Source organism: Oncorhynchus clarkii, chromosome 2 (genome assembly GCF_045791955.1).
Source record: "Oncorhynchus clarkii lewisi isolate Uvic-CL-2024 chromosome 2, UVic_Ocla_1.0, whole genome shotgun sequence".
In the NCBI taxonomy this organism is placed as follows: domain Eukaryota; kingdom Metazoa; phylum Chordata; class Actinopteri; order Salmoniformes; family Salmonidae; genus Oncorhynchus; species Oncorhynchus clarkii.
Genome location: NC_092148.1, coordinates 30,330,000 through 30,445,093, shown reverse-complemented (window position 1 = coordinate 30,445,093; position 115,094 = coordinate 30,330,000). Strand labels below are relative to the sequence as shown.

The following is a 115,094-nucleotide window of genomic DNA, read 5'->3' as shown; positions in this document are numbered from 1 at the left end:
TCTCTATTATAATGTTGATCTCATTCAGTGGCACAATAAGAGTAGAACAACAGAGCAGAGATGTGAAACTGGCAGCTCACGGCCTGGGGATCAATTTCCCAAAATGTATTATGGGAAGTCAAGTCGAGTCTCAATTTACTGTTGAGAGTTAGAATAGTAGAATACACAAGGTGCAATTCCGAAATGTGGTTGTGCATCAGAATTCTTTCTCTTGTTATGTCAATCACTGACAGTCACTCAATTAGTCTGTCAGCTAAAATGTTTTATATTTGTAAGTTAGTCTAGACAGCTATCTAAACTTGTAATAATCATGGTGGGTTTACCGATCGGGGGTCCCCATAGATTTTCTTAGTCACTTTCACTCAGATATATTAAAGACTGCAAACATTTCTCTCCACCCTATGGCAAATTGTGTAGAATTTCAGGAAATCAGCTGTAAAATGGCACATTTTTCTATCCGCCCCATGGCAAAATGAGTAGATTTGCATGAAATTGGTTATAAAATTGCTAAATATTCTCCGCCCTATGGCTACATTTGTAGAATTGCAGCAAACTTACTTAAAAACTGTAACATTTTCTCTACGGCCCAGGCTAAATGTGTAGAATTGCAGGAAATGAATGCTAAAACAGTGTTTTTTTCTGCTGTCAAGAGGGAGACCCCCAACAAAATTTTACTTATGACCCCCAGAAGGCTAGGGCCGGCTCAGACTGCATGTGTGGGTATAGATGTGGGTATGCAACCCCTCATGATAAGTTCAGATTTTTTTTGTGGCCCCCACCCCATCAAAGTTGCCCATCCCTGACATAGAGTATAATCATGCTGGGCAATGGAGGGCTGTGTTGGTAGTACATTCAGTGCTGGACCGTTAACATAGGCTGTATAAAATGGCTGTGAATGGCCATATGGAGACAATACTGTATGTATTCCATTGAAGCATGGGAAAACTGCTTGAAATGTGAGGCAGGTTGGGGAATTTCAGTTCATCCAGGTGATGGCTGTTTGGAGCAACAGTATGGAAAGCCAGCTTCCGCACTGCATGCCGCTGGGAGCGACAGGAGGCCATCTTGGGAGGTGGAACGGGAATGGCCCAGCTGGTGCAAGCAGTTGCGGCAGTCTCTGAGCACTAGGCCAAACGATGGAGCCTGGGCAGCGGCTGTAAAAGCAGGGACAGAAATAAAAACGAAGGATGTGTCATAGCTAGGGGGATGGGTCTACTCTGGTCTAATCTACCAGGCCTTCATCCTGTGCAACAAAAACAGCCGTTTCTCATTACAAGAGGGGAGGGCAGGGGAACGGTAGAGTTTGGACTGTAAATTACACTTTCATCCCTCTTCCTGACCATAAATTCTCAACCCCGGGTCCATGGGACTGAGCTCTCCATCACATTCAAGCTCCCACTTTCTTTTTTCTCTCTCTCTCCCTCTGTCTTTTCCAGGGAGAGAAATTGATGGTAACTCTCAAGAGTATATAGGTGCCCTCGCTTTTCCAGGATCATTAACACTTGATCTCATTACTTTTGCTTGGCTTTAAGGACACAGTCTCTATGTGTGTGAAACCTCATTGCCACGTCTGTGCTTGCTCACTTTCCCTTGTTTGTACTGTACCTGTCACCCTTATTAGGCCCTGCTAGCCAAGCCAACCCCCTGCAAATTATAGAGACTGGAATCCTTCCTGTTGTCATTTTCAAAATTCACTGAAAAATAGGCCCCGGGCCCTGGTTAGTTCCCATAGACTAAAGCAAGAGACCGGGGGCCCTTCTGAACCACTGCTGCCCCCCTCCCCCTATTTCGTCATCCCATTCACCAATGGGGGTGAATGGGGGGTGGGGCCACATGAGGCCACTGCATTGCTAGAGTCACAGGCTCAGTAACAGTAGCAACTCCAACAGCAGTGCACTACATTAGGGTTTACACTGTTATTACCAATTACCCATTGCTGTCCTCCATTCAAAGCCTCTCCCCAAATCCAGTGGAATTCGCGGCTTCCATCCAGCTCTCCTAAGATGAACCCACTGAGACTTCCCCCCAGAGACTACACTGATCCATGGTTTCCATCTCTGGAGCACAGCAGTCTCTGTCTCTCTCATGGCTACAGATCTGAGAGGTAGACCAGTAGGGGCCAGAGGGAACGTTCAAAGGGAGGCCTTGATTAGTCCAAAATATATAGTGGGAAATGTGTCAAGCCAGAAAGAGACTGACAGGCCACCACCCACTTGATTTAGAGATGGCCATCCATTGATGGGGAATCCACGCTATTGGAGCTGAGGAACAGTATCACAGAGAGAGCATAATGTCTGTGATCATTAAAAGCCATCAATGCCAATGCCTTAGCCCTACTCAATGTGAGTACTCTCATTGATTGAAGAAACAGACTGACAACATTACATAGTACACATGTGTATCTGATGACAATTACAATTGAGACTACAAGGCCAGTTGGCCTGTATTGTTGATGAGTCAATTATCCTAAGGGATGAACACTGAAAACCCCAAAGTCTTGAAAACATCCTCATTGCTTTATGTACTATACTGCCCCCCTTTGGGGTAAACCCATATTGCATCAATGTTGATACAGTAGACCTAAACTACAGGTAACTGCCAAAATAAAGTATCTTAATAGGGTGTTGGGCCGCCTGAACAGCTTCAATGCGCTTTGGCATAGATTCTACAAGTGTCTGGAACTATATTGGAGGGATGCGACACCATTGGTGTTTTGTTGATGGCGGTGGAAAACACTGCTTCAGAATCTCCCATACATGTTCAATTTGGTTGAGATCTGGTAACTGAGACACACACACACACACACACACACACACACACACACTTTAAACCCTCTATGCCCTTTTGAGACCCCTCTTTCAAAGTCATTGAGATCTCTTTTGGGGGCAAAGTCTTAAAACGTGAAGTTGATTGATCCTTGTCGAGGAAGTAGCTGATTTTATGTGTATGACAGTAAAATATTCTTACTATAAAATATGTTGGCACCTTCAATTCTTACTAATTACCCAATTTATTGAAAGCTAGCCAATGTTACAGACTAGCCAGCTACTGTTCATGTAAATCTCAGTTTCTGTTTCATTAGTTAACGTTACCTCTGTCAGTGAATTAAATTGTTCAATCGTGTTTCGGCTCATGATTATATGTCTCATTTCAAGCAACTAGCTGCAGGCTTAAAGAAACATTCAATCCCGTACTTTTCATGGAAACCCAATAAAGGCATGCAGATAGAAAGATGTATGTGTAATGTATGCTAGAATGAAGGTTTAAAAACAACAGCTGCAGATGCATGTTAGCCAATACATAGCCCACACATGTGGCATACCATGTAATAAAATATTTTCTAAAAACAGTTGTATAATGTGCTCTGCAATAAGATAACTAATCTGGTTTAGAAATCAAACTCTGGTTATCAAATAACAACAGCCCAATTTTTTTATTTTATTTAACTAGGCAAGTCAGTTAAAAACAAATTAACTTATTATTTTCAATGACGGCTCAGGGATTCGATCTTGCAACCTTTTTAGTCCAACACGTTAACCACTAGGCTACCTGCCGCACCAATAACATGGTGGACATGCATTTTGATGGATGCATTGGAATATAAGGTATGGCGAATGATAGAGCCTGTAGGATTATAGAAAAAGCAGTTACTAAATGTTCAGTGAATGTGAGTATATTTAGGTGGTTTAAATGATAAACTTTCCTACTAACCTTCTAAAAGTTAAGTGCCAAAATCTTGCCAATGCATTCATTATTCTACTAACTATGACGGAGTGTGAGACATTTCCATCATGTACGTTTCCTGCATATACTGTACATGCGAATAAAAAACACCATCACTGTCACGACTTCCGCGGAAGTCGGTGCCTCTCCTTGTTCGGGCGGCGCTCGGCGGTCGGCGTTGCCGGTCTACTAGCCATCGCCGATCCACTTTTCTTTTTCCTTTGGTTTTGTCTTTGTTTTCACACACCTGTTTTCCATTTCACAATTATTTGTTCCTGTATTTAAACCCTCTGTTTCCCCCATGGTGTTGTGTTGGATTATTTCGTGTTCAGTTAGGTTTATTTTGTATTGCTGGTTTATTCGGCGGGTGTTGTGTTTCACCCGTGCGTTTTCTTTACCGTCTTGTTGTTGTCAAGTGTAATTGTTACCTTGTACCTTGTTGAGTAAAGTACGTTGCTCACTCATTCTGCTCTCCTGCGCCTGACTTCATGCACCAGCTACACTCGCCTTCTGACAGTCACAAATAGTTTCACCATTTATTGAGTACAGAGACAAATAGCAAAGGTGGTTCAGGCAATATTTGGAGTATCTACATTACATTTGTCATTTAGCAGACGCTCTTATCCAGAGCGATTTACAGAAGGAACTAGGGTTGAAGAACTAGTGTTAAAATGATAAACATAGATTAACACAATGTGCCATTGAAACACAGGAGTCAAGGTTGCTGATATTTGGCCTCTATACACCTATGTAGATATTCCATAAAAAATATTCAGTTTCCAGCTACAATAGTTATTTACAACATTAACTATGTATACACTGTATTTATGATCAATTTTATGTTATTTTAATAGACAAAATTTGCATTTCTTTCAAAAACGAGGACATTTATAAATGACCCCAAACTGTTGAAGGGTAGTGTATCTCACAGGAGAAAGCATCCGAGCAAGCAAAACAGCGCCCCTCTGTCTCTCTATGTGTCATGCCTGCTCCCGCTCCCCCTCTCCGGTGCTTGAGGTCACCAGTTCACTCATCATTACACACACCTACCACTATTGTTATGCACACCTGGACTCCATCATGTCATTTACATCCCGTTGTTTGTCACTTCCTCAGTTTCATTCCCGAGTCAGCATTGATGTTGTTTTGTTTCTCCTGTCCAGACGCTGTTCTTGTTTTGTTCCATATCTATTTATTATTAAATCCACACCCTGTACTCGTTTCTCGTCTCCCAGTGTCTGTCATTACAGAACCGTTACACTATGTGTAGATCATCTATCTGATGCTGTCTGGTCCAAACAAGTATGTCACGCCCTGACCTTAGATATCTCTGTTTTTCTATATATATGTGTAGGGGTTTTTGTATGTCTAGGGGGTTTTGTATGTCTAGGGGTTTTTGAATGTCTAGGGGTTTTTGAATGTCTAGGGGTTTTTGTATGTCTAGGGGTTTTTGTATGTCTATGTTGGCCTGATATGGTTCCCAATCAGAGACAGCTGTTTATCTTTGTCTCTGATTGGGAATCACATTTAGGTAGCCATTTTCCTAATTTGTGTTTTGGGATCTTGACTATGTTTAGTTGCCTGTCTGCACTAAGTTGTATAGCTTCACGTTTCGTTTAATGGTTTTGTTAAGTGTTTCATTCATTAAAAGTGTGTACGCATACCACGCTGCGCCTTGGTCCGATCCTTACGACGACGTTACAGAGTTAGACATTTTTGCCACTGGTAGCATTGAAGGCAAGGAAAAGCCTACGAGCATCTGGCCTCCCTTGACAAAAAAAGTTTTCAAAATATGCCAGTCAGCAATGAGCTAAACTAAGTGAGCTCAACTGTGAATGGTCCTGGTGCAATATGTATGTAGCTAGATGTAAAAGGCTAATGTTAAGTAGCTAACGTTGCCCATGAATAACCTAGGACAACAAAAAATAAAAGTGTGTACTGTATGACAGACCGATAGACAGTTTCGTCAACATGAAAGAGAGGAGAATGACATTGGCGTTTCTCAACAAGTAGGGTGAGTCAACATGTTTTTCTACTTGCACGAACACACACACGCACACACAGAAATCAGAACCATGGACAGCCACATAATATTTAGCTTACATTGATTGGACTAAATTGTTTTCGGTATCTTTTAGTTGTCAATGTATTAGACTCAGCAGAGGTGATTTGATGATGCCTACCCATGTAGAATGCCGCCGGAGAGGATGGCTGATGTTTTAACCAGCTGTGTTATTTTTTTTGCATTGTTTGTAACTTATTGTTTTACTTATTTTGTACATAATGTTGCTGCTACTGTCTCTTATGACCGAAAATAACTTTTGGACATCAGAACAGCGATTACTCACCACGAACTGGTAGAAGCTTTTTCTTTTAACGTGTCTGACGAGTCTGACGTGAAGGATATACTGCTTTTCCAGGAAATTCCCGTCATTTGCGTGAAGAGAAGACAGAGAAAAAGGGGGCGGAGGTTGCTGCTGTTTTCTGAGAATTTGTAGGCGAGCGAGTAAACCCCCACTGCCATCCGTTCTATTTGCAAACATGCAATCATTGGAAAACAAAATCGATGACCTATGAGCAAGATTAAACTACCAACGTGACATAAAAAAACTGTAATATCTTGTGTTTCACCGAGTCGTGGCTGAACGACGACATGAACAACATACAGCTGGTGGGTTTTACACTGTATTGGCAGGATAGAACAACAGCCTCTGGTAAGACAAGGGGTGGCGGTCTATTTATATTTGTAAACAACAGCAGGTGCACGATATCTAAGGAAGTGTCAAGGTTTTGCTCGCCTGAGGTAGAGTATCTCATGATAAGTTGTAGACCACACTATCTACCTAGAGAGTTTATCTGTATTTTTCGTAGTTGTCTACATACCACCACAGACCAATGCTGTCACTAAGACCACACTCAATGAGACCTGTATACCACACTCAATGACCTGTATACCTCCATAAGAAAACAGGAAACCGCTCATCCAGAGGCGGCACTCCTAGTGGCCAGGGACTTTAACGCAGAAATGCTGCTATGCCCTCCCACAAACCATCAAACAGGCAAAGTGTCAATACAGGACTAAGATTGAATCGTACTACGCCGGCTCCGACGCTCATCGGATGTGGCAGGGATTGCAAACTATTACAGACTATAAAGGGAAGCACAGCCGAGAGCTGCCCAGTGACATGAGCCTACCAGATGAGCTGAAATATGCATGAGAGCATCAGCTGTTCCAGGCGACTGTGTGATCACGCTCTCTGCAGCCGATGTGAGCAGGTCAACATTCACAAGGCCGCAAGGCCAGATGGATTACCAGGACGTGTACTCCAAGCATGCGCTGACCAACTGGCAAGTGTCTTCACTGACATTTTCAAGCTCTCCCTGTCTGAGTCTGTAATACCAACATGGTTCAAGCAGACCATCATAGTCACTGTGCCCAAGAACACTAAGGTAACCTGCCTAAATGACTACTACCCGTAGCACTCACTCTGTAGCCATGAAAGGCTGGTCATGGCTCACATCAACACCATTATCCCAGAAACCCTAGACGCACTCCAATTTGCATACCGCCCTAACAGATCCACAGATGATGAAATCTCTATTGCATTCCACACTGCCCTTTCCCACCTGGACAAATGGAACACCTATGTGAGAATGCCCCAAGCCATAAGACTCCTGAACAGGTAACCAAATGGCTACCCGGACTATTTGCATTGTGTGCCTCCCCCAAACCCTATTTTTACACTGCTGCTACTCTCTGTTTATCATATATGCATAGTCACTTTAACTATACATTCATGTACAGTACATACTACCTCAATTGGGCCAACCAACCAGTGCTCCCGCACATTGACTAACCGGGCTATCTGCATTGTGTCCCGCCACCCACCACCCACCAACCCCTCTTTTATGCTACTGCTACTCTCTGTTCATCACATATACATAGTCACTTTAACCATATCTACATGTACATACTACCTCAATCAGCCAGACTAACCAGTGTCTGTCTATAGCCTCACTATTATAGCCTCGCTACTGTATATAGCCTGTCTTTTTACTGTTTTATTTTTTACTTACCTATTGTTCACCTAACACATTTTTTGCACTATTGGTTAGAGCCTGTAAGTAAGCATTTCACTGTAACGTCTACACCTGTTGTATTCGGTGCATGTGACAAATAAACTTTGATTTGATTTGATTCATTGACTACAGCTCAGCGTTCAACACCATAGTGCCGTCAAAGCTCATCACTAAGCTAAGGACCCTGGGACTAAACATCTACCTCTGCAACTGGATTCTGGATTTCCTGACGGGCCGCCCCTAGGTGGTAAGGGAAGGTAACACCACATCTGCCATGCTGATCCTCAACACGGGGGCCCCTCAGGGGTGCGTGCTCAGTCCCCTCTTGTACTCCCTATTCCCTCATGACTGCATGGCCAGGCACGACACCAACACCATCATTAAGTTTGCCGAAGACACAACAGTGGTAGGCCTGATCACCGACAACGACGAGACAGACTAAAGGGAAGAGGTCAGAGATCTGGCTGTGTGGTGCCAGGACAACAACCTCTCCCTCAACGTGATCAAGGCAAAGGAGATGATTGTGGACTACAGGAAAAGGAGGACCGAGCACGCCCCCATTGACATCGACGGGGCTGTAGTGGAGCAGGTTGAGAGCTTCAATTTCTTGGTGTCCACATCACCAACAAACTAACATGGTCCAAACACACCAACACAGTCGTGATGAGGGCACGACCAAACCTTTTCCCCCCAAGGAGACTCAAAATATTTGGCATGGGTCCTCAGATCCTCAAAAGGTTCTCCAGCTGAACCATTGAACCTGAACCTGACTGGTTGCATCACTGCCTGGTATGGCAACTACTCGGCCTCCGACCGCAAGGCACTACAGAGGGTAGTGCGTACGGCCCAGTATATCACTGGGGCCAAGCTTCCTGCCATCCAGGGCCTCTATACCAGGCGGTGACAGAGGAAGGCCCTAAAAATTGTCAAAGACTCCAGCCACCCTAGTCATAGACTGTTCTCTCTGCTACCGCATGGCAAGCAGTACCGGTGCGCCAAGTCTAGGTCCGAGATGCTTCTTAACAGCTTCTACCCCCAAGACATAAGACTCCTGAACATCTAATCAAATGGCTACCTAGACTATTTGCATTGCCCCACCCCCTCTTTTACACTGCTGCCACACTCTGTTATTATCTATGCATAGTCCCTTTAATAACTCTACCTACATGTACATATTAACTTAATTACCTCGACTAACCGGTGCTCCCGCACATTGACTGTACCAGTGCCCTCTGTATATAGCCTCGCTATTGTTATTTTACTGCTGCTCTTTAATTATTTGTTAATTTTATTTCTTCTTTTTTTTTCTTTTTTTACTGCATTGTTGGTTAGGGCTGTAAGTAAGCATTTCACTGTATGTATTCGGCACATGTGACAATTGATTTGATGTTCAAATGTTGAAGTTAAAATGATGCTGTAATAGTGGAGGAAGCTCCTGTTTTCTTTGCGACTTGTGGTAACTCTCTGTGGTACTAAATGAAGGGTTGTTAAATGGTCATGTAACTGTGTTACTGTACATGCAAAATGCTTTGTAGACTTCACTGGACAGAGATTGCTATCCGTTTTTTTGTGATATATTTATATGTATATATTCTTATTCCATTCCTTTACTTAGATGTGTGTGTATTAGGTCGTTGTCGTGGAATTGTTAGACAACATGTTAGATATTGCTGCACCGTCGGAACTAGAAGCACAAGCATTCACTGCACTCGCAATAACATCTGCTAACCATTTGTATGTGACCAATAAAGTTTGATTTGATTTGAAGTGTAGAGGCGACTCCGGGATGCTAGCCTTCTAGGCAGAGTTGCAAAGAAAAAGCCATATCTCAGACTGGCCAATAAAAATAAAAGATTAAGATGGGCAAAAGAACACAGAAACTGGACAGTGGAACTCTGCCTAGAAGACCAGCATCCCGAAGTCACCTCTTCACTGTTGAGGTTGAGACTTGTGTTTTGCGGGTACTATTTAATGAAGCTGACAGTTGAGGACTTGTGAGGCGTCTGTTTCTCAAACTAGACACTCTAATGTACTTGTCCTCTTGCTCAGTTATGCACCGGGGCCTCCCACCCTTCTTTCTATTCTGGTTCGAGCCAGTTTACGGTGTTCTGTGAAGGGAGTAATACACCGTGTTGTACGAGATCTTCAATTTCTTCGCAATTTCTCGTATGGAATAGCCTTCATTTCTCAAAACAAGAATAGACTGACGAGTTTCAGAAGAAAGTTGCTAATATTGGGCCTCTCTTCACCTATGTAGATATTCCATCAAAAATCTTTCGTTTCCAGCTACAATAGTCATTTACAACATTAACAATGCCTACACTGTATTTCTGATCAATTTGATGTTATTTTAATGGACAAAAATTACAATTTCTTTCAAAAACAAGGACATTTCTTGTGACCCCAAACTTTTGAACAGTAGTGTACACAATATGTAAAAACTAGCTGCTCCCCCTACAGAGGTTGATTATAAAACTAATACAAATAAGGCAGCTACTAAGCATGATGGACCCACACCTGTGTAGAAGCACCAGCTTTCAATATACTTTGTATCCCTTTGAATGTTTTCTTCATTTTGGCAGTTACCTGTATATTGAAGAAGTAATGTTTGCCTCTCAATTAGGCATAGCAAACCCTATGATAGTAACAATATTATATATAAATAATCTGTCTACAGGTTAATTATAGGCAAGTAAGTTATATTCAGAAAAACTGACCAGAAAACACCGCCAATTGTATCACTTTGATGGCCTGGCATAAATTAATGAAATTACACAGGCCTATAGCACCCCCTGTGGGTTGTCAACTGAATAATCCATTACTTGCATAAAGAAGACTACATCACTGTGGCTTTGTTTATGTTTTGTGCTTTCCCGTGGCATTAGCCCTATACTTTCTCTATACATTTTAATGCATGGGCCTTGGCATAATTGCAATATTTATACAAAACAAAACAAAATTCGCCTATTATCTGCGCTACAGCCTTCCAGAGAGGAAGAGGCGAAGAGAGAGGTTTCACTCTCACAAATCTTTCCAAAATAAGCCCAATGCGTTTCTATGGGCTTATTTTGGACCTATGCTTGTCGCCTGCTCTTGGGACAACGACCCCCATTGTTATGGAGACATAAGCATGTCATCATTACATACAGATCTCTGAGCCTACCCATGCAGACTACTACAACTCCCAGTGCTGCTGGTCTATATATAGGTTGCCATAGTATTCATGCTGTTGTGCTCCATGTGACTCTGCATCATCACCCTGCAATCTGGGGAAGAGAATGATAGATGCCTCTAGCGGAGTCATGTCAAACGGGGTCATCAGGAGAGATCAGCCAATCGTGAATAATTCAATTGACTACTTCAAAATGGAGATTTAAAAAAAAAATAGATGAAAATTGCATTTGTAATTTACGTGTATTAATTATTGCCTAGATTCAGTCAGATCAAGTGATAACTGGTGATAGCCGACACCCGCCTAGCTGATGTTTTGAGGGTGTCTGCGTTTGAGCTATCAAATCGGTGATCAGCTGCTCTTGATCATTGTCACAAAGCCACACCCGTCCCACTCTGTTAATAGTACAGAACGAGAAAGTGTATGCTATATTGAAATAATGACTCTTAAATTGAAAGTCATTAAACAAAATTCAAAAGATTTCTATCATCCAAATTGAGGTGTTCCACATTCCAGTGTTCGAACTTGTAAACAAGACTGCATGTGATTTCTCTGAAAGCCAGGCACATTTTTTCATGTACTTATCAATTTTGAGATTTTTTTGTATTTTGGTTCGTTAATTAGTCATTTCAAAAAGTTCAAATATAAATTTAAAAAAATGGATGACATTTTTTATTTTATCATAATATCGTCATCAAAACATCATGAATTGTAGCCACTTAAAATTGACATACAGAATTTAAAAGTCAATTTCATAGAGAATGTTACAAACTGGACTATTATGTATTAACTTATTTTGAAGAGCTGGTGATTAGGTCTAAATAGGTATTTGGCGTTTTGTAGTCAAAATTCTGTGTACTTGTCTTTTTGACTCATTATGAATTTATGCCCCCCTCCGTCCTTGACTTTTCATAAATATGTGTATTTAACACACATATGTCTTAAGAATGTTTCATATCGCAAACAGAATTTGTGTTATACTGCAGAGATCTACAGCTGAGGTGGGAGACTCTGTCCATAGGACAATAATCAGTCGTATATTGCACAAATCTGGCCTTTATGGAAGAGTGGCAAGAAGAAAGACATTTCTTAAAGATATCCATAAAAAGTGTTGTTTAAAGTTTGCCACAAGCCACCTGGGAGAGACACCAAACATGTGGAAGAAGGTGCTCTGGTCAGATGAAACCAAAATTGAACTTTTTGGCAACAATGCAAAACGTTATGTTTGGCGTAAAAGCAACACAGCTGAACACACCATCCCCACTGTCAAACATGGTGGTGGCAGCATCATGGTTTGGGCCTGCTTTTCTTCAGCAGGGACAGGGAAGATGGTTAAAATTGATGGGACGATGGATGGAGCCAAATACAGGACCATTCTGGAAGAAAACCTGATGGAGTCTGCAAAAGACCTGAGACTGGGACGGAGATTTGTCTTCCAACAAGACAATGATCCAAAACATAAAGCAAAATCTACAATGGAATGGTTCAAAAATAAACATATCCAGGTGTTAGAATGGCCAAGTCAAAGTCCAGACCTGAATCCAATCGAGAATCTGTGGAAAGAACTGAAAACTGCTGTTCACAAATGCTCTCCATCCAACCTCACTGAGCTCGAGCTGTTTTGCAAGGAGGAATGGGAAAAAACGTCAGTCTCTCGATGTGCAAAACTGATAGAGACATACCCCAAGCGACTTACAGCTGTAATCGCATCAAAAGGTGGCGCTACAAAGTATTAACTTAAGGGGGCTGAATAATTTTGCACGCCCAATTTTTCAGTTTTTGATTTGTTAAAAATGTTTGAAATATCCAATAAATGTCGTTCCACTTCATGATTGTGTCCCACTTGTTGTTGATTCTTCACAAAAAAATACAGTTTTATATCTTTATGTTTGAAGCCTGAAATGTGGCAAAAGGTCGCAAAGTTCAAGGGGGCCGAATACTTTCGCAAGGCACTGTATGTTAGCTTGGTAGATCCCACCCCCACAACTAAATATGAAGAACCCCTAAATACAATAGTTGCCGGCCAAATTGTCAGAGAGAAGAAAACAAATCCATTGCAACAAGCAGGATTAAAGAAACCTAACAAACCACCTACAGAAATGGAAAAAGTGTAACGGCTGCTGTTGGTGGTGGAAGAAGAGGAAGACCAATGCGCAGCGTGGTAAGTGTCCATATTGATTTAATAGAACAATCGAACACTGAAACAAAACAAAACAAAGCGACAACGAACAAAACGAAACAGTGCTGTAAGGTGAATACACAAAACACAGAACAGAAAATAATCACTCACAACTCAAGGGTGAAAACAGGCTACCTAAGTATGGTTCTCAATCAGGGACAACAATTGACAGCTGCCTCTGATTGAGAACCATACCAGGCCAAACACAAAAATCCCAAATCATAGAAAAAAGAACATAGACTGCCCACCCCAACTCACGCCCTGAGCATACAAAAACTAAGACAAAACAAAGGAACTAAGGTCAGAACGTGAACCCCCCCCCCAAAGGTGCGGACTCCGGCCACCAAACCTGAACCTATAGGGGAGGGTCTGGGTGGGTGTCTGTCTGCGGTGGCGGCAAGGCGCGGGACATGGACCCCACTCCACCATAGTTTTTGTCCGCCTCTTAACCCGCCTCCGTGGCCTCTTTAGAGCGGCAATCCTCGCCGCCGACCTTGGACTGGGGACCCTAGCAACGGGTCCCGAACGGACGGGAGATTCTGGCAGCACCGGACAGGCGGGAGACTCCGGCTTCTCCGGAGTAACGGACGGCTCTGGCAGCTCCTGACTGACCGGCGGCTCTGGCAGCTCCTGACTGACCGGCGGCTCTGGCAGCTCCTGACTGACCGGCGGCTCTGGCAGCTCCTGACTGACCGGCGGCTCTGGCAGCTTCTGACAGACCGGCAGCTCTGGCAGCTCCTGACAGACCGGCGGCTCTGGCAGCTCCTGACAGACCGGCGGCTCTGGCAGCTCCTGACAAACATGCGGCTCTGGCAGCTCCTGACAGACGGGCGGCGCTGGCAGCTCCGGACAGACGGGCTGCTCTGGTAGCTCAGGACAGACGGGCGGTTACGGCAGCTCAGGACAGACGGGCGACTCCGGCAGCTCAGGACAGACGGGAGCACCTGTAGGGAGGAGACAGAGAGACAGCCTGGTGCGGGGGGCTGCCACCTGAGGCCTGGTGTGTGGAGGAGGCACCGGATAGACCGGACCGTGGAGGTGCACTGGAGGTCTCGAGCACCGAGCCTGCACAACCCTACCTGGCCAGATGCTCCCCGTAGCCAGGCCAGTGCGGCGAGGTGGCATAGACCATGCGCAGGGCTGGTGTCATGCACACTGGCCCGAGGAGACGCACTGGAGAGCAGATGCGCTGAGCCGGCTTCATGGCACCTGGCTCGATGCCCACTCTAGCCCTGCAGGCTTTTCCTGCAGTAATAGGGCAAGGAAATTGTGACCCCCCCCCCCCCATATCCAAAGCCAGAAAGTTAGGCCTCGACCACAGTGCAGGAAATCCAAGATAAAAAGCCATCCAGACCCATTCCATTTGTGGATGAAGAGGGTAGCGTAAAAGAGAGAATATTCACAGTGTAAGGGCTGTGGCTGGATATGTGACAGCAAGACCTCTACCGTTGGCCCGCATTGCAATTAAATGCATCTGCAAAGGGCACACAGTCATATTTTGTCAAGCATATCCATCATGTAATGGAACATTGTGGAAGTCTATAGTGTTGTGTCTATGCATTTATACATGGGTGGGTCTAATCCTGAATGCTGATTGGTTAAAACCGCATTCCAGCCGGTGTCTATTCTATAAGCTAAACCTATGACGTTAAAATACCTCTGTTCCATCTGACTGTGCAATCCACTGTCTCATCAGCCCAGCCAGGCACTTTATAAACGTGATCTCCACTATAAAAAGCATCTAGAAATTATCTCCCATTTCTTTCAACAGAGGAGATTTATATAAACCTTGCTGTCTCTCCCTCTGACATTTGCAACATTGTTTCAATATTTAAATTCGATCTACGGGTGTCCCATAGTAATGAACGTGTCAGGAGTGGGGATGAGACAGACAGGCAGGCAGCATTTCTTATCCAGTCAAAATCCTGAATCAGCATCGTTTTTATGGATATATATATATATATATATATATATATATATATATATATATATATATATATATATATATATATAGTTCTTTATATATATATATATATATATCAATTGAAAACAGTGAGTGGAAACAGATGCTTTACATTTATACATCCGGTGAAATGTCTGTCTCATTGTTCTGTGATGTTACTGTACGGCTCTGTCAGGGAAGTCCTACTGTCACGAGTGTAACGTTACAGTTGACCACTAGAGTGTCCCACACCACAGATAATCATTACAGTCACTATGAATTGTTACTCAATAGTTGCTACAATAAATGCTGGTAAACTTGAATTACATAGTATAAAGACATATTTGTGCAGAATTTATATGACATACATTGTTCAGTATATAATTTCTACAAACAGATGACACGGTCAGTAATGCAGAAATCACTTACCCTGGGTAGGCAGAATATAATGAAAAATGTTGTCAACCTTTTTGTTATTCTGAGATTCATATTGATGACTATGTAACTGTATTGTCCACCTGATTTTCATTAACTAAGGAGCTTTTTCCATGTCCATATGCTGTGCTTTTTGGTAGTCTCTTCACCATTTATACCCTCACACAAGACGGTAAACAGAACGGCAGGGGGAGATGAAGTATCAGTAGGATGGATCTTATTCTTTCCATCTGTGTAAGATCTGGTGTTGGCCCCCTGTTTAGCAACACGACAACACTGAGACTTGATCATCCTTCAGGGTGTCCTCTCTCCAGGTCACAATGTGATGGATTATTCTCTGTGTGTGACGACACTATCGCCCGCCACACACACCCCTGTCATCATGAAGTGCTTCGAGAGGCTGGTAATGGCCCACATCAAGGCCAGCATGCCAGGCACACTGGACCAAATCCAATTTGCCTACCGCTCCAACAGATCCATGGAAGATGCCATTTCTATAGCTTTTCACACATCCCTAACACATCTGGACAAGAGGAACACCTATTTGAGAATGCTATTCATTGACTACAGTTTAGCATTCAACACTATTGTTCCCTCCAAGCTTGTCACCAAGCTCAGAGCCCGGGGTCTGGACACTACCCTCTGCAACTGGATCATGGACTTCCTGACGGGCAGACCAAAGGCTGTGAGGATTGGCAACAACACCTCCTCCACACTGACTCTTAACACAGTGGCCCCCCAGGGTTGCATCCTAAGCCCACTGCTGTACTCCCTGTTCACCCACGATAGCTTGGTTTTGCACCACACCAACTCCATCATCAAGTTTGCTGACGACACCACAGTCGTAGGCTGATAACCAACAACGATGAGCCAGCCTATAGGGAGAACGTGAGTGAACTGGCATTGTGGTGCCAGGATGACAACCTCTCCCTCAACGTCAGCAAAACAAGGTTGATCGTTGACTTCAGGAAGCAGAAAATGGAACACAGCCCGATCCACATCAACTGGACTGCAGTAGAGAGAGTCAGCAGTTTTAAGTTCCTCGCCATTACACAGATGCAGTGCCTGTCTAGCTCTCATTTACATACGTTAGATCCTGCTAACAAGGGGATTTCACAGAATCAACGGACTGGGTAACATTTAATTTAATCCTTCATGTGTGACCATGATGTGTCACCTGGTTAGCGGTCAGATGTAGCTACATTTTTATCTCCTTATACAGTATGTCTTAGAAACAAATGTACTGCTTCCATAAAAAGGGCTAAGTCAAGCTCATTCATTAATCCTATTTCTGACCCTTGTGGTGATCCGCTAAGTTTTGGAAGGATTTTAAACCACAAAAAAGAAGCAGCCACACCTCTCTGCCCAATGAGGTTCTATTTAACTCCAGTACTTATCACGTTTGAAGGTAAGACCCAGGTGCAGACAGTGTCGAAGTAACAAAAGGTGATTAATTTTAACACGGCAAAGGTACAGGATGGCAGGCAGGCCCAGGGTCAGGGCAGGCAGAAAGGACAAAACCAGGAAAACTATAAAATAGACAAGGCAGGAAGGAGCAAGGGAAAAAAATATTGGTAGGTTTGAGGAACAAAACAAACTTGCACAGACAGACAGAAAACACAGGTATAAAAACTACCCAGGGGATAATGAGGAAGATGGGTGACACCTGGAGGGGGGTGGAGACCAGCACAAGGACAGGTGAAACATCAGGGTGTGACAGTACTATAAAAGGCTAAACTGAAATAACTGATGTGTTTAACCAACATTTTATTGCAGCAGGCTATTTATTTGAAAGGGCAAATAGCAGCAATAAGGACAACTCTGAAAATACTTAATGACAGAAACTCATCTCTTATGCACCCCTGTTCAATCACAGACTTGCCTGCTACTGTAAATGGTGACCCATTGTTATTTCTTCAGCAAGTCACTACTAGGGAAGTTCTAGACACTCTCTTTGTTGTTGATGTTAAAAAGTCCACTGTTAAGATTAAACATTGTATTCTGAACTCTCACCAGTCAGGCCTTTAGGCCAGAACACAGCACCATCTCAGCTGCTTCTCTAGTCATAAATGGCATAAAGTAGATAAAACACTAGCATTATGCTGCCCTTTATATTGATCTGTCGAAAGTATTTGATTTGCTTGATAGTACACTCTTGCTACGGAGGTCTGGACCATGCCTGTGTCTGGTTTTAAAAATTACCTGTATGACAGAACTCAATGTATATCTGCTGATGGAGCTCAGTCTAATTTTCTTAACATAACCAAAGGAGCGCCACAAGGCTCAATACTAGGCCCTTTACTGTTCACTTTTTACATGAATAATGTTGGTTTCCCTGAAAACCTCTAGATTTCTCCAGGTCTCGTAAAATTGATCCTTAAGACCTGCGTGCATATCTGTGCCTTGAGAGGAACCTAAATTGAGCTTGTGCCCAATTAAAAGTATATAGGTGTTGGATTGACGATAAGCTGTCCTATAAAACACACATTGATAAGCTGACAAAAAGTTGCGAGTAAAGATTGGTTTGCTGTATAGAAATACATCCCGTCTCACTTTTGAAAAGAGGAGGAAGATTGTTCAAGCAACACTCCTCCCAGTAATTGACTACAGCAACTCAATCTACTTCCACTTGACAGCTTCTGTGTTAAAACCTCTAGATTCAGTCTACTACACACCTTTGTGCAGGTCTCCTCTGAGTTAGGGAAAAGTGCTTTCAGTTACTATGCTTCTCAGTCCAACATGTCACTCCAAAAATGGATTCTTTGGCCACAAAAGGTGAATTTAGGTCTCTGATTGATTGTATATATTTGTTTTTAATGCCCTTTTTTGAATGTAACGTGATTTATTTCGTATGTTGTAACTGTAATTTTGTAGTGATCATGCAAGAATAGTTGCTTACATTGCTTGAGCTGTTGTTCTCAATGGGTTCCCCTGGCTAAATAGAGGTTATTAAAAATGTCTTAATTTGTGCCACACAGGCACTTGAAGAAACACTGCTACTCTTGGACCTAATGTTCTTTCATACCCTGAAAATTAGATATAGGTTTATCGTGCCTTCAGAGAGTATTCACACCCCTTGACTTATTCAAAATGTTGTTGTGTTACAGCCTGAATTCAAAATGGATGAAATATATTTTCTTATCTCACCCATCTACACACAATACCACATAAGTGAAGTTGAAAATGTATTGAAAATGAAATACAGAAATATTTCATTTAAATAAGTATTCACACCCCTGAGTCAATACATGTTAGGATTACCTTTTGGTAGTGATTACAGCAGTGAGTCTTTGTGGGTACGTCTCCAAGAGCTTTCCACACCTGGAATGTGCAACATTTGCCCATTATTCTTCAAGCTATGCCAAATTGTTTGTTGATTAATGCAAGACAACAATTTTCTCTCGGGAACATTCAATGTTTTCTTGGTAAGCAACGTCAGTGTAAATCTGTCCTTGTGTTTTAAGTTATTGTACTGCTGAAAACTGTGTTCTCCCAGTGTCTGGTGGAGGGCAGACTGAACCAAGATTTCCTCTATGATTTTGCCTGTGCTTTTCATTCTTTTCAAGAAAACTCCCTAGTCCTTGCCGATGACAAACATACCCATAACATGATGTAGCCACTACCATGATTGAAAATATGAAGTGGTAGTCAGTGATGTGTTAAATGTGCCCCAAACATTTTCTTTGAACACAAGCAACTTGTTCAATGTCTCGCTGGCCTTAATTTGATGTACGCCTTTTCTGAGGAAACTCTGAATACTGGAGAGATCAAAGACATTATGGGTAAACTAGTGTCATTGCAAAAGGGGATTTGGCAGTAAAACAAGACAAGGAGCAAAGTTAGGTTTGTATGTTACAAACTGTGTGGCTAAAAACACTAATAAAAAAATCTAGAAAATAAGGGTTCCTCAAGAGTTCTTTGGAAAAGGTGATCTTCCTTTGTGGAACCATAATGACTCAAAGAACCCTTTGAGTCACTCACCCTTTGAGTTCACAAAAGGGTTCTTTGCTCTTTTGGTGATTAATTGAAATGTAGGAGAGGTGACTCATTTGAATATGTGGGGGCATGGTTGCCTCATAGCTCTTTTTGTGTAATCGTGAGTGAGAGTGTCGTTCCAGTTGATCAAATGTGTTGTGTTATGCCGTTAAAAGGATATATGATCATGGCCAGCAGTGATGGTGTCTTGTAAAAGACTTGTGTATGGCCTTGTCATTTTAGAACCGTTGACTAAATCAGCCAGTGGTTCTCAGTTCTCTTGTCAGGGACCCCCAGCTGGTCAGAGGTAGTTCTCACTTGACTCAACTTGTTCATTAACACAATATTAACACCCTTATGAAATTTTAACAATATTATATGGCTGACCAGAACAAGAAACCATGTGTTGTTCTTCAAAATGATCTACAAATAACCTTTTCAGATTGAGAAAGGTTCCTTTATAGAACCATTCTCCATAAAGGTTCTACTAAGAACCATAAAAAAGGGGTTGTAACCATAGCGGAACAATTTTTTGGGGCTATATAGAACTTTTTTTTTACCTTATGAAAGGGGTCTTTATAGCACCATACAAGTTCCATTCAGAACCTTATGAGCATGGTTCTTTATTGAACCTTCAAAAAAGGGTTCTAATATAGCACTAAAAAAGGGTTCCGCTATGGTTACAAGCCAAAGAACCCCTATCTGGTACTAATTAGAAACATTTATTTTTAGTGTGTAGAGCATTTACTTTGAAAATCAGGCATACATAGCCTAGTCCCAGATCTGTTTGTGCGGTCAGTCACCATAGACGTTGACAAGACAGTATAAACAGCTCTGGGAACAGGCTAATGCATACTTAGAAGTCTGCATAATGTATGAAATACAATGGGATGGGACGGAAACAAAGCAACATGTGTGAACAGTTACTGAAACAGTATTCAAACGTTCTGATGCCATTATCTTAAAGATCCTATACCTGGTCTGTGAGTAATTTAAACACATTTGAGTATTTGTAATTGTTCCGCCTTCTTCTCATATGCTCCACATTTGCATTCTTCAAGGATGATTTTACTTACAGTGCCTTGCGAAAGTATTCGGCCCCCTTGAACTTTGCGACTTTTTGCCACATTTCAGGCTTCAAACATAAAGATATAAAACTGTATTTTTTTGTGAAGAATCAACAACAAGTGGGACACAATCATGAAGTGGAACGACATTTATTGGATATTTCAAACTTTTTTAACAAATCAAAAACTGAAAAATTGGGCGTGCAAAATTATTCAGCCCCCTTAAGTTAATACTTTGTAGCGCCACCTTTTGCTGCGATTACAGCTGTAAGTCACTTGGGGTATGTCTCTATCAGTTTTGCACATCGAGAGACTGACATTTTTTCCCATTCCTCCTTGCAAAACAGCTCGAGCTCAGTGAGGTTGGATGGAAAGCATTTGCGAACAGCAGTTTTCAGTTCTTTCCACAGATTATTGATTGGATTCAGGTCTGGACTTTGACTTGGCCATTCTAACACCTGGATATGTTTATTTTTGAACCATTCCATTGTAGATTTTGCTTTATGTTTTGGATCATTGTCTTGTTGGAAGACAAATCTCCGTCCCAGTCTCAGGTCTTTTGCAGACTCCATCAGGTTTTCTTCCAGAATGGTCCTGTATTTGGCTCCATCCATCTTCCCATCAATTTTAACCATCTTCCCTGTCCCTGCTGAAGAAAAGCAGGCCCAAACCATGATGCTGCCACCACCATGTTTGACAGTGGGGATGTTGTGTTCAGGGTGATGAGCTGTGTTGCTTTTACGCCAAACATAACGTCTTGCATTGTTGCCAAAAAGTTCAATTTTGGTTTCATCTGACCAGAGCACCTTCTTCCACATGTTTGGTGTGTCTCCCAGGTGGCTTGTGGCAAACTTTAAACAACACTTTTTATGGATATCTTTAAAAAATGGCTTTCTTCTTGCCACTCTTCCATAAAGGCCAGATTTGTGCAATATACGACTGATTGTTGTCCTATGGACAGTCTCCCACCTCAGCTGTAGATCTCTGCAGTTCATCCAGAGTGATCATGGGCCTCTTGGCTGCATCTCTGATCAGTCTTCTCCTTGTATGAGCTGAAAGTTTAGAGGGACGGCCAGGTCTTGGTAGATTTGCAGTGGTCTGATACTCCTTCCATTTCAATATTATCGCTTGCACAGTGCTCCTTGGGATGTTTAAAGCTTGGGAAATCTTTTTGTATCCAAATCCGGCTTTACACTTCTTCACAACAGTATCTCGGACCTGCCTGGTGTGTTCCTTGTTCTTCATGATGCTCTCTGCGCTTTTAACGGACCTCTGAGACTATCACAGTGCAGGTGCATTTATACGGAGACTTGATTACACACAGGTGGATTGTATTTATCATCATTAGTCATTTAGGTCAACATTGGATCATTCAGAGATCCTCACTGAACTTCTGGAGAGAGTTTGCTGCACTGAAAGTAAAGGGGCTGAATAATTTTGCACGCCCAATTTTTCAGTTTTTGATTTGTTAAAAAGGTTTGAAATATCCAATAAATGTCGTTCCACTTCATGATTGTGTCCCACTTGTTGTTGATTCTTCACAAAAAAATACAGTTTTATATCTTTATGTTTGAAGCCTGAAATGTGGCAAAAGGTCGCAAAGTTCAAGGGGGCCGAATACTTTCGCAAGGCACTGTAATTATTTATTTTATGTGGTGCTTTTTCCTTCGATTCTATAGTTCCCATATGCTTACAGAGAGAACTCTGTCTGTCTGTCTGTCCGTCCGTCCGTCCGTCCGTCCGTCTGTCCGTCTGTCTGTCTGTCTGTCTGTCTTGTTTAGAGTACAATGTTACCACTCAGAATGTAGCCATTTACTGACACAACAAAGTGCCTCTGTCTGGAGGTTTGGCTGTCTGGACCCAAGGCTATATCCATCCATCCATCCCTGCCTCTGGAAAAGTAATGCCTGGTCTTCCCCACAGAGAGAACTCATTATGGGACAGTACAGAAGCTTCCCACTCCAGAGCCGAGGATCTGCAAGAAAGCCTAAATCCTTGACCTCAGATTGGAGGGAATGGAGAAGACGAGAGCTAAGGAAGCTTGCGTTCTCTGTACAATTATACATTGACTTACTGTAGCTCCATTTGAATGTTTCTGGTAGCACTGTTTGAATGTTTCTGGTAGCTCCGTTTGAATGTTTCTGGTTGCTCCATTTAAATGTTTCTGGTAGCTCCAATGTAATGTCTTCCGTGCTACAGTACTAGTACTTGTACAGCTTATCAAATCAGGACTGCATGTGGAGGTTTGGACATAATGAACCATGGAACTGCTATATTAGTACAGGAAGCATCATCTTACATATCAGACTGTTAAGGATGTTGCTCCATCAATGTATCAATGCTGATACAGTACATGGACATGTTTGGTGTAGTTACGGACTTTACACTGTGCAACAAGGCCTATATCTTGTTCCAGTGTACAGTAGCTTTGACTTGTCCTCCTATTGCTGTGATAACAATTATGATTTCATAGACGATACATAGTCTGGCAGTACATAGACATGTTTGGTGTAGTTACTGACTCACTATAAAACTTGTCCTCATATCTTTGGTAACAAACATGCTGTTACTGGTCAGTGGTCGGTAAGGCATGGCTATACAGTTAATGTACAGTTACTGGGAAGAAAGACCTATCGTCTGACACGTTGCGGTCGAGTCACGTCTGCTAAAGACACCCAGGCTAACCCAAAGCCCCGAGACAGGCTAGGGGAGAGCCTCTTTGGAATGATGAGTAAACCCTCGGAATGCGTTCCCTGTTTTTTTTACACCGTAACCATCCCACTCCCATACAGAGCACGTCTGGTGCCACGTTTCACTGAGACCACACTCAAAAGTTAGCCTGATCCTAGATCTGTTTGTGCTGCCTTGCCTACATCTATGGTCATTGGCATGACATTGACCATACGAGTGGGCAAGACAGCACAAACAGATCTAGGATCAGGCTCCTCAAATGTAATCCTTTTATGCAGTTTTTACTTTTTAAAATCTAAACTCTGGTGACATCACCCCACTGTGTCTCCCAGTCTCATTTTGTCTCCCAGTATATCAGGAATCGAGGTAAGACCCAGATGCAGAAACTGGAATTAACAATGGGTTAATAATCCAACAGGGGCAGGCAATAGACAGGTCAAGGCAAGCAGGGGTCAATAAACCAGAGGTGGGGCAACAGTACTGGACGGCAGGCAGGCTCAGGGTCAGGGTAGGCAGAGGTCCATAATCCAGAGGTGGGGCAAAGGTACCGGTCGGCAGGCAGGGTCAGGGGCAGGCAGAGTGGTCAGGCAGGCGGGCTCAGAGTCAGGACAGGCAAGGGTCAAAACCAGGAGGGCGAGAAAAAGAGAGACTGGGAAAAGCAGGAGCTGAGAACCAAAGCGCTGGTTTATTTGACAAACAAGAGGAACTGGCAACAGACATACAGAGAACACAAGTATAAATACACAGGGGATAATGGGGAAGATGGGCGACACCTGGAGGGGGGTGGAGACAATCACAAGGACAGGTGAAACAGATCAGGGTGTGACACAGTAAGCATACAGTACAATTAAATCGCCATTGTGTAGAGTGAGACAATCATATCATTTTGCCTTTCCACCAGATTGTACTAGCCAATTTCTAAAATGCTTATTATTGTCTGACCTTCACTCACTGAGGACAACACCAGTTCCTGTGCCTCTGTTTTGCACAGATTGTTGCTTTGTCACTGTCACTCAACCTTGCATTTAATATTTTTTGTTGCCGTTCATTTTCAGACATTTCAACCTTGCATTTGTGATGTAGTACAGTGGTAATGTTGTTCTAACACAGATTTAAAAAATCAAGCCCCCGCCCCACCTTACCCCAAATCTCTCTCTCTCTCTCTCTCTCTCAATTCAATTGAAGGAAACATATGTTAACATTGCCAAATCAAGTGAAATAGATCATTAACAAAAGTTTAAAAACAATACAAATTAAAATGTTCCAAAAGAATTAAGACATTACAAATGTCATTATGTGCAAATAGCTCAAATAGAAAAGGGAAAATAAATTAACATAAATGTGTTTTGTTCTTCACTGGTTGCCATTTTCTTGTGACAACAGGTCAAAAATCTTGCTGCTGTGATGGCACACCGTGGTATTTCACCCAAAAGATATGGGAGTTTATCAACATTGGGTGTGTTTTCAAATTCTTTGTGTCTGTGTAATATGAGGGAAATATATGGGGGAAATATCCTCAAATAAGGTCATACATTTGGCTGGAGGTTAAGAAGTGCAGCTCAGTTTACACCTCAGTTTGTGGGCAGTGTGCACATAGCCTGTCTTCTCTTGAGAGCCAGGTCTGCCTATGGCAGTCTTTCTCAATAGCAAGGGTATGCTCACTGAGTCTGTCAAAGCTTTCCTTGAGATTGGGTCACTCACAGTGGTGAGGTATTCTACCACTGTGTACTCTCTGTTTACGTCCAAATAGCTTTCTAGTTTGCTCAGTTTTTTGTTAATTCTTTCCAATGTGTCAAGTAGTTTTTCTTTTGGTTTTCTCATGATTAGGTCTAATTGTGTTGCTGTCCTGGGGCTCTGTAGGGTCTGTTTGTGTTTGTGAACAGAGGCCCAGGACCAGCTTGCTTAGGGGACTCTTCTCAGGTTAATCTCTCTGTATGTGATGATGGCTTTGTTATGGAAGGTTTGGGAATCGCTTCCTTTTAGCTGGTTGTAGAATTGAATGGCTCTTTTCTGGATTTTGATAATTAGTGGGTATCGGTCTAATTCTGCTCTGCATGCATTATTTGGTGTTTTACGTTGTACACAGAGGATATTTTTGCAGAATTCTGCATGCATAGTCTCAATTTGGGGTTTGTCCCATTTTGTGAATTCTTGTTTGGTGAGCCATAAAGGGCAATGGGTTCTAAACTGATTCAAATATTTTTAGCCAGATCCTAATTATCGAATTTTGTGTTCCTTTTGATGGCATAGAAGGCCCTTCTTGCCTTGTCTGTCAGCTTGTTCACAGCTTTGTGGGAGTTACCTGTGGCGCTGATGTTTAGGCCGAGGTATGTATAGTTTTGTGTGCGCTCTAGGGCAACGGGGTCTAGATGGAATTTGTATTCGTGGTCCTGGCAACGGGACCTTTTTTGGAACACCATTATTTTTGTCTTACTGAGATCAGGGCCCAGATCAGACAGAATCTGTGCAGGAGATCTAGGTGCTGCTGTAGGCCCTCCTTGGTTGGGGACAGAAGCACCAGATCATCAGCATACAGTAGACTTTTGACTTCAGATTCTAGTAGGGTGAGGCCGGGTGCTGCAGACTGTTCTAGTGCCCTTGCTAATTTGTTGATATATATGTTGAAGAGAGTTGTCTCACCCCACGGCCCTGTGGAAAGAAATGTGTGTTTTTTTTTTAACAAATGTTAACCACACACTTGTTGTTTGTGTACATGGATTTTATAATGTTGTATGTTTTTCCCCCAACACCACTTTCCATCAATTTATATAGCAGACTCTCATGCCAAATTGAGTCTAAAGCTTTGCCTTTGTTTTGTTTTGTTTGTTTGTCAAGTTAGGGTGTGCAGGGTGAATACATGGTCTGTCTTACAGTAATTTGGTAAAGAGCCAATTTGACATTTGCTCAGTACATTGTTTTCACTGAGGAAATGTACGAGTCTGCTGTTAATGATAATGCAGAGGATTTCCCCAAGGCTGCTGTTGACCCATATCCCACAGTAGTTATTGGGGTCAAATTTGTCTCCATTTTTGTGGATTGGGGTGATCAGTCTTTGGTTCCAAATATTGGGGAAGATGTCAGAGCCAATATTGATGTTAAAGAGTTTAAGTATAGCCAATTGGAATTTGTGGTCTGTATATTTTATCATTTCATTGAGGATACAGTACCATCAACACCACAGGCCTTTTTGGGTTGGAGGGTTTGTATTTAGTTTGGTAGTTCATTCAATGTAATTGGAGAATCCTGTGGGTTCTGGTAGTCTTTAATAGTTGATTCTAAGATTTGTATTTGATCATGTATATGTTTTTGCTGTTTGTTCTTTGTTATAGGGGCGGCAGGTAGCCTAGTGGTTAGAGCGTTGGCCCAGTAACCGAAATATGGCTAGATCGAATCTCAGAACTGACAAGGTAAAAATCTGACGTTCTTCCCCTGAACAAGGCAGTTAACCCACTGTTCCTAGGCCGTCATTGTAAATAAGAATTTGTTATTAACTGACTTGCCTGGTTAAATACAATTTTTAAAAGATTGGAGAAGTGGTTTACCCATACATCTCCATTTTTAATAGATAACTTTTCGTGTTGTTTGTTTAGTGTTTTCCAATTTTCCCAGAAGTGGTTATGGGATTCTTCAATTACATTGAGATGACTTCTGACGTGCTTTTTCAGATGGAATCAAAAATGATGACGAACAAACCCTGGTCTATCATTTGTTTTGGAAGAGGTAGTAAGAAGACAGCTTTGAGGTTTCTTCAAGTCATCTTTTTGCAATCCAACAAAGTTTCTCTCATGCATGCTCAGCTCTTCTCTTTAATATTCCACATCTCAGTTGAACCAATGCAGGTTATAATGCTATTATTGTAAAGTTAATATTGCATTGGTATTAACATGAGAAACATGATAAAAAGTGGATAACACTGATGTTGTCTTGTTTACTGGTATCTAATCAAGTAGTTGATGACATCATGGCATTGCAATGTCTATAGACATATATTACAAACTTGTGTGGGCATTTGCTGACTCAAATGCTTGGGTGAAATTGCCCATCCCATTTGTTCTCATAGCTCTGTCTGTTTATGGGTCAGGAATGGCAGGTGGCCTCAGTGCTGCCGGAGGACACAAGTGTGTCAGATCAGATGGTGACGGTGTCATCTCACCACATTCCGTGGCCCTTCCCCTTGGCCCAGCATCAGGAGCCGCCATGACATGGCATAATTTATGGCCTCCATTTTTATGGTTTGTTTCAGGGCACATTACAGACACATTTAGTAACACCATCTCAGTGACTAATCTTTAGGTGTGCTTGTCTAGACATTGCACAGACTTCACACAGGGCAAAGCAAGGAGTTACTACTGAGAGAAAGGCAGCTGTTTGAGTGGCAGGACAGATTGAGGTTTTCAGATTACGTCATCGAGTATCACAGGAGAAATTGACACGGGTATGGTGTCCATACTAGGATAGCCATATGAATACTGTAGGCGTCACAAGACTTCACTATTGACCAACTGGTCCATGAGCAATGAGAAGACTAGTTTATGATTGTCCTCCATTTTGGATTTTAGCAACTTGTTCAATGAACTTAGTAGGCTATACTTTTTAATGGCCATGATCCTATACTCTTCCCAACATGGCTTCTTGTTCACACGGTCAAGGTGTAGGCCTTAAAGGTTCATTCGTTGTCATAGCTAAGAATATAGTGGCAGCACACTTAACCACTGTCTTTTGATCATTAGTACTGCCTCAAACAGCCAATGACCTCACAGTCTTCTGTCTGGTAAATAGAACAAAGCTTTGGCTTAGCTGTTTTGTAGCTAACAAGGCTAATGGCTACAGGCTAATGGCATTACAGCAATCAGGCTTATGTCTGCTTGGGGAAAGAAATATTGGTGGAAGTTATCTTTAAGAGGTAAAAAAAAAAGCACTGTATGTGTGAATTCTTGGAACAGACAAAAGAAGCGAAATGTCTCGACAAAACTGGTTTATCCGTCTTTGATCATGTCTGACTTGCGACTGACTACCAGTAGACTAATTCTCCAACTCCAGTGCTAAGTGCGAATGGTGTGATGTTCATCTCTGAAAATGTCTCTCTTCAAATGTGCCGAAATCATATGCAAAGAATGGCTGCTGTGTAGATGGTGATCTGTGCAATTCCTGTGTGACTTTAATTATGTTCCCTCCCCTCCTCTTGAGTATAACACGCTTTGGTTCCTACTTTCTACTTTTTTTATCGGTCTTCCATGAAACCACCTGTTTCAACAATGCAGCAGCTTTATCAGAAAAAAAACTGTTTTATTCAATTGTTCAACTGCTCTCAGAATCCCAAATGTGTCCACTTAGTGGATGAAAGGCCTGATTCATCATGAGAGTGAGATAACGTGTCTAGGAGTCAGAACTATTATATTTCGACAGGTTTCTTAGAAGGGTAATGTTTTCGGCATATCAAATCAACCTAACTGAATAACAACAATTGTGTTACCCAAGTGTTCCACTTACCACAAATCCAAATTGTGGAGGGGATCTCACTTCATCATTCAATGGTTGAAACAGTGGTTGAAACATTACAAGTCTAGTATGAAGTTTCACTATGTATTTGTATTTACATATGCATACTTATAAACGATTAATAAACAATGATTATTACACTGTTCAACCAGCCATTTGGTTTTGCTGCCTCTGTTAACTGGTCCGGTAACCGGCAGTCTTGATCCTCTAGGTCTAGGATAATGAGAATGGGAACGGCCATGTGGGAACAACATGGAGCCTGTTACCACCCTATACAGCTGGCTTTATGGACCCAACTTCCTGTAAGGCCTGAGGATCACTGGAACTAGTGTCAAATCAGGCCTCCCTCCTACTTTTATGGACTTTATAATAACCAGTTATGCCCTTTATTGTCGGGAAAATGATTTTGTGCCACGTGCTGGAAGTGCGATGAGCATAATTATTAGCGGGATGAAACTCACATGTGCACCAGACATGCCTTAGCTGGAGATGTGGAGCAATAGACTGCCTTTGTGTAAACCCCCTAGAGGTGATTGACGCACTGCATTGTATGTTTTTGCATCGTACTCGTCTCAATCCGCTGCATCCGCCTATGTCGTACCTCCACATCTGTGGTGAAAAGTGACAGAGCTAGAGTGGTGTTGGTCAGACCAGGAGACATCCCGAAAATCAGTCTTCTCACGTAAACGTCTGTCACGTTTGACCTACAAACTAATGTGGAAAGGGGAGATTCTCACAAACACAATGGTGTGCTCCGTTTTGCTCTATGATCATTTGAAGGTAGCCAGTACCGGTAAAAAAATAATGATTGGAAGTATAAGAAGGTATTTTGTGCCTACCCTAAAAAGGGGTTAATGTGTTAAAAAAAAAAAACATGTAAAAAAAAGAATGTTCCTGAGCTTTCTTATATCACCTAGATATGACAAACACTTCAACACCTTGTTTCTTATGATTTCTATTTTGACTGTCTTTTTTGCCATTTATGAATGTGTTATTCAATGCGTTTCTCTGAGTTTTAAGAATAAAAAAATAAAACATCTAGTTTGTTAAAATAAAATATTTTGGGAGAAATATTCTGGACTTTGAGACAGAGGCATCATATTATTTTCTTAACTGTCATTCCTTTCCCCCACAACAGTGGAAATTAAAGATTAGAAATTTCAAAAAAGTCAGGCAGTCTTGAATGACAAAGCTTGTCAGTATGTTTGATTGAGTGAGAAACTAAAGTAATGTCATGACTACTTTGTCATTCTTACTGGCCTCCCAGCCTAAATATGTATTAGCTACTATTTCCTTTTCACTCATGGTTGTCATGATTGCGTAGCGGTTTGGTCAAACTGTGTATGTTAAGTCAGATACTGTAGCTACCGTCTTTTTTCAGAAACTAGGGACTTCTGAATAGTGTGGATGCGTGTGAAAACTGACTTGTGAAGCCATTTTCAAATGGACATCAAACTAAACCAAATGTGTCACTAGAGCCTGATGGAGCCAAGTGAAAGCCCATACTGTAGTGTATCATGCATATGCAACATGAACTCATCAACTCACTGCATTTTCACAACAAAGCATCCACAAATGCTGCTAAACATACCCTCGTAAAACTGACCATCATACCGATCCTCGACTTCGGCGATGTTATTTATAAAACAGCCTCCAACACTCTACTCAACAAATTGGATGCAGTCTATACTAGATATTTGTCCAGCTTTCTGGCCTGAGATGTTTCCTGGACAAGGATGATTTGGCTTGGAACTGAGAAACAGATGGCAAACAAATTCAATGGAAGGGAGGGAGAGAGAGAGAGCGGGAGACTTTTGTGCCCTTCCGAATTCCTGTTTGTGGTAGAAACCTTGAGAGAGTATGTGATGTTCTCTCATTTGCCAGTTGTGGCTAGATACCAGACATTCACTGTGATTCAATTCCACAATTATATTTCCAAGAAAATCTTCCTAATTGAACATAATCTAATGTTGTTAATAGGTGCGGTGACGAAAGACGGCGATTGTTCGCCAGAGGATTGCATTTTCAAATCGCAGGTGAGGAGCTTAGCCTTTACAGTATACAGATGCCAAACCTGAATTGTTTTATTGTGTCCTACTGTGAACCATCTAAAAACATCTGTAGACAATATTCGAAAGGCCAAGGTTGTTCGTAAGCATCTGGGTGGTTGCTAAATAGCAATAGTCTATTTTACAGTCTGTTTTGGATTTATTTGGATTTTATTTGCACTGAAATTTTAATTGTGCACAATCATCTCAAGTTAGGATCTGGGCGCTTGAGGCCAGTAAGAGATACGTTTGATTGTTCGTCTTATAGCACTTGTGACATGGAATTTGGAGATTGTATATTTTAGCTTGAGAGACACTGCACGAGACTCAACAGACAGTGTGTAGTCTTGGGCCACTAAGGGCTCTATTCAATCTGTTCCGCTGAAGTATTACAGATATCGCAATAGAAATGTGAAGGTCATTTCCAAATGAGCCGACATATCAAATCAAAGTATATTGGTCACATACACATATTTAGCAGATGTTATTCTAGCTCCAGCAGTGCAGTAGTATCTAACAATTCACAACAATACACACAAATCTAAAGTAAAAGAATGAATTTAAGAAATATATAAATATTAGGATGAGCAATGTTGGAGTTGCATTGACTGAAATACAGTAGAATAGAGTATATACAGTTGAATGGATGATTGATCGGATGTTTACATACACCTTAGCCAAACACATTTAAACTCAGTTTTCCACAATTCCTGACATTTAATCCTAATAAAAGTTCCCTGTCTTACGTCAGTTAGGATCACCACTTTATTTTAAGAATGTGAAATGTCAGAATTATAGTAGAGAGAATGATTAATTTCAGCTTTTATTTCTTTCATCGCATTCCCAGTGGATCAGAAGTTTACATACACTCAATTAGTATTTGGTATCATTGCCTTTAAATTGTTTAACTTGGGTCAAACGTTTTGGGTAGCCTTCCACAAGCTTCCCACCATAAGTTTGGTGAATTTCGGCCCATTCCTCCTGACAGAGCTGGTGTAACTGAGTCAGGTTTGTAGGCCTCCTTTCCTTTTTATGGCGGTTTTGGAGCAGTGGCTTCTTCCTTGCTGAGCGGCCATTCAGGTTATGTCGATATAGGACTCGTTTTACTGTGGATATAGATACTTTGTACCTGTTTCCTCCAGCATCTTCACAAGGTCCTTTGCTGTTTTTCTGTGATTGATTTGCACATTTTGCAACAAAGTATGTTAATCTCTAGGAGACAACGCGTCTCCTTCCTGAGCGATATGGCGGTTGTGTGGTCCCATGGTGTTTATACTTGTGTACCATTGTTTGTACAGATGAACGTGGTACCTTCAGGCATTTGGAAATTGCTCCCAAGGATGAACCAGACTCGTGGAGGTCTATAATTATTTTTCTGAGGTCTTGGCTGATTTCTTTTGATTTTCCCATGATGTCAAGTGAAGAGGCACTGAGTTTGAAGGTAGGCCTTGAAATACATCCACAGGTACTCTTCTAATTGACTCAAATGATGTCAATTAGCCTATCAGAAGCTTCTAAAGCCATGACATCATTTTCTGGAATTTTCCATGCTGTTTAAAGGCACAGTCAACTTAGTGTATGTAAAATTCTGACCCACTGGAATTGTGATACAGTGAATTATAAGTGAAATAATCTGTATGTAAACAATTGTTGGAAAAATTACTTGTGTCATGCACAAAGTAGATGTCCTAGCCGACTTGCCAAAACTATAGTTTGTTAACAGGAAATTTGTGGAGTGGTTGAAAAACGAGTTTCAATGACTCCAACCTAAGTGTATGTAAACTTCTGACTTCAACTGTACATATGAAATTAATAAAACAGTATGTAAACATTATTAGTGTTAACTAGTGTTCCATTATTAAAGTGACCAGTGATTCCATGTATATGTACATAGGGCAGCAGGGTTGAGTAAACGGGTGGTAGCCGGCTAGTGATGGCTATTTAACAGTCTGTTGGCCTTAAGTTGGAAGCAGTTTTTCAGTCTCTCGGTCCCAGCTTTGATGCACCTGTGTTGACCTCACCTTCTGGATGATAGCGGGGTGAGCAGGTAGTGACTTGGTTGGTTGTTGTCCTTGATGATAGGATGCTCTCAATTGTGCATCTGTAGAAGTTTGTGAGGGTCTTAGGGACCAAGCTGAATTTCTTCAGCCTCCTGAGGTTGAAGAGGCGCTGTTGCGCCTTCTTCACCAGACTGTCTGTGTGGGTGGACCATTTCAGATTGTCAGTGATGTGTATGCCGAGGAACTCCTCCACTGTGGTCCTGTTGATGTGGATAGGGGCGTCTTCTTCTGCTGTCTCCTAATGTCCACGATCAGCTCCTTCGTTTTGTTGATGTTATTTTCCTGACACCACTCCGCCAGGACCCTCACCTCCTCCCTGCAGGCTGTCTCGTCATTTTTTTTTTTATTTTACCCCTTTTTCTCCCCAATTTCGTGGTATCCAATTGTAGTAGCTACTATCTTGTCTCATTGCTACAACTCCCGTACGGGCTCGGGAGAGACGAAGGTTGAATGTCATGCGTCCTCCGATACACAACCCAACCAGCCGTACTGCTTCTTAACACAGCGCGCATCCAACCCGGAAGACAGCCGCACCAATGTGTCGGAGGCTACACCGTGCACCTGGCAACCTTGACTAGCACGCACTGCGCCCGGCCCGCCACAGGAGTCGCTGGTGCGCGATGGCTGTCTCGTCATTGTTGGTTATCAGGCCTACTGTTGTGTTGTCTGCAAACTTAATAATTGAGTTGGAGGCGTGCATGGCCACTCAGTCATGGGTGAACAGGGAGTACAGGACGGGGCTGAGCATGCACCCTTGTGGGGCCCCAGTGTTGAGGATCAGTGTCGTGGAGGTGTTGTTTCCTACCTTCACCACCTGGGGGCGGCCCGTCAGGAAGTCCAGGATCCAGTTGCACAGGGCGGGGCTCAGACCCAGGGCCACGAGCTCAATGATGAACTTGGAGGGTTCTATGGTGTTGAAGGCTGAGCTATAGTCAATGAACAGCATTCTTACATAAGTCTTCCTCTTGTCTGAATGGGATAGGGCAGTGTGCAGTGCAATTGCATTGTCTGTGGATTTATTGAGGCGGTATGCAAATTGAAGTGGGTCTAAGGTATAATCCCTCCCTCTCAACGCCATTTGTCTACTTGAGGACCACTTTTCAGTCACTGCTGTTGGCTGACCAATCACTATAGAACAAGGTGTAAAATATACTATTACATCAATACTCTGAATCTTTCTTTATTCCCTGCTAGATTGTGTAATTTTAAAAAAAATATTAGGGGCCACTAATTAAAAATAATCAGTCATTACAAATATAGTCTAACTTCTTAGAGCCACAGAGTCTTGTAGCCTATACCATGTTTAAGGTCCGTTTCCATATAAACAACTTCAGCTCACGTCTGTTTGTGAGATGGCTCAGTCATATGGGCTTGCTCTGACCACTCCGATCAGCCCTCACCTCACTACCCGAGTCATCTTCCCATAAATCTGAGGTACCATGTGTGTGCAACTGGCACCGAGTGAATTTTACCATGGAGCAGCTCCAGATGTGCTCATCCTCCCTCCCTCCAGTCCTCTTCCCCTCCCATGAGCAAAGTTTTCCATTTCCTTTTTTGGTGAAAAACTCTGAAAGGCAGGAGGGAGAAAGACATTGAACCAATGCCCGCAGGAGAGAGTAGCTGGCGGTCTGTTTGTTATTGGCCTGTTTGCTTTATCAAGGCGATGAAACGGCCTACTCAGCATTAAACACACATACATGCATACACACACACACTGTCATAGCAAAGATGTGTAGTTCCTACACCCTTGTGTTATATGCTGAATCAGGCCTAGAGGTTTCCAGTAGTTGGGTTACACTGAAGCTCGGCCAACAAAGAAGTAGGTATCTGGACATATACTATACTGCCAGTAAAATACCATTTGAATTACATACATTGACTGGCAAAAGCTAGTTGCACAAACATGTGCCGAACTGGATGACTTACTGTATACAGTATAAGATCACTAGCACAACATCAACCCACACATTAGGGTAAATCTCAACCCCAATTTCAACCTTTACCCAACCCCTTCACATAAGTACAAAAAATGCATTCAGGTGAGAAGTTGTGGGTGGGGGCAATTTCTCGTAAATATTCATTTTGGGGGTGGGTAAATTTAAGAGTAGATTAAGTTCAAATCCCCCATTGGGCACGCAAAAAATATTTGAAATGTGGACTCACAAAGCGCAATCATCACCTTGAAAATGAAGACTAGGGGTTCATTTCAATCCAACCTGCATTGCAGTATTTACGCAGTACCTTTTTTTCCAATGGTCAAATTAACTCACAGATTGGTCTTGGCTACTGTATTAAAACCTCCAACTACTACCAGGGTGACCTATCTTACAAGTTTGCTTTCACTTTTCAGAATTAGAATCGTGTTGGCACGGGATTAATATTGCAATATACGGTATAATTGGCACACTCCACTTTCCAAGACCATTGTGTCACCTGCTTTTATATTTATCCTTGAGGTGGTACCACCAGCTCATATAGAAGGGAGTGTATTTCATAACGAATACCTCCCTTGAGATGACTTAGAGGCGCAATTTCAATGGTAGAGTTGAACCACTAAGGGCAAAAAGAGCTAGATTTACAACTAAAAAGACCAAAATATCACTTTTGCAATGAACTGTCAAAATTAAGGTGTTTCACTAAATCTAAGTCTAAAATATCTGGTTTTCGATTAAACATTTTTAAATTAAAATGTATGTTTGAATTAAGATTCCTTTAATAACATTTTATAAACAGGTCATACAAATGGACAATTTAACAGAATACACTTAACTGATTTGAATCAACTCTTCCATCACGCCGATGGTGTGTTTCTCCATCTGTTTTTAGAATCATAAAAAGCACATTTGCCAACTCTGACTTGCCAGCATCAAAGCTCAAAATAATGAAATAAAGAGATATTTCAATTTTTTTTTGTGTATACCTGACAATCTCAACAGCAACAATCAATATAATTTTTAGGCAAACAAATACTATTTGAAATCTTTCAAATACCTTTAGCATTTGCCTTAGACTGCCTGAAGTGCCAATGGGTGGGGTTTGCAGTTTTGCGACTATACTATTGGTCCCATTGCACCAGGCAAGCTCAATAAAGCCCAGCTAAAGTATTTGAAATGATTTCAAATAGTATTTGAACCCATGTCTGGTAATTACAAAGACATGCATACCACTTAGTTGATGAAATGCAGCTCAGCTTCTTTGGGACTAGCCCATTTATTATCAAACGACAGCGATAGTAACAGAAAGATTAAATACAAAGGCGAAAAAATGAAATATGCTTGACGAAAAACATCATAGATAAGTGTCAATATGGAAAAAAGTAAACAATAGTTATTTAAAAAGGCAGAGAGTGGTTTAGGTGTTGCTCCATATATAAATGCTCGAGTTGCGTTTGTATGTTCACAAATTCTGGGAGCACGGGGAATATTTTAGCCATAGTGCAAATACATGACAACGCTTTCCTTATGTCTTAACTGACTTCATTGGTTTTCTCCAGTACACCAAGCTTTCTTTCTTTTCACGTTCTCTCAATTTCTATTTTTTTCTTCATCTCTTGGACCTATTCTTCGGTATACTATAAAGTGTTTGACAACTGCATAAACAAACCACTGCAACATATTATTCTCTTCAAATAAATCATGATACGGCTACAGGTTAAGTAACAACTAAAGCATGACAGCAAATACTGCTCTGAAACCTAATTGACACAGGAGAACAGTCGTATGTCACAAAACTGCAATTATCAGCATTGAAATCACTCAAACATATTTGACTTGCATAACATATTTACAATGTAGTAAATATCAGTGTTCTGTGGCTGCTTTGCAAAGTGTTGCATTCGTAGATTAGTGGGGATGCGTTCATACAAAACAAATCTAGCAAAAAGTATGCATAGCTGTAAGCATTTCTCTTTTCTTTGGTTTGATATTACATACTATATAAAGTATGGCATTTTTTTTTAAAGGCACATCACACTTTTCCACATAGTCACAACTTATTGTGGAAAATGAAAGCCTTGGAGTGGATCTCCCCTCTCCAGTCGAGATAGCAACTACATCAAAAATAGTATGATTTCGGGCCAATGTTCGATGGACAATTTGCACGTTGGTCAATGTTATCCTCACATTAAAATGCCTCTAATACAGCATATTGGAGTAGTGATACTGGAATTAAATTCTTCAGTGAATTCAGAACCATGGTTTTCCCCCATACCAGTTAAATTCTTTGATGGCAGATATTACATTTCTTTGGTAGATCATTCTTTTGGTTGGTAGATCATTGGCAATCCATCAAATGACACCACTAATCAGTTAATCGTTCATAACGGTTCAGTTCTGTTCAAAGATAAGACTTTTTCCTCTGTTAAACCAAACATAATCTGACCTAAAAGTCACTCATACATACAGGTGAAGGAAAAGTAGGTCTATTTGGCAAAGAAGACAATGAAAACGTGCCTCTGCCAAGTTAGATCAACCTTAGTCTGGCTGATTTTTGTCTGTCTGTGCCTCAGTAGCCTGATGTTTAGCTCTGGTATTTGACAGCAAGCAACAGAAAGCTCTGGGGGAGGATGAGGGATCAAGCTGTGGTCTAGTGAGCAAGTTGTGTGTGTTGGCATGACCTGAGAGGCAGTCTGTGGGTCTGTGTTAACAACCTTGGCAGTGATGGGGGGGCCCTGGGGTTGACCTAGGTGGGTGTGTGTGTGAGGAGAGGGGCGATACGGTGTCTGTGTGTGGTCTATAGATTGCTATTGGTGTTGCAGTCGCGACACAGGATCTGGTCTCCATTGGGGAAGAAGCCCGCCCCCACCAGAGAGACCGAGCACTCTGTGCAGGTGAAGCAGGGCTGGTGCCACTGGCGCTCCTCAAACGAGATGTACTTCCCTCCGCCAAAACCTGGACAAGACAGGAAGCTGTTATTTAACAAAACAGCAAGTAGCCACTGAGGTCTCCTCCCATAAATAAACATGTGTAATCAGATTATCCGCAAAGCAGTCGCCACGAGTAAAGATAACCACTGATTGAATGCCATGTTAACCATCCCTTTGAAGATTTGGTGTGCGACTGCTATGTAGACAGTCTGGAACATGGCCAGCAGTTACTTAGTAAACCTGGATCCCCAGAAGAAAAAATACATGTCTATAGCAGCCTTTCTCAACTGTCCCCTGCTCCTGGGTCATAATAGCTGTCTGTGACCTTTGACCCTACCTGTGATAGGCTTGCTGCATGCCTCACACTTCTTGGAGTATAGGCTGCCGAAGCACTTGAGGCAGTAGGGGTTGTCTTCGCGCGAGGTGAAGTGCTGCCCTGCCAGCTGCACCTTGCAGCCCGAACACACAAAACACTCCTTGTGCCACGGCTCATCCCGATACGTCACGCCCCCTTTAGCCAGGGCCTGGAGGGAGGAGAGGGTCAAAGGTCATCATAGTTAGTCAAAGACCACAAGTCAAAATGATAGAATGGAATACACTCAATAGATGTGATAAAAACGTTTCATAATAATACAGAATGGATACCCTCTTAAGGCTTTTGCCACACAACTCCTTAACCCCTTTGGTTCCCAGAATCAGGAAATAAGGAATAAGCAGGGAATAAAGAGGGGATTTGGGGTAAGTTTTCACACGGACCTTTTTGCAGCGGGTGCAGCGCGGGGCGAACTTGTCCTCATAGCAGGACACACAGTAGTGTTCATCCTTGTCTGGGATGAAGGACTTGGAGCCGATGGGCTGCTCACAGCTGTGGCAGATGAAACATCCCTCGTGCCATGTGGAGCCACCATACTCCAACTTCCTTGTGCCTGGGAGTGCAGAGATAGAGAGAGGAGAGAAAAGAGATGAGAAAAATGGAGAAAGGAGGAGATATTTATTTGGTAGAAGACAATATCGAAGTAAAAAGTTTCTTCTTTTTAAAAAAAAAAACGAAATAGGTCCAAAGTCAGAAGATGAATGGCAGTTGACAGCGATAATAGCAACAGAATGTCCCACTGTTGAGGAAATATTTTGTTGAAGGGAAAATTGAGTGAGAACAAAAAGAAAAAGCCCTGTCAAGAGTGCACAACATTTCACCGCTTGGCTGAATATCCCTGGCAACCGACATTGCTGTGGCTCAATCCAGACCTGGGTTCAAATACTTTTTGAAACCATGTCAAATACTTAAAGCTGTGCTTGACTGAACTTGCCTGTTGCAATGGAACCAATAGAAAAGTCCAACATTTGCAAACCCCGCCCACCTGGTACACCAGGCAGGCTAAAGCAAATGCTCAAAGTATTTGAAATCTTTCTTTTGAACCCAGGTCTTGTTCTATCAGATCCATCTAAGTGACAGAGTGCTTCTGAGGATTCCAGGATTCCATTCGAATGGCTTAGGGGATATTCTTGAGGAGATTGAAGTTTGGTATGGAGTTCTAAGAAAAATGGCACCTGAGCTTTACCAAGTTAAGCTTGACAGTGCAAAACTACACCCTAGGCAAGAGGCCACTAGCGATAGCACAACATCAGAATAATAGGTAACACTTTATTTGGATAGTCCCAACTCCCAAGTACAGTATATGGTTTGGAGATGTTCAACAACAGTTCAACAAACAATCCACTAACCCTAACCCTTATTCTAACCCTAGATGCTAAAAGATACGTTGTTGATAGTATGACTATCTGTAGATCATCTACAGTACCAGTCAAATGTTTGGACACACCTACTCATTCAAGGGTTTTTCTTTAGTTTTACTATTTTCTACATTGTAGTTCCCACATATGCAGAGCACTTGTTGGCTGCTTTTCCTTCACTCCCAGTCCAACTCATCCCAATTGGGCTGAGGTTGGGTGATTGTGGAGGCCAGGTCATCTGATGCAGCACTCCATCACTCTCCTTCTTGGTCAAATTGCCCTTACACAACTTTGAGGTGTGTTGGGTCATTGTCCTGTTGAAAAACAAATTATAGCCCCACTAAGCGCAAACCAGACGGGATGGCGTAACGCAGCAGACTGCTGTGGTAGCCATGCTGGTTCAGTGTGCCTTGAATTCTAGCAAAGCACCATCACACCTCCTCCCCCATGCGAGAACAGTCTATGACTAGGGTGTCTTACCAGAGGCTGCTGCCGATACAGGGTATAACCCGCCAGCTGTATGTTATTCAAATCAAACTTTATTTGTCACATGCGCCAAATACAAGTGTTGACTTTACCGTGAAATGCTTTACCTACAAGCCCTTTCCCAACAGTGCAGTTCAAGAAGAGGTCAACGTTCAGCCCCGACTCGGTGAAACCTACGATATTACAGTTTAATGTCCCGTTGGTAGGATATACGTGCTTTTAGTTCGTCCACTTTATTATCCAGCGATTGTACGTTAGCCAATTGTAACGATGGCAAAGGCAGATTAGCCACACGTTGCCGGATCCTCACAAGGCACCCCGATCTCCGTCTGCCCTACCTCTGCCTCTTTCTCATGCGAATGACGGGGATGAGGGCCTGTTGGGGTGTCTGGAGTAAATCCCTCTCGTCCAACTCATTAAATTGTCCAAATAAAGTGTGACAGAATAATATGACACTATACCCAATCTGGTTGGCACTAAAACATGTCATTATTTTCCAGGCTCAGATGATATCTGTATCTTTACAGTTCGCTATCTGACTCTTATTGACACCATCCAACACCATCAACGCATACTGAATACAGTGAAGGGAATTTGTCTAAACTAAAAGAAGTACCACAAAAAAAAGAAAAAAAACGAGAGAAAAAAGAAGGTACACCTCCACACTCTTCCTGGAATCATTTGCTGTTTTGGCTGATACAGTGGTGCCGAAATAGTTTACGGGCTTATCTCGTTAGCATCAGACACTTGGCCCCTCTCCAAGGCACGGGGATTTGGCTCAGAGACAGCAAGTAAGGCAAACTGGCAATTACCCTGTCACATTCTGCCCCGGCCGCGCTGACTCGCTAACTCTTTCTTCTCTATCGCTCTTTTGTCTCTCTGACATTCTCGCTTCCTCTGCATCTCTTTCTCTGGCTAGGTGCAAATGTTTTGTTGTCAAAGATATTTCTCGAGATCTCAAGCTTTACGACAAAGCCTCTTTGTGCTTTTCATGTTCACTATCCTATATCTTCAGACCATCTTAAACACTCAGCTGCACAAATTATGAACAGTGCCAGGGTGACGCAAGGACAAACCATTTCCAAGGACGTGGGGGAGATCATGATTACAGTCTTGTGTCACATAGTGTACAGTATGTGTAGCATATGTTAAATATATATGCTAGAAGTGAGTTATGTCAGTGGAGGCTGGTGTCACTAAATCGGAGGACGGGCTCGTTGTAATGGCTGGAAAAGATTGGAAAAGTTCCAGTCATTTAATTTCACCCATTCATTACCTACCTACCCCCCCCACAGTACCTGGCATGACGGTCTTGTCGCAGGCCACACACTTGGATGAGAACTCGTTGCAGTAGCAGTCGTTGCACAGCAGCGCCTCGTCCTGGCTGGTGAAGGGCTCGTCCGCCAGCGAGCGGTCACAGCGGAAACAACGGAAACAGTGCTCGTGGTAGTGCCGGTCCTCGTAGAACAACTCCTGGAGATACAACAAGGGCAACAGTCGAGATCAGAATCAGAGCTACCATCCACTACCGTTGTGCCATTGAGCAAGCCACTTAACTCCTAAACTGCTCCAGGGGCGCTGCACTGTTGCTAACCGAGTGCTTTTTTGTCGTGTTTGGAGCAGGTCAAAATACCAGTTACATTTGCAAGATTAGTACTTTATGCTCATTCTATTCTTCCATCCAAGACAATTTACAGACACAAATTCCTAGGACTTCCTGGAAAGGAGTACAATGTAGGCTACACAATATAACGGAACATGTAATGTAGAAGTGATTGGCTACACATGTACATTGGATAAAATTGTTTCAAATGACCAGTGAACTACTGTGACCACCATTGTAAATGATCTAAAAATAGTGCGTTTTGGATCTGTAATGAAAACAACTCTGGTGACTTCCAGGTCATCCCGACACTGCAGGTACCAGGAAAACTCAAGCTAACACTGGGGTTTCTGGTTATGAACAGAAGGAATAGGCTAGCTGGGGCGGCAGGTCAAATCCCCGAGCTGAGAGGCAGAGAGAGAGAGGCAGCTGAGAGGGAGAGAGAGAGAGGCAGCTGAGAGGGAGAGAGGCAGCTGAGAGAGAGGCAGCTGAGAGAGCGAACACACCCACCCTCATCGCTTATCTCATCCACTCCCTCGTGTTACTATCGCAAATAATCAGCATCATGTGTTTGTTTTCCATTAAGGAAATATTAAAACTGCATTCATTGTGGAGAACAAGAAGACATTTTCCTCACAACATTTCATGGTCTGACATGGCATGGCTGGCTAGTTGAGCTTGGTTGGAAACCATCTGTAATGGCATGTTTGCCTACACCTTGCACTTACACATTCACACCATGAAAGACAACTGCCTCATTTAGCATACAGAATGCATAATTAACGAGGACTACTAACTACCACTCATTACCATGTAACAACAGTTTGCGTTGTTGAAATGACTCAACAAGTATTTCATGCCCTAATGAACATAACCCACTAGTGGATCCAAAATCAAAAGTCTTACCCTGGCGTCATGGCCGATTAGCTCCTTGCACTCGTCGCAGGTGTTGGCGAACAGGCTGTCGTAACAGGGGATGCAGTAGGGGTTGTCCCCCTCTCCCCCATCTGCCTGGATGTACTTGCGTCCGTATAGGGACTCCTTGCAGTTGTCGCAGTCGAACCGGTCGCTCATTGTGACTTGTTCCATCCCTGCAACAGAAAAAGAGTGTTGGCATGAACATGAGCCTTTAAAATGAACCCTTTGTGCTAGGGAAGGCGAGCGGCAAGGAGGCAGGGAGTGGGTGACACACAGGGTGGAAGGGGAGATGAGATGAACTCTGGTTAGGAGAGACATCAGTGAACTTAAAATGTTAACACCTGTAGTGTTTTGGTCTGTTAAATTTGTCATTTGCAAGCATTTTTCGGTCTGTCATTCTGTTCACTTTCTACTGTTCACCTTTAACTGAACTGAAGTTGAACTAAAACTTAACACTCAATGGAGAGAGAGAGACAGGGAGAGTGAAAGAGGAGAAAGAGAGGGAACAGGAGATGAGACTTGGCATTCATGAGGGGTAGTTCAAAACAGCTATTAACTTTTATTGCTGAGTGATGAAAGCGAGATGCACACGCAGACGAGAGAGAGAGAGAGATGCACAGAGCTATCACTCTGGGCTTTGCTTGCACTCCTCCGTAACACTATCAACCCCTCTGAATCTACTGTCTCCGAGATGAAAGGAATGAAACGGTAAATGCAAATATGAGGTAAATATTTATGTTGGGAAGAGATGGAGATCTGTGTGGACCACCAACCGAGACAGCGGTGAAGACTACCCTCATGTCAAACTCATGACAGTCGACTTGTGAAAACACAAATCGAGGATAGGCCTACACACACACAAAAGTATGTGGACACACTTTCAAATTAGTGTATAGGGTTTTCACACCCGTTGATGGCAGGTGTATAAAAATCAAGCACACAGACATGCAATCTCCAGAAACAAACATAGGCAATGGAATGGCCTTACTGGGCCTTCTGAGTGGCGCAGCGGTCTAAAGCCATACAGACCCGGGTTCGATCCCAGACTGTCACAACCGTCCATGACCAGGAGCCCCATAGGGCGGTGCACAATTGGCCCAGCGTCACCCGGGTTAGGGGAGGGTTAGGCCAGGGGTCCTTTACTTGGCTCATTGCATTCTAGCGACTCGTGGCAGGCCGGGCTGACTTGGGTCGTAGTTGAACGGTTTTTCCGCCAACACAATGGAGCGGCTGGCTTTCGGGTTAAGTGGGCGTGTGTTAAGAAGCATGGTTTGACGAGTCATGTTTCGGACGATGCATGACTCGACCTTCGCCTCTCCCGAGACCATTGGGGAGTTGTAGCGATGAGAGAGAAAAAGGCTGTAAAATTTAAAAAATAAAATGTAAAAAATAAAAATGGCCCATACTGAAGAGCTCAGTGACTTTCAACTTGGCACCAATGTAGGATGCCACCTTTTCAACAAGTTAGTTCGTAAAATGTTTGCCCTGCTAGAGCTGCCCTGGTTAAATGTAAGTGCTGTTATTGTGAAGTGGAAACATCTAGGAGCAACAAAGGCTCATGCACAAAGTGGTAGGCCACACACGCTCACAGATCGGAACCGGCGAGTGCTGAATTGCATTGTGCTTAAAAATCATCTGCATTCAGTTGCAACACTCACTACCGAGTTAAACTACCTCTGGAAGCAACATCGGTACACAAACTGTTCGTCGGGAGCTTCATGAAATGGGTTTCCATGGCCAAGCAGCTGCACACAAGCCTAAGATTACAATGAGCAATGCCAAGTGTTGGCTGGAGTGGTGTAAAGCTCACCGCGATTTGACTTTGGTGCAGTGGAAACACATTCTCTGGAGTAATAAATCACGCTTCACCATCTGTCAGTTCGACGGACTAATCTGGGTTTGGTGGATGCCAGGAGAACGCTACCTACCCCATGCATACTGCCAACTGTAAAGTTTGGTGGAGGAGGAATAATGGTCTGGGGCTATTTTTCATGGTTCGGACTAGGCCCCTTAGTTCCAGTGAAGGGAAATATTAACGCAACAGCATACAATGACATTCTAGACAATTCTGTGCTTCCAACTTCAAGACGGCACTGGAGAAGATGGCTGATGTTTTACGTGCTCCTAACAGATTGTGTGTTTATGTTAGTTTTTTTTGCGTAGTTTGTAACTTATTTTGTACACAATGTTGCTGCTACCATCTCTTATGACCGAAAATAACTTCTGGACAACCAAATAAAATTTTAAAAAAAAAACTCTAGACCACCTTTACTCCAGACACAGAGACAAGAACAAAGCTCTCCCTCACCCTCCATTTGCAAATCAGACCATAATTCTATCCTCCGGATTCCTGTTTACAAGCTAAAATTAAAGCAGGAAGCATCAGTGCCTTGGTCAATAAAAAAGTGGTCAGATGAAGCAGATGCTAAGCTACAGGACTGTTTTGCTAGCACAGACTGGTATGTTCTGGGATTCTTCTTATGGCATTGAGGAGTACACCACATCAGTCATTGGCTTCATCAATAAGTGCACCGATGATGTCATCCCCACAGTGAATGTACGTACATATCCGAACCAGAAGCCATGGATTATAGGCAACATCCGCACTGAGCTAAAGGCTAGACCTGCCGCTTACAAGGAGCGGGACTCCAACCCGGAAGCTTATACTTCATCCCGCTATGCCCTCCGACAAACATCAAACAGACAAAGTGTCAATACAGGACTAAGATCAAATCGTACTACACCAGCTCTGACGCTCATCGGAAGTGGCAGGGCTTGCAAACCATTATCTTTGTCATCAACATTGTTGCATGTGCTGCATTAACCATTCAGACTGAACGAAGGTGTCTCGTGGGCAAGCAACAACAAATGCGCTCCTTGAGTGACAGGGGATGGGACTAGGTCTGTATAGAAAGCGAGAGAGCGAGATGACTCAAGTAGAGGAGTAAACTATACAAATGGACGTATCACATTTAAAAACCCAAACATTCAAATACTGTTATAGAAGGTAAAGTAAAAACCAAAACTGGTCCGTGCATCAATACCGGTATATAGTAAAATACGGTATACCGCCCAGCCCTAGGTCAGAGACCTGGCCGTGTGGTGCCAGGATAACAACCTTTCCCTCAACGTGATCAAGACAAAGGAGATGATTGTGGACTACAGGAAAAGGAGGACCGAGCACGCCACATTCTCATCAACGGGGCTGTAGTGGAGCAGGTTGAGAGCTTCAAGTTCCTTGGTGTCCACATCACCAACAAACTAACATGGCCCAAGCACACCAAGACAGTCATGAAGAGGGCACAAAGCCTATTCCCCCTCAGGAGACTGAAAAGACTTGGCATGGGTCCTCATATCCTCAAAAGGTTCTACAGCTGCACCATCGAGAGCATCCTGACTGGTTGCATCACTGCCTGGTATGGCAACTGCTCGGACTCCGACCACAAGGCACTACAGATGGTAGTGCGTACGGCCCAGTACATCACTGGGGCCAAGCTTCCTGCCATCCAGGACCTTTATACCAGGCGGTGTCAGAGGAACACCCTAAAGATTGTCAAAGACGTCAGCCACCCGTGCACCCTAAAGATTGTCAAAAACGTCAGCCACCCGTGTCATAGACTGTTCTCTCTGCTACCACATGACAAGCTGAACCGGAGTGCCAAGTTTAGGTCCAAGAGGCTTATAAACAGCTTCTACCCCCAAGCAATAAGACTCCTGAACATTTAATCAAATGGCTACCCAGAATATTTGCATTGCTCCCCCCACTCTCTTTTACCGCTTCTACTGTCCATTATTATAAATGCATAATCGCTTTAATAACTACCTATATACATGGAGATATTACCTCAACTAACCGGTGCCCCCGCATATCGACTCTGTACCGGAACCCACTGTATATAGTCTCGCTATTGTTATTTTACTGCTGCTCTTTAACTACTTGTTAATTTTATTTCTTATTCATATTTTTTAAAACTGCATTGTTGGTTAGGGGCTTGTAAGTAAGCATTTCACTGTGCAGTAAGGTAACCTGTTGTATTCGGCGCATGTGACTAATACAATTTGACTTGATCCTAATTGGAGCAAAGGGGCGGAACAACTCCATATTAATCCCCATGATTTTGGAATGAGATGTTCGACCAGCAGGTGTCCACACACTTTTGGTCATGTAGTGTATATTCACTAACATATACTGTAGTGTATATTCACTAACATATACTGTAATGTTATATTTATACATAGTTTTTAAAGGAACATCAGTTTGATGACATACTATATCTTAGCTGAAGTACACTATAATATTGTTTGCGCATTATGGTAATGGTATCTGGTTGACAAAACATTACAGTGTCGCTGAAGGAAAGCCCTGTGATAAGTGTTCAACCACCCAGAAATAATGAAATCAAGACTTGAGAGGTCTAGTGCTGCCTGTGTTAATATTCACACACACACACACACACACACACACACACACAGTGCAATCACCACAACACATAATACTGGATCAAAGACCACATCAGACCTAAACTATCATGTTTCAGCTCTCGGTGAGAGGGGCAATTCCACTGTTCAAGTAAATGTGTTTTTATTACATTTTTGGAAATGATTAGAAGTAGTCCTTGTGCATAGCGTTGTAAGGTTCGTTTAACTTTGCAATCATTGGTTTTTGTTTGACATAGATTTTATTTGATTAAAAAAAATGGGAGTCTGTCATTCATGTGGAATTGCTTCAAATGAGTCGGGTGATGGAGTAAAGACAAAAATGTCCTCACCTGCTCCTAATGTTCATAAATAACCCACTGATGTGTTCTCTCTGAAATTACACCACTTTACCCATTTTGGCGAGGCACTTTCAACCCCCTCTCTTCCCCCTTCAATAAGCAGAACCATAAATTAGGCAGCGTTACTGTTAGGGAGCCCTGCGGTCTCTGGTTCACGTCACTAGCCTACCACAGCTCATGAGGCAACTGATACATATCCCCCGAGGACCTGAGAGACTCAACCATTATACACTTCATAGTCATGAAACTGGGGGGGGCATCATTGACAACCACCTTGGTTAAACCAAACATGGATGATTGGATGGAATTTGAGCTTGCAACCCCACGGTTCAATACCTAGAACTTTCTTTAGTGAGCCAAAGTAAATGTTAGCTAGCTTCATGCCAATGACTTGTCTATACATATGACACAAGGCTAAGGTGTAGGCTGCACCATCAAACCAAAGCATATCCTGCTGCACCAGGCATGTGCTAGCCTTGCTTTCCAAACAGGTGAACGAGACCAGGCATGTGCATACTCATGCGGTACTGAAAGCAAAGGTTAGCCTGTGTTCTGACATCATCCTTCATCTAAAATAAAAAATGGAGGATCTGTTTATTGCCCTTTCCCAGTTCATTTGTATCAGTAGCTTGCAAACAAGTCATTCAAAGTATGGCCAGAAAGCACTTACGTTTGATGTAAGCACTAGTTCTGTGAAGGCTGGACCAATATTGCATTGGAGATGTCTAAACAACCAAGGGTACAAGCTTTCGGAGCCTGGCATGGATCATCCAAGGCATTCTGGAGCCCACTTCTTTCCCCCTTGCGCGACAGGTACAGAATGGTAACAACTGCCCGAGTTACACCAGGGTCGCACAGTCCCTCCATTAGTGCTCAGACTGTCCGCAATAGGCTGAGAGAGGCTGGACTGAGGGCTTGTAGGCCTGTTGTAAAGCAGGTCCTCACCAGACATCACTGGCAACAACGTCACCTATGGGCACAAACCCACCATCGCTAGACCAGATACCGATTATTGAAGGACCAAAAAAGCCGATACCGATTAAAATCGGCAGATTTTCATTATTTGTAATAATGACAAATACTAAATGAACACTTATTTTATCTTAGTATAATACATCAATAAAATCAATTTAGCCTCAAGTAAATAATGAAACATGTTCAATTTGGTTTAAATAAAGCAAAAACAAAGTGTTGGAGAAGAAAGTAAAAGTGCAATATGTGCTTTGTAAGAAAGCTAACGTTTCAGTTCCTTGCTCAGAACATGAGAACATATGAAAGCTGGTGGTTCCTTTTAACATGAGTCTTCAATATTCCAAGGTAAGACGTTTTAGGTTGTAGTTATTATAGGAATTATAGGACTATTTCCCTCTATACCATTTGTATTTCATTAACCTTTGACTATTGGATATTCTTATAAACACTTTAGTATTGCCAGTGTAACAGTATACAGTGGGGCAAAAAAGTATTTAGTCAGCCACCAATTGTGCAAGTTCTCCCACTTAAAAAGATGATAATGATTTTCATTATAGGTACACTTCAACTATGACAGACAAAATTAGAAAAAAAAATCCAGAAAATCACAGTAGGATTTTTAATGAATTGATTTGCAAATTATGGTGGAAAATAAGTATTTGGTCACCTACAAATAAGCAAGATTTCTGGTTCACAGACCTGTAACTTCTTCTTTAAGAGGCTTCTCTGTCCTCCACTCGTTACCTGTATTAATGGCATCTGTTTGAAATTGTTACCAGTATAAAAAACACCTGTCCACAACCTCAAACAGTCACACTCCAAACTCCACTATGGCCAAGACCAAAGAGATGTCAAAGGACACCAGAAACTAAATTGTAGACCTGCACCAGGCTGGGAAGACTGAATCTGCAATAGGTAAGCAGCTTGGTTTGAAGAAATCAATTGAAGAAATGATCACAAGAACGGTGAGCAAAAATCCCAGAACCACACGGGGGGACCTAGTGAATGACCTGCAGAGAGCTGGGACCAAAGTAACAAAGCCTACCATCAGTAACACACTACGCCGCCAGGGACTCAAATCCTGCAGTGCCATACGTGTCCCCCTGCTTAAGCCAGTACATGTCCAAGCCCGTCTGAAGTTTGCTAGAGAGCATTTGGATGATCCAGAAGAAGATTGGGAGAATGTCATATGGTCAGATGAAACCAAAATATAACTTTTTGGTAAAAACTCAACTCGTCGTGTTTGGAGGACAAAGAATGCTGAGTTGCAACCAAAGAACACCATACCTACTGTGAAGCATGGGGGTGGAAACATCATGCTTTGGGGCTGTTTTAATGCAAAGGGACCAGGACGACTGATCCGTGTAAATGAAAGAATGAATGGGGCCATGTATCGTGAGATTTTGAGTGAAAACCTCCTTCCATCAGCAAGGGCATTGAAGATGAAACGTGGCTGGGTCTTTCAGCATGACAATGATCCCAAACACACCGCCCAGGCAACGAGGAAGTGGCTTCGTAAGAAGCATTTCAAGGTCCTGGAGTGGCCTAGCCAGTCTCCAGATCTCAACCCCATAGAAAATCTTTGGAGGGAGTTGAAAGTCCGTGTTGTCCAGAAACAGCCCCAAAACATCACTGCTCTAGAGGAGATCTGCATGGAGGAATGGGCCAAAAACCAGCAACAGTGTATGAAAACCTTGTGAAGACTTACAGAAAACATTTGACCTCTGTTATATACCCTTTGTTGGCAATGACAAAGTAGTGAGATTGAGTATTTGGTCAATAACAAAAAATTTCCACCATAATTTGCAAATAAATTCATTAAAAATCCTACAATTTTCTTGATTTTCTTGATTTTTTTTTCCATTTTGTCTGTCATAGTTGAAGTGTAGCTATGATGAAAATTACAGGCCTTTTATCTTTTTAAGTGGGAGAACTTGCACAATTGGTGGCTGACTAAATACTTTTTTGCCCCACTGTAGCTTCTGTCCCTCTCCTTGCTCCTCCCTGGGCTCGAACCAGCAACATAACGACAAAAGCCACCATCGAAGCAGCGTTACCCATGCAGAGCAAGGGGAACAACTACTAGAAGGCACAGAGCGAGTGATGTTTGAAACGCTATTAGCGCGCGCTAACTAGCTAGCCATTTCACTTCGGTTACACCAGCCTCATCTCGGGAGTTGATAGGCTTGAAGTCATAAACAGCGCAATGCTTGACGAACAACGTGGCAAAACGCACAAAAGTGATGTTTGAATGAATGTTTACTCGACTGCTTCTGCCTACCACCGCTCAGTCAGATACTTAGATACTTGTATGCTCAGTCAGATTATATGCAACACAGGACACGCTAGATAATATCTAGTAATATCATCAACCATGTGTAGTCAACTAGTGATTATGATTGATTGTTTTTTAGAAGATAAGTTTAATGCTAGCTAGCAACTTACCTTGGCTTACTGCATTCGCGTAACAGGCAGTCTCCTTGTGGAGTGCAACGAGAGAGAGGCAGGTCGCTATTGCGTTGGACTACTGTAAGATTGCATCCCCCGAGCTGACAAGGTGAAAATCTGTCGTTCTGCCCCTGAACAAGGCAGTTAACCCACCGTTCCTAGGCCGTTATTGAAAATAAGAATGTGTTCTTAACTGACACGCCCAGTTAAATAAAAAGGTATAAATATATATATATTAATTAGATTTAATTAGGGCCGATTTCAAGTTATTTATATATATAACAATGCCACCAGTCATACTGCTCGTTCTGCGTGTGATGTCCTGCAAGACAGGAATGTCAATGTTTTGCCATGTCCAGCGAAGAGCACAGATCAATCCCATTGAGCATGTCTGGGACCTGTTGGATCGGGGGGTGAGGGCTAGGGTCTTTCCCCCCAGAAATGTCCGGTAACTTGCAGGTGCCTTGGTGGAAGAGTGGGGTAACATCTCACAGCAAGAACTGGCAAATCTAGTGCAGTCCATGAGGAGGAGATGCACTGCAGTACTTAATGCAGCTGGTGGCCACACCAGATACTTACTGTTACTTTTGATTTTGACCCCCCCCCCCCCTTTGTTCAGGGACACATTATTCAATTTGTTAGTTACATGTCTGTGGAACTTGTTAGGTTTATGTCTCAGTTATGTTCATACAAATATTTACATGTTAAGTTTGCTGAAAATAAAGTTGACAGTGAGAGGACGTTTCTTTTTTTGCCGAGTTTACAAGTATTTATGGCACCTGGGGAGACGACGGCTTGAGCTACAATAACCCGCCTGCCAGCAATCAGTTAAGATTAGGAAGCAGCCAGTGGCTCCAAAGGACTCCAAACAAAGGATGGGAATTTTACACTCGTCGACATTCCAAAGCCCGATACATAAATACATATTAGGGTAGGACAGAACGGGTTGTTTTGTCTTCACATCTTGTAGTATTGAAATGCAAGAGTAACAATCCGTGAGGGGCGAGCGGACAGCCCTGATGGGTAAATGAACTCCGGATGCCACAGGACCTGGGCTCTCACAGCGAGAGAGCATGACGTCAGTGTACGACCCTGGGGCTCCACAAGTGATTGAGTCCAGAAACCAAAACGACCACCCTTCAAACCACCACCACCCCCTAAAAAGACAGTGAGGGGGCTGCTGTTTGCTCAGAGAGAGTGAGAGCGAGACCGAGAGAATGGAAGGTTGTAGGGGGTGGAAGTGGTACTCAGTGAACTACGATCGAGACTATTTCTCACACTGCTTTGCTCCCAGTGTATCCCGGATTCCCGGAAGGAGTCCATATTATCCGTGCTTGGGGCGCAGTGACTAAGAAAAACCACTTTCTGCTCGTAACATTCCCAAACACTAGAGTAGTGAGTGACACATTCCCCTGAGAGAGACTTATAGGAAAGCACTACCTCTCCCGCCAAGGATGACCAACAACCCAACAATTCTGTTTATGATATCTTACAGTAAGGTTACTTGTAATACATTCTGGTATATTACATGCATTATTCCCAAAAGGGAATGTAACTGTCTGGAAGACATTTAGCTCAATGGAAACATATCCAGATGCTGCAAATGCTATATACTGTAGGTAAAAACGGAGTGGCTCCTCACCAGTGCCTTTTCCTGACTTTCTTTACTCTTTCAAGGCCGTTGGTTGGAGTTGAAGTCTCTCATTCTCAGCCAGAACATCCGGTGAGATAGCTAGAGAACGTCAAGGTCAGTCTTTTCTAGCCATCACAACCCCCCCCCCCCGATTAACATGTTGGTGGAGACCCTACAGAGACAGAGGTTTATGCATAGAGATAGAGCCCTAGCAATGTAAACGTGATTCTCTCTATGCATAGAGATAAAACAATAGAGGGGCTGATTGCTTTCTCTATGGGTCTATGCAAGTTGTTTACTCATTGCTGCCAAGTCAGTCAGCACTATACGCCGTTTGATCAGGCTCAAACTCAGGATGTGCGCCAGAGATGGGTTAGCTAAGGCTCCCTCACACCAACCCCAGTGCTCGGTCCGGTTTAACTGACGGCCCGCTAATCCCCTGATTAAAAACTCTGCTCGCGCTTCGGTTCACTCTAAACGAGCCGGCCGTTGTACTCCTCGCTGGGAACAGTCCCTAGCACTCTTCCTCTGTCCCAACGCCCCGATGAGAGTATCCGCTTGTAAAACGTCTGTTTGGAGACGGTCAGAGTTGCCAGACAAAGCAGTAGACAGTGTGTTACATCAACAGATGAGACAGTCCCTGGCTGTCGAGAAAAAAAAAAAAAGAGACTGTAGCGAGTTCCACAAAGTATGCTACACAAGCAAATTATGACATAACCATCTAATATTCCACAATTACAGACACAGGAATAGCATTGATGAGAGACAAGTTGTGAAGGAAAATGTTATGTAGACAATGAGCAGAGAAAGTTATTTGAAAAGGACTTCAAAATGTGGATATGAAAGGGTGATATTTACGAGACAACCAAATAAACCAAGTACATTATATGCCTATCTATAGCCAGAGTGCACACGACTAACACGTTTCAATCTTATGGGAAACACATGCATGTCTTAGAAAAATGCATGTCTTAGAAAAAAAAAACGTGACGCTATAGCTACTGTACTTGTGTCATTTCTGGAAATGTCCTCTATAATCATGCGTTGAGGATTAGTCTGGTCGGAGTGGATCAGAATGTTGATGAGTAAGCGTTAGGCTGCTGGAGCTGAGCCGATGTAAACATGGCAAGGAGAGCCCTTGACGTACTAGACAGCGACATCGCCCTGTGTACTTCACCCAACAGGTGTTCTGTGTAGAGTTCAAGCTCTTGCTTGTCTGTGTGTACTCTATGATTAAGCACATACATATGCACACATACAAACACACACACACACACATCCTCAAAAAAGGTTCAGAGTGTCCTCACACACAGACATCAACCACAAGCAATGCTGCTGTGGAAAGGAGACTCAAACAAAGTCAACAAAACCTTATTATTACCGACTACAACTGTTTTAACTTCGACAAGAATGTGTGCTCCCGGTTTTAAAACACCTCTATTTCACTGACTGGGAATGAGACCACCGTTGTTCTTTTTAAAGGACATATATTAAGAAAAAAAGGACATGAATGGCCATCTTAAAGTGTGAGAAAAGAAAGGATCGACTACCAGAATATGGGGAGTGGTTGTGTGTTAGACATTAGCTGGCCTCCTTAGGAATATTTCTTCTAACCACTCGGCGCTCTGCAGTTAGGAAACAAAGATGGCTTCCTATTGCAGCCCAAAGGCATATATTTTACACACATTGAACTAACCATTGGTCTATATAAAAACATCAAAGCATATACACTATATTGCCAAGAGTATGTGGACACCTGCTTGTCAAACTTCTCATTGCAAAATCATGGGCATTAATATGGAGTTGGTCCCCCACCTTTTGCTGCTAGAACAGCCTCCACTCTTCTAGGAAGGCTTTCCACTAGATGTTGAAACATTGCTGCCGGGACTTGCTTGCATTCAGTCACAAGCGCATTAGTGAGGTCGGGCAATAAGGCCTGGCTCGCAGTCGGGGTTCCAATTCATTCCAAAGATATTCGTTGGGGTTGAGGTCAGGGCTCTGTGCAGGTCAGTCAAGTTCTTCCACAAAGATCGACAAACCATTTCTGTACGGACCTCGCTTTGTGCACGGGGGCATTGGAATCAGGCAAACATTTTTAGTGATTTCATAGAGCCCTACAAACCACATTGTGGCTCTCCAGGGACATAGAGCCAGTGTCCTCTGTTTTGACCAATCAAAGGTTTTATAAATGGCACGACAAGTGTACAATTTTGTTTAGTCTATAGCTTTTGTTGTGTCTATCCTGTGTTTGTGTCTGTTTAGATGGTTTTGTGTTTCTATAGATGTGTGGGAATAGGTTTCATTGAGTATTGGCGAGTATGCGCAAATCAGTAGAGCACAGGGAATCTGAGTCTCCAGCATCCAGCTGACCTATAATTCCTGTAGTTGCCAAATACCTCTGCTTCCTTTCATACTTGTGTTGTCACCTCAACAATGAATGTTGTGAATGGGAGAGGGAATACAGCCCACAATGCACCCTCAAAATAAATCCTAGAGTGCAATGAAAGAATATTCACAACTGACTATCACAACTGACTATTACATCAGGAGCTTGTGTGGCCCAATACTTACAGATACACTACATGACCAAAAGTATGTGTACACATGCTCGTCAAACAGCTCATTCCAAAATGATGGGCATTATTATGGAGTTGGTCCAACCTTTGCTTCTATAACAGCCTTCACTCTTCTGGGAAGGCTTTCCACTTGAGGTTGGAACATTGGAAGCAAGTCCCTGCAGAATTTAGCCACAAGAGCATTAGTGAGGTCGGCATTGATCTTGGGAGCGATTAGGCCTGGCTCGCAGTCGGCGTTCCAGTTCATCCCAAAGGTGTTCGATGGGGTTGAGGTCAGGGCTCGGTGCAGGCCAGTCAAGTTATTCCACGTAAAATCGACAAACCATTTCTGTATGGACCTCGCTTTGTGCACAGGGGCATTGCCATGCTGAAATAGGACTGTTTCCCAAACTGTTGCCACAAAGTTGGAAGCACAGAATTGTCTAGAGTGTTATTGTATGCTGTAGCGTTAAGATTTCCCTTCACTGGAACTAAGGGGTCTAGCCCGAACCATGAAAAACAGCCCCAGACCATTATTCCTTCTTCACCAAACTTTACATTTGGCACTATGCAGTCGGGCAGGTAGCGTTCTCCTGGTACCCACCAAACCAAGATTAGTCCATTGAACTGCCAGATGATGAAGCGTAATTCATCACTCCAGAGAACAGTTTTGTGCTGAAGTTGCTTTCAGAGGCAGTTTGGAACTCAGTAGTGAGTGTTGCAACAGAGGACAGATGATTTATACATGGTACATGCTTCAGGAGCTTGTGTGGCCTACCACTTCACAGCTGAGCAGTTGTTGCTCCTAGACATTTCCACTTCACAATAACTACACATACAGTTGACCGGGGCAGCTCTAGCAGGTCATAAAAATGTGACGGTGCCACGTTGAAAGTCACTGAGCTCTTCAGTACGGGCCATTCTACTGCCAGTGTCTGTCTATGGTGATTGCATGGCTGTGTTCTCGATTTTCTACACCTTTCAGCTACCGGTGTTGTTGAAATAGTCGAAGCCACTAATTTGAAGTGGTGTCCGCATAATTTTTGGTCATGTAGTGTATCAGTTAATATTAACCTGCTTAGTATTTTTCGAATTAAAAACATGACAATTGCTGCATTAGCTAAACTGGCTAGAAGGGGCAATATGAGAACGACAGAAAACGCACGGAGAGTGAGAAGAAATTAAGGAGAAATCAAATGGAATAGATAGAAAGAGCAAAGAAGAGGGTGACATTTAGAGGAAAATCCAATCTTGGCGTTGGATCTGAAACCTATGACACGTCATAAATCAGAGCAGAGGAAAAGTGAAACGTTGGGTTTGGATAAACACATACCACCACATTATGCTCCTCAGTTCTACTGTCTGGATGTCTTCCAGACAGAGTAAAGCTCCCTGGCTGGCTTTGAGACGGGTAGAAAATACAGCGCTGGACACTTCAGTATATCATTTAAGGCCCGGTTGAGCATATCAAGAAAAGTTAATTTGTGTTACAGTCCAATCGCAATGGCCATTTCAAAACTAAGCCAAACGGGGAACCTCTCCCTGCCTTATTTACTCAATGTATCACGCCGTGTCAGCTAGATAAGACTCCATTTGGTGACGAATGTTAAAATGTCGATTGCATGAATTACACAACAATATTTTCATGGTCCAGAACCTGTTTGTGTTAGACTGTCATTAGGATTACAATCCCTTTACATTTAAACAAACAAATTAAAGGCAAGGCAAGTGTCCTTTGGGATTTAAACAGTTGATAATTCAAGGACTACATTCTCCACAGAGACAGCTAGGAGGCCAAGATGACTGGACATTTGCCTGGCCACTTCCCTTAACATCAGGACATCAACGGGCTGTCAGGTTCAACTGACTTTTTAGGCTTTTGAGAACACAATGATCTAGCTACTGCAAGTCTTGTGCTGGATAAGTACAGTGCCTTCAGAAAGTATTCACATCCCATTACTTTTTCCACATTGAGACATTTTATTTTCAAATTGAATAAAAAAAATACAAAAAAATTGTCACTAGTCTACACACAATAACACATAATGTCAAAGTGGAATTTTATATATATATATATATATATATATATATATATATATATATACACACACACACACACACATACAAACACTTTTTTTAAATAAAAAAATATATAATTTATTAACTGAAATGTCTTGAGTCAATATGTATTCAACCCTTTTGTTATGGCAATCCTAAATAAGTTCAGGGGTAAAAATGTGCTTATAAAGTCACATAATAAGATGCATGGACTCACGGAGTGCAATAATAGTGTTTAACAATATTTGAATGACTAGCTCATCTCCGTATCCCACTCATACTGATAATTGTAAGGTCCCTCAGTCGAGCAGTGAATTTCAAAACACATTCAACCACAAAGACCAGGGAGGTTTTCCAATTCCTCGCAAAGAAAGTAGATGGTAAAAATTTTAAAAAAGCTAATATTGAATATCCCTGTGAGCATGAAGAAGTTATTAATTTCACTTTGGATGGTGTATGAATACGCCCAGTCACAACAAATATATGTGTGTCCTTCCCATCTCAGTTGCCGAAGAGGAAGGAAACCGCTCAGGAATTTCACCATGAGGCCAATGGTGACTTTAAAACAGTTACAGATTAACGGCTGTGATAGGAGAAAACTGAGGATGGATCAACATTGTAGTTACTCCACAATATTAACCTAACTGACATTGAAAAGAAGAAAGCATGTACATAAATGAAAAAAATATTCCAAAATATGCATCCTGTTTGCAACAAGGCACTAAAGTAATACTGCAAAAAAATGTGGCAAAGCAATATAATTTTTTGTCCTGAATACAAAGTGTTATCGGATTTGCCCCAAACATACACATTAGTGAGTACCACTCTCCATATTTTTTACTATAGTGGTGGCTGCATCATGTCATGGGTATGCTTGTAACCGTTAAGGACTAGGGAGTCTTTCAGGATAAAATAATAAACGGAATGGAGCTAAGCACAGGCAAAATCCTAGAGGAAAACCTGGTTCCGTGCTTTCCACCAGACACTGGGAACTTGAACAAGGCCAAATCTACACTGGAGTTGCTTACCAAGACAGTAAATGTTATTGAGTGGCCGAGTTAGATTTTTACTTGCATCTACTTGAAAATCTATGGCAAGACCTGAAAATGGCTATCTAGCCATGATCAACAACCAATTTGACAGAGCTTGAAGAATTTTGAAAAGAATGGAGAAATGTTGCAAAATCCAGACGTGGAAAGCTTTTAGAGACTTACCCAAAAGGTGCTTCTACAAAGTATTGATTCAGAAGTGTGAATACTTATGCAAATTAGATATTTTCAATAAATGTGCAAAAAAAAAAAAAAAAAAATTCACTGTCATTATGGCGTATTGCGTGAAAATGGGTGAGAAAGAAACCATGTAATACATTTTGGATTTAATCCGTGACACAACAAAAGGAGGAATAAGTCTAGGGGTACGAATACTTTCTGAAGCCACTGTAACTCAGCCTATGCATGTCGGTTGACATGAGAGACTAGAGGCACAATGAAGCAACAAAGTCAAACTAGGGGATACATTTCATGAGCAACATGTGTTTGTACTTTTGTAGTTGTGAGCTGCACTTGCTGGCATTCGCTGTATCCGATAAAGACGCTACAGTAACTGTGAGGAAGGGGTGAGCCAATGAAGTCAGAGGAAGCAGAGGAAATTGCTCACGATAATGAGATCACACCATGTTTGCAAAAACAGTGACTATAACAACCCAATGAAAACGAGATAACCACGCTTACAAACACAGTCACTATAACAACCTAATGAACAGACACTCAGACCACAAAGATGCTTTCTGCTTCTAACTGACAAATGACGATACACATGGGGATAATATGACACAGAACCTAGCTAGCTGCTTTCCAATAGTACCCAACATAAAAAAAACAAGGACAAAGGCACTCACTCGTCACGATTAAAATGCCAGAGGCATATCTTAAACTGATGTGTCTCGGTAGGTCAAACCTTTGTTAAACCAACACTTCCTGTTAAGCAATGCATCATTTCCTTAATTGCGGTTGGAACAGGCCAACTCCGCCCCAGCACTCCATAGCTTCCACGGGTCGGGATGCATAGCCATTGCGCAATCTGTGGCCGCCGCTGTTTACGCTTCCAGACACGGAGTGGAGCCACAGATCGGACGCCGTTGGTAAACAAACAGAGGATCCAGCTGAAGAGTTGCCACTTCTACGTCTTTTCTCCCCCACTTTCAGACGAGAACAACCTGGCCCACCCACCAACATCCTCATTCCTCACATTTCATGAGGCTACAATCAGTAGGCCCGAGGCCCACTAAAACACTACTGCTGTGGACATTGCTACTCTCTGTGATCCCTAAAATAACAGCGTCGAGATGCTTTGTCTCTACTGACCATTTTCATAATATCATGCAGACTCAAGCCATACTGTGCTGGCTCAGATATTTTCTTCTCATATCGTCCTTCCCACATGGTTCCAGCAACTATGCTGGAACCGTAAACAGGCAGGCCCAGTACAGCTCATCTTAGTTTTGCTCAGTAGTGACAAAGCGGTACACTGTTCCTATGTGGAGGGTTTGACTTCACCAAAAGAGGGCTGGGCCGAGGACCAGACACAGGAGGTCTAACCGGTCATTGTCCCTGAGCATTTAAACACAGCCTGGTGTGGTGGTGGGAGGACACCGAGGGCTCCGATGAGGGAGAGTGTCGTAAACATAAAGCTGGCCAAATGAGTACCTGTGGCAGGGCATTTGTCTCTCCTCTTAGCTTTTAATGAGCGAGCAGGTGTAGAGGAGAGATGTGATTTAGAGATTTGAAGAGAGGCAGAGGAAACCAAGGAAAAAGACAGGCCTATGCGGGACACAAACCTCCGCTAGAATGTTAGCAGGGTTTGCACAGCGAGTAGAAGGATATGCGCTAACTGGCCCCGAAGGGGGAGAAAAAAAAAGGGGCTCAACATGGAACAGGAGGAGTTTCATAGTGATTTAGAATATCTTATGGAGAATGTCAGTTAACCACAGAAAAGGAGGTAACACAGCGCTCATCAGTAATTTCTGTAGGCCTATTACGGACTTTTGTAAATGCCAAAATTGACATTGTGATAAAACCGTATTCTTACTTGCCAAGAGAGGACATGTTCATTGTGAGGAAAGAATGAATAGCTACTCTCAGAAGTAAAGCACAGCCCGAAATGCAATTGTCATATACCCCCCCCCCCTCCCCCAAATGGCTATCCAAGCTTACCATAACTCTTCCCCCAACGATAACAGAAAAAAAAATGTGCCTAAATCCTACAGTGCTTTCTCAACCAATCATGAAAAACAGCTTTAGATTCTGGAAAATGTATCTGGATACATTTTTATATCCCGGTGTGGATGGTCAAAAGACTACATTTTTGGCCCACATTCGACTTCCTTTGAAGAGAAAGAAAAAAACCCTGCCATACATTACAATTTCACATCTGGTTTGGATTCGGGGGAAGTATGCAGTCAACTCCAGCATGCCAAAGGAGGTTTTGGACAGTCACTGACTGGAGAATTCAGGAAGGGGTGTCTTTACTTTCTCTGCAGCACTGGTATTCGCCGGTAAATGTTAAGAGGGCAGAGGGAAAAACGGAGAGCGCGAGAAAGAGAAAGGTACAGTAAGTGACAGATGGGGAGCAAGTGGGAAACGATATCGGCCTAGATCTGAGTTGGGAAACACTAGTTGAGGGAGAGATAATGACAAGACTGTCAGCATTGCAAGGGGAACACAGGAAGTGAAAGAATGCAGAGACAAAAGAGCTGAGAGAAAAGGTTATATAGAGATCAATGTTCAACATAAGGATAAAAAGCTAGTCGTAGTAATTTAAGATAGCGTCTAAAGATATATAAACAAGATAGCGTTTAAGTCTAAGGAGAGAGAGCGAGAGTCAGTACAGTAAATCGTCTCAGTTAGGGCCCTAGTGGACATTGGTAGGGGTAGGGAGTGGATTATATGGAGTGGGGTGAGTACAGTTCAGAAGCCACTGTATGAGAAGGTGGAGTATATTATTCCTCCTTGTACAAACAAAACATGGCCCTGATTCCCAGGAGTCCCACTGACCAGCAGCACCGTGCAGATTTATTACCAAACATGGCCATCCCATAATTCTCGTCACTGTCCTGTCCTCCCCTGGCTGGGCTGCCGGTCATCTGCACTCCAATCCAGGGGATAGGTCAGGGCTTCCCTTTCATCTCTTTGAAAACAGAACCCTACTGAATACTACAGACACTGGCAGAGTGAGGGGAGGGTTTGGCTCAATAGCATCCGCTGAGGCTTCATTGGAGCAAGGTGGAAACACAGACGTGTAGATAACATGGGAAGTTGATTGTTTGATTATTTGTCAACGGCTGTGTTTTTTTTTTTTTGTGTGTGGCAAATATCATTCATGCTTGCAACAGAACTTAAAACATGCTGCCTTAGCTTGATCCTTGAAAAGTATTGCATTTCTACCACCTAAAGGAGAATGGTGCTACTCTGGCTCCCTTTCAGCAGCAGGTCAGCCTAGATGGTCTCCGGAGAGGATGGTGTTTGCACTAATCTTCAGAAGGGGAAACGGAGGGAGTCCTCCTATGCAATATCTTTACTGGCGTGGTGACAATTTCATCTCTGCCGGTGTTTTACATTTCGCCTCCCTCCCCCCCTCGTTTGTACCTAGAGCTAGACACAACAACCTCCCCAGTCGTCAGACACAAGGCTGTTATGTCTGGACCCAGAAAAAAAAACACAATCTTAAATATTTCTGAACTGTGAAGACTTGACACTTTGGTACGGAAATTGGTATGGAAATTGTGATTTTCTAATTTAGAGGTCAGTGATTCAGTCATAGAAATGGATTCAGTCACACATTTGATGATGTAGTACTGGGGTCTCTAACAGGTTGAACGCTGGTAGCTCGCAGCCCACCTATCACTAGCTCGCCAAACAATTCTGAAAGTGCATGTATTTTTCACGTGTTCCAGCGCAAACTGTCAAACAAATCTCACAAGTATCAGACACCTCAAGCTCTAACCAATCAAATCCACATTATCCCACTCCTGGTTAGCCAGAATTGGCTTAAAAAGCCAAACGTGACACAATATCTGCCAATTAAGTTCCATCAATATTGCCCTTGTAGGTCTGTGTGCTGCGCACGTTTGTCTCTTATTCACTTCGTGTATTCAGTTTGTGACAATGAGAACTGTCTTCTGGGTAGAAAAATACTTTCCCCAAAACCTTCAATTAAATGTTAACTGCAAAGTAAGCTTACCTGGCAGAATTATATAATGATTATTTATATAAAATCGGGTGGGCTTTTGATTTACAAACTCTGACGTAATATATGCAGTGGTGTAAAGTACTTAAGTAAAAATACAGTACTACTTAAGTCATGTTTTGGAGTAACTGTACTTTACTATTTACTTTTTTGACTACTTTTACTTCACCACATTCCTAAAGAAAATTATGTACTTTTTACTCAATACATTTTCCCTGACACCTAAAAGTACTTGTTACATTTTCAATGCTTAACAGGACAGGAAAATGGTCCAATTCACACACTTATCAAGAGAACATCCCTGGTCGTCCTCTCAACTGCCGTTGATCTGGCGGACTCACTAAACACAAAGTGTGCCCCTGGCTATCCATAGTTAAAAACATTTAAACCCAACACTTGTGACATCTGGTTTGCTTAATATAAAGTATTTGCAATTATTTATACTTTTGATACTGATACTCAAGTAGTATTTTACTGGGTGTGTCTCATTTAAAAAAAAGGTATCTTTACTTTTATTCAAGTATGACAATTGGGTACTTTTCCACCACTGGATATATGCAGCAGCAAAAACATCACTAGACCAGCACATTCCTCTTTTGCAAAATGCACAAGTTAAAGGGGTATTACACCAAAAAAATGCATTTCTTTTTTTCCCCCCCAGCCCTCAAATTTTCTGATGCAATTTAACTTATCTAGGGTAGGGGGCAGCATCCGGAATTTTGGATGAAAAGCATGCCCAAATTAAACAGCCTGCTACTCGGGCCCAGGAGATATGATATGCATATAACTGGTAGATTTGGATAGAACACACTAAAGTTTCCAAAACTGTTAAAAATAGTGTCGGAGTATAACAGAACTGATTTGGCAGTTTTCTATTCAATGCCATTACAGTATCCATTGACTTAGGACTCAATTTGCAGTTCCTGTGCCTTCCACTAGATGTCAGTCTTTAGAAATGGTTTCAGGCTTGTATTCTTATAAATGAGGGAGTAAGACCAGTCTGAATGAGTGGACCCTGACGTGTCACAGAGCTTTTTTCATGCGCAATCCCGAGAGAGTGTATTTCTTGTTTACCTTTTATATTGACAATGTTATTGTCTGGTTGAAATATTATAGATCATTTAGGCTAAAAACAACCTGGGGATTGAATATAAACATCGTTTGACATGTTTCTATGAACTTTACGGATACAATTAGGATTTTGTCTGGCTGTTTTGACTAAGTTTGAGCCTGTGGATTACTGAAGAAAACGCGAACAAAACTGAGGTTTTTGGATATAAAGAGACTTTATCGAACAAAAGGAACATTTATTGAGTAAATGACTGTCTTCTGAGTGCCACCATATGAAGATCATCAAAAGGTAAGGGATTAATTTTAGTTTTGTAACGCTTCTGCTTGGCTGGTTACTGTTTGTAATAATTTGTCTGGTTACTGTTTGTAATAATTTGTCAACTATGTTCTCAAATAATTGTAAGGTATGCTTTTGCCGTAAAGCATTTTTTAAATCTGACACAGTGGTTGGATTCACATGAAGTTAATCTTTAAACCTATGTAAAATATGTTTTGTTTTCTGAATTTTTATAATGACTATTTCTGTAATTGGCGCTCTGCAAACTCACTGGATGTTGGCCAAGTGGGACGCATACCCTAGAGAGGTTTTAAGCATTGACATGGACTTAGAATATCCAATGTCATTGTTCGCTATGGATACTTGCAATTTTGAGAGTGAAAAACTGAAGAAGAAAAAATCCCAAACCAGGAAAATCCCAAACCAGGAAAATCCCAAACCAGGAAAAATAAAACAAAGTGAAAATACTAAATGGTGCCTATTTAGCTAGGAAAGAATTCATGAGTAGTTTGCAACATATTTCATAATTTAAAAGTAGCTAGAAAATGTTGGAGACCCCTGCTTGTAGTAGGACTGGTCTCAAGGTTGAGATTGTACTGTATATCAAGTTACTGGTGTCCTAAGGCATTTCTCAGAGCCTGGTCCGTCATGCAGAGACAGTGGTGAAAGACACACTGCCTCTTATCGTCTGTAACGGGCAATGCAAATTCAATCCTTCCTGGTTTCTAGGGATCTGACCTGAATGACCCTTCACATTCTGTATTTGCTTACCAAATGGTCATCTGTGTAGTTCCCTTAAACCTTTGACACAAAGTTGGCTAGTCAAATGCTACACAGCCCATTTAACATAGAGTAAGCACAATGTTCATGAATACGTCAGCAAGTTGATTTGACATCATCCCTTTCATGCCATACATCCTCGCCGCCTTTTATAGGTCCATGGCTATTTCCAACCCACACGGACTAAAAACCAAGGCTAGACCACGCGCCACAGAGCCAAAATGGCTCCTGTAAACTGGCCATTCCCAGGTGGTCGCCTGACTCTGCCGACTCAGCACAGTTAGCGAGGGCATCAAGGAGCTGGTGTAGAGTTTCAGAGCCCGCACAGTCAGCAATTTGAGCACCCTTTGATGGCCACATGCAATTGCTGCTCACCACAACTGCAAGCAATTATTCCTCTCACACACATGGCCACTCATGATTGCTATGGTGGCACCTGATCCTTGGGTTAAGATGCCAGATTTTTGGTCAATGTGGCAATGCTCTCTTTCCCCATTGCTCGCTCTCTCTATTTCAAACCTATATAGGGACTATCTGGAGGCTTTGTGGCTTGCAGGTGTAGGCATCTGAGACATGTCCTATTAGAAGTGTTGCACAACGTTCCTAGTTACGTACACTTGTAATGAGTATCAAAGCTGACATCTACCCTAGCTATGTTCTCTGCAACTCACAAGAGTAAATTGCGGTCACCAAAAACCAGCCCTTTCGCTCTCGCTCACTCGCTCCACGACCTTGAAAATATGGGTTTATTTGAGGGGGGGAAAAAAAACATTACGTATGTCCAGAAAATGCTGAGGGAACCTGCCAAATGGGAAACGACTGGGATGTGCAGAGGTGCTCATATTCACAATTCCGACTGTTCCACTCATAAATGAACCCGATAACATCAAACAACTTGATATATTTAGGAAATGAGCTCTAAAAACAAAGTGGGCAGATCCTGGTCATAGTCATCAAAGCACACTGAGTGGATAATCAATCCAGACGGAGAGCGGACCAGACTGGGATAAGAAGCACTAGGGTTTAATAGGCATAATCCTGCCAAATTACTCTCCTCACTGGTATAAGAGACCAATAAAAGCTGTGCTCATTCAAACAGTGATTTCACTGAAGCTGACATAACAGGGAAAAGTGTCAACTTTTATATACACCGGCCATGAAAAAAACAACTAATAAATCTGCATTAGGCCAATAGGGAATAATGACACAAACTTACGCAACCACACAGTTACTAAACATCCTTCCAGAGTCCGGCATGAGGGAAGAGAGAGGAAAGACGGCTGGCTTGTGCCGAAACACGCCTCTCCTGACCCAATTGTACAATCCCCAGCGGACCCATCTAAAAAGAACCACCTCTTCTCTCCCCCCTCCTTCCTCTCATTTTCTTTGACCTTCACATAGGACCCGAGAGAAGAGAATGTCACGTGTCTGTTGGAGAAGCCAACAGTGCAGCCAGTGGGGGTCAGCGACCCGCGGGTCAATTTTTTCCCTCTTCGTACCGCAGGGAGAATGCCCTGGCTCACACACATAACAACCCCCCCCCCGGCTCTGATATTCAAAACGCAGGCTGAGCATGCGGCTGGAATGAGCTCACTTCAAAAGGTGTCCATAAATCAAGCTGCCATGCCAAGGACTCCATCCCGTTCCCCTCTGCTCCTCTCCCCCTCACCCCTCCATCCCTCTGCCCTTCTCCAACCTGAGAAGCTGGGCCACGTTCAGTTGTGCATGAAAGATGGTAGAGCATGGACCCAGAGATGAAACTCCATATTCTGGGTCTATATTGTGCAATATTTGCTGGACTTTGCAATGCAGGCACATTCTCAGTGCTCATTCACTCTGGTCCCGTCCTTCTTCTGACTGAGTCAGAACTAGCAGTAGCCAGGTCAAGGGCAGGTCATTGCATCCTTGTCATAGAAGATATTTGGGGAGCGGCAGGTTGTTATAAGTAGATGCTCAGAAGACACATTTTTATCGTAATGATTATGATCAAAAATTGCAGATATACCTTGGTGCGAATGGACAGGGAACTCGACTGTTGGTGTGTTCAAAAGTGCTTGAAGGAGAGCCCAATCTAAGAAATCCGATTTCGACTTTACCAGAGGAGAGCCACAGTCAGTCACGCTCTTATCTCGCTGTGTCACATGGGATCTCTTTATCATGCAGCCATGCAAAACACTATTCGTGTTCTCCGCCTAATTCACTGCAAAGTGATAAAATGCAAAGTCCACCCAGCGCTTTGGTTAAATAAAGAGACAATGTACGCAAGCACAGGTGTTTCGGTAAACACAGGTAGTGGAGTTGAATTATGTTGAGTCCCAATCAGACATCTCTTATCTCTCCCTCTCTCTATCAACCACAATCTCCCCACTCTCTCAACTCCCTCTTTTACTCTGGTCCTATACATGTCTCTTCTTTAAGAGACGGTAGGCTATAGGAAACAGTATAGGGGAAACCTCAAGACTAGGACATAAGAACAGCTTAACAGAGTAGGAAGTAGTGTTGACATGAGACCAGAATATTTACTTCGATACCAGGTTTAGTATCACGATACTCGATACCATGACAATACTTGATACCAAAACAAAAAAAACAAAGACGTATTACCCAAAGTCACAGAATTGCGCTTGATCCAGACAGATCTTTTTTTAGTTTAATGTCATTACATTTGAATGTATGCATTAATGAATCAATTATACAATCCATTCGATTTTTTTATTTTACCAATCCAACTACGTAACAATGGTATTGATTTATTTGTATGGTAAATCTACTGAAACTGGGTAAATCAGGATGTAACCTAGGCCTAGTCACAATACAGGTGAATGCATATTCAATAGAAGTGTGTGCATTCATTGTGTTATTGAGCTTTGTTTGATTGATTTCATGGGGCTACAGTTGAAACAGTTTCCTTTCCATTTGGGACTTATGTTATTATACTGGTCAACAACATTTGCATAGAAGAAGCAATATCTTTTTATAAATGTTAGCACTTATTCACACACACCACAGTCAGTTCAAGGCTCGAGCAAAGATGATCTTGACTGGGAGAGATGTGAGGCAAGGGAGACGAAGTGAATGTCATCAAAAACTTTATTCAAATCAGCTTTGGATTTCAACAATATGTTATTATTTTAATTTTTTTCAAGGTACTAGGGTAGTGTATTGATGTTAGCTTCAGCTGTGAGCTAGTAAGAAAAAGTTGGCCTACAAAGCTGGAAGCTACCGGAATCTTGCATTATAAAGTGTTCTAGTCTGTAATGGACATTGTTTTGCGAACAGTAAATTAACAGTTTAACATTTCTAAATGCCGTGTTGCATTATTTAAGTGTGTTAACCTCTGTGCAGCATAAGTGGTGATGCAGCCCAGACTCCCAGTGAGTGCAGTGGTTCCTCAGTACAGGCTAGAGCTAGCAATGAGTAAGTGGAGCAGGCATGGTGCGTTCGCACCATAAAGGGGACATCGGCTGCGCTGTAAGACAGACATGATTCTCTCTCAATCAGTAGACGACGTGAGACACATTTCACAGAAGTACCAAACCGTTTTTCGTGTTCTAGCATTGAAAAAGTACTGAAATTTCGGGTATGCCATGCAATACTAGTAGGAACAGGAAAATTACTTTAGCAGTGAGACAGAAAAAGACAGAAACCTGGCAGACAGACTGACACTCCCTAGTCAAAGGCGCCAGGTTTAGTCACTGCTCTGAGAACGTCTCCATCGATCAACTAAAAGTACATGTTTGTCACACAAGGTGTAAATTAACTAAATTTACTGCACAACCCCTGATTAGTGGGCTGCTAGCTTGCACAGCGTCACAGTCAACCACAGATGGTGACAAAAGGCATCCCACGGCACTCTACAGTAAACACCATTCAATCTGGCAACACTGTAAAGGTTAAAAAGCTGGCACACACACACACACACACAGGAATGTGTAGGAGCACACATATACACCATACATAAATGATCTCGGTGTCCAACAGAGAACAAGTATGACGTGGTCTGACCAATGATCCTGATCTATATGCAGACTTAAGACCGAAAGCCCTCTTTAACATCATAGTCCCACTGGGCACAGACGTCAGTTGAACGTCTAGCTTTGATTTACATTTGGTTGAGTTGTCAACTTTTGTGAATTCAACAAAATGTCATTGGATTTGGATTATTATTATTCTTTTTTTAAATGGTTGGGGGAAAAAGTGATGACTTTTTGCAAATCCAACTCTTTTCCATGTTGATTCAACGTCATCACTTAGATTTTTTGGGGGGTTGAAATGTGGAAACAACGTTGATTCAACCAGTTTTTGACCAATGGGGTGCCACTGTTTTCTTAATTCTTTTTTCAGCCGGCGAGGGGATGAGTGAGGGCAGCCGAGGGGGGTGAAATATTTTCGGGGCGAAGTCATGGTGTTGGTGTCATTGGCCCTATGCTGTACTACTTTCCAAGCAGTCTGGCAATCCCCCGTTCTACTCATTGATTTAATTTATTTTACACTTGCATTGGATGTGGTTCTGTTTGATGCTGGATGCCTAGGTCTCCTACTCCCCTTAAAATAAAACTGAATTGCTAACGTATGGCAAAAAGAAGAGAACAAACAACTAATAATGTTTGCCAGACTTTGCTCGAGAGGAATGGGTGGATGCGTTGAGAATGTACAGCTGGACAGTCTCAGTAGAGAATAGAGAGGTAATCTGGCAACCCCCATTAAGTAAGTCTGAATGGAGATGGCAACGTGCATGGATGGTTACCCAGCACCCCGGCTCTACACCTTTTGAGGAGAGCTGAACAGTGCAAAGCAGCGATTATATTCCAGCCCACACCAATGCAGAATTATAACAACATTAGTATTTTTCACAACCTAAGCATAGTATTGAAACAGATTCAAGAGTACTGCCTCTCTGGGTGTAAAAGCCCTAAATAGTAATGCAGCTGGGAAACTATAGATTTCACTCTGACCAAAGGTCCTCTAAACCTTTCAGGTCAGGGTCACGGTCAAAGTCAGTGGTCATGTGTAGGGATAGGGTTCCATCTGCAGTAAGGGTCAGCTTGGTGTTTGACGGTCAGGGGCATGGGAGTGATGTCATCATGGACAGACTCCAATAGATTTTGTTTCTATGGATGTCACAGTCCCCTTCAAGTGAAGACATCTCTCCCTCTTGAATGAAGACACAAAAAAAGTTGTCTTGATTGACAGTAGCAAGACACTTATAAAAGTCTTGATCAGAGAACCAGAAAGTCTGGACATTACGGAGTCTAACAGGCCTGGGAACCTCAAAGAAATGTGCACAACAGCAGACACAACATCAACAGAACCTCTATCTTAAGGTCTGGGTCCCATCTGTGCTGGTAAAAGTGTTAGATGTTCTGGTCTCTGCTCTGGAATGAGTTACACTGAAGAAAAAAATAAATAATTGTAGTTGCTTCAACTACACAGAACAAAAATATAAACATGTAAAGTGTTGGTCCCATGTTTTATGAGTTGAAATAAAAATGTCCCACAAATGCTCCATACGCACAAAAAGCTTATTTCTCTCAATTTATTTACATCCCTGTAAGGGAGCATTTTATCCTTTGTCAAGATAATCCATCCACCTGACAGGTGTGGCATATCAAGAAGCTGATTAAACAGCATGACCATTACACAGGTGCACCTTGCGCCGAGGACAATAAAAGGCCACTAAAATGCGCAGTTGTGTCACACAACATGGCACAGATATCTCAAGTTGAGGGAGTGTGCAATTGGCATGCTGACTGCAGGAATGTAATCCAGAGCTGTTGCCAGAGAATTGAATGTTCCCTTCTCTACCATAAGCCGCCTCCAATGTTGTTTTAGAGAATTTTGCAGTATGTCCAACCGGCTTCACAACCGCAGACCATGTGTAACCACGCCAGCCCAGGACCTTCACCTGCGGGGGTGGTGCAATATTTATGTCTGTAGTAAAAGCCCTTTGTGGGGAAAACTCAATTCTAATTGGCTGGGCCTTGCTCCCCAGTGGGTCAACCTGGCTCCCATGGCTTCATCCCTGTCCAGTCATGTGAAATCCATAGATTACAGCCTTAGAAATGTATTTCAATTGACTGAATCACAGGAAAATCTTTGAAATTGTTGCATGTTGCATTCATATTTTTGTTAAGTATAATTATTATTGGTTCCACAGCCTTTTTTTTGTTAACATGCCAAAATAATAGTTGAACAAACATGAGAAAAATTGAGCAAACACATTTTATGTTGACAGAATTGACAGACTTCTCAAATTGGTGCCAAGTTTGGGCCAACTAAAAACAGTTCAATTCAGGTAACACTTTAACAGAAAACTAAAAAAGGCTGTTAAAAATACTAATTATTATTAGTTGAAACTAGATTATTTTTTGAATAGTGTATATATTCAATTACCACAAACATCCTGGGCTTAATCCGCCCTTTGGTTCTGCATGCCCTATCGAACAAACAGATTACGCTCTTTGGAGAACATTAGTCCAATGGTCTCATAGATCCGACCGCATGACAAAAGACCTTCAAAGTAAAAGGTAAACAGTTTAATCAAGTGTGTCAAATCAAATTCAGTTCTCTTCCACTCTCTGTTGAATTAAAAAGGTAGTCGCCGCTAAATAACGTTGCCATGAGCAGCGGCGCTGCAGATAGAGATGCAAGACTGCAGAAATCCGCAGAAAAAAAAAGGGAGTGGAATTTCTCCGGCCTAGTTGCCCAACACAAACACTTACAAGCGAGAGTCAATAACATTAGTTTGCACTGCAACCAAACAGAAGGGACTTGCAGTAATCTCAGATGAAGCCATGCTGTGACAGGTACACCCGTCAGTGGCCTACGAGCATTAATGGTGTTCCTCTTGGGCCACTCCTCTCGCCATCTCCACTCTGCATCCCTTCATTCAAGATCCCTGGCAGTGGCTCTCCATTGCCCATCCTGTCGTAAATCACCTCAGTCTTCTTCTCCTCATCAACCAAGAGCTGGTGTTCTTTTATAGCCAAGCCAAGGACACGTTCTCCCATTTATGGCTCCTGCAAGTACAAGGCATTGTGATGGGAACAGCCCCCCCCCCCCCCCCCTTTTACTCTGCCTTTGACTCTTGCACATTAGTGCCAACCTGTACCCATGCTGCTGCCAAGTAAACACTCCCGTAGGTTTATGTTGGACTTAGGCAACTTGTCATATACACTTCGATTTAAGGTCCACGGAGTGACATGCGCTCACACCTTTATCGGAATGTGTGAATGTGGCAGGTCGGTCTGGCCTGTCTCAGCCTGCCTCCTTGGAGTAGAGAACTCCACTGTCTATTCAACCACGGAGATGGAGAGAGAGAGAGACGGCTACTGAAGATACCCGATAAGGAGTTACATTCTTGATGGCCCACCAGTTTCATCATGCGGAACAGGGATTTGCTTGTGTTACTTAAAGAGGGGAACACACTCACTCGCAGCTGTGCTCCAAATAAACAGCCATATGAATTTAACAGAGGAGAAAAATGCATATCTAATCTGTACAAGTAACAGCTTTTAACACTTTCATGCAAGACTGGGCGGCGTCCAGGGTGAGCCAATCCATAACTTGGGTTGAGGAGTTTACGCACGTACACACTTCACCACAGCTCCTCCAGAAAAGCTGTGAGTAACAACTTATGGTACAGGGTTCAATATCTGCACAAAAAATGGGTCCACATACATCCAAACACACACAAATCAAGGAAATGCGCACACACACACACAGACTCTCCTCCGATTACGCCACATCTGTGATGATGTCAGTCATTTGGTTTCATTTCTTGCAGATGTGGTGGGAGGCTCATTAAGTGTTGGGAAGCAATCAAGCCTAATACACCGGCCTCGGCACTTAGCTCAGCGTGTGCGTGCTGGGGCGAGGTGGGTAGCCGAACCATGTAAAGACAAAGCCACTGCGGTGGTGTCGATGGTGCTGATGGCATGTTGGAACAAACAAGGATTGCAGACAAATTGCTACGCCAGGACATCACTGTTGTGCGAAAGCCTTGTGAGAATGCTGTCGTGGAAAGATGTCAGGCCCTCTAATGCTCTCTGGTTGTATCGTTAGCATTAGCGCCGGGCCTTGTTCCAGGGCTGTTGAGCATCACTCTTTGGTGGGGATCATAGCAAGCCACAATGCCTCAAAGTGAAGGCCAATTAGGCCATATGCTTGGTGTGTGAGAGCAACCCCCCAAAAAAGGAAAAGACTAAATCCATGACACTCCAGATGAACAATGACTTGTATGACATACATTACGGGAGGTGTAAATCTAGGCGAGAATAGGATTACTGAAAGATGACAAGAGATACTACATGCTTATCATGAGAGGGTGATCCTTCAGGACAGTCTGTGTATGTGTTTTTTGGGCCCGCCCTTAAGTTCACAGAGTAGAAGCGTCTTGGTCTTGAAAGAGGCTATATAAAACCCATGTATTATTATCATCATCGGAAGAAATCAAACAGAAAAAGGTTTGGGTTTGTGTGGTTGATTGACAAATGGATTCCTCGATAAAACGTAATCCTTCTTCCTCATTGTTATTCCTTTTATTGTTGTCGGACAGTAGTTTTCTGGTAGGTCACGGTCCTCGAAGATAAATGCTTTGGGAGTTGCCAAAGTAATTACAGGGGACAGCTACAGAAGGGAAGTTTAGGTTACTGTAGGGTGAATATATCTGTATAAACATATACACTCCCAATTCAATGGAGGACATAGGGTTGCATAGTGAACAGCAGCAGAGGCCTCTTCACACCGTCTTTCCCAGGTTTGTTGCAAGGCGAAATTACACACCCTACCACGCTGTATAAATTATTGGCCTACATTTCTCCCCCCCCCCCCCCCCCAAGTGCCTCTGTTAACCATATAGGCCTAACCTATGATTTAATCATTAGCCACATCCCAACATATATATGAAATTCATAATACACATCACATTACTCGTCATCTCAAAACCGCTGCAATTTGTCTTCAAACTCGCAATGTGTGCCTTGTGCACTTTTTACACGGCTTGATGGGACTTGCGTGTTGGTTCTGGAGGCATGTTTGCTTGAAAAAAATAAATATTTATACATGGCCTCCATTTATGGGAAAATGGGGAATAAGAGTGATGTTTACAACTGACAAGGCACGGTGGTGTGGCTGCCAGGGTTCTAGGGCACATTCTCTAACAGTGTTGCAAGTCTAGGCGAGGGGGATAGAAATGCATGCCAAATGCTGAAATCAACCATCAGCCTGCCTAAACCAGACTGAACACTGTCCTCACTATTGTTTCACAACAGTTCAACTTAGACGGCAGGTTAACTCACTATAGATGTGCCATTAAAACAGTGAACCTTTTCTAACAGGATAACACTAATCACGAGGGAGGTGTTGATGCTAACGAGACAGAGTCATGACTAGGGCCATGTGTTTTGCGCAATCATGTGATGTGCCTGGATCTGAACTTTTTTTTATTTATCAAAACTGTCCTCTTTATGTCAGATGATCCAGAATCATCCTCAGCCAATTACTTTCATTTGTCCAATTCTTATTTTTGGATGAGGCTTAAAATACAGGATAAAAAATGTAAAATTTAAAATTGTACTGTCACATGATTGTTTTGTGCAGAGGGGCCTAAATATGATTACATGCCTTTCAACTACTCAATAGCTGTACTTCTCATAGTCTTGCAGTAGACAACATCCTCCTGCTGTAGGTCTGGGCGCAGCCAAGGAACCAGTCATGGCTGACTCACAAAGCCGGATACATGACTGGGGGGGGGGGGGGGGTGACTCGACAGGAATCACGCACCTAAAACATCTGCTTCATCACAAGAGCTATGGGGCTGTCGCTGACATCATGCGGTTTCGAACGCAGCTAGGAGAGTGGACAGGGCTTTCTCACAAAATGTTATTGGAATAGCCAAACTCTTACACAACATGCATTGGCAAGATCGGGTAGACAGTAAGGATTATTAGATGTCATAGGAGGGACCAAAGAAACATCTATGATAGAAAGAGTGAAAGGGGTGAGGGGAGAAGTGAACAACATGTGGCCTAAATAACCTTTATACATCCTTTACTCATACTGCCAAATATACCCTCGTAAAACTGACTATCATACCGATCCTCGACTTTGGCGATATCATTTTCAAAATAGCCTCCGACACTCTACTCAGCAAATTGGATGCAGTCTATCACAGTGCCATACATTTTGTCACCAAATCCCATATATCACCCACCACTGCGACCTGTATGCTCTCGTTGGCTGGTCCTCGCTACATACTCCAGGTCATCTATAAAGTCTTTGCTAGGTAAAGCTCCGCCTTAGCTCACTGGTCACCATAGCAACACCCACCAATAGCACACGCTCCAGCAGGTATATTTCACTGGTCATCCCCAAAGCCAACACCTCTTTGGCCGCCTTTCTTTCCAGTTCTCTGCTGCCAATGACTGGAACAAATAGCAAAAAAATCAATCAATCAATTCACTGAAGTTGGAGACTTATATCTCCCTCACTAACTTCAAGTATCGGCTGTCAGAGCAGCTTACCGATCACTGCAGCTGTATACAGCCCATCTGTAAATAGCCCATCCAACCAACTACCTACTTACCTCATCCCATATTTGTTCTTGTTTTCTGCTCTTTTGCACACCAGTATTTCTACTGCACATTCTCATCTTCACATCTATCACTCGAGTGTTAATTGCTAAATTGTAATTACTTCACCACTATGGCATATTTATTGCCTTACCTCCTTACTTCATTTGCACACACTGTATACACATTTTTCTATTGTGTTATTGATTGTACTTTTGTTTATTCCATGTGTAACTGTGTTATTTTTGTCGCACTATTTTTGTCGCATTGCATCATCTTGGGCAGGTCGCAGTTGTAAATGAGAACTTGTTCTCAACTGGCCTACCTGGTTAAATAAAGGTGAAATTAAAAAAACAATTAAATAAATAAAAACTACAATGCCTCCCGGAGGGGGTCAAACTCTCAGAATTGTATTTCGGCCATTTTCCAACAAAATAGCCACTGGAGGAAGCTGTGCCCCCTCACAATAACACTGCTGCACCTGGACACCCACCCCCACTCACGCAGAAAACATGAGGTCACTTCCCCCCCCCCCCCCCCACAGACAGGCCAGACACACTCAAGCTGCGTGCCACACACCCCCATTTCAATTGAAGGGTGCCTGGTTAGTGGCTAGTCTGACTACCAGAGGAAGGCAGGAAGAAGGGGGAAATGGCTGTTGGGGTTTGAGGATATAGGATACAGAGAGAAAAGCCTGCTTTGGAGGTAATGCTTGACAGGTTCACTTGTGTGCTCAATACCTTTATAAATGTTCTATTTTCTGAACTAGTGTTCAGATTGCCTGGGTAGCTTTTACGTCGGTCTTAAAGTAACTGGCCATCTTTACCACTATGTCACATACTGCAATACTGATTCCCCTTAAGAGTGTTTGAGAGTCAGCAAATAGACAGCAAGCAGACCGCAAAAAGAAGGTTCCAGTAGCTTCCTCGACAACAGAGTTGGAGAAAGAGGGAACGAAAGGGGTGCAGTGTCAAAACTACAATTCAACATTCCAGTCTAACAACCTGCAAGCAATTGACTGTGGATTGTCCGTCATCGTTGTACTACGGGCTAGAAACTGTCAGCCCCCAAACCCACCCACCAGCAATTCACCTCACCCGCAATAACATCTGCAAAGAATGTGTATGTGACTGATACATTTGATTACAAGTCATTATGGTCCCACTGAAGTTTAAACATGGCACCACTCCAAAACAGAGAACTGCTAACCTTCAGCAAAACACAGAGACCTCCAAATAAAGAGAAAGGGGGGATACCTAGTCAGTTGTCCAACTGAATGTGTTCAACTGAAATGGCTCTTCCGCATTTAACCCAAACCCCTCTGAATCAGAGAGGTACGGGGGGGCTGCCTTAATTGACATCCACGTCTTCGGCGCCCAGGGAACAGAATGTGATTGCTTAAAACACCATAGAGAGAAAAGAGGAAAGAGAGAGAGGCAAACAAATACATTATATACTCCATAAGCTGGGTAAAGGCAGGCATGCCAGACGCTACATAAAGGATGTTTACTTTTGGATTTTATTGCCCTCTTGTGAAAAAAAGTAACTGTAAAACCATCAGATTGGCCTGGTTGGCACAGCAGGACACTACAGATACACAGTTCTTCATAGGAGGAAGTTGAGTTGTGGTGTACAATTGAGAGGAAGAGCTATTTGTTTAAAAAAGTTGACGATAGTACATGGCTTTGAGCAGAACTACCACTGTCCATGTAGGGTCAGAAATGATTGACACCCTTGACGAAGATGTTTAATAATGACTGTAGAAAATAAATTATTCAAATAATATTGTATGCAACAACAAAAAATGGGAAACTGTTTACACAAAAAAAAAATAGCTCAGAAAGATTTTGTTTAGCAAGTTTTTTTTTTATCAAATGATTGACACCGACATTGATTAGTGATGTGAAGTTCGCAAACAGTTCATTATTTGAATGACTTAATACGCACTCCTTCAGCTCAGTGGCTCAGGAGCTGTGCTCCGTCTGTCATATATGCGGGCAGGGAAACATTTCATGCTGCTGGCAGCATAAAGAAGAAAACATGTGGGCCTCCCGAGTGGCACGGCAGACCCGGGTTCAATCCCAGGCTGTGAAACAACCAGCCGTGAACAGGAGTACCATAGAGCGGCACACAATTGGCCCAGCGTCGTCCGGGTTAGGGGAGGGGATTTACTTGGCTCATCGCGCTCTAGCGACTCCTTGTGGCGGGCCGGGCGCCTGTAGACTGACTTCTATGGTCAGTTTAATGGTGTCTCCTCTGACACATTGGTGAAGCTGGCTGAGTGGTTAAGCAGGCGCATGTTAAGGAGCGCGGTTTGGCGGGTCATGTTTTGGAGGACGCATGACTCGACCCTTGCCTCTCCCGAGCCCGTTGGGGAGTTGCAGTGATGAGACAAGATCGGAATTGGATATCACAAAATAGGGGAGAAAAGGTGGGTAAAATACACACAAAAAATTATATACATGTATAGAACTGATAACTGATCGCATGGTGTAAGAATTAATGCAATTCATTTATTATTGAATGTTATGGACAGATTTGAAGAACCAAATCATACAGTACACACAGCCTTTGCTCAACAAACTCGAACTCGAGAATGAATCGTTGGGTGGGTTGCTGCAATTCGCGAAAAATATAGTGCCAATCACACTCACGGTAGTCAAGCAATGCATTCTGCCAAGAGTTGTTCACAATCTAGTTTGGTTACGGCCACAACTTCAAATGCCTCGCAAACAAATTAAATTGTGCTTTAAAACAATGTCCAAGTCTCAGTGACAAATGACAGCTCCCCTTATGATGACTGACATGTGAACGAGAGGCTTGCAGAACCAGTTCATTGTTCACTGGTAAGGGGTCCTGCGTGTTCTGGGCATTACGGACTCTAATGAACAAAATGAGTTGAAAGATTTGTTCTTTTGACTGAAGGAGTCGAAAAGATTGAGTCAGTAAAAAGAGCCGAACTTCCCATCACTACTAAAGATTCCTATAAATAAAGTAGTCAAAAGTTTAGTATTTGGTTCCATATTCCTGGCACGCCATGACTGCATCAAGTTTGTGGCTCCAAACTTGTTGGATGCATTTGCAGTTTCTTTTTCAGATTATTTTGTGCCCAAGAGAAATGAAATGGTAAATAATGTAGTGTATCATTTGAGTTACATAGGTAGGGCCCTATAAAAAAAAATCTGTCAAATCTTATGCCTGATTCAGTTAGTCGTCCCCCCAAAAAGTATATACGTTTCTTTTCCAGGTTTCTGTTTTTCTCTGCTTTTTGCTCTCAAAATCACACCTTTGTAATAGAAAACAAAATTGGATGTTCTAAGTCCACAACAATGCTTAAACCATATCAGGAGACCACTTGGGATCTGGAAAAATCTAAGACAATTTAGTTTTTTGCGTGTAGTTACCCTTTAAATTGAACTGTGCACCATCCTGAGACCATGTGGTTAGCAATGTTTCTGTAATGATCATGTGATTGCAGATTTTACAAAACAAATGGCCACTGGATTGATACAAACAATCATGTTAACATTCTGCCAGGCTACTTTGTAGTTAACATTTAATTGAGAAGGTTTTTGGGAACCTTTCCATCTACCAGAAGAGGTTGTCTTAAATTAGCATCATCGCTAACGGCTACACAAAGTGGTAGACAAATGCGCAAATTCAGACAGGGGAATTCCTGGGCCGTTGCCTCTTCAGAAAGCTTACAGGAAAATATGATTCACTGATGCATTTTGTTCATGTCTTGTGATAATCTTTGGCATATTAATGCATTTAGTGGATTTCCTATGGTCAATAAATGTTTTCATATTGTTGAATTCCGTTTTAAATGTCTGGATTCTGTGATTCCGTCCGCGTTCTCCGCAACACTGATTTTATAGGACCCTAGAGAGGGTCAAAGATCATACCCCGTAGACATGCTAACCTCCCCTGTTATTGGTAATGTGAGAGGTTAGCATGTCTTGGGGGTATGACCTTGGACTTTCATAAGTGACAATGTGATGCTACAAAAAAATTAAGAGCATCGATGTCGAAAGTAATCTAATTCTCATTTAACCTAATTTTATAAATCAAATGTAATTTAGCATAGAGCAAAGACAAGGATTACTATTATTTCTATCCATGTTTATGAAACAAGCGTTGTATTTGATCTAATAAATGAAGGTTTTTGCATAAGATTTACAGTGGTAAGACACTTATTTCAATCCTTGTTTATGAAATCAATAGCTTATTTTCTTATTTTAAATAATGTATGAGATCTTTTATAAGACATACTTTTGGTATTGTAGTGCATGTGGACACATGCTTGTAGAACAGCTCTTTCCAAAATCATGGGCATTAATATGGAGCTGATGCCCCCTTTGCTGCCACTATAGCCTCCATTCTTCTGGGAAGGCTTTCCACTAGATGTTGGAACATTGCTGCAGGGACTTTCCTCCATTCAGCCACAAGAGCATTAGTGAGGTTAGGCACTGATGTTGGGCGATTAGGACTGGCTCGCAGTTGGTGTTCCAATTCATCCCAAAGGTTTGATGGGGTTTAGGTAAGGGCTCTGTGCAGGCCAGTCAAGTTCTTCAACACCGATCTCAAACCATTTCTGTATTGACCTCGCTTTGTGAACAGAGGCATGGTCATGCTGAACCAGGAAAGGGCCTTCCCCAAACTGTTGCCACACAGTTGGAAGCACAGAATTGTCTAGCATGTCATTGTATGCTGTAGCGTTAAGAATTCCCTTCATTGGAACTATGAACACCAAGCTCGAACCATGAAAAACAGCCCCAGACCATTATTCCTCCTTTACCAAACTTTACATTTGGCACTATACAATCGGGCAGGTAGTGTTCTTCTGGCAGATGGTGAAGCGTGAGTCATCACTCCAGAGGACACGTTTCCATAGCTACAAAGTCCAATGGCGGCAAGCTTTACACCACTCTAGCAGACGCTTGGCATTGCACATGGTGATCTTAGGCTTGTGTGTGGCTGCTTGGCGATGGAAACCCATTTCATGATGCTCCCAACTAACAGTTCTTGTGCTGACGTTGCGTCCAGAGGCAGTTTGGAACTTGGTAGTGAGTGCTGCAAACGCGCTTCAGCACTCAGCGGTCCCATTCTGTGAGCTTGTGTGGCCTACCACTTCGTAGCTGAGCCATTGTTGCTCCTAGACATTTTCACGTCACAATAACAGCACTTAATGTTGACCGGGGAGGCTCTAGCAGGGCAGAAATTTAACGAACTGACTCGTTGGAAAGGAGGCATCCTATGACAGCACCACATTGAAAGTCAATGAGCTCTTCAGTAAGGCCATTCTACTGCCAGTGTTTGTCCAAAAAGATTACATGGCTGTGTGCTCGATTTTATACTCCGGTCAGCAACGGGTATGGCTGAAATAGCCACTAATTTGAAGGGGTGTCCACATACACTATATACACAAAAGTAATTGGAATGGTGCCGATTTATAAATTAGCTTGAGCATCTGTTATATTTTACCAACACACCCAGAAGAGAGGATCCTTCAAAGAACACTGTAGTTTGTCAGAGGTTAAGGGTGCGTTCCTCAGCTAAGGCGAGGTGACGCAACAACAAATGTGGGAACTCTGCCGGTTCGCGCTAGATTCATAGCCCAAAAAAAGTATACCTAGGGGCCAACCTAAATGATGCCACCGACAGAAGAAGAGTCACTGCCTGTGTCGGCGAAAGGGCAGTGAATTGAGCAGTGCTGTAGTTGGTCTCCATCGCCTAGCTCACGCAGCAATGCTGCTAAATGAACAATGTTTGGAGGGAAAGAGGCCGGGCACTGAGAGTTAAACAAATGTTTGCCATCTACATGGGTGACGTGAATTGCAGGCTATTGCCACTGCCATGTCTGCGCTTTAGGTAGAATCCACATTAGCCTAGCCATTAGCCAAACAAAGAAAAACATATTTCAATGTTGATACATGTGCATCAAGGTATACTTATGTGGGTGAGTCAACTTATTTTTAAATTACATTATTTCATATTATTTAATACATGTTATTAACAAAGTGTGTGCCACTTGAAGTAGAAATTGAAAATAAAATGATTACATGAAACAAACTACAGGAAATGGGTTAACTGCGAAACAACTGCAGTAATGGATGCTTTGGTTGTCAACAGCCTTGTGGCTATTGTAGTCTTTTAAGTTTAGGACAACAGGGATCTCTAAAGTTGTCCCAGGTGAAGCAGGAGGCAGGCAGCATGCAAGGGAGAACCAACTGCGCTGGCACCTTAGCTAGTCGGTCTGGAACTCACAGTAAGCCTGGTAACACAGCTATTTTAAGGGTATGATTTATCTTCCCTTTCTCGCCCAATGTAACACGTGTGAAACGGCAACAGATGAGACAGAAACATGACTAGGGTTGCAAAATTCCCAGGTTTTCCTGCTTAGTCCATACTGATTCCAGAAGTGTTCTAACCAAGAACTGCTCAGCCTTGGGGACTGACCACCGAGTCAATGAGGAGATAGCTGCTCAGCTAGCTACCTCCATCAGTGCCAGGATGCCCCAGGCACGAAAGCCAAGGAAAAACAGAGGGAATAGTGGTGGTAAGTATCCCATGGCTCCGTCTCAAATGGCACCCTATTCCCTACATAGTGCACTACATTGGACCAGAGCCATATGGGGCCCTGTGTTGCAGTTTCTGTAGGGAATCAGAAGAGGTTGGTGGCACGTTAATTGGGGAGGGCGGGCTTGTGGTAATGGCTGGAACAGAATCAGTTGAATGGGATCAAACATGGTTTCCATGCGTTTGATGCCATTCCATTTGCTCCTTTCCACCCATTATTATGAGCTGTCCTCCCCTCAGCAGCCTCCACTGTGGGGAATAGGGCTCCATTTGGGATGCAGGCCCATCTGTGGGCACTGGACAGGCCAGCACTCCCTGTGACAAGAATAGTCCCCTTTTCCCTGCAATCGTTCCCTCTCTTCTCCATTCATGGCTCCGTCTGTCTTCAGTCCCAGTTATCACGGTGTGTAATTACTGAAGGTGCTAAGTGGCAAGAATGTTCATATTCCCTCAGTGCAACTGGAGCATGTTCAGGGACACTACAAAGTCTAGAGAACCTCCAATTATCTCAGCACTTCTATACCCTTGTATAGAAGACATGGTTAAATACTGAGTTAGTAGACAGAACAATATGCAGACATATTAAATCTCTCCAACCAACTGAGACTTGCAGAAATCCACGAATGAAGTGATATAGCCTACTAGGTCACCTTCCCTACTATACTTATAAGGACATAATTGGAGTGGTTTAGGTGGGAGCTATTGACCATTTGTTGCTTTAGAAATGTGGAAAGTAGAAACGTCATATGGAAATTGACATATCATTAGGCACAAGATCCCATTCTGAGGCTCTTATGCTTGACGTGAGACAACAAAAGCGTACATGCCGTTATGGAATTACTTTATAACTCCCGTTGTTCCATTGTCCAGTAGAAAGCTTTAGTTTATAAGTATAGTCTAGTCTCAATTTCCAGTTGTTCTCAGGTTACTTAGTCTCATTAGTATAATATGGACAAAACTGTTACAAAGTAGGCTATTTCTAAATTGTCGGATATTCCTTTCTTCCTGTCCTGACATGCATTATATACATTGTTGTATCTATCCTTCATTCATTCATTCATTCATTCATTCAGAATCCGGGAGCACTGCTCAACTTCTTTTCTGCCTCACATTGCAAATGAAAAGTTCAAAACTGAAAAGTTCAAATTAAACGGATTTCCTTCAATAAATGCATATTATGCCTACATTACTGAAATCTGGCTAAAATGCGCAATGAATGGGACGACTCAAAAATAGCACAATAGAATGATTAAAAAGAAAGAATGGTTTTCATCAGTATATCCATGTGCAAAGAATAAGAAACGTGTGTGTAGGCCTACTCTAGAGTTTACGTAGGTCTACCTAAGAACAGTGGAGATATGATGGCGAAAAGTTTGCAATTCACTATTCAAGGTAATCGAGCTTACCCGACGTTATATCTGCTGTTGAATGCACCTTTGCGACTTGACACTCGAAGCCCACCTCTCGCGCTGTGTCACCAGACATTCAAACGATGTGAATTTCTGCCGGTCGCTACTCCAGTGGCAGATTATTATACTGTACAATTTTTCCCGTTCCTTTTCCCTGCAGTCTACTCAGACCTCTAACTGTACAATGTTGAAGTGTAACACAGTTCACCGGCTCTACTGTCTATGAGGAAGTTGATGGTGAGTCACAAGACCCCGCCCCGATATTGGAGAAAAATCTCCTCCCTCTGACTTCGAACCTTCGGACTGTGCTGTGCTTTGGTCATGTAGGCCAGGGATGGGGAACTGGCAGCCCCCCTTTTGTAGGCCCGCGATGAATTCCCCTCCAAAAGTCGGGGTCTCAATTGACTGTTGAGAGTAAGAATAGTAGAATACACAAGGTGCAATTTCTAATAGTAGAATACACAAGGTGCAATTTCTAAATTGGGTTGTGCCTCAGTAGTTTTTCTATTGTTATGTCAGTCACTGACAGTCACTCAATTAGTCCTAACAAAGTATATTCACACCTTACACAGATGCAAGTCCTCCCAAAAATATCTTAATGGAAATTGTGATTTGATTGCAATCTAGGCTACAGCTGATATCATTTTTTTGCTAGACACATAACAGGTAGGTGGGGATAACAGACAACAAGTAGGCCTAGCTTGAATGGCTTGAATTGCCATTGCGTAGAGTTCATCCAATGTTGTCAACAAGTGCATAATAGGCCCTCTGGGATTGTTATTGCTTTCAATGCCTTTGGTCATTCTTTCATTACGTTTTTTCCCGTTGTAAATTTATTGATAGCTTTTACACGTGTTAAACTGAAACCTATATGTGTGTATGTGTGTGTGTGACCAGAATCAGTACTTTCTGGCGCACTTTGCCCCAACATGGGTAATGATCTCACTTCCTGTTTCATACGATTTGTCTTCTGTTCCCCTCTTTTTTTCATTTGTCTCATCTTGTCTATATGAGTCAACAAGAGGGAGCGTTCTCAATATAAATGTCAACAGCTGTATGTCCTTGGGGTAGAAATTGGGCCAGTATGCAAAACGTGTCTCTGAGTAGGATTGCTGATCTAGGATCAGTTTGTCTTTTTAGATCATAATGAATAACATTATAAGGACATGACGTTACCTGATCCTAGATCAGGTACTTATATAAACTTTTTTTATACACTTCCAGGAATAGAGGAGAGGTTAATCCAAGTGTTTCATCAGCAAGCTGTGCTGAGCCTGTAGAACATGATGTTGACACATGCATCACCCTGCACCATGGTATTGTTCTGGTCTGAACTGGTGTGTTTTGACCGTCACATTTTATTTAGACTACACGGAGACAAGTGCCAAGGCTAGCTCTAGCAGATCGCCATTTCACATGGTTCTGCACTCAGTCCAAACACATTTTACATAACTAGGCATGAGTGCCAACTGGGTGCCAACGGTGCCAGTTCACTGAGGACTTGGTCAAGAGAAAGATGGATGTGATAAAATAAATCTATGGTTTTCAAATTATAATTTAAAAAGGGAACAAGGAAATAGTTTTGAGCACTGCTTGGATTATTCTTAAAAGCAGCTTTAAAAAAAAGTGTTTTGAGTGCTGCCTCGAGATCATCAATGTACATAGATGGAAAACAAGATAGTGTCATTTGGAAAAGTAACTGGGTGGATATGGTCTTGACATTGAAGCAGGGTCCTTACCAAGAGTGTGCATGTTACCGTTAGATTCAGTATACTGTATTTGATGGGATAAAGAACACACGCATGTGATGTGAACCATATTAGAACCCCTATTTTATATTTTACAACCTGCATCATGGGTTGCAAAACATTATGGAAAAAACTATTGTGTCACATTTCTTAAAATGATGAGGGAGGGTTGATGAGCAAGGATTCTTCACATGTTTCCTAAGACATGTGAGACTCCTCAGTCTTCACGGTTCAAAGGCAAGACAATTGGAAGAGTGTGTCTCTGATACTGTCAGGACCTCTCAACACCTCACTCACCTAATTATACATTCTTATTTTACACACCTCGGTGGAAGCCTGTCAGTCCTGCACAACAAATTAGAGAATCGAAGCTGCTCTATTCACACAGGGAAAAAAGTGATCTTCTTCCCAGAGATGTTGAGAAATGTTGAGATCCATATTGTACCCCAACACAGAACAACTCTCTGTCTCAATTTTGGAAAAGAAGCACAGAGTTTAATTGAAGCCCTATGACTCTAGAGATATGAGTATGATACATTTCCTGATGGGGGGGGGGGGGGGATTACCCGTGCTGATGGGAAAAATATGGAGTGAGTTGGCATTCGGAGGCTGGCATTTATCTCAGGTACCACCTATTGTACAGCCATTGTGCCCTTGAGCAAGGTATTATCCCCCAAACTGCTCCAGGGGTGTTGCTTTGCGGCTGACCCTGTTCTGCACCCAGCCTGTCGTGTGTGTGGTGTCGGGTTGGGAACCGTCACAGCAAAAATAACATGAGTGCCAATTTTCCATCAGAGTACAGTAATGTCAGGACACATTTTGACCTTTGATTTAGATTTAGAGTTTTAGATTCAATTTAGAATCAGATTTGGATGTGGTTCGGAATACGACCTGGTATGACCTGTTATGAGTTCAGCCAGGTGACTGTCATGTACTATATGTGTCATTGGCACACAAAAAATAAATGTTCATTTCTGAAGTGTGTTGTCGCATCTGCCAAGAGAGTTAGCCATAATGGGTCACCATAGGCTAGAGTAGCTATCTATAGACCATGTCTAAGACCATGTATTTTTGACCACGTCTAAGAAGTGGTAGTTGCTTGTCCAAATGCAATATCCAATTGGTTGCTTGTCCAAAAATTAAATGTAGGCTGTGCATAAGTAGAAGACAATAAGAGAATCCTAGGCCTAAAGCTCACAGCTGCTTGAGCTGAAGCTTGAGATGAACTGTCTTTACCTCAGGATTGCAGACATATTTTGGAGACTTACAACACCCACCACCCACTCTACCTCACTCTGAGGCTCCATAATATAACAGGTAATCCAGTAATATACACCACAACCTCAAGCAGAGAAATTAAGCAGCAGATTTAACAGTTCATTGTAGATGATTTACGTTTTATAGGAATTTGTGGTTGGAGAGTGAGGGTGGGAATCAGGTCCAGGGGTGCACTCACTGTTGCTGGCTCTCGAGGAACAGCGGGGGAGATGGGGAGAAAAGACAGGAAAAATGTTATGTCTCGCACTATATGTCTTAGAGGCTGGGCCTCGTCATAGAAATGTAATGTAATTGTACTGGAAAAATACTGTGGTCTTGGTCGGGGGACTAAAATGTTAAACTCCTAACCTGGTCCCAGATCTGTTTGGGCTGTTTGCCAACGTCTATGGCCATTGTCACGCCAATGACCATAGGAATTAGACAGACAGCACAAACAGATCTAGAACCACACTAAGGAACTCCTTTCGAGGACTTTTCTGACAGGGTCGGCCTGTTGTAAAAAAGGCCCTGCAATAGTCAGGGCCAGTGGAGACAGGACCAGAGTCCTGAACTCAGCCACTGTCCAGCAGGCTTATTTCACTGCTGTTATTTTTATGGGGTCATATTAAAAACCAAACAGGCCATAGATCTGGATTATTTTTAACTTATTTTGTACATAATGTTGCTGCTACCATCGCTTATGACCAAAAATAACTTCTGGACATCAGAACTGGGATTACTCACCATTGACTGGAAGAATCGTTTTCCTTTAACGAGTCCTACGAGAAGGATATATTGCTCTCCCGGGAACAGGCCCAGATCCACGTCATTTGTGTGAAGAAAAGACGAAGGAAAAGAGGACGCAGATCAGGCTGCCTTTTGAGAATCCATAGGAGAGCGAGTAAACTCCCATGGCCATCAATTCTACTTGCTAACATGCAATCATTGGAAAATAAAATGGATGACCTACGATTACAATTAGCCGACCAAAGGGACATTAAGAACTGTAATATCTTATGTTTCACTGAGTCATGGCTGAACGACGACACAGACAATATAGAGCTGGAGGGATTTTCCATGCACCGGCAGAACAGAGAAGCTAAGTCTGGTAAGACGAGGGGTGGGGGTGTGTGTCTTTTTGTCAATAACAGCTGGTGCTGGTGTCTAATATTAAAGAAGTCTCGAGGTATTGCTTGGCTGATAAGCTGTAGCCCACACTATCTACCAAGAGAGTTCTCATCTATATTTTTCTTAGCCATCTATGTACCACCACAGACCGATGCTGGCACTAAGAGTGCACTCAACCAACTCAATAAGGCCATAAGCAAACAAGAAAATGCTCACCCAGAAGCAGCACTCCTAGTGGCCAGGGACTTTAATGCAGACAAACTTAAACCAGTTTTACCTAATTTTTACCAGCATGTCACATGTGCAACCAGAAGAGAAAAAAACTCTAGACCACCTTTACTCCACACACAGAGATGCATACAAAGCTCTCCCCAACCCTCATTTGGCAAATCTGACCATAATTCCATCCTCCTGATTCCTGCTTACAAGCAAAAACTAAAGCAGGAAGTACCAGTGACTCGCTCGATCCGGAAGTGGTCATATGGCGTGGATGCTATGCTACAGGACTGTTTCACTAGCACAGACTGGAATATGTTCCGGGATTCATCCAATGGCATTGAGGAGTATACCACCTCAGTCAACGGCTTCATCAATAAGTGCATCGACGACATCGTCCCCACAGTGACCATACTGTGGTACTGTGGTACATATCCCAACCAGAAGCCATGGATTACAGGCAACATTCGCATCGAGTTAAAGGATAGAGCTGCCGCTTTCAAGGAGCGGGACACTAATCCGAAAGACTATAAGAAATTCCGTTATGCCCTCAGACGAACCATCAAACAAGCAAAGTGTCAATACAGGATGAAGATTGAATCCTACTACACCGGCTCTGACGCTCGTCGGATGTGGCAGTGCTTGAAACCTATTATGGACTACAAAGAGAAACCCAGACGCGAGCTGCCCAGTGACACATTCCTACCAGATGAGCTAAATGCCTTTTATGCTCGCTTCGAGTCAAGCAACACTGAAGCATGCACGAGAGCACCAGCTGTTCTGGATGACTGTGTGATAACGCTCTCGGTAGCCAATGTGAGCAAGACCTTTAAACAGGTCAACATTCACAAAGCTGCCGGGCCAGATGGATTACCAGGATGTGCACTCAAAGCATGAACGGACCAACTGACAAGTGTCTTCACTGATATTTTCAACCTCTCCCGGACTGAGTCTGTAATACGTACATGTTTCAAGCAGACCACCATAGTCCCTGTGCCCAAGGAAGCGAAGGTAACCTGCCTAAATGAATACCTCCCCGTAGCACTCACGTAGGTAGCCATGAAGTGCTTTGAAAGGCTGGTCATGGCTCACATCAACAGCATCCTCCCGGACACCCTAGACCCACTCCAATTCGCATACCGCCCCAACAGATCCATAGGTGACTTAATCTCAATCACACTCCACACTGCCCTTTCCCACCAGGACAAAAGGAACACCTATGTGAGAATGCTGTCCATTGACTACAGCTCAGCGTTCAACACCATAGTGCCGACGAAGCTCATCACTAAGCTAAGGACCCTGGGACTAAACACCTCCCTCTACAACTGGAATCTGGACTTCCTGACAGGCCGCCCCCAGGTGGTAAGGGTAGGCAACAACACACCTGCCACCCTGATCCAGAACACTGGGGCCCCTCAGGGATGTGTACTTAATCCCCCCCTGTCCAACCTGTTCAACCACGACTGCATGGCCGAACACAACTCCAACACCATCATTAAGTTTGCTGATGACACAACAGTGGTAGGCCTGACAACAATCAGACAGCCTATTAGGGAGGAGGTCAGAGAACTGGCAGTGTGGTGCCAGGACAACAACCTCTCCTTCAATGTGAGCAAGACAAAGGAGCTGATCCTGGACTACAGGGAAAGGCGGGCCAAACAGGCCCCCATTAACATCAACAGAGCTGTATTGGAGCGGGTCGAGAGTTTCAAGTTCCTTGGTGTCCGCATCACCAATGATTTATTATGGTCCAAACACACCAAGACAGTCGTGAAGACAGCACGACAAAACCTTTTCCCCCTCAGGAGACTGAAAAGATTTGGCATGGGTCCCCACATCCTCAAAAAGTTCTACAGCTGCACCATCGAAAGCATCCTGACCAGTTGCATCACCGCCTGGTTTGGCAATTGCTCGGCATCTGACCGTAAGGCGCTACAGAGGGTCATGCGTACGGCCCAGTACATCACTGGAGCCAAGCTTCCTGCAATCCAGGACCTATATAATTGGCGGTCATAGAAAAGTCATAGACTGTTTTCTCTGCTACCACACGGCAAGAGGTACCGGAGTGCCAAGTCTAGGACCAAAAGGCTCCTTAATTAACAGCTTCTACTCCCAAGCCATAAGACTACTGAACAATTATTCAAATGGCCACAGGACTATTACATTGCCCCCCCATCTCCATTTATTTTGTACACTGCTGCTACTCTCTGTTTATTATCTATGCAAAGTCACTTCACCCCTACCTACATGTACAAATTACCTCTAACCTGTACCCCCGCACACTGACTTGGTACTGGTACCCCCTGTATAAAGTCTCATTATTGTTATGTTATTGTGTTACTTTTTATTATTTTTTACTTTAGTTTATTTGGTAAATATTTTCTTAAGTCTTCTTGAACTGCACTGTTGGATAAATCTAGTTAGGGATAGGCGGGACGCAAATGTCTCAACTGGCCAATAGCCAGGGAAAATGCAGAGCGCCAGATTCAAATAAAATGCTATAAAATTCAAACTTTCATTAAATCACACATGTAAGATACTCAATTAAAGCTACACTCGTTGTGAATCCAGCCACCCTGTCAGATTTTAAAAATGCTTTTCGGCGAAAGCATAAGAAGCTATTATCTGATGATAGCACCAACAGTAAACAAAGGGGTTAGCATATTTCAACCCTGCAGGCGCTACACAAAACGCTGAAATAAAATATAAAACATGCATTACCTTTGACAAGCTTCTTTTGTTGGAACTCCAATATGTCCCATAAACATCACAATTGGTACTTTTGTTTGATTAAGGGCTTGTCAGTAAGCATTTCACGGTAAGGTCTACACTTGTTGTATTCGGCGCCTGTGACAAATAAAGTTTGATTTGATTTGATCTGCCACCATAAGGGTATTTCGAAATCCCTGACCCTTGGCGAATGCTCTTGTCCTCCCACTCTAGGATCCACTTGTTATGACTCAGAATCTTCATTCTACTATTTACCCCTTACAATAATTCAACAGGCATTTGGGCTTGTAGTGCTGATTAGTCTAAATCTACGCAGACATTATTTAACCCGTAAATCCTAAAGTGCTGTCTGTGTTTTGGTAATTAGACTCATGTTAGTGGACTAGTATATCACAGTGGCCCCGAGGCAGACCCCAAACAGTAGGGTCATTAGAGATGAAAATGAAAAACAAGTGAGTGACATAAAGTGGAAACACTGAACCCATTCAGTAGTTTCTTCATCACCCGCAGAATATTCTGCTCGCTGGGCAAATCTCACACATATTAAACACATTCTTTGTGGTCATGTGGTCATGGGGGATAGAGCACAGAGAGTGCAAACCCAGAAAAAAATATGGTTTGTGGAATAGTGGAATATCCCTCTTCCTTCTTGAGCTTTTTCCATAGCATTCCCAAAGTGAGATTCTACATGTGATTAGGGATTAGGGATCTGGTGCCACTGTGGCTTTGCCTGGTCTCTCCTTGGATTATTGTATCAGGAAGTGGAGCGAGAGAGAGCGGTGTTCCCCAAGGAGGTGTTGTACCCCCTTACCCCCATGTCACTGAGGAGAAGAGCATGCTTTCGATGCCCGTGACAGTATATGTAATGTATTAATAATAACTATTTTTGTGCGAGAGAGATGGGGAGTGTGTAATTTCCGACATGGTTATGGTTCATGCACTGTGGCACCACATGTTTGGACACACCTACTCATTATAGGGTTTTTCTTTATTTTTTAAACTATTTTCTACATTGTAGAATAATAGTGAAGACATCAAAACTATCAAATAACACTTATGGAATCATGTAGTAACCAAAAAAAGTGTTAAACAAATCAAAATATATTTTATATTTGAGATTCTTCAAAGTAGCCACCCTTTGCCTTGATGGCAATTTGCACACTCTTGACATTCTCTCAACCAGCTTCATGTGGAATGAGTTTCAATTAACAGGTGTGCCTTGTTAAATGTTAATTTGTGGAATTTCTTTGCTTCTTAATGCATTTGAGCCAATCAGTTGTGTTGTGACAAGGTAGGGGTGATATACAAAATCAACTGTTCAGAGGCCTGCGTGAATCAGGCCTTCATGGTCGAATTGCTGCAAAGAAACCATTACCAAAGGACACCAATAAGAAGAAGAGACTTGCTTGGGCCAAGAAACACAAGCAATGGACATTAGTCTGGTGGAAATCTGTTCTTTGGTCTGATGAGTCCAAATTTGATATTTTTGGTTCCAACCGCTGTGTCTTTGTGAGATGCAGAGTAGGTGAACAGATGAACTCCTCATGTGTGGTTCCCACCGGGAAGCATGGAGGAGGTTGTTCATTGGTGTGGGGCTTCTTTGCTGGTGACACTGTCTGTGATTTATTTAGAATTCAAGGCTCACTTAACCAGCATGGCTACCACAGTATTCCGCAGCGATTTTTTCTCACCAGGGGTGATGGTCGAAGGAATGAGCGTTACACCAAGGCCTGTACTCTGGAGCGGGATCAATTTGGAGGTGAAGGGTCAGTCATGGTCTGGGGCGGTGTGTCACAGCATCATCAGACTGAGCTTGTTGTCATTGCAGGCAATGTCAACGCTGTGCTTTACAGGGAAGACATCCTCCTCCCTCATGCGGTACCCTTCCTGCAGGCTCATCTTGACCTTGAACATGACCCTCCAGCATGACAATGCCTGACAATGCCACCAGCCATACTGCTCGTTCTGTGCGTGATTTCCTGCAAGACAGGAATATCAGTGTTCTGCCATGATCCGATTGTGAGGACTAGGGCCATTCCCCCCAGAAATGTCCGGGAACTTGCAGGTGCCTTGGTGGAAGAGTGGGGTAACATCTCACAGCAAGAACTGGCAAATCTGGTGTAGTCCATGAGGAGGAGATGCACTGCAGTACTTAATGCAGCTGGTGGCCACACCAGATAGTGACTGTTACTTTTGATTTTGACCCCCCCTTTGTTCAGGGGTACATTATTCATTTTCTAGTCACATGTCTGTGGAACTTGTTCAGTTTATGTCTCAGTTGTTGAATCTTGTTATGTTCATACAAATATTTACACAAGTTCACTGAAAGTAAGCGCAGTTGACAGTGAGAGGACGTTTCTTTTTTTGCTGAGTTTATTATCCGTTTGTGTTAATCAACTTCTTTGGCAAAAGCAGGTCTTCATTACGGTGACTGAAGTAATTTGGAGCATCAAAACTGTGGCCAAGACATATTAACTGACTAGCGCAGTGACCTGGGTTTGTTATGGAGCTTTTCCTGGTTCCAAGCCTGGCATTTTGCAGCATGCGACAGAACAGACCAGACTGGACGATCCCAGTTTTGGATGCTGATGATTTAAAAAGTCCATATAAAGCTAATGTGGTGATGTGTGCTCAGTGTCTCTGTAGCAGGATGTTGGCATCTGCCTTGGTCTGCTTGAAGAAAGATTGCCAAAGTTGATATTTTAAAGCCACAGTAAAACTTTTAACGGAAAACTTTCAACACAGTAAAGGATTTACTGGGCTGAATGGCTAATTTTGTTGTCTTATCGCTGATTTTTAATTTGATTATCCTCACAACAACGAAAGTTAAAGCTACTTTTTAAATTCACGCTGAAAAATGACATTAATAACAATATATAATAATAGCATTAAAATAGATATTTTAAGCCCCTCAGTTTAGTGAGCATATTCTGCTGAATACTAGAAGGTAGTCCTTAGGACCAAGGGGTTAGTTATATCATCTGTATTAGGACATTCATTATAAGAAAGATAACACGTACAGGAGGAGCCTGACTCATCGTCATACCCAAATACCTATCACATGGTACCTTCAACATCAGGGCAGGAGTGCCTGGTTAATTTTCAAAATGTGTGTAACAGTGCCACCTACTGTTTAATTGCGAATATTGCAACCACCACATCTGATAATTTCAACAAAAGTTTGATGTTGTCTATTTTGTTGATATGAATAATGACACTAACGGAAATTCGAAACATATATTAATATTTTGTCATCACTCGTTTCACCCACCATAACATCAAGAGAGCTCACCATAATATCATTGGTTTGATTTGTACTACATACATATAGTTGCCAGCGAAGAGCGAAGAAATAGCGAATCTTCTTAAATGAAAAGTGAAGTAGCGCTTCCTGTATACCCACGTGTTTTACTAAGGGAGCATTTTGAGGCATTTGCATCTTGGCTTTGTAGTTAGTCAGACAGTTGCTTGTTTTAGGAAGAACTGACTACTTTATAGATTATTTTACTTTGAAAATCGGAAATATGTCGTCGTTTAGAAAGGCATTGAAATCCCAACAAAAAAATCACAAAGAAAGATCCCAGGTAAGGATGAGATAGTTGTTACGTTAGCTAGCTACTATAGCTAGCTAGCTAACGCGTTAACTTTCCAGGTAGCAATGCTATTATTTGTACAGCTACCAATGTGTAAAGTATTGATTGGTGGTTGTTGACATGTAGCATTATGTTGCTAACTATTTAATGACAATGTGAATTTGGTTCCTGTTGCCTACTGTAATAACTAACGTTAACTAATCATCTTTAATTTTGTGCCACAGCCTGTTTTCAGAAAACATCTGGGACATCTTGAAAAGAAAAAGGATTACAAACTTCGCGCGGAGTAAGTCAATCTAATTCATGCTTATTCTAGTAACACATTCACCTTTGCTGAACTGTCACATGAGCCACACAGCTAGATATGTGTGGTCCATGTACAGATTTGATTTGGTTGCTGATCTTTATATGCTTTGTTTCGACCTTTTCAGTGACTACCACAAGAAACAGAACACCCTTGCTGCTTTGCATAAAAAAACCTTGGACAAAAACCCTGATGAGTTCTATTTTAAGATGGTCAGCTCTCAGCTTAAGGTAAGTCATCACTCGTTGGATGTTGCTTAGCCTGGTCCCAGATTTGTGCTGTCTTGTCAACTCCTCTGGTCATTGTCAAGCCAAACACAATGGAGTAAGACCTCAAAGATCTGGGACCAGGTTGTACAGGAGTAGCCTGGTCCCAGATCTGCTCATTGTCAGGTGTGATAATCAGTTGGCATGATGGCACAAACAGACTGGCACTCGGGCTAAAACAATAGCTAGCTTATACGGTCATTTCATGGTTGACGGTCTTACCATGTCCATATTTCATCATCGCTGGTATAAGAATGAAAGTAAAACATGATAGATGAATGGCTGTGCCATTTCTGCAATCTGATAATAAAATAGTCTCATCTCTGGTCCTCTTGGGTTCTGAAAGGATGGAGTGCATGTGGCAAATAAGGCTAAAGGAACGGAGGAGGAGAATACAGAGGAACAGAGGAAGGTGATGAGGACGCAGGATATCAGATATGTAGAGATGAAGAGAGTGGCTGAGGGCAAGGTAAGAGCTCAGTGTGGTGCCTTGTTAAACTTGAATAAACTCTTCCTTGTGTTCTTGAATGAACTTATTTCATTTTAGCTGTATGATTAGATAAATGAATGGGCTGTGAATATGTACGGTGTGAAATTGTGAGGTGAACCTATGCCAGTCAGCACAAATAAGAGCCTATGAAAAGCAATTGAACAACATCAACTGTTAATTTATCCCATGGAGTGCAACGTGCAGACTGTTGCTTTCTTGTACTCACTCTGTTAAATCACTGAAGTTGTCAATGGGGGTATACAGTGGTGATAGTGCAGGCTTAAGTGTTTTGAATTGCCCTCAGAAAATTGAGAGGTTGAAATCAGAACTCCATCTCCTGGACGCTGACGGCAAACAGAAAAACGGGCACACCTTCTACTTGGACTCAAAGCAAGAAGGTAGAGGAATACATTAATGCAAACACCAAGCAAAGTACAGTTGAAGTTGGAAGTTTACATACAACTTAGCCAAATACATTTATACTCAGTTTTTCACAATTCCTGACATTTTAACCCTAGTAAAAATTCCCTGTCTTAGGTCAGTTAGGCTCACCACTTTATTTTAAGAATGTGAAATGTCAGAATAATAGTGTTTTATTTCTTTCATCACATTCCCAGTGGGTCAGAAGTTTACATACACTAAATTAGTATTTGGTAGCATTGCCTTTAAATTGTTTAACTTGTGTTTAACTTTTTGGGAAGCCTTCCAAAAGCTTCTCACAATAAGTTGGGTGAATTTCAGCCCATTCCTCCTGACAGAGCTGGTGTAACTGATTCAGGTTTGTAGGCCTCCTTGCTCGCACACGCTTTTTCAGATCTGCCCACAAATGTTCTATATGATTGAGGTCAGGGCTTTGTGATGGCCACTCCAATACCTAGACTGTGTTGTCCTTAAGCCATTTTGCCACCAATTTGGAAGTATGCTTGGGGTCATGGTTAATTTGGAAGACCCATTTGTGACTAAGCTTTAACTTCCTGACTGATGTCTTGAGATGTTGAGATGTTGCTTCAATATTTTCCTCCCTCATGGTGCCATCTATTTTGTGAAGTGCACCAGTCCCTCCTGCAGCAAAGCACCCCCACAACATGATGCTGCCACCCTGTGCTTCACGGTTGGGATGGTGTTCTTCAGCTTGCAAGCCTCCCCCTTTTCCCTCCAAACATAACGATGGTCATTATGGCCAAACAGTTCTATTTTTGTTTCAACAGACCAGAGAACATTTCTCCAAAGAGTACGATCTTTGTCCCCATGTCTAGTTGCAAACCGTAGTCTGGCTTTTTTAATGCCGGTTTTTGCGCAGTGGCTTCTTCCTTGCTGAGCAGCCTTTCAGGATATGTTGATATAGGACTCGTTTTACTGTGGATATATATACTTTTGTACCTGTTTCCTCCAGCATCTTCACACAGTCCTTTGCTCTTCTGGGATTGATTTGCACTTTTCACACCAAAGTATGTTCATCTTTAGGAGACAGAACGCGTCTCCTTCCTGAGCGGTATGACGGCTGCGTGGCCCCATGGTGTTTCTACTTGCATACTATTGTTTGTACAGGTGAATGTGGTACCTTCAGGCATTTGGACATTTCTCCCAAGGATGAACTAGACTTGTGGAGGTCCATAATTTTTTTTTCTGGGGTCTTGGCTGATTTCCCCGTAATGTCAAGCAAAGAGGCACTGAGTTTGAAGGTAGGCCTTGAAATACATCCACAGGTACACTTCCAATTGACTCAAATGATGTCAAATTGACTCAAATTAGCCTCTAAAGCTTCTAAAGCCATGACATAATTTTCTGGAATTTTCCAAGCTGTTTAACTGCACAGTCAACTTAGTGTATGTGAACTTCTGACCCACTGGAATTGTGATACAGTGAATTAATAATAAGTGAAATAATCTGTCTGTAAACAATTGTTGGAAATATTACGTGTGTCATGCACAAAGTAGATGTCCTAACCGAGTTGCCAAAACTATAGTTTAACAAGAAATTTGTGGAGTTGTTGAAAGACGAGCGTATGTAAGCTACCGACTTCAACTGTATATACACACTGGGCAGTGTTATTTTGTAGTATTGTGTTGGATATTTCATACAGAAGGCCATTAACTCCCACTTTCATCATACGTACAGACGTTCTTCTTGTACACCTAGGAATCAGGGACCATATGCATAAAGTGTCTAAGAATAGGGGAGCTGATCTAGGATCAGGTAGCTCCGATAAACATGACATGTCCCCGGAAATCTTTAGAACATTGCTCAGAGATGAAATGAGATGGGTGAATCTTTCCTTTAACTGAAGACTGTTTTTAAAGACCATCTGAAACTGACAGAGGCCCTCATATCTCCTGGTTTTGTGGTCCACTACAGTAGCAGACTTTGACCTGGCCAGCCACCTGGATACAGCTCCTGAGCTGGTGGATAGAGTGTACAACCGGCCCACCCTCCATACGCTGGAGAGCCAGACCATCCAGGGTGCCGTGGAGCCTCTCATGATAAAGGTCAGTCGGGACTGCCCCCGTGTAGCCTGATAGCCACACTGATCCTCAGCAATGGGTGCATTCGTTTTAGCTCGCCCAGGGCACCGGGTGGGTCGATTTTGCAAAAAAAAATAGACCGTTCCAGTCTCTCATTTTAAGGCCTTTTGTTAGCATAAACTCACAAGATTTCTCATATTTCTCAATTATGGTGTGTGTGGTTATTCAACTCTCTACAGAGTATTTCTCTGTTACATGTGTTGATGGTTGCATATGCTTTCCTCTCTGCAGAAGTTGGCCAGACAGAGGAAGCACCAGTATAAGATCTTGTCCCAGCGGATTGACCGGGAGAAGAAGATGTTTGTCATTGGCCAGAAGATCCAGACACGCAAAGACCTACACGTGAGTAGGAGATGACCGCAAGCCATATAAACTTAATGATTCGTAATGCTTACGGCGGTGGTTGGGAAAGACATGGATTTCCCCATGATAGTTGTATTGATGGGGTATTTCTAGGCGCTTCACATGTTAGAAAAGTCAAAGGTACGTTTCCCCCCTCTGGTGGATAAGTTGTACTTAATTCTAGGCTTTTAAATTGTGTTCTCTTCTAATCCATTCAATTCTATCCACTGTCCCAAAGGGGGCATCTACTTCTAGAAAGAACAGCCTGCTTGTTAACTATATAGGAGGTTTCTTTGATCCTCGTTGTGCTTGTGTGTGTCTCCCACAGAATACGATGACACACTAAATGATTGAATGTTCAACAGTATTACCATCTCTGTGGTGTCTCCTCTCTGTCCAGGATAAGAACAAGAAGGTGAAGGTGAGCAAAGAGACGGTCAATGCCTCTGCCGTCTACAAGTTTGAAGCTAAGAGAAAGTGCTGAGAAAGGTAAACCTCTTTGAACAGGAAACGCATCATCAACCAGACCTTTCTGTGGCCTGTTATACAATCACCAGTCGGTCTCCATCGGACAGAAATGTGGACTTTGGTTTGCCTAGCGCAATTCATGTGGATATGGACAAGTGAAATGGTACAAGAATATACTCTCAAATGTTGTTGGAGGCATAGATTTACCTCTATGATTGCAGCACTGCAGAGTTTTTGTACACATTTATCAAAGGATATAAGTTTGATTATTGTATGAATAAATTGTTTTGAGACAGATTCCTAAAGCCTCAATCTTGTCTGTCAAACGTCATCTTTATAGGTTCATGTGAGCGTTTATCAATATCATGCTGTTCAGTTATACTACCAGTAGATGGCACTAGTGTACTTTATCAATGGAATGTACTGCCAAAATAATGGAAACACTTGAGTAAATAATATTATACGGGATGCAAAGTATATTGAAAGCTAGTGCTTCCACACAGGTGTGGTTCCTGATTTTTGTTAAGCAATTGATGGGATGTTAATCTTAAGTTCATGTAAAAAATACCTGGCAGCCTGTTATTCTGGGCATTATTTTGGCTACGATGGCTATGCCCCCGTCCACATTGCACAAGTGGTCACTGAATGGTTTGATGAACACACAAACTATGTAACCCATATGCCATGGCCGCCTCAGTCACCCGTTCTCAACCCAATTGGAACACCTTATGGGAGATTCAGGAGCGGCGCCTGAGACGGCGCTTTCCACCACCATCAACGAAGCACAAAATTATAGAAATTCTTGTTGAAGAGTGGTGTCGTATCCCTCCAATAGAGTTCCAGACACTTGTAGAATCTATGCCAAGGTGCATTGAAGCTGTTCTGGCTCGTGGTGGCCCAACACCCTATTAAGACACTTTATTTTCGTGTTTCCTTTATTTTGGCAGAGGGTCTAGATGGTAGATTTGAAGTAAGTACAGTTGGGCTTAACTTGCTCTCGCCGCTCAGGACAGCTCAATTCAAGAACATAGTGTGGTTAGTATTTTCTTTGCGTCGTTTAAAGACCAATTATGGTCTACATAACAGTATAAATAAGACTAGTCAGAATTGTCATATGTAAATACAGTACCAGTTGAAAGTTTGGACACTTACTCATTCCAAGGTTTTTCTTTTGAATATTTACTACATTGTGGAATAATAGTGGCGACATCAAAACGATGAAATAACACAATGAATCATGTAGTAACCCAAAAAGTGTTAAACAAATCTAAATATATTTTAGTTTCTTCAAAGTAGCCACCCTTTGCCTTGATGACAGCTTTGCACACTTGGCATGCATTTCAATGAATTTCAATTAACTAGTGTGCCTTGTTAATTTGTGGCATTTCTTTCCTTCTTAATGTGTTTGAGTCAATCAGTTGTGTTGTGACATGGTAGGAGATGTATACAGAACATAGCCCTATTTGGTAAGAGACCAAGTCCACATTATGGTAAGACTGCTCAAATAAGCAAAGAGAAACAACAGTCCATCATTACTTTAAGACATGAAGGTCAGTCAAGTTTCTTCAAGTGCTGTCACAAAAACCTTCAAGCGCTATGATGAAACTGGCTCTCATGAGGACTGCCACAGGAAAGAAAGACCCAGAGTTTCCTCTGCTGCAGAGGATAAGTTCATTAGAGTTACCAGCCTCAGAAATTGCAGCCCAAATAAATGCTTCAGAGTTTCAGTAACCGACACAATCTCAAAATCAACTGTTTAGAGGAGACTGCATGAATCAGGCCTTCATGGTTGAATTGCTGCAAAGAAACCACTACTAAAAGACACCAATAATAAGAAGAGACTTGCTTGGGCCAAGAAACACGAGCAATGGATCGGTGGAAATCTGTCCTTTGGTCTGATAAGTACAAATTTGAGATTTTTGGTTCCAACCGCCGTCTCTTTGTGAGACGCAGAGTAGGTGAATGGATGATCTCTGGATGTGTGATTCGTACTGTGAATCATGGAAGAAGAGGTGTGGAGGTGCTTTGCTGGTGACACACTGTGATTTATTCAGAATTCAAGGCACACTTAACCAACATGGCTACCACCGCATTCTGCAGCGATACGCCATCCCATCTGGTTTGTGCTTAGTGGCACTATCATTTGTTTTTCAACAGGACAATGACCCAACACACCTCCAGGCTGTGTAAGGGCTATTTGACCAATAAGAAGAGTGATATAGTGCTGCATCAGATGAACTGGCCTTCACAATCACCCGACCTCAACCCAATTGAGATGGTTAGGGATGAGTTGGACCGCGAGTGAAGGAAATGCAGCCAACAAGTGCTCAGCATATGTGGAATCTCCTTCCAAGACTGTTGGGTAAAGCATTCCAGGGGAAGCTGGTTGAGAGAATGCCAAGAGTGTGCAAAGCTGTCATCAAGTCATGGGTGGCTACTTTGAAGAATCTCAAGTATAAAATATATTTTGATTTGTTACTTTTTTTACTATTATTCTGCAATGTACAAAATAGTAAAAATAAAATAAAAAACCTTGAATGAGTAGGTGTGTCCAAACTTTTGACTGGTCCAGTTTCCCCTTTCTGATTTTTTTCTATTTTTCTATCATTTGGACACTGAATGCTCAGATCTTCAACCAAAACCTAATATTAGGGGACCTGAGTGAATAAATAACACTGTTAATAATTATTTGATTTATTTAATTAACAAAGTTATGCAACACCCAAATCCCCTGTGTGAAAAATGAATTACACTTCAGCTCCACTATAAGCGTTGCTTTGCCATCAGCGTCGCGTCAATGTGACGTTCTACCGGCTACACAGAGCATGTTGTTTTGAAAGCGGAGAGGAGCAGAGGGGAAGAGCCTCTTTATTCTATCTTCCCTTACTGTACTGTACCATATTCATCGATTATGCGTAAGGACAATAGCATTGTTCAGTTATTTTTTTGTAAATATTCATTAAAATGTTGCTAGTGGTTGTACTAAAGGATCCTCTACTTTCAGAAGTTGCTTTTTACATTGTGAACCTAGCTAGTCAATGTAACTAGCTAGTCAATGTAACTAGCTAGTCAATGTAACTAGCTACAGTGTCTTCAGAAAGTATTCACACACTTTTTCCACATTTTGTTTTAGCCTGTTTTTTTAAATCATTGAATGTGGAAACTTTGTCACTGGCCTAGACACAATATACACCATAATGTCAAATTGGAATTATCTTTTTAGAAATGTTCACAAATAAATGAAAAGGGGAAATGTTTTGAGTCAATAAGTATTCAACCCCTTTGTTATGGCAACCCTAAATAGGAGTAAATATTTGCATAACAAGTCATAAGTTGCATGGGCTCAAACAGTGTTTAACATCCTTTTTGAATTAGTACCTGATCTCTGTACCCCACACATACAATTATCTTTAAGGTCCCTCAGTTGAGCAGAGAATTTCATACACAGATTCATCCACAGAGATTTTCCAGTGCCTTGCAAAGAACGGCACCTATAGGTAGATGGGTAATAAAAAAAAATTAAAAGCAGATCAATACACCCAGTCACTACAAAAATAGAGGCGTCCCTCCTAACTCCGTTGCCGGAGAGGAAGGAAACAGCTCAGGAATTTCACCATGAGGCCAATGGTGACTTTAAAAAAATGACAGATTAATGGCTGTGATAGGCGAAAACTTACCCCACAATACTAATTTAATCGACAGTGAAAAGAAGGAAGCCGGTATATAATAAAAAATATTCCACAACATGCATCCTGTTTTAAACAAGGCAATACAATAATTCTGCAAACAATGTGGCAAAGCAATTCACTTTTTGTACTAGCAATCCAGTATGACACATTACCCAGATCGAATGAACGTGTGTGTCAGCCATCGAGAATTGAACCTCAGCGATTCTTGAGCTTGGACACTGCCATTGGATGTGGCACAACGCGAGCACAAGTGAAGCAGCTTTCATTGATTTCAATGGAAGCGTTTACTCAACGTCTGACGGCTGATGACAACGCCGGACACCCGATGGCTATAGTGTAGCAGGGCCGTTAGTCTCAATAACTGGTTGGGACCAAAAGGCTCCTGAACAGCTTCTACCTCCAAGCCATAACACTGCTGAAAAGTAAATCAAATGACTACCTGGAATATTTGCGTTGGCTCTCTTGTACCGGCTCTTTGCACACTCACTGGACTATACCTACACACTCACATACTACACTGGCACTCTAACACACAAATACACACACATATAGAATACACACGCTCACACACACACACATGCTTATTGACGCCACTCCCTCAGACACACTTTCACACTTCCCATACGCTGCTGCTGCTACTCTGTATATTATCTATCCTGATTGTCACTTTTAACCCTACTGTTACAAACCGGCTATTAGCCCGTAACCAAGAGGGAGAAAACACGGAGATAATGAAATGACAAACATTTTTATTAAATAAAGTCAACTATATACAAGTAACAATGGTGTGTGGATTGTAAGTGAGTGGATGCTTGCATAGGTGGTGATAATGAGGGGTGTTGAAACGCTCCAAAACAAATCAACACAAAGAAACCCCAAATGCCACAATGAAGAAAAAAAAAACAGTGTGTCTGCGTGGAGAGAGTTTTCTCAATGTATGTGGGAAAGGTGTATATATCCCTGGGTCGAACCCGAGCCCAGGTGTGTTTCATTTAGCTGACGAACCTCCCGGATCCGCCCACCAACATCCTATGATGGAAAACAAAAGCAAAGAGAGAATTTCGGCAGACAGAGTGGGAGGGTCGTCACACTACCTACATGTACATATTACCTCATTTACTGTACCTCAACTACCTCGTACCCCTGCACATTGACTCGGTAATGGTACTCCTTGTATATAATCTCGTTATTGTTATTTTATTGTGTTACAATTTCCTGTTACAGTTTTTTTGCAAATGTAACTGCATTGTTGGGAATGGGGCTCGTAAAGTAAGCATTTCACAGTAAAGTCTACACCTGTTGTGGTCAGCGCACGTGACAAATAAAACATGTGATTTGATTCCTTTTCTCACATCCCTGTGGAGGAATTCCTGACCACTCTTCCATGTAGAACTGCTTTAACTAGACTTTGTCTAGGCCATTCCAGAATACTGAATGTGTTGCTTTTCAGAAATTCTGATGTAGACCTGCATTCCACAGTAAGAACCAAAAAACACAGGTCTACATGAGAATGGCTGAAAAGTAACACATTTAAAGTTCCCGGAATGGCCTAGTCAAGATCCAGACCTAAACCTGATTGAGATGTTGTGGCAGGACCTGAAATGTACTGTTGATGCTCAAAAACTCACAAATGTCACTGAGTTAAAGGAGTACTATATGGAAGAGTGGGAAAAAATTCCTCCACAGTGATGTGAGAGATTCATCAACAGCCACAGGAAGCGTTTGGTTGCAGTCACTGGCACAACCCGTTATTGAGTGTAAGCGGTCAATTACTTTTTCACGCATTGTGTGTTGCATAACTTTGTTAATTAAATACATTTAAAAAAAAGTATTACTATGTTTTGTTATTTGTTCACTCAGGTTCCCTTTCTCTAATATTAGGTTTTGGTTTTGGTTCAGCGTCCAAAATATGAAAAACGTGGAGCTATTCAGATCACTTTCCTAATATTGAGTTGCACCCCCACCCCCTTTCACCCTCAGAACAGCCTCAATTTGTCAGGGCGTGGACTACAAGGCGTCGGAAGCATTCCACAGGGATCCTGGCCCGTGTTGACTCCAATGCTTCCCACAGTTGTGTCAAGTTGGCTGGATGTCCTTTGTGTGGTTAATCATTCTTGATACAACCAACGGGAAACTGTTGAGTGTGAAAAATCCAGCAGCGTTGCAGTTCTTGACACAAACCAGTGCACCTGGCACCATACAAAAGGCACTTAGATATTTTGTCGTGCCCATTCACCCTCTGAATGGCGCACATACACAATCCATGTCTCAAGGCTTAAAAATCATTCTTGAACCTGTCTCCTCCCCTTCATCTACATTGATTGAAGTGCTTTTAACAAGTGACACCAATAAGGGATCATAGCTTTCATCTGGTCAGTCTACGTCATGGAAAGAGTAGGTGTTGCTTTGTGCACTCAGTGTATCTATTGAAAGTTGTAAACACAATTTCTGAAGGAAAGTTTCCATAATCAGATTTATCCTGCCAATTTACTCGGCTCTGCCTACTCGACTCAATACAAACTTTACCTCCTTTGATCTCATTACCAAGTTCTCATATTTTCCCTCTCATTTGTTTTTTTTATGTCCAACAACTTTGGTCTGGGATCAGGTGAGAACTGTACCCACAGCTGACTTCCAGGCGAAAGACACAAGAGTCACAGCCTTACTGTATCAAGAATTCATATCGACTCAAAGGAAAACATCCCACTCTAGATGTACACACCTTTGTGCGTGTTTGTATGTACTGTGAACGTGTATGGGTTTGTGTGTTCATCAGGAAAGGAGCTGCAAGAGATTTTTTGGTGTGTTTGCGAGAGAGCCGATCTCTGTGTGTGAGCTCTCTCACACACAGAAGATTGCAGGCCCTGAGCCCAGATCACTCTGAGTCAGGCTTGATTGATCACTGTGGTGGCAGCAGCTTCATAAACAGGCCCCATCCATCAGCTTCTCCTGGGACCCACGGGAGGACGGAGGGAGCCCTGCACAAATGTCACCGGGCCTGGGGGGTGGAGGACTGAGCTTGGGCCTGGCTGTTGCAGTGCTGACCAGAGCAAAGGGGAGACAGTTGTTAAGGAGAGGCCAAAAGGAAATGGAGAGTGATGTTTTAGTTTAGGCCTCACACGAAGCAGCTCCAATTCTTTTGACTCTGAGACTGGCTTAATATGGACACCATAGCCTTAACACAACTCAACATAGCCTTAATATGGACACCATAGCCTTAACACAACTCAACATAGCCTCAATATGGACACCATAGCCTTAACACAACTCAACATAGTCTTAATATGGACAGCATAGCCTTAACACAACTCAACATAGTCTTAATATGGACACCATAGCCTTAACACAACTCAACATAGTCTTAATATGGACACCATAGCCTTAACACAACTCAACATAGTCTTAATATGGACACCATAGCCTTAACACAACTCAACATAGCCTTAATATGGACACCATAGCCTTAACACAACTCAACATAGTCTTAATATGGACACCATAGCCTTAACACAACTCAACATAGTCGTAATATGGACACCATAGCCTTAACACAACTCAACATAGCCTTAATATGGACACCATAGCCTTAACACAACTCAACATAGCCTTAATATGGACACCATAGCCTTAACACAACTCAACAGTCAAAATAGGTCAAACTTTTCAAAATTAAACAAGACCGATGGAATACTTTGGTTCCACAAATACTAAATAAGAAGTGTTGCCTTCTGGCTAGATTTTGACATTTTCCTGGGCAATATTTCATAATATTCAAGATTATCAAAATAAGTCAAGGTGCTGTAGCGCACTTTGACCCACTAGCACACACACAGCCACAGAGCTGCTTAACATGAATCCTTGTGTGGCACTTCAATATTGATCCTCTGTGCATGAGTCCTGTTCTACCTGGTGGCGGCGTGACTGACTTCCCTCCCCCTCCCTCTTTCTCTCTCTCTCCCTACTCACTCGCCATTTATCGGTCTCTTCCTCTCCCTCCCTACTCTTTCTTTTCCTCCCTACTCCATCCCTCTCTCCTTCCTCTCACCCTACCCCTTTCTCTCTGCGTCACATGACCAGAGGAGTGCGTTTGTCAGGACCTTCAGGTCCAGGGGACCAGGACCAGGGGCGGTGAGAGTGGTGGTAGGAGGGGGCGGCATGGGCCACAGCGGTCACACCGCTGTGTGCGCAGTTCCGGGACCCCTCTGTCCCTCTGTCCGGCCGCAACAGACAGTCCACTGTTCCCCCTGAAGCCCGCCTTTCATTCACCCAGAGCCTGGAGAGGGGAGGCTGGGGTGGGTTGGCGGGGTAGCAGAGCGGACGGTGGGTGGAGGGTGATCCTCTGATTTGAAAGATATTGACGTAACATTCCTCTTCCTCTGCATTGTTTGGTAGTTTGAGCTCTTTTTGCCGACATGCACAGGGCATCCTGTGTGCCCCCCACTCTGATACCCCGGTGGTTTGTTAAGGTCTTGCATGTCACCAGCTATAGGAGGGGTTAAGGAATGTGGTGGGGGTGTGCCCTATGTCATTTAGACAGCTGCAGGGCATGACACTGAATCTGAACTGTTTTAGGAGCATGAAAGTGCAGCCTGGTTAGAAGAGGAAGAGCGACGCAACAAGTCTCTATTCACAGCTCTATATAACGTTGTTTCTTGTATATTGCACTTCAATATGTTTGTATGTAGGCCTACTGTATACCAGTTTAACATGTTTGTATTTAGATCTACTGTATACCAGTGTAATATGTTTGTATGTAGGCCTACTGTATACCAGTTTAACATGTTTGTATGTAGGCCTACTGTATACCAGTTTAATATGTTTGTATGTAGGCCTACTGTATACCAGTTTAATATGTTTGTATGTAGGTCTACTGTATACCAGTTTAATATGTTTGTATGTAGGCCTACTGTATACCAGTTTAATATGTTTGTATGTAGGCCTACTGTATACCAGTGTAATATGTTTGTATGTAGGCCTACTGTATACCAGTTTAACATGTTTGTATGTAGGCCTACTGTATACCAGTTTAATATGTTTGTATGTAGGCCTACTGTATACCAGTTTAATATGTTTGTATGTAGGTCTACTGTATACCAGTTTAATATGTTTGTATGTAGGTCTACTGTATACCAGTTTAATATGTTTGTATGTAGGCCTACTGTATACCAGTTTAATATGTTTGTATGTAGGCCTACTGTATACCAGTTTAATATGTTTGTATGTAGATCTACTGTATACCAGTTTAATATGTTTGTATTTAGATCTACTGTATACCAGTTTAATATGTTTGTATGTAGATCTACTGTATACCAGTTTAATATGTTTGTATTTAGATCTACTGTATACCAGTTTAATATGTTTGTATGTAGATCTACTGTATACCAGTTTAATATGTTTGTATGTAGATCTACTGTATACTAGTTTAATATGTTTGTATTTAGATCTACTGTATACCAGTTTAACATGTGCTGTTATAAATTGGGTGCATTGAGCCGTGAATGCTGATTGGCTGACAGCCTTGGTATATCAGACAGTATACTATGTGTATGGCAAAACATTTATTTTTACTGCTCTAATTCAAAGCAAATCAAATTGTATTTGTCACATGTTCCGAATACAACCTTACTGTGATATGCTTACTTACAAGTCCTTAACCAGCAATGCAGTTCAAGTAAAACATTAATTAAAAAGTAAAATAATAAAATAACAATAACGAGGCTATATACAGGGGGTACTGGTACCGAGTCAATGTGCGGGGGTACAGGCTAGTCGGGGTAATTTGTACAGGTAGGGATTAAGTGACTATGCATAGATTATAAACAGCGATTAGCAGCAGTGTAAGAGCAAATGGGGGAGGGGGGGTACTTGGTAATTACGTTGGTAACCAGTAAGGTACCACCTTGGGGGTTTGTGGTATACTGTATGGCCAATATACCAAGGCTAAGGGCTGTATCCAGGCACTCCGCATTGCGTCGTGCGTAAGAACAGCACTTAGCCGTGGTATATTGGCCATAGACCACACCCACTCGGGCTTTATGACTTAATTATACAGTCACGTTTTGTGGAAAAATACATATACCTTTAGGTTGTGTCATATATCTTTAGGTTGTGTCTAAGTGTCTGTGTTCAATAGCCATCATCAAATACGGCTTGATTTTACACTGAGTATACAAAACATTAAGAACACCTTCCTAATATTGAGTTGCACCGCCTTTTGCCCTCAGAACAGGTCAATTCGTCGGGGCATGGACTCTACAAGGTGTCAAGCGTTCCACAGGGAAACTGGCGCACGTTGACTCCAATGCTTCTCACAGTTGTGCCAAGTTGGCTGGATGTCTTTTGGGTGGTGGACCATTGGCATACATTGTCTCAATTGTCTCAAGTATTAAAAATCCTTCTTTAACCTGACATTTCATATAAACCTCATATACTGAACAAAAACATAACCGCAACATGCAACAATTTAAAATATTTTACTGAGTTACAGTTCAGTTAATTGAAATAAATAAATTAGACCCTAATCTATGGATTTCCCATGACTGGGCAGGGGCGCACACAATTGTCAGCCAGGCCCACCCACTGGGGAGCCAGGCCCACCCACTGGGGAGCCAGGCCCAGCCAATCAGAATGAGTTTTCCCCCACAAAAGGCTTTATGACACACAGAAATACTCCTCAGAACCCCCTCTGCACCCTTCCTCAGACAATCCCGCCGGTGAAGAAGCCGGATGTGGAGGTCTTAGGCTGGCGTGGTTACACGTGGTCTGTGGTTGTTTGAAGGCCGGTTGAACGTACTGCCAAATTCTCTAAAATGACATTGGAGTCAGCTTATGGTAGAGAAATGAACATTACATTTGCTGGCAACAGCTCTGCTGGACATTCCTGCGGTCTTCATGCCAATTGCACACTCCCTTAAAACTGTGGCATTGTGTTTGCGTGACAAAACTGCACATTTTAAAGTGTAATGACCACGCTGTTTAATCAGCTCCTTGATATGCCACACCTGTCAGGGGGATGGATTATCTTGGCAAAAGAGAAATGCTCACTAACAGAGATGTACAAGTGTGTGCACATGAAACCAACACTTTAGATGTTCTGTTTCTATTTTTGGCCCGCATGGCCTGCGTTGAGTTTTTATTGAATTCATTTATTTAACCTTTATTTTAACTAGGCAAGTCAGTTAAGAACAAAATCTTACTTACTATGACCGCCTACCCCGGCCAAACCCTAACCCGGACGACACTGGGCCAATTGTACGCCGCCCCATGGCACTCCCAATCACCGCCGGTTGTGTTACAGCCTGGAATCTAACCAGACATTGTAGTGATGCCTCGAGCACTGAGATGCAGTGCCTTAGACCGCTCGGGAGCCCATGACTAGCAGTTGATCCCTGCAGGACCCAACACTATACCACTCCACTGGAGTTTCTACCTGCTCAGCTCTGCTCTGGTTCAAAGACAGCCTGCATAGGAGGAGAGGTTAAGGATGGTTAAGGATAGCGCTAATCGATTCTCCAATTACACCGGAGAGACTGATAGGGAGGAGGAGAGGAGAAGAGAGCGAGAGAGAGGAGAGAGAAGAAAGAGTTTGCCTGGGGTCGAGGAGAGAGGTAGGGAGGGAGGGGGGTAAAGAACGAAATGGAGAGAGGAGGAGAGTATCTAGCTCGGCTTTATCGTTAAATCTCTTCCCTTTAACTTGAGTTTGGTGTCACTGTGTGTTTGAAGTAGTGGATACTGGAAAGACAGAGGGGGGCGGGCGGAGGTTGGCACTCAGGATGGCTTCGTGCCAGAGGGAAGACGTCTGAAGGAAAATCTTGACAGTGTTGTGTGAATTCTCACATGCGTGTGTGTATGCTCAGTGTGTGTGTGTGTGTGTGTGTGTGTGTGTTAGGAGGTGGGGATCACAGATCCCCCTTTAAATTGCCTCTAATGAGCCACGGGGCTGGCTGGCGAGAGGTACTTGAATTGATTAAATTTGCATGGGAGCCTAAATCACGATAGCCCCCCCCCCCCCCCCCCCCGCCACCGCCAGAGCCCCATCAGACCTACAGGGGGTACGCTGCGGGTGACGGGACAGGATGGGCCGGGGGGAGCGACGTATGGCGGGAGGGAGGAGGGGGGTGTAGAACTGAGCATGGAGCGCACCCATCTGCCTGTGTATTACCGTCAGTCCATCATTCTCCTGTGACGTGGGGCGTGTGCCTCAGGGACGTGTTCATTACGTTTTAACTACCGGATCTGTCCTTGTCTACTGGCTCCCCTGTGTCATTGTCTGTCTGGGTGTCTGTCTCAGAGAGAGAGCGTCAACACCCCAGAGAGCGAGAGAGTTGTCATTGGGACAGAGACATACACTCAGGCCTCCTTACCAGGGTTCTGGAGAAGCATCAGTGCCCAGAGGGTAAAGGCTAGTTGTTTTTTGTTTTCCACTTTCTAACTGAGTCCCCCCCCCTTATACTCTAATTTTCATAATGATCTGACATGACATGATCTAATCTCTTTCTTTCTCTCAGATTGTGTGTGCATTTGTGTGTATGTGTTTGCGGTTATGTCTAAGCGTGTGTGTGTGCAGGGCATAGCGACACCGTAGCACGGGTGTGATTGCTGTAATCAGGTCTCTGTTTTAATCAGAGTGTGTTCGTCAGTGTCCTGATGAGTGGCGAGCCGAGCCGCTGATTGTAATGTGATGCCTCTGAGATCTCTGACGACATCACAACGATGCCAAAGATGTCCACCAAGCACCAAGGCTCACTACATGATATGATAATCATACTCTCTCTCTCTCTCTCTCTCTCTCTCTCTCTCTCTCGCTCTCGCTCTCGCTCTCGCCCTCTGTCTCTGTCTCTGTCTCTCTCTCTCTCTCTCTCTCTCTCTCTCTCTCGCTCTCGCCCTCGCCCTCGCCCTCTGTCTCTGTCTCTGTCTCTCTCTCACTCTCGCTCTCTCTCTCTCTCTCTCTCTCTCTCTCTCTCTCTCTCTCTCTCTCTCTCTCTCTCTCTCTCTCTCTCTCTCTCTCTCTCTCTGTCTCAGTCTCACCAAACACCAATATGGGAATGCTTCCGTCCCAATGGACATGAACGCACCAACGGATGATATCACACCATGGGTCTATGAATATTAAGAGTGCTGGGGGTAGGGACAGGTTGGGGATGTGTGTGTATGGGAAGGGAGGGGGGGGGGGGGGGGGGGTTTGGTGGGACGAGCCCCCGTGGTTTATGGCCCTGTCTCGTCCTGGGCGGCGGGGTTGTCTCAGTCTTAAATAGACAGCGCTTATTCCCCCTCTCTCCCTCTTTCTCTCTCGCTTTCTTTTTATGAGAAGGAGGCAAGCGCTAACGCTATTACGGCTGCCTCATCAGCCAAGTCCCTACAAGGGCTGATACAAATTAATTAACCTAATTAGAGGCTGTGATTGCGGGCGTGATTATAGGGGCTGGGGGGTGGGGGGTACAGTGGGGTAGGGGATGGGGGCGCGCTGGCAGCCAGTGCAAAGGCTGTAATGAGCCGGGAGGTGTGGGAGAGAAGCCAAGGAAGGCGCTCTGCATCGGTAATGAGAAACAATGTTAGCTAGCTTCTAGAAACACTTCCTCTCTCTCTTTCTCTGTCTTCTACTCTCTCCTCTCTTTTGCTCTCTTTCGCTCTCTCTCTCTCTCTCTCTCTCTCTCTCTCTGTAATGCTTTCTCCCTCCTTCATCTCCCCACTTCTCACTCTCTATTATCCTCTATTCTCTGTATGTGTCTGTAATGCTCTCCCTCTCTCTCTCTCCCGGCACCTCTCACCTAATTTCCTCTCACTGTCCTTCTGTCTGCTTTCACTCCGCTCATCCTCCCTCTGTTTCATCTTCCCCTCCTCACAAATCCCCCAGTTTTTACTTTCCCTCTGTCTCTCTCCAGCTCCTGGCTTCTGCCCCTTCTTCTTTACCCCTGCCCCCTTATTCTTCCCCTCTCTTAACTTTGCTTCCACCCTCATGGTCGTGAGTATTTGTATTTCTTGTATTTGCGTATTCACCCTCTGTTTCAGTACCACTCCTCTGTGTTGTTCTTTTTGTACTTAGTTATACTATAGTGCAGGGGTTCTCAAACTTTTTTACTCAGGGCCCCCCTTCCGGCATTGGGGAAAATCCCATGCACCCCCCTACACGCACGCCACTTCTATTTCTATGGGCACAAGCGCTGTTCATGACAGAAGCTGTTCACATCCCTCTGGTTGGTGGAGACAATTTTGCAGCTTTAAGGCTTATTTCCTGCAATTCTACATATTTTGTCATGGTTGCAAAGAAAATGTTAGTTTTAAAGCACATTTTCTTGCAATTCTATACATTTTGCCATGTCTAATGTGTATTCATGTGATATTTGAGTGACAAAAAAATTACAACAATATCTATGGGCTAAAAAACCTAAATAAAAAAACAGTAACTGACATGGGCTAGAGTTATACATTTTTATTTTACCTTTATTTAACTAGGCAAGTCAGTTAAGAACAAATTCTTATTTTCAATGACGGCCTAGGAACAGTGGGTTAACTGCCTGTTCAGGGGCAGAATGACAGATTTGTACCTTGTCAGCTCAGGGGTTTGAACTCGCAACCCTCCGGTTACTTGTCGCCCCAATTTTTTCTCTAAGAGTATTTTGAACTTAAAATTAAGCACAACTGTACCCTGGGGACCAGAATAATACTACAGCATCGACATAAACCAGAGGGGCGAGTAAAGTGGTGAAATGTACACTACAGCAGTGGTTCCCAGACTGAGGGGTTGGCAGGGGGGACCCCCCCCCCCCCCCCAAGAAAAAATGAATAAATAGCTCGCTAGGGTATGCAATGACTAACATGACAAGAGGAACTGATGATGCACTAACTAATATCGAAATTGTACCTTTTACATTACAACTTTTAACAGTATGTTTAAAGCCGGACTGAATTTGTTTAATAAAAAATATATAAAACTATAAAAAAAATATTGGGGGGGAGAGGTCCCCCCTGCCGACCCCTCAGTCTGGGAACCACTGCTGTAGTGTACATTTCACCACTTTCCTCGCCCCTCTGGTTTATGTTGATGCTGTAGTATTATTCTGGTCCCCAGGGTACAGTTGTGCTTAATTTTAAGTTCAAAATACTCTTAGAGAAAAAATGTGCAGGTGGACGCAAACACACACACACATTCAGACAGCACATGCACGTACACACATACATGAGAGGGAGAGCACACTATTTAAATGTCCTTCTATTTGTATTGGAAACAGAACAAAGATATTATTGAGACCGAAGCAAAATGATTTTTTCTTGCATGCATCAGCAATTCTAATGTTTCTAATGAGTTGGAGTAAAGGAGACTAGAAGCAGTATCTGTACATGAAAACCAACAGAAAGTTCCTCAGAAGTACAGTTGGTCGTGTTCGTAGTCACCCTCCTGTAAGACTCAAACTGTTGCCAGCGTTTGTCCAATGTGCCCCTGATTGCAATGTCACCTATGAATATTGTCATTGTCGCCCATATCTGTGCCTCGGCGAACACACGGCAGTTGTGGTGGCATTTGATTTCCAGATTGCTTCTCCTCTCTCTCAGTATCTCGGCCTCTTTCTCTCTCTTTTCCCTCTCAGGATCTCGGTGTGTGTGTCTCTCTCTCTCTCTCTCTCTCTCTCTCTCTCTCTCCCTCACCCTTTTCTCTCTCTTTCTTCGCCTCTTTCTCGCTCTCTCGCGTTCTCCCACCCACCCACCCACCCTCCCCTGTCTCTCTCTCTCTCTTTCCACTCTCTTTCCGCTCTCTCTCTCTCTCTCTCTCTCTCTCTCTCTCTCTCTCTCTCTCTCTCTCTCTCTCTCTCTCTCTCACTCTGTATCAGTTCCAGGGATGTGATCAGGATAGGAATCCACTAGGCTAGCTCACGAGCAGAGATATGGAGGTATGCCGTGTGCATATCACCTTTTTAATCTGAAGCCTGAGGAAGAGAGCCCTTCTGTTTTCCTCTCAGATGAGTTCTGCATGGTAAATGGTTGCAAGGCGTTTCATCACAAATCATAAAGCTATAGGGAAATAAAAAACAGGCAATAAAATACACTTGAGATTTATTGGAAATGATGTGAATAGGCCAAGGTTAATATGGCTAACAACACAGTAACTGTAACTTTGTTTAGAAAACAGCAACCTTGTGTAAACTTCATTATTGTAACCCCATGTTCTGTTGCACTTTGCAGTTACATCTCAAGGTACTGGCTGTGTTAGATTTGCATTGGTTCCCTGTGTGGGGGGACTTTGCTCACTTTAGGTCATTCCATTTGTTCTAAAGTGAAATCTCCACCCACCTGGGCCAAAACGTTGCAAAATGAACATGCCCATTGTAGCCTACATGATACTTAAAACAGTCAGTAGCACAGAAACCATTTTTCATGATCTGAAATAAAAGGTGCTCAGGAGTATTTCTGTCTCTAATAAAGGCTTTTTTTTTGTGAAAAACTCATTCTGATTGGCTGGGCCTGGTTCCCCAGTGTGTGGGCCTATTCCCTCCCAGGCCCACCCATGTCTGCGCCCCTTCCCAGTCATGTTAAATCTATAGAATAGGGCCTAAATTATTTATTTCCATTGACCGATTTCCTTCTATGAACTGTAACTCAGTAAAATCTTTGAAATTGTTTCATGCTGCGTTTCTTCTTTTGTTCAGTATAGTTACAAACTACCCAAGTGCGTTATGTAAAAATTCTGAAAAGCCTCCAAGGTAGGCAGCTACACTTGAAAATCCTCTCCTCTAGTTTAGATGAGAAACGACCATTCAAGTGTGTGTTGTGTGTGTGTTTGTGTATGTGTGTGTGTATGTACGTGCCTGCGTGAGTGTGTGTGTGTGTGTGTGTTGTGTGTGTGTGTGTGAGTGTGTGTGTGTGTGTGTGTGTGTGTGTGTGTGTGTGAGAGAGAGAGAGAGAGAGAGAGAGAGAGAGAGAGAGAGAGAGAGACTCGGGCGATAGCTAGGTCTTTGAGAAGCCCCTGTCTCTCTCTCCCGGCTCCTTTAAAACACCAGCTCTCTGATAAGCACCGGGACTGTCAGAGGGGAAGGTAAATACACCACTTAAGGATTCTTCTCTCATTTGGCGGTCACATTTACGCTTTAATTATAGCGCCGGCGATACCCCGACAATGAGCCGATGCTATCAGGGGGCCACGGCGGCAGGCACAGCACTGGGGAGATGAAGGCCCGAGATCAGACCTTCTCCGACCACTGTGTGTGTGCCTGTGTGTATGTGTTTCTCCATCTTCCCTGTGTGTGTGCGCGTGTAGGCAGGGCTCACCACGTTGCTCTCGGAGCTAAACAGCTGTAGCGAGGCTGCTATCGGATATTTATAAGAGGCTCATGAATATGGATGGGCTGCGAGATGGGACTGATGTTTGTCCTCTAACAGGGGATGAAAGGAGAATGCGCTCTCCTCCCAGAAGGAGGGGTGGAGAACGGTGTGTGTGTGTCAGCAGGGGGAGGGGGGTTATATCACACAAACAGGACAAGCCTCCCGATTGTAAACACTAT

General features: G+C 42.8%; 2 protein-coding genes across 4 annotated transcripts; one reads left to right on the top strand and one right to left on the bottom strand.

The window, feature by feature from the left end:
• Positions 1-36,057: 36,057 nt before the first annotated feature.
• Positions 36,058-83,063, bottom strand: LOC139366405 (four and a half LIM domains protein 3-like). 3 transcript variants are annotated; one of them, XM_071103859.1, is made up of 6 exons: positions 82,846-83,063; positions 42,462-42,646; positions 41,251-41,425; positions 38,492-38,661; positions 38,073-38,259; positions 36,058-37,760 (listed from the first exon to the last, which is right to left on the bottom strand). In XM_071103859.1, the coding sequence occupies exons 1-6, from the start codon at positions 82,922-82,924 to the stop codon at positions 37,603-37,605; spliced, it is 954 nt and encodes a 317-aa protein (XP_070959960.1). In that variant the 5' UTR covers positions 82,925-83,063; the 3' UTR covers positions 36,058-37,602. The 3 variants fall into 3 exon arrangements, with proteins under 3 accessions (XP_070959960.1, XP_070959969.1, XP_070959977.1); XM_071103868.1 differs by lacking the exon at positions 82,846-83,063 and adding an exon at positions 58,815-59,126; XM_071103876.1 differs by lacking the exon at positions 82,846-83,063 and adding an exon at positions 56,193-56,378.
• Positions 83,064-93,299: 10,236 nt separating this feature from the next.
• On the top strand, positions 93,300-98,210 carry LOC139380873 (probable U3 small nucleolar RNA-associated protein 11). Its single transcript, XM_071124017.1, has 8 exons — positions 93,300-93,511; positions 93,745-93,806; positions 93,952-94,054; positions 94,437-94,559; positions 94,885-94,978; positions 96,936-97,066; positions 97,334-97,444; positions 97,845-98,210. The coding sequence occupies exons 1-8, from the start codon at positions 93,452-93,454 to the stop codon at positions 97,926-97,928; spliced, it is 768 nt and encodes a 255-aa protein (XP_070980118.1). The 5' UTR covers positions 93,300-93,451; the 3' UTR covers positions 97,929-98,210.
• Positions 98,211-115,094: the final 16,884 nt, after the last annotated feature.

Bases quoted from the DNA above. Each gene is read 5' to 3' on its own strand.
- LOC139366405 (XM_071103859.1), bottom strand. From the start codon at position 82,924: ATGTCTGGTGACACAGCGCGAGAGGTGGGCTTCGAGTGTCAAGTCGCA. The intron at 41,426-42,461 runs GTAAGACTTTTG...TTGTATCTCCAG, and splicing joins TAATCGGCCATGACGCCAGG to GAGTTGTTCTACGAGGACCG. The intron at 38,260-38,491 runs GTCCGTGTGAAA...TCCTCCCTCCAG, and splicing joins GCTGCACCCGCTGCAAAAAG to GCCCTGGCTAAAGGGGGCGT.
- LOC139380873 (XM_071124017.1), top strand. From the start codon at position 93,452: ATGTCGTCGTTTAGAAAGGCATTGAAATCCCAACAAAAAAATCACAAA. The intron at 93,807-93,951 runs GTAAGTCAATCT...CGACCTTTTCAG, and splicing joins GATTACAAACTTCGCGCGGA to TGACTACCACAAGAAACAGA. The intron at 97,067-97,333 runs GTCAGTCGGGAC...TCCTCTCTGCAG, and splicing joins TGGAGCCTCTCATGATAAAG to AAGTTGGCCAGACAGAGGAA.